Source organism: Myxocyprinus asiaticus, chromosome 2 (genome assembly GCF_019703515.2).
Source record: "Myxocyprinus asiaticus isolate MX2 ecotype Aquarium Trade chromosome 2, UBuf_Myxa_2, whole genome shotgun sequence".
Taxonomy (NCBI): Eukaryota; Metazoa; Chordata; class Actinopteri; order Cypriniformes; family Catostomidae; genus Myxocyprinus; species Myxocyprinus asiaticus.
Genome location: NC_059345.1, coordinates 50,917,023 through 51,061,201, shown reverse-complemented (window position 1 = coordinate 51,061,201; position 144,179 = coordinate 50,917,023). Strand labels below are relative to the sequence as shown.

The following is a 144,179-nucleotide window of genomic DNA, read 5'->3' as shown; positions in this document are numbered from 1 at the left end:
TACACTATGTAACTTTTGGCTCTCTGGCGGTTAAAAAATAAAACTGCATGCGTCTTGCGGATGGACATTGTTTTGGTTATTACGTAAGATGTGCTTCGGCTCTGGTTCGAGGCACCAGTGTACACGTGGATACAGGACATCTTATCAGAGCAAATGGAAAAATAAATAACGAAAGAAATGAAAAGATGGATATCTGAAAACATGTCATCTGAGCAGATAAGTGCCATATCTTATGCTGTTGTTTTGACTTATCGGAAACACTGATGTTTTGAAATAAATGACGTTACAAAAGTTAGGCAACATTCGTTAACATTAGACATAATGATTGCTAGTCTGATAAGGTCAAATGTTGTAAAGTTTTTATAGCTGCAGGATATTCTGGCCAAATGGACCATGGTAGTAACTAATTTGTAGATTGTCATTGTTACCAACCAGTGGTCAACATCATTTCAAGACTCACATGTCCTTGGCAAGCCTAGGACTAAAGGATTTATTTATATAAATTAATGCCATTATAAAGAAAAATACACATGTGTGAAAAAGTTCTGCACCGATTACAGTATAATTATTGTATTTCTCTACACTCACACAGATGTGTGTGTGTGTATGATAACACAATTATACATAAACCATATCAATAAAATATCTTACCTGTTGAGTAATAAAAAAGATATCTCTGGGTTGCTTTTAAATCCTTTCAGATCTCGGAGTTGTCGCCCCTCTGAAGAGCCAAGCCGATGTTGATTCGGGTTTCATTACGGACCCTGTCACTTACCCTTTTTGCTTGTAGACTGCTCTGTTCAGGGTTTCGTTGTTTTTACAACCGGTGATTCCCTGGAGGTTTGCCGTTTTGAATGATCCATGGTCAATTTTTCTCATTCGTTGTGACAACAAACTTTCAGCTCCAGCTACTCCCACACACGCGCTACAATAGCCGGAACTTATTTTCTCTGTGTATGGATATGACTTCAACATGCACAGGTGAATGACATATGTATGCGATTTCTGCGAAATCCGTCCCGACAGCTCTAAAATATTTATAATATAATATCATTATTATAGGTTTATCAAAGTGTATTTGGGTAAAGTAAAGACATGATTTGGAAAATTGATTAATAACATTTTGTTATTTTTTTAACAAAAAAAAGTTACATAGTGTAGCTTAATGATGCATCGGGAGCACAAGTTTTGGTCAAGAAAACAAAGTGTCAAACAGACAGGCACAGTTACAACCACCACTAATGCACCTGTATGGCTTTGTAGATGGACACTCCACCTGTGTTTCATGTCAGTCAACTTGATGACATCACAGTTCTGCACGCGTTGTATGTAGTTGAAAATGGCAAGTGGAGAAAACGAGACGCTGATAGAGAAGCCCCCTGCGTTTCTCCTTTCTGGGAACATTCTCTTTTTGCAGTCAATTACAACAGCGATGGTCAAAAGATGTTTACAAAACAGGCACTGTATGCAGACATCACTCGACACGAGTGCCGCATACTGGTAAAATATGTCAATAATGCACATGAGGGTTTATTTAAAACTATTTATGAAAAAATATCTTCCTGTTTCCTCGCATGGATGTAATCTATAACGAGCATCAATAATGTGCTATGATTAATGGCATTAAGGTGCCATTATAGTAATATATTAATACATGATTAATAATTTACGGCGACATCACCCAGGGAAAGAGACGCAGGCGAGCCGAAATTGCACACACTCCCTTCCATTTTTAAGCAGGCACTCAGTGCTAATTCGGACAGACATGAAACAATAACTAAAGCGCTTGGGGTGTTCATGTGGGATTTCCATGTATGATTAAAATACTCAAGCAGCATTATCACAACATCCCTTCTCGTATGCATTCTAATAGCAAGGTTATTCCTTCTATAGTGATGTACAGCTTCCGAATATTGAAAATGTTGAGATGAAAAATGTGTAATGCAATATCGTAGAGGAACAAATCTATCCTCTATGATATTGCAGCAATTATTCAGATATGGAGTGAGATTATTAAGCAAACTGTTATCAACTCCTACATGCCAACTGAATAAAATAAGGCAAAAATAAACATTTCACACAGTGTATAGTGAGAGATATGATTGATTCAAACACTAAAAGTGGTTGTTCTATATGTGTTAGTGTATTACAGTTGTAATAATGTCTTAATTAGCATTATGGTTATTTAACATATTGATATATTATTATTAAGTAAATTGTAGCATTTGGTTATATTATGTTTTGTGATTTCTCATATCTTCTTTATATAACATCCATCCTTTGCGCACCTTTGGCCTCTAGCGGGTGAGGCTTTTCAGACAGAAAATATTTTGAATTTCGGTGATATTTTTTTACATTTCGGTGGCATTTTTGCCCCGAATCCCCATTAATTTCCAACACAATTGGCACTGTATCTTTCTAAGGTATTTAAAAGTTTGTTTTAGACATGTAAACAAGTAAACAATATATCACCACATATATGTCAAACTATATTGTGTTAATGTTTGACACAGTTAAAACATTGCCTACCTTAAAAACAAGTGAAGTTTGATCGTACCTGAATGAACGGCTCCTTTCCAGAATAAAATGAAATATGCAGAAAATCACAGTATTACAGTTCTTGTATAGAGACAGGGCAGAAAGTCTTGGAGAAGCTAGAGAAGAGAGGATGCCGGCGGCAGTTTATGCAAGCTGCTGTGCTCATGATGCTGAGACCTGCGGCTTCTATCGTGCTGCACACAGTGTGTTTTACAACAGATTTAGTGCTTATAACTTTCTTCTTCCCAAAAATTCAGAAATATTATATATTTTTTTGAACATTGTAATTGTGGTGAAAAGAAACTGTAGCGAAGTTGAATACTTCATTTTTAATCAACTCAAGTAAAAGTACTATTATTTATTTATTTAGAAAAATGTGAAAAATGTACTCAAGTACTGTAACGAGAGTAGTTGTAATTCGTTACTTTCCACCTCTGCTCCAGTCATATCAGTAACCTTATAAAAGCTGTTTTATTCTATATGGTGTGGGTCCGCATATGGGGGCTGCCATGTTATCATTCTGAAAATGTGGGCCCCTCAGTAATTCCAAATGCCCCCCAACTCCCTCCACGTATTACATCCTAGCACCGACTCTGAGTTCAGTAAATATACTTTAGTTTTAAACATTGCCCACTAACATCTACTCAGTTTACTCAATTAATACATGACTGTATTACACATAAATAACTAATGTTGGCATTATATTCATGCTGTATAGCCAGAGGGGAACTGGCTCCCTCAGCTGAGCCTGGTTTTCTCCAACTCCATAACCAGTATATAACTGTCAGGGTAATGAGAATACTCAGGAGCAGCGGTAATAAATGAGGAAGACTTTATTGACAAAACTGAAGAACAGGGAAAAAGGCAAAAAATTCAAAGCTTCTACAGAGCAGGGTGACTAGTCAGCAGTGGAGCACCAAATCCAATAAACAAAGGATAGTCCCAAAACGATAATCCAAAAAAGAGTGGTGTGGTAGAATCCGGAAAACTGTCCAGCAAACGATATCTGCAATGCAGCTAAGAGAGAGAGTCAGCAGGATCTGAATACAAAAACAAACAAACTCACAAGTAACAAGACAGACAGAAAAGATGGTCCAAAAGTCAGCATACAATGGGGAACTAAAATAGTAAGAAAAATGAAGAGGGTGATGAGAAACAGTTGCGGCTGATAATGAGCGGACGTGAGGATAAAGCAGGAGCGAATCATCAAATGGAGGCGCGGCCGCCATGTGGCACCTGTAAAAAAAAAAAAAAAAAAAAAATTAAAAAAAACACACGAGGAGAGGGAACATGCAAAGACAGACAAGAGAATAGTGGGTGGATCACTCAGCGATCCTGACAATAACTAAATACCAGTTATGGCGTTTTAGGTTCCTTGCCACAGTCGCCTTTGGCTAAAGACAAATAATTTTTAAACCATGATTTTCAACCATGTTTTCATTTGAACTGCTCAATAAGGACTTTGAGACATTACAGCATAATTTTCTGTTACAGTATAATTTTCTGAAAAGCTGTTATGAAAATCGCTACACAAATAAAAATGACTTGACTTGACATTCTGAATGTCATCAGTAATCGGGCTGAATCGCATTTCAATCAGACAGTCCACACTTGGTTCACAGTCATGAACGAAATAAGCCTATACAGTATATGGGATCTATGAACACATATAAAAATGACCCAAATCAGACTTAAAAGATCAGTGTCACATGAAGGCAAAATGACTATATAGTGTGAACATAGCCAATGAGCCTGAAAGTGGTGGTTGCTCTAAATTATCACCACTGGTTGATTGATACTGGATCACAGAAATCCTCACCTATCTCAATATCACACATATCTCTGATTCTGCATTACTGTCCATGTCGAGCCGCAATCATTTGAGAGCCCACCGCTACTCTTTTTCTTAAATCCAATGGAGGCTGTGCAATGTACATCAATATCAATACAGAGCAATGTCAATAACAAAAGCTCTTTTGACACCAGCATTAGTCTTCCAAATCACCCCTTCTGCCTCTCAGCATAATGCTGTAATGTTTGTGATTTCTCTCAACAGCACAATTTAACACCCACAGTTCAGGCAAGGCCATTGCCATGGGCTCTAAATTCTAAATGTGGTTGACCAATCTTGCTGAGCTATTAAAACCCAGGAAAAAGGGGAGTGAATATGAATTTTTTACAAATGTGTTAGCAACATAGGGAAGAAACTCAGGGGGGATGTCTGCATTGCCACTAATGAGCTGATTTGATGGGAAATATATTGAGAAACAGTGGCATAATTAATCATACAGAAAACCATTTCTATGATATTCTTGCTGATGATGCTTATAATAGGATTTTGTTAATTTACCCTAAAATAATTCTATATCCAGGACTGATCCCAAATGTTTGTCTCTGTTTGCTAAAGTAATTAAATACTAAATGGCAAAAGTTTTAATTAGATTGAAAACTGTACCTCAGCCAAGTTTCAATGGATACTACTATGCTGAGTTAGGTGTCATACTGCAATTACAGTTTATTATTGTTTACTCAACACCATCAATCCCTGACAAAGAAAAAAAAAAAAAAAAGGGATTCTTAGGGATTGCATTGATTTTAGCCAGAGACATACTCAATAGGATGGCTACTCATTGGCTCTTTTTATTTCTTTATTTATTTTTATTCACAATTCTGCTTCTGTATTTATAATGGTTCTCCTATTTGCCAAAAAGGTTTCACCTGATTGAGCAAATTTCTTATTGGAGTGCAAGTTCCTGTCAATCTTATTGCCTGTATGGATACTTAGCTAGCTAAAGTTGTATACTACACCCTAGGCTGGACATTGATATGGGTTCATAATATTACACATATTGTATATTTACTATAATTCACAAATTTAGTAATAAGACTAACATGAACAGTATAATGTACAGTGATAATTTAAACACAATTGTTATAACTTTGAAAATAATAATAAAACTTGTGCTGTTTCTGCACTCATCATTGATAGTTAGTGTTCACGGATGAACCAAAATATTATGACCACTCACAGGTGAAGCAAATAATGTTGATCATCTCCTAACAAGGCCACATGCCAAGGTATTGGTAGATTAGATGGTAAGCAAACAATCAGTTCTTGTAGTCAACGTGTTGAATGCAGGAGAAATGGGCAGGAGTAAAGACCAGAGCGACTTTGACAAGGGCCAAATTGTTATGGCCAGATGACTGGGTCAGAGCATTTCTGAATCGGCAAGGCTTGTGGGGTGCTCCCGGTCAGCAGTGGTGAGTACCTACCGACAGTGGTCAGAGAAAGGACAAACCACAAACCGGCGACAGGGTGTTGGTATCTACCTAAAGATTGTTGCAGACCACATACACACCTTCATGGCAATTGTATTCCCTGATGGCAGTGGCCTCTTTCAGCAGGATAATGCGCCTGCCACACTGCACACATTGTTCAGGAATGGTTTGAGGAACATAATGAAGGGTTCAAGCTGGTGCCCTGGCCTCCAAATTCCCCAGATCTCAATCCGATTGAGCATCTGTGGGATGTGCTGGACCAACAAGTCCGATCCAACTTACAGGACTTGAAGGATCTGCTGCTAATATCTTGGTCCCAGATACCACAGGACACCTTCAGGGGTCTTGTAGAGTCCACACCTCAGCGGGTTGGTGCTGTTTTGGTGGCACGCGGAGGACCAACAGCATATTAGGCAGGTTGTCATAATGTTTTGGCTCATCAGTGTATAGTAATAATTAGTTAGTATAGTAATAATTTTAAGGGTTATTCAATACATAAAATATATGATGATTTTGTTAAAAAATTGTACACTATTTTTGTGTTAAACATTCTTTAATGCAAGATGTGTGTAACACCTGTGTGTTACTAATGTAGTTCTTAAGGTAAAAGTATAACAGTAGATAACACTATACGAAAAAAGATTTACCTATGGGCCATTAGAAGATTAGGTCCAGTGGAGGCAGAAGCACACACGCACACGCACACGCACATGCACACACACACACTCAATTAAGAAAATAAAGCTGTGTTTATATGGAAAAAAAATTTGTTGGTAGAAAAATGAATTGATATTGACAGAAAAATAAATGTTAACAAAAATAAAATGTTTCCCTGTACAGTCTGTTTCTCTGAATGCAATGAAAGAAAATGAAATACCAAAGGAAAATAAAGTTTAAAATAGTTCAATAGATTATTAGTAAGAATCGTTTTTGCTATTTAAACCTTGTTTTTTACTCCCATTTAAGTATTTGTTTGGTTTGAACTATTTTAGGTCCTATTTTTAGTTCCTATTTAGTTTAGTTTTAATTTGACTAAATCATAATTTTCAGTATTTTTGTACCTCTAGTTTAAACAGCTAGTGGTTTAACTTGTTTTAATGTTTTTTTTTTTCAGCCAATCACCATACAGCAAAATCAATAGAAATGAACAATGAACGTTAATTTAACAGTCACAGAAAGAACAAAAGTACAAAAATGTTTCCAAGCTACAGTCTCTGATTGTGTAAATTTATAAATCACTGAAAAATAGTTCAAATACATATCAAAATCCTTTTCAGTTTCAAGTTCAACTCTTGTACCAAGAGGGAAAGAAAAATCCAAAATATCCAAACCGTTAGATCAAGATAATTCCAAGAGATCTGAACTGTATTCTGTGTCGTGGGTGGCTCACCATCTTGATTCTCAGTTTGTGAAATGGATGCCTCCACAACATACAGTCTTCATCCAGAGTGAAATCCACACATATAATAGAAGGGGGAAATTAAAACCTGACCTGCACATGACAGGACAACACTCTTAGTTCACTCACAATAAATTGTCATGAGCTCAGATTAATTATTAACTCAGTTTAGCACTGCTTATTTAAGTCCTTATACAATTACAAGGCTCTTAATTAAAATAAACAGCATACGAAAATATTGTACACAGTGAAAATATGTACTCAGGGTTGGGAGGGTTACTTTTGAAATGTATTCCACTACAGATTACAGAATACATGCTGTAAAATGTAATTTGTAATGTATTTCATTAGATTACTCAAGGTCAGTAATGTAACTAAATACTTTGGATTACTTCTTCAGCACTGGTAGATTTTTTCACTTGTTTTGACTATAAAATCTGCCAGTACAGTAAGACAAAATACACATGTTAAAAATACATTCTCTGAAAAACCAAAATATCTTATGCAGTGTTGTTTCTAAAACAAGATCAGTCAAATTGATCTTGTTTTAAGGATTTTTAGATATTTTTACAGGAAAACAATGATTTTTGTCCTAATATCAAAGGACTTACTAGTAAAAAGAAATTATGATCCAACATGAATTTTCTTGATAAAAAAATATGATCGTGCCTGGTAACGTGCATGTAAAATGGCTAGAAATAGCATTTTAGCTTAGCGTAAAGCTGACAGTTTACACAAGGTTTATTTCTATTTCTTCTGCTTCAAACTTACTTCAAACTTACTTCTCTGTCTGCTCGTATGAATATAACACATCATAAGAAAGTGTTTCACCGCTGTTCAAATGCACTTTGGATCGCATCATTTATATGTATAAATGTTTTCCATCTGAAAGGACTAAATATTAAATGAAACAAATGACAATAAAATGCAAAGTAATCTCTTCAGTAATCAAAATACTTTTTGAATGTAACTGTATTCTAATTACCAATGATTTAAATTGTATCTGTAGTGGAATACAGTTACTTATATTTTGTATTTTAAATACGTATTCCCGTTACATGTATTTCGTTACTCCCCTACCCTGTATGTAGTTAAACAGTTCAGACATATAATACAAAATATCACCCAATCTCAATATTAAACTCACCAAATCCTGTTTGAAACAACAACTGTTGTGTGTTGAATTTTCCTGTGTGTGTCTGTAGACTTAAACAATGTTTAAAAGTTCAAAATCACTCAAAAACGGTACGTTTATGGAAAATAAACTTTCTAAAGTTGTAGAAAGTCTTGTTTTAAGGCTTGTTTCTGGCTAATGGTCTCTCTCTGATGCTGTTCCAGCAAGTTCTGTTCCAGCAAGTTCTGTGAACAATCTACATTTTTGGCTAAACTCTGCGGGGCAACATCACCACAGGGTTAACATAATTGGTCATTTTAACATTGCAGTGCAATTTAGTTGTTCTGTTGGTTACATTTTCCTGCAATATTTTGCAAGTTAAATTCATTTGAATAAAATATGTATTTATTTAAATTAAACTGATCTGATCCCTTATTTCTCTTTAAAGTTTGGCTTTAAATGTATTTTAATATAAGCCTGGGCTACATGTGGGTCCTCTTTTGTCTCACTTGCTAAATGCTAAAGGTCTCTGTATGTCTCTGCCCTTTACAGCACTCAACAACTGGCTCTTTATTTATAGGTTATTTAAAAGGTTATTCATCTTTTTAAATATGTCCTTACTCATGCATATGTTTGAAATGTAGTGTGCAACTTTAAATACTTTGTTCTATCTGCCTTGCTCCTATCTCAGTTTAATGTTAGTTAGCTATAAGTAAGCCACAGGTTGGGGAACAATAGAATACATGTAATGGCTTTAAATTTTAATGAGAATACTGTTGAATTAAACTGAATTTTACTCTCATTTGTTTCATTTAGCAATTACTCTATTCATTTGGAATAATGTATACAATGAGTCAGGTCGATGTAGACTATTTCCCCTATTTCAGTTTGTGAAGTCATGCCAATACTCTGACAATCCTATCAGATATTACCTACCAAAAATTGACTCAAGCTACTTCATGTCATTGATTCTATTCTCATCCAAACCCTTGCAATGAACTCTTTATAAAATGTCAGCCTTTTTGAGTTGAGTTCAACTCCATTTTCCATCTCAGTTCTTTGCATGGTCAAGATCTGTCTGCATCCTTAGCTCCAGGTTTCATCATGCTGGTAACAGGCAGGAGTGGCAGCTACAGTAATACCCTTGGGTTTTCTCTGCTCATCTCAGGGTACAATTGCTGTCTTTCTCGGCACACACCAAACACAATTCCATTAAACTGTCACATCTTTCCAAATGACTTTCCTCTGTCTGAGAAAAAAGAACCTCATCTTCACTGGCACAGTACTGAGCACGAGCAACAAACTGAAGGTGCTCAGCTAGCAACAACATTAGCATGGTCAGGATAAAATAAAATATAGGGCACTTATTTTGAAAGCTAGTTAAAGTATGCAGAATATTTAATGTGGCCATACTTCATCTTCCATTTTTGCATCAGCTGCCGTCTCACAAATTTGAGCCTGTCAGCATTATTACTGCCTGTTAATAGAAACTCAGGGACATCCTTTTTGCAGCAGGTGGCAGTTTAGTCATCCAAATAATTAGGACTTTTACAAAAGGAAGAAGAAGCCATATAAGAGATGTGTAGTGGACAGGTGCCAATGTGAAAAGAAACAGCTGGAATCCCAAATTCACTGTCGTTTTGTCCCTCAAATTTGATGAACCGAGTTGTTTTCTGTCAATGGCAAATAGCAAATGGCAAATAGAGTTCATGAAATACAGCTGCTTAGCTGTATCTGGGCATCAGAGCCTGACAATATGAATTCCTGAGGACTGCCACTGTTAAAGCTTTTGTCATTTGCTGTAGAGGCATTAAAAATACTGATTTGTATTTGGCTGTAAAAGACTTCATGTAGGGAGGGAAAGGAGGACACAGGGAACTGGATTCTTCAACTCAAAGGTAGACCTATAACTTTTAATAAACAAACTCAAAATCACTCTACAGCATCACACTCATTAGCTTAACTCAACACAGTCTCTTTCAGATGGGTAGCTCTCTATCCTCTTGCCACTGGCGTGGTCCCTTTCATACCGCTTTCCCCAAGCTTACTGCAACTGGAAACAGGTGTTAGTCATTATCTGGCTCAGGTGTATGCACTCTTACTGCTTTCTCTCTCTCCAGACGAACGCTCGACCACACCCCCGCTGCCACATATCCCCACCGCCCGACTCAGGCCTGCCTACCACTCCCCCCCATTTCTGGAAAGAAAGTCGGCGACAGCCATCTGTGCTCCCGGTCTGTGGACCACCTTGAAATTAAACGACTGTTGAGCCAGATACCAAAGGGTGATCCACACATTGGAATCTTTCATGCGGTGGAGCCATTGGAGTGGGGCATGATCAGAGCAGACAGTGAAGGCCTGCCCCAGCAGGTAGTACCGGACAGTGAGAACCACCCACTTGATAGCAATACATTCCTTTTCAACGGTGCTGTACTTAGTCTCCCTCAGCGAGAGCTTATGACTAATGTACAGCACCGGGTGCTCCTCCCCCTCCACCATCTGCGAGAGCACTGCCCCCTGCCCTCTGTCTTAAGCGTCTGTCTGTAACACAAAAGGGAGAGAGAAATCGGGTGAATGTAAAAGTGGCCCCCCACAAAGTGCGGCTTTAACTTGCGTAAATGCCTGTTGACACTGCTTTGTCCACTGGACCGGGTCTGGAGCTCCCTTTTTTGTGAGATCAGTCAGCGGGCTGGTGACATCTGAATAATTAGGCACAAACCACCTATAATAGCCAGCCAGCCCCAGGAACTGTCTCACCTCCTTTTTGGTCTTGGGTCTCGGGCAGGTCGCAATCACCGCAGTTTTGTCAATTTGGGGACGCACCTGCCTGGGGCCCAAGTGGAACCCCAGATACCATACCTCCACCCGTCCAATTGCGCACTTCTTGGGGTTTGCTGTGAGTCCCGCCCGTCGCAGCGATCTCAGAACTGCCCTCAGATGCTGCATGTGCCGCTGCCATTCATTACTGTAAATGATGATGTCGTCTAGATAGGCAGCGGCATAAGCAGAATGCGGTCTGAGGATTCAGTCCATGAGGCGCTGAAATGCAGCTGGGGCCCCAAACAAACCAAACGGAAGCGTCACGAATTGGTGTAATCCAAACGGTGTGGAGAAGGCCATTTTTTCATGGGATATTGGTGTCAAGGGGATCTGCCAATAACCCTTTGTCAAATCCAGTGTAGAATAAAATCGAGCGGTGCCCAACCGATCGAGCAACTCATCAATACGAGGCATTGGGTAAGCCTCAAATTTAGACACCGCGTTGACTTTTCTATAATCCACACAGAACCGTACAGACCCATCGCTATTAGGAACCAGAACAACCGGGCTGGACCAATCGCTGGGGGATTCCTCTATTACTCCCATCTCGAGCATTGCGTGTAATTCCTCCCGGACCACATTTTTCTTGTGCTCGGGTAGCTGTAGGGACAGCTACGTACCACTACCCCCGGCTCGGTCTCGATATGGTGCTGTATGAGGTTTGTACGACCCGGCAGAGGAGAAAACGCATCTGCAAATTCTTCCTGCAACTTGGCCACCTCTGTGACATGATACAGTGAAAGGTGGTCTCCACAAGTGACCTAGGCGATATGATTGGGTTTTGTGATCACCTCTGGTCCAAGCTCCACCCTCTCCGGATCTGCTGTAGCCAACGTCACAGGGACCGCCTCCCTCCATAATTTCAGAAGGTTGAGGTGGTATATTTGACGTGCGCCCCCTCTATCGGTTCGTTTCACCTCATAATCGAGATCCGCCACTCGTCGTGTGACCTCAAAGGGCCGTTGACACTTAGCAAGTAATTTGGAGCTCGATGTGCAAATTCCCATAGCCGAGTTCCCCTGTTATACAGTCGGCTTTGACGTTCCTGAGCTTGGAACAAATTCTCCTGTGTTAGTTGCCCCAAAGTGTGGAGTTTTGCTCTAAGATCAAGAACGTATTGAATTTCATTCTTACTGTTTGAAGGACAGTCCTCCCAAGCTTCCAGTATGACATAGAGTACACTGTGCGGGCGCCGTCCATACAGTAGCTCGAATGGGGAGAACCCTGTGGAGGCTTGCAGGACCTCTCGCACTGTGAATAACAGGGGATCGAGCCATTTATCACAATTTCTAGCATCCTTGTGCATGAACTTACGAATCATATTTTTTAGGGTTTTATTAAATTGCTTCACCAACACATCTGTTTGTGGTGGTAAACACTGGTGCGGATCAATTTAATACCCAACAATTCATAACGCTCGCGGAGTGTCCTTGACATAAATGTAGTGCTCTGATCAGTGAGGATTTCTTTTGGAATCCCCACCCGGGTGATTATTTTGAAGAGTGCCTCCGCAACACTGCGTGCTGAGATGTTGCGCAGAGGCACTGCTTCTGGATATCGTGTTGCATAGTCCACCAGGACTAATACAAAATGGTGTCCACGTGCTGACTGCTCTAATTCTATCAAAGGGGACCTCGATCAGCAGAAGGGGGCACAATGGCGCTCTTGGTGTGGCCGGTGTATTCACCAGCTGACATTCACAGCATGTCACACACCACCTGCGGACATCCCCACGAATGCCCGGCCAATAAAAATGGGCCATTTTCCTCTCCCCTAAGTGACCCGCCATCAGATTATAGTGAGCCACCTGGAATAACATTTCCTGGCAGCTCTGCGGTATTAACAGCTGGGTTGTATCCTCTTTTGTTTGAGCATCCTGCGTCACTCAATACAACTGCTCTTTTATTATGGCAAAATAAGGATATGAAAGTGCGACGTTTGGCCCGGAGATGTTGACCATCAATGACTTTCACTTGGTCAAGGGCATGCCTGAGGGTCTCGTCTCTTGACTGCTCTAGAGGGAAATCCCTTTCAGGAAAACCCGAATGGCGGGAGGGGCCAAAGCCTCCCCTGCCAAAGCATCGCACATTTCACATCTGGCTGCTTTCTTGCAGGACCCATCCACACATATTCCCTTTAATACATTTTCAAACTCTGGCCAATTAGTTCCCAGAATTAGTGGATGGGTGAGGTGGGAACTTACCGCCACCCCCACTCTATGCTTTTTTCCCTGAAATTTGATAACGAGGGTCACTACAGGGTAGTTGTGAATATCCCCATGCACACACTTCACCCGCACCCTTTTGCCTCATGTTGAACCAAGCATTGGTGGATAGTGATCTGGTTGCAACCCGTATCCACCAAGGCTTGATGAGTACTCCCCTTGACACTTACTGGTATCCTGTACGCTCTGGCCCAGTCGGGGGCAGCCTGTGGAGTGTCAGTGATCCGGACCACAGTTCCCAGCTCCATCACAGGGCATTGATCCCGGAAGTGCCCCGGATCCCCGCAACTCCAGCAGGCTTTCTCATATCCACCTGAGGGGGAGAGCGGTGAGGCAATGAAGTCGCTGGGGGTGGGGAAAAACCCCCGCAAATGGGAATCTGGCTTCAGTGGCGGGATTTCACACCTCTGTGGTACTGGGATGGGCTGTGGGGAGAGAGCAGAGTGAGAGGAGAGGGGAGAGGGAAAAGAGATTGGGGAAAACACAGGGTAAGGGGAGAGAGAGTGGGTGGTATGCCGTCATATGGTCCTCCGCCAGTTGAACAGCCTCCACCAGCAATGCCGGGCAGTGGCACCGGACCCATTCTGCCTTTCCTTTCGGTAGCTGACGGATCAGCTGCTCCAGCACCACGTCGTCGACAACTCCCTCGATGTTGCAGTCCTCTGTCAACAGCCACTTCCGGCAGGTATCTCGGAGCCATTGAGTGAAGGCAAATGGGCGGCCGGACCTCTCCAACTTTATTGAACAGAAGAGCTGACGGTATTGTTCTGGACTGCGGCCGACCCGCTGCAGGATGGTCTTCTTCAGGTCGTTGTAAACCAGGAGACTATCCGCTGGCAGTTGTTGAGCTGCAAGTTGGGCTTCCCTAGACAGCAAGTGAATGAGCCTGGCTGCCCATTTGGCACACATCTTCATGAGTGTGGGTGGGGCTTGGGGGCTGCTGTGTCCGGGGTTGCAGCCGGGGCTTTCTCCTGGCTGAGGAGGCTCCGGATCGCATGCCGGTCCTCTGCTTGAGCTTGGAGGATCTCGTGAAAGCAGCGATCTTGGTCTTGTTGAAGCTCAAGCAGGGCCTGTTGGTGGGTGTGGTGTAGGCAGGCGAGGGACTTGAGGACTTCTGCCAACTGCGGGGACTCCATGAGGCGTACTTCCTCCAACTTCCCGGGTTTTGTCACCAGTGTATAAGACTTCACGTAGAGAGGGAAAGGAGGACACAGGGAACTGGATTCTTCAACTCAAAGGTATAACTTTTAATAAACAAACTTAAAATCGCTTTTCAGCATCACACTCATTTGCTTAACTCAACACAGTCTCTTTCAGACGGGTAGCTCTCTCTCCTCTTGCCGCTGGTGTGGTCCCTTTTATACTGCTCTCCCCAAGCTTACTGCAAATGGAAACAGGTGTCAGTCATTATCTGGCTCAGTTGTATGCACCCTCACCACTTTCTCTCTCTCTGGACGAATGCTCGATCACACCCCCGCCACCACATTGGCAATCCAGTGTTGTCAATCCATGAAATGTCCCAGTATATAAAATGCACCAAACAGGGGCTACTTTCTCTAATTATTGTGTTACAAAATTTCATGTAGAATATCACTGCCATATACAACAAAACCACTGCAACAGGAAAGACAACATGTCTCAGAAGGACATTTGCTGCCGGATAGAAAATGTGACACTAAATATAACAAAAAAATAAATATTAAAATACTCAGAGCTACAGGAATTTTCCAAATGAAAATCTTCTTCTTAAATTTATTATGAAATGTTCATGAACTATGCACTTTTTCGTGGCTCCCCAGGCATGCTGTGGCACTAGGCGGCCCCCTATATAGCCTGAAAGACGGGCCGGCCCTGCCTACCATGTTTGAAAAAAACCGTAAATGACTTGTGGTATTTGTGATTCAGTAGGTTTCGTAACAGGTATTGCTGCAGCCTGGAGATATCCAAACAGAGGTGGAAACTTCAAAAGAGGGCGGAGTATCTCCTTAAGGGTCCAGAGTTTTTCCAGAAGGGGATTGGGCCAACTCCAAAAGGGGGCGACACTTGCATACACGGTTAGGTTTAGGGAAAGGGTTAGGTTTGGGACTCTATATATCTTTGCTGGCGGTTTGGAGCTCCCACCCCTTTTTGGAGCTTGGCCTGCAGCTTTACCCTTCTCGTGTGCTATGGTTTTCATAAGCTATGGCTTATGGGATTTAGTAATTTAAGGATTTAGTAATAGCCATAGAAATTTGTAGTTGCATCACACACATTCAATAGCACTGATTGCTTTGCTTTATCATGTTACATTTGACCGTTTACTGATTAAAAATGATTTAAGTAATCTAAGATTTCTTTGTTTGCCCATCTGTAGATTTACTTGAGAGGTGCACAAAGGAACAATTATCTCAATTTGCAGAGCCTTTTAAAATTGAAATTTCCAGCCAAGATTGGAAGAGATATATCCGCTGTGACTCCATATACATCAACTTAAAAAAATTTCTGCACTTTCTAGGTGCAATGAACACAAGAGGTGCTACAACAACTGTGTGTTTTATTCACTTTCACTCAAATTATGACTTCAATGGCTGGTTATGACTTTATAAACACTTCTTTTTTTGCTCTATTTCGCAGACCCTGCTATATTATTATATCGAGACACTTTTACTCTAACGCATCTTTTGAAAAATTATATATTTTAACACTTGTATTACAGACCCCCCTCCATATATACACTTATTCCAATATGATTAGATTACATGGTAGCGCAGCTCATAGAGCACTGGACTTTGGACTTGGAGGACTGCAGTTCAAAACTAGACAAGGGCTGGGTTTCCTGATAACGTTGCAACTTAAGCTTTACGAACGTCGCTCGTTATTTTATGATGGAGTAACGCCTGTTTCCCAAACCAGCACATAGATCGCTCGTTATAAAGTAGAAATTAATGCTTCCAATCCAAAGGTGCTGATCACTTTGTCTTCTCAACATGAAAATAATGTAGAAATTATGACTAACATGGAAGTTGTTTGTAACCTTGTCGAGGTGCCAGAATTTATGAACTATTAGAGAATTTAATTATAGAAATAATTATGGCTTTAGTAAGATGGAGTTTCAAATGTATTGAAGCTAAATCATAGAGATTAATGAAAGTGACGCAATAAATGCATGTAACGTGAATGTACGTGATGTGAATCATAAGCAACTCTCACGTAGCCTGAAGTTTTTTGGCTGGAAACTGAACAAATGTACACAGAACTGGATTAAAATGACGGGCATCAGTATTGAACTACTCATAGACCTGTCTAAATATTAATAGATCATCTGGTTGAGTTCAAGGCACTGTGTACTTGAAGCCTTACTGCCATTATGCAGCATGCAGTTTGTTACTGCCTTGTAAAAAGACTATTAGCAAGCCGATTTGAAACATCCATTGGAGGAAGAAAGAAGAGGAGGAGGAAGAGAGAGAGAGGGAATCATTACACACTCTCGATCTAATCTCCTCTGTTAACCATATATTAATAATTTATTAGGCATATTTATTTAAGTTTTAAACTGCATGGTCACATTACATTACTCATGTCTTCTTAAATGATCTGTTTAATAAGAACATATCAGCTTTCTAATGCCATTACAATTATGCTTATCAAAGAAGGCTAATATAAGTTATACTGTATTATGTGTCTTGTAATTTAGACCTATCACGTCACATGCGCAGACTGCGGAGACTGCCTTTTGATTTCAATGTGATTTTTTATACACATTTTTATCCTCTGAAATAGTTTACAATGGCTTTCCAATGATCAAAATATGTTAATAGTTTATTAAATTTCCCGTTGTCTTTGATAAACTGTAAAGGATGCTAGAAAGATATGTTTAAGTTGCACTTAATGGACTTAAGAGTGCTTCAAAGCTCTCGTTAATTTATGAACGTTTTTAAAAACTACTTAGATAACGATGCTTTTGGTAAACACACCTTAGAGATTAAGTACTACTTAAGTGCTACTAATGTTCTACTTAGTGCTTTAGGAAACCCAGCCAAGAACTCAAGCTGATACGTGACATGACAGAGACATAGAAGCGACACAAAATGATGTGGTTGCTTCAGAAAATGTGCTTTTCATTTAGCTTCTGCATTTAAAAAAAACTATCAGTGAAGGTTAGGTGTTGGTTAAGGGTAAGAATGTCTGTTTTGTTAAACTGTAATTTCTCTTTTCGGACACTATTGGTTAAGTTTAGGGTAAAGTTTAGGTTAGGGAGGGAAGTTTTATTAAAACCGCCATCTTAAATTCACCTTAAAAACCTCATCTGATTACAACCTTATTTCGCTTGGTTTTGGCGCCCCCCGCTGGACATTTTACTTGAAAAGTGCAGCCAAATATCTTATGAAGCACGTAATTTCAGTTTTGCAAAAACGTTGCAATGTTCACGTAAATTTCATGAGATCCAACTGCAGCCTCACAGCACCAGCAGTTTCAGGACAGAAGCTCCACAGCAGCAGTCTCTGGGCAGGTGTGAGGGCGGAGCTATGATATGCTATTTTCACATCAGAATTGTATTAATTTATCAATGGCATTCTAAAACACATTTTACTAAGATAGTGCCTGCTTTGTTTATCATCAACTCTTCTGTATATCTTGTAACACGTTTAAGTGTTTTATCCACCACTTATTAATTAAAAAGCTAAATATAAAAAAATAAAAAAAAACAAGTGAATAATTTACCCGATGGTTTACAAAAATAAAATAAAGAAAAAAACTTCATAACTAAATTCAACATGTTACATTAACTCTAGCTTCATACATAATCTGCCATTAAATAATAAATGTTATAGTCTATAGTTAAATTATAAACAAAACATTTCGCTGCTCATAATATCCTGATATTTTATTGTACATGTTTGAATTTTGGGAATAGTGGAAATATGATGGAAAAGACCATATTTTAATCAGCTCATCAATGCATTGAAGATAAAGAAAATTATAATAATAAATATAGGTGCTGTTTTATTTAATCAGTTTAGAGCTGCTGTTTGTTTTAGCAATAATGATATACTCTAATTAAGCTGTCATGGACCTCCCAGATAGGGCTTCAAGTTCAGCATGCCCATGGACTGCCCACAGTCCATTCTCTAACTGTCTTATGCATATAGCACACAAAACTGGAAATGCTTTCTCGATCAACTCAGCGCAAATCTGATTGGCTAGTTCAATGGAACTTCCTTGAGTTCACGGACAAAGGACGTTTTATCAGTCCACCTAGAAGCCAAGTTGTGTTCACAAGGTTCCACGTTGAATGAATGAGCGCTTTTGAGGATGAAAAAATCACAGAATTTGCCCAAATTTGCCAGGTTGGTCACATCAAATCTTTTAAAGATCATAGCTGCCAAGTCTCACGCTTTGACCATGAGACTCATGCATATCAACCAGTTCACATGCTCACATGCCACATCTCGTATTTCTCACGCTGAATTCCAAAAAAGTGAAATTGCTTCTTTTTTTTCTACGTATACATTTCCTCACTTGTCTTCACTTGCGCTTGCTTGGTGCCGGGAGATCCTTTCCGCACGCACGTTATGTGAACGCTTGCACGCAACATCCTACATGTTACATGTAGTTGGAGTAGAGTCGAAGCCGGAAGAATCATTGGAATAACGATGCAACATTCCCACCTTGAACAGGCTGTTTAAAAGGGGCTACTGTGAGCTGAATGCTGTCTTTCAACTGAAGCAGAAGGTCAAACAGTAGGTAATCACCTAATTTTTGATCATTTGAATTACATGAAAGGTGTCAAAATGTGCGTATCGTTCCCGATTGCATTGCTATTGTTTTGTAGAAGGTTCTGATGCACGGTTTATGAAATATTCAACTTCTAAATTTTGTGACGAAATATCTACCACCAGCGCGCTAGCCACTGCTGTAGCAATACCTATGTTCACACGTCGCCTAGTCCTGTCAACAACAAAAGTGTGGGTGTTCTTCTGGCATCGTTGTAAGATATCATGTCAGCACACAACAATTGAGTCTTGGGGAACATATGAGTTAGCTAGCTAGCTGTGTGTGTTCTGGTAATAGGAACCCTGTGTCCCTAAGTTGATATCAGTACACAGCTGGAGACTACGGACAGCTGGGGTGGCCACAAGCACACTTCACAATTTCCCCAGAAATTGTACCCCTCTCTAGTTCTAGATGCCCAGGCAATCAAAAGTTATGCAAATGTTAAACATAAATTTTGTCTGTTTCAAAGTTGTCAGGGAAGAAGCAGAAAGATCTGTTTTCATTCTGGGAAGCAAATGGTCAGCCCCCTTTCAAAAAAGTTGCCAGGTCAGAGGAGACAGTGGAGGAAACAGTGGAAAGACAGTGGAGGAGACAATGGAGGAAACAGTGGAGGAGGCAGTGGAGGAAACAGTGGAGGAGGCAGTAGAAACAGGGAAAAAGCAGAAAGCTTTTAGTGGAGCAGCCACCTATAGGTGTACTTTTAAAAGTGAGTGGTCAACCAAATGGCCATTCATTACCATAGGCACCACCAGCTCCTACTATTGGTGCTCTGTGTGCCGACAGGAGAATTCCTGTGCCCATCAAGGTGTTACGGATGTGAACAGACATATAAAAAGCCAGGGGCATCAGGCCAAAGAACAGGCACTCCAGTCAACAAGCGCTATTGCACAGTTTTGTGTCCCAGCCTTTGTTGGTGGAATGACAGCACAAGATGCCAAGGTACATTACACATATGAACCTCAAAAGGGTGTATGGTCTGGTCTTTACTGGTTACTACACTGTTAAAAGAAAGAAAATAAGTTCCTGAAACTGAGTTGTCACCATTATGGTGGGCATTTGGAAACATCTGTATAAGTGTTTTAAGAGTTTTCTCTTAAAGTAATCTTAATGATTTAAGCTGCATTGCAGGGTATTGATGTCTTGATTTCATAATTATTGTGCCAATATACACTAGTAAAACATATCTGATATCTTTTCATACTCAATATGTTGCTCATTCATATGTTTCCAAACACCCCAACTGGGAGAGAGGGGCCGCAACTGTGAAAACACACCCCCAAACCACGTAATCTCACTCTGAACTTTTGGTGAAACTTGGCAGCCTTGTAAAGATATTTAGATTTTCGTTTGAGGCATGTAGCAGAATGTGAAGCAGATATCCATGATCAGAGCTGCATTTCCTGCTTTGTTTACTTAGTTAAGTCTGTGAAATTCTCTATAAAGAGGTCTTCTGTGCTGTATTCTCTACACATTTTCTGTGCAATTGCTCACGAAGACTTGCACGCCATTATATAAATGATTTTTTCCCCCATGTCGGTCATTTATTATGGTATGATACATCTCCGATAACCCCCCCTCCCCAAACACCTCGTAATGACAAAACCGACAGTGATTGGTCTCTTTACATGTCAGTTATATGGCTTTTCCTGTCTAAATGGGCAGTTCTTGGCCAACTGAAACTGCTATAGATCCCAGACCTATGCTGTAGTCATAAGTCTGGCTACACAAGACTACTGCAAGGCAAGTACTGGCTTGACTGCACAAATGCTTCCACTAAAGAGGAAAGCAGTAGTCACGTGCGATTTCACCACCTAACGAGTCCCATGCTAAACTGTCTTTTTGTTTATAGTACATTGGCTACATATCTGTCTTTATGTTTTCTTTCCACATGTCGGTAGACATTGACAGTCATGCCAGCCACCTCGGGAATCGATGTTATAAATTTTTCTCCCTAGTACCATTCAAGTGTATTGGTTGACTGATGAGCGTGCCTGTGTGCGTGCGTGTGTATGCTTAACATGGTATTAAGAACTCAGGGGTGGCGTTCATGTAATTTTCAATTTCGCTGTTTATTTTCATTGAAATTATTTTTTCATTTTCTTTCTTTTTCAATGCGTCACAAATGCCATGAACTTGACTGGACTCGGAAAGATTTTCCAAGAGTTTGAGTTAAGTCCGAATAAAAAATTATGACCAAGTACAAATCCATTAAAAGTTGAACTTGAGACCGGACTTGAGTACCTCAACTCTTCTGCATAGTTTTATTAATGGCGGAAGACTTTAGTGCTGTTTATTATCTTGTGACCTGGATAATCTGCTGACTAAAACAAGTAAAAAAGCCTGAACACAGATAATATACTGTACACTAGTGCCCCTTCCCTTCTTCTGTTAATCTGAAGTGGACAGGTGGTGGACCGGTGGCATGTCTGTACTCCATAAATACACATAAATATTGCACAATGAATACAGTGTTTGTCCTATTGAATTAATGTCTTATTGAGTTCATTTTTGTTTATTTAATCCAAAAGCAAGAGAAAATAAACGATGCATATTATGCAGGCAAAAAAATAAGGGTCCTATCAGGCTGATAAGTGATACATGTCTATTCTCTATTTTTCATAACTGGATTATGAATCACCATGACACATACATCGGAGCATCGTCTTTGCTTGTTCATTTGTTTTGCTCTGGTACATATTTCATTTAAATGGAGAGTGATGAGAGTGCAGAATTTCACAATTGAGATATCCATTTCAAATGACAACATTGCATGCTCTGATAGGCCCTTTAATTTTTCTCTGGCCTCTGCAAGCCAACAGAACAGAGAAAATAATCAAGTATTCAGGAGAGGCTCCTGCTCAGTCTGTTTTAGCATTGCAGTTTGTAGGCACATTGTTGACCCACCTTCAAAAGAAGCTGTAAGACTATTGCTGTCAGACACCATGGCTGACTAGCTGTTACACTCCTTAGTGATAATATTTCATGACCCAAGGATCATAAACAACTCTAAGCTTCTGTCAAACAACCAAGGTTAACATAACTTTCATCCGGTTTAGAGTTGTCATCAACTCCTAACAGATATATAGCCTGACAGTTTTAAAATGCATTTGTTATAAGAATTTGAACTCTTAAATTTGCCTGAAGCATTTCAATTTTTGTTGAATCTCTGTTTTATCATCTATGAGACGTTGAAAGTATTAAATGTCTCTTACTAATCCTTTATAAGCAGGATTGATTGGTTAATGTTAAATTGGTTAATTTAACTCATACATTAAAAAAAGTTGAAAGTTGTATATGTTAACATTAGTTAATGCATTATGAACTAACATAAACTAACAATAAACAATTGTGTGTTTATAAATTAACTAACCAAGATTAATTAATGCTGTAAAAATTTATTATTCATTGTTAGTTCATGATTCTTTATTCTTTTACTAATGCTAACAAATAAAACCTTATTGTACAGTGTTACCGATTTAGACAATAAACCAATCTGTTGGTGTTGGCGGTATGCTTCTGTTCTGGGAAAGCTCCCTGCCCATCCGTGCAACCATGCATGGACAGAGCAGGGAGAGCAGCAAATAAAACCCCTCCAGGAGTAACAGAAATGATCCAGCAGAATAATATCACAACATGGTAAAATGTTTTGCACAATTTTTTTCTGACAGTGGTAAATGGTACAATTGATCACTTAAATAATATAGATTAAATGGACAGTTGATAGAACTTCAAATATTTAACAAGTTGCTCCGTTACTAAAAACTGATATCTAATATACGAATGTCACTGTGTAAACATTCAGTGCACAAATTAAAATCACGTTATTTCCTAGTGAGATTATTTAGCCACAAAAGCTGCGATTTAATGAGATAAATTATAGTTTGAATGTGCTGCGTGCTTCAAATGTGAGCGCTTGTGATTTTGTGGAGACAGTGTTGTGCCGACGCCGGCTGCACGTACCTTTTCAAGCTCCTCCTTGGCTCATACATGAAAAACACCATCATGAGCATCGCACGCTCTGGTTGTAGCAGATGACAGTGAATAGAGCGCAAATTCACTTTGTAGCATGAGGCACATACAGACTACATATTCATGTTTAATAATCACTTTGAGTAGCTTAGTGACCGGCTTTTGTGGAATGACCATCATAACAACACAGAAACATTTCAAAATAAAAGCTCTGTCAAAATAAAAGCTTAATTTAAATGAAAAAAAGTATTACAGAAATATATCACTACTGTAATGTTATGAAATATTCACTGTAATACTACTACTACTAATAATAAATAGTAATTATATTATATTTAAGCAATATCTCACATATGTGATGCTCTGTTATGCAGCACTTTATATGACAAAATAACTTCAATGTTGTGTTTTGGATTGTGCTGTTATGTTCTGTATAAAAGCACCAAATTTGATAAAAATAATACAATATTATGTTGAAAATTAATTGTTATATTCTCATTTGATTAAAGTGTTAATGAATTTATTTATTTAGACACCATTTTGATAAGAAAATTGAAAAACTGTTGTGGAAGACAAGCCTCTCGTTCATCGGGAAAGGAGGAAGCAGGAACCGGGTCAACAATCAAAAGACTTTAATTACAACATAAAACGCTGAACTGAAACATAACAAAACACGTCGACACACACACAGCTTTGTGTGCCTCTCTCTCCCTCTCTGGCATCCCCAGCTCCTCCCTTTATCTCTCTCCTGCTGATTGGGCAACTCAGCGCCAGGCGTGCATCCTCTCGACCCGGCCACGCCCTCCTCCTCATCACAACTGTTGATATGGAATTCAGAAAAAAAAAAAAAAAAACAGGTATCGGACTCGGTATTGCCGAGTACCAAAAAGGAAGTATCGGTACTCGTACTCGTTCTCAAAAAAATTATATCGGGACGTCCCTGCTAATAACCAGGCAAGCTAATTTCTAAAAAACTAAAAAAAAATCAAATGTACACACAATATCCCTCCTAGGTCTCTGCATTTCTAAAAACTATGAATAGACATCACTTTAATATTCTACTTTCATGAAGCCTCTCACACAGACTTCTCTCTCAAAAGCAATGAAAGGACAACTGACACCTCTTGACATGTCCCAGATATCTTTGCCTGACAGGCAGTGTGTGGCTCTGCAGGCGACACTCCCCGGTGTTGACAATACTGTCTAAAACTGCCGCTTCCATATGTCCATTGGACCCACAGTGGAACGAAGCCCGCAAGTCTTAGCTTGCAATGTGGATGTTCACACATTAATGCCAAAAACTCTTGAGAGGTTGTCGAGGGATAGTGTGATGGGGGCAAAGGTTTCATGAGAAGAAAATGGCTGTATGTACTGTATTTGAAGGAGCCATTTGTTCTGAGAATCCTCTTTTGCAAGAGCTCTTTTGATGACCTGATTGAGTGGCTGTTATGTAGATTCTGTTTTTTGTTTTTGTTTGCTTTTTCTGTTGGACAACCCACCAAGCCGCTGGCAGATCTAGGTCTCTACCAGTATGCATGAAATTGCTGCCAATTCCATGGCTTTCACAATAACTTGGACATAATTTGAGCCACATCAGCGATACGATGCACAGTAATAACATATTGCAGGACAGTTCGGCAGCTGCACCTACTTCAAATTACTGCTTAATAAACATATTTACCTTCAGTTGTTAGTATCCAGATGCTATGAGTTTGTGTAGGATGATGTTGCATTGCAAATTAATGCAAAACAGGATTCTTTTTTTTTAGTTATTTATTTATCATTTGATTTTTTTTATTTGATCTTTTTAAATGTAATTTAATTTATGTATTTATACATTTTATACATGTATTTATTTATTTATTTATTTATTTATTTTAGTTTGTAGTAAGAATCTAAAGGCAAACAATAGGATATGTGACTTCTTTTGAAGATTTGTTTTTAGAAATGTCATGAAGCTGGCATTCATGTCCGTGTCTGTCCAGCTTTAGCAGTAAAACTCTGGGCTCATCTTGAGATGTAACTAAAGGCAGTAATGAGACTTATAAGAGAGACAGATCTCTCCTATTATCTCTTGCAGCATCTGACACTTTGCAAACATTTAATATGTTCTACCAGCACTCACTTGTTACTATTTGATCATCAAAAGTCAACTACTGTAGAGGATAGCAGGCCTTTCGATTTATCATTATTAGACTGCCAACTGTTTAAAAGGCTCGTTTTTCACCTGGCAGGTGTACAGTGGCATGCAGAGCTATTCTAAAAGTCTTCTGCTCAGTAAATCAAAGATGGATAAAAATGAATAGCCATCTAATAAGGAAAAATAAAACAATGTATTGATTTCACTGCTACTGTGAAGAACAGAAGAAATTCAGCATGCCAACCTGTTCTCACCCCCAAGGCTGCTGCTTGTACATGAGTCCGGCGTGTCACTAAGACCAGGGCTGCGTTTCCCAAAAGCATTGTAAGCTTCAGTTGATCGTAGAGGACATTGGCACCAATGATGCTTTTGAGAAACACAGCCCAGGGCAGTCTCACTCACTCACACTCTGGGGAGGTGTCACTGTCAATCTGTGGATATTGTTGCATATGTTTAACCCCAATATAACAAAATGTATTGTTATACTACAAATATATTAGTGTAGTAGTTAGTTATATTATACTGTCGTATCGATATTTTAGATCCCCAAAACCTGCCCCTAAACCTAACCACTTTTCAAGAATATAAAAGACGTAACAGACACATACATTTAGAGTCAAAATAATTGTAATTACATTACACAATAATATAGATATTTTTAAACACCTAACCCTACTCCTCTGCCCAAACCTAACCAATTCTCACCAATATAAAAGGTGAAACAAGCAGAAAAGTGCATTTATAATAATTTATTCCAAATACAAGTATTTATAAAAGGATTCCAAAGTATTCCAAACCATATGATAGCTTTCTCTAGAGTGAATCTTTTATGTTTTAATTGCTGAAAATCCTCCCCGTCACATCAGTCACATCTCATTTAAGAGATACAGTAAGCTACTTTTGAATTTTAGCATGTCACATTCTGTCATGAGACATAAACATTTTAAATCAGTGATGTCAAACTATGTCGTAACACTCCTTAATGCAGAATTTTTTGAATGTTTAAATTAGTGTGGGATTTGTTACGATGGATGGGAGCCATGATCTTTGAAAAAGGACATAGATTTGGGTCTGTTCTTCACACAAGACAGTAGTATGACTTCGGGAAGACTTGGAATGTACCTGGAACGAAACAGGTCACTTCTGCAGAGCACAATGTAAACACTGGGGGGGAATGTTGCTGATTAAAAACTAACCACTGTGAGTAAATGTTGCTTAGTTCAAATGCAATATTGCTGAGTCTCCAACAGATCATATCATTCCAAAATGTCAAACATTCCAAAGCCCTTTGCATCAGTCTATTGATGGCAGAGTTTTCTCATTGAAAGCAGTCTAGTGTGCTAGTTAGAGGGTGCTTTTGGCATCTATAGTGACTCGCAGGGCTCTTGCACAAGTGTCAGTATTAGACTCCTTGGAAGTAAGAACCCTTTGCATGTGATTTGTGCTCTCTACTAAGACTTTACTCACTTGGTAAAGCAGAAAAATCACCCACTCAATGAGCTAGTAAAATTACTGTAAAATTAAAATAACTGTATGGATGGAAATCAATGATTTATGCCAATACATGTCTGTCTGTCTGCATTTTGCACTGCACAGTGCACCTTTTACAGTGTATATTTTTGTTTTAAGTAATTGCTATATTGGCTGAGCTAGCTAACTTGTAATGCTATGTTTGACAGAGGATACTATGATAATTCGAAAACATAAATTACAAAGTTATCTTTTTATGTAGATAAAAAAAAAAGAGGTTCCTCTTTACAAATTATGTTAATAATAAATTGAGACATATCTTACTATATATTTACACCAATCAGCCACAACATTAAAACAACCTGCCTAATATTGTTTAGGTCCCCTTTGTGCCGCCAAAACAGCGCCAACCCACATCTCAGAATAGCATTGTGAGATGATATTCTTCTCACCACAATTGTACAGAGCGGTTATCTGAGTTACCGTAGACTTTGTCAGTTCAAACCAGTCTGGCCATTCTCTGTTGACCTCTCTCATCAACAAGGCATTTCCATCCTCAGAACTGCTGCTCACTGGATGTTTTTTGTTTTTGGCACCATTCTGAGTAAATTCTAGAGACTGTTGTGTGTGAAAATCCCAGCAGATCAGCAGTTACAGAAATACTCAAACCAGCCCATCTGGCACCAACAATCATGCCACGGTCCAAATCACTGCGATCATCCCCCCCCATTCTGATGGTTGATGTGAACATTAACTGAAGCTCCTGACCAGTATCTGATTTTATGCATTGCACTGCTGACACACGATTGGCTGATTAGATAATCGCATTAAATGATTGTTGGTGCCAGACGGGCTGGTTTGAGGATGCTTTTTAAATAGTTTAGCATTTAACTTGTGAAATTATTGTCTGCACACCAGAGGAAAAAAAAAAAAAAAAAGAAATCAACTGTGTAACAGTCACATGAAGTCCTCTTTGTAACCTGAATGTCGAATCTTGGTGACACCTGCTCTAAAAAAGCTAGATGCAATGCAATGAATGAAACAGAACACAGGTGTAACGAGATGCGTTTATAAAAATGTAACTTCTTTTTAACTTGACACAGTGTCAAAAAAAATAAATAAAATAAGGCAATCCAGTGTGAGATGCTAAAAAAATCCCTGAGATGCAGTACAACTGTCAGTCCAGCGCAGATTTAGATAGAAAAACAACTGGAAAAAAAGTAGCGCAGGCGCACGCAAAACATGTGTGAACAGCCCCTAACTCACCCTATACTTGAAAAACGGTTTCGAAACCGGCCCAAAACACCTTGGCCCTTTGGGATATGTCTGGAAAACCAAATAGTGATTTTGGTCTTTGAGTACAGGCAACGTGCTAACCGAATAACGACTATCTGTGCACATCCCTAATTGCTACTTGTCAAGTTTGCATTTGCGGAGAAAGATTTTCGGTGTATAATAACTTAAATTTTTTGCTTGGTTTCTCATTCAAAGCTATGCTATGACTTTAAAAGACTTGTAATATAGTGCACAAGTTGTATGGACTACTTTAATGGTGCTTTTCTAACCATGGAGCTTGACAGCCTGATCACTGTATGCTGTTATTGTATAGAAAGTGCTGCATGATCATTCTGATAAACATTTCTTTTTGTGTTCCACAGATAAAATAAAGTCTTGTGTTTGGAACAACAGGAGGCTGAGTAAATGATAACAGATGTTTAATGTTTGTTTATATATACACTACCGGTCAAAAGTTTTGAAACCCTTACTCATTCTTTATAATTTTTTTTTCTTCACATTTAGAATAATAGTAAAGTCAAAACTATGGAATAACATAAATGGAAATATGGGAATTATAAATCAGAACTATGTTATATTTTAGCATCTTCAGTGTAGTCACCCTTTGCCTAGAACATGTACTCTTGACAACTTCTTGAGGTATCACCGTGGGATGCTTTTTAAACAGTATTGAAGGAGTTCACATCTATTTTGGGCACTTATTGGCTGCTTTTATTTATTATTTGGTCCAAGTCATCAATTTCCCAAAAAAAATGTATTTATTTTTTTATTAAATTTTAGTTTTATATTGAAATAAATTAATATGTTGGCACAATTATATTTTTGCTACAAAACAAATTTCAAACATTTAAGCATACGCCTTCAGATCAAAAGATTTTTAAGATCATGAGAAACATTTCAGTCAAGTGTTTCAAAACTTTTGACCGGTAGTGTGTGCATATATATATATATATATATATATATATATATATATATATATATATGTGTATACAGGGTTGGGAGGGTTACTTTTGAAATGTATTCCACTACAGATTACAGAATACATGCTATAAAATGCAATTTGTAACGTATTTCATTAGATTACTCAAGGTCAGTAACGTATTCTAAATACTTTGGATTTCTTCTTCAGCACTGGTAGATTTTTTCACTTGTTTTGACTATAAAAACTCTGCCAGTACAGTAAGACAAAATACACGTTAAAAATACATTCTCTGAAAAACCTAAATATCTTATGCAGTGTTGTTTCTAAAACAAGATAAATCAAACTGATCTTGTTTAAAGGATTTTAGATATTTTTACTAGAAAACAATACAAAAATTATTATCAAGAATATGATTTTTGTCCTAATATCAAAGGTCTTACTAGAAAAAAGAAATTATGATCCAACGTGAATTTTCTTGATAAAAAATATGATCGTGCCTGGTAACTTGTGTATGTAAAATGGCTAGAAATAGCATTTTAGCTTAGCATAAAGGTTTATTTCTATTTCTTCTGCTCCAGACTTACTTCAAATTTACTTCTCTGTCTGCTCGTATGAATGTAACACATCATAAGAAAGTGTTTCACTGCTGTTCAAATACACTTTGGATCGCATCATTTATAGGACTAAATATTAAATGAAACAAATGACAATAAAATGCTAAGTAATCTCTTCAGTAATCAAAATACTTTTTGAATGTAACTGTATTCTAAATACCAATGATTTAAATTGTAACTGTAGTGGAATACAGGAGTACATGTATTTCGTTACTCCCCAACCCTGTATATATATATATATATATATATATATATATATATATATATATATATACACTATATTGCCAAAAGTATTCGCTCATCTGCCTTTAGACACATATGAACTTAAGTGACATCCCATTCTTAATCCATAGGGTTTAATATGACATCGGCCCACCCTTTGCAGCTATAACAGCTTCAACTCTTCTGGGAAGGATTTCCACAACGTTTAGGAGTGTGTTTATGGGAATTTTTAACCATTCTTCCAGAAGCGCATTTGTGAGGTCAAACACTGATGTTGGACGAGAAGGCCTGGCTTGCAGTCTTCGCTCTAATTCATCCCAAAGGTGCTCTATCGGGTTGAGGTCAGGACTCTGTGCAGGCCAGTCAAGTTCTTCCACACCAAACTCGCTCATCCATGTCTTTATGGACCTTGCTTTGTGCACTGGTGCGCAGTCATGTTGGAACAGGAAGGGGCCATCCCCAAACTGTTCCCACAAAGTTGGGAGCATGGAATTGTCCAAAATCTCTTGGTATGCTGAAGCATTCAGAGTTCCTTTCACTGGAACTAAGGGGCCAAGCCCAGCTCCTGAAAAACAACCCCACACCATAATCCCCCCTCCACCAAACTTCACAGTTGGCACAATGCAGTCAGACAAGTACCGTTCTCCTGGCAACCGCCAAACCCAGACTCGTCCATCAGATTGCCAGATGGAGAAGCGTGATTCGTCACTCCAGAGAACGCGTCTCCACTGCTCTAGAGTCCAGTGGTGGCGTGCTTTACACCACTGCATCCGACGCTTTGCATTGCACTTGGTGATGTATGGCTTGGATGCAGCTGCTCGGCCATGGAAACCCATTCCATGAAGCTCTCTACGCACTGTTCTTGAGCTAATCTGAAGGCCACATGAACTTTGGAGGTCTGTAGCGATTGACTCTGCAGAAAGTTGGCGACCTCTGCGCACTATGCACCTCAGCATCCGCTGACCCCGCTCTGTCATTTTACGTGGCCTACCACTTTGTGGCTGAGTTGCTGTCATTCCCAATCGCTTCCACTTTGTTATAATACCACTGACAGTTGACTGTGGAATATTTAGTAGCGAGGAAATTTCACGACTGGACTTGTTGCACAGGTGGCATCCTATCACAGTACCACGCTGGAATTCACTGAGCTCCTGAGAGCGGCCCATTCTTTCACAAATGTTTGTAGAAGCAGTCTGCATGACTAGGTGCTTCATTTTATACACCTGTGCCATGGAAGTGATTGGAACACCTGAATTCAATTATTTGGATGGGTGAGCGAATACTTTTGGCAGTATAGTGTATATACAAATGCGCTGGCCGCAAACCTCTATTACTCATCCCAGTATCACATGTCCATCTCATCCAGGCTGAGAAATCAGACACCTCTATTTGAATTGAGTCCTAGTGCCGAGGAGGACCTGGCCCACTCCTCTCTTGTTCAAATTGGATTTCTTCCCCCATTTTGTTCCTATTTAGGGTACAGGAGTTGTTGTCAGATCTCAGGCCTACTGTTGAAATAAATTCCTTGTCAGAGGTGCATTAACATTCTGCCATTTACAAGGATTTACAGCTAACTGTTTTGTTGCATGTTGCATACATCTCTGTATGAGGGCACTCAGTGCTTAAGGAGCTCTGTAATTCTGGCTTCTTGCATATTTTATGTTACGCATGTGTTTAGCTGGTCATTTGCAAATGTAACACGGAGAGTGTTTTTTTTTTTTTCACAGAATAGCAGCATAAATAAATGCATAGATAAAGAATTGCACGTCTAACAGAACTTCATGACATGATTTTTTCTTCAAATAAATTAAAAATGTGCTCTGTGCATTTTGAATTCGTTAACGTTTGGCAGCAATATAACCACACTCAGGGTATTACTGGGTTTTGATTATTACACAGTGTACAATCATAAATCTGCCATGTCCTACTCAGCAGTGAAAAATATAATTTTACTAATGAGTTAGGATATAACTTATTTGGGATGCAGATAGAAACAAAAAACAAACAAAAAATTACTTCTATGTTAAGCAAAACTTCACAAGAAAATGTGTTTTACAACGCTGCCCTTTAAAGCCAAAATGCAGTAACTTTGCCAACACTGAAACTGAGAAAAATGGCAAAAGATTTTTGATAGCCAGACATATTTGGATTAATAGTATTATATATTATAAAATCACTCCGTCTGAATCTGAGCCTAGTTGAACCAAACATATCTGTAACAAGACAGATCATAGTCTAAAAGCAACATGATCATACAGGAAGTCAACATGTTGCTACTGAATGTTCCTGTATCCTGACATTGGTCCCATTCTGCTGAGTTACAGACAAGCGCCATCTCCCATTAGACAGCTGTGCACCAGTTCAAGTGTGTTAAAGGGGCCATGTCATGAAGAATCAAATTTCCCTTGATCTTTTGACTATAAGAGTTTATTATACTATTAAAAACATACAGTAGGTTTCAGAACTCAAAACTTCCTTCCTAGTCCAAAAAGAGAATTTATTAACACCAAGCTGCAAAAATGTCTCATTCTCTACTTCCGTGACTTCTCTATGTCACTTTACTAATGCACAACCACCTCCACAGCAAGAGATCAATGCCTCCTTTTATATCATCACCTATTTTGTCTGCCGACTGGTGTGTAGTCAGAGTGAATGATGAGAGCTGGACAGGTACAGCCATTCCTACACACCTAGAGGGACCATTGCTGTAGTTGTTATTTAACAAATAAAGACAAAGCGATGCTGGGAAAGATTAGAAAATGTTGATGCTGTTCCAGGCTGTGGAAATTCAGTGCCTCTGCATAGCATTCCGAGGGATGACAACGTTAGGTAAGAGTGGTTGAAGTTTATTTTTAACAAAGTTCCTGATTGCGTCAGTGTGGGATTATATGCTTTGTTCGGCATATTTCTCTAAGGATTCTTAAGAGAACTATTATGATTCAGCAAAAAACTTATATTGAAAGACGGAGCAGTGCCAACTATATTGGACATGACAGTATACTGGTGAGTAACCAATTTAATACTACTCTTTCTGTCTGTGTATGTTATGTAAGGAATTGTATAGTCAGCTGTTTTTATCACAGAAAAAACCATGATCAGGTCTCCATCGCGGAGCGTGCGGACCCACTTTATATTAGATGTCTTTTACTACTATGTACTTAAGCATTTAATACAATGTGCTTATTATGTATGTATGTCTTGTTGCATTGTACTTACATTTAATATAGAAATCACAGTATTTTTCTGTACAGAGCCGCTGCTGTGACGCTATTAAAACACTTCCAGTGTGAAAGCCCTATCGAGTCTGCAGCTGCAGTTATGCTGTAGTTAAGCTGATGCTATGCTCACGTCTCGCTCAAGCTTGCGATGTGAAACGGGCGTAAGGTTGTCAAAACAATGCCACGATGAATATGTGCCGTTTAAAGCTAAAGGCTGTCCAACTAAATATTAGAGTATGCAACTTTTTTTTTGGCCAGGCAGTGTAAAAGAATCTCTGACAGCACTTCCCTGTCAGTGATAAAATGATGGAGAAAGCAGCTCTTAGCGCAATTTGATGTACAAAACAAGCCCAGATGGGACTTGTGATGGCAATCAAGTATTTTTCAGACTATGTAAGGCAAATATTCATTACCACAGAAGCTCACCAAATCTTAAATATCATCGAATGCAGAATGAGACGTGTTGAATGAGAAAAGCATGTGCTTTTCATGGTGAGTTCAAAGTGGTGCTTAACACTCGCATTGACGCTCTGACACGAATCATGAATGCAGCTTCACAATTGCTGTAACAAAGCGGATAGCCACAGTCTACCAGCAGATTAATGTTGTGGAGAATGTGAGTTTAAGTGATGTAATTCCCATGAAAATGCAACCTATGTGGGGATTAGTTCTTTCAATTAGTCAAACTCCCACTTAGACTTTGGGAAACATTTAATGTTACTTGAAATGGTGATATTTTAGTGCATTTCTATCTTTATAATGTGGAAGCTTTGTTTGGAAAATTATATTGCAACATATTGTTTTTTTTTCTTTCCTAAAATGGAAATAAATTAATTTTGACAAGAAAAGGAGTATCAAATTTCAGTACTTTTAAAATCTGCAATTAATCACGATTATCTATAATAAATTATGCAATTAATTGCGATTAAATATTTTAATCGACTGACAGAACTTACTGTATTTGATTTCATCTGTAGTAAAACTTACCTTGCCCCTAATCCTAAACCTAACCCATAACCCTAACCCTACCCGTAAACCTACCCGTACCTCAACCTCCGTAGCAGCGGATATTGATGTGAGATTAAATTATTTTATTATGTCAGAAGAAAGCGCGGAGTGCAATGAAAGACAATGGTGTCGTATACACTAGTGGCTGCCTACTCATCTGTCTCATATTAGACAGGACGTCCCATATTTTGGATGGAATGAACACATCGGTATGCCCATTGTCCTGTATTTAAGCATCAAAATAGTCAAGGCTGATCCCCTCCCCCAGTTGAACGGCAAAAAGCGACTCCCCACCAGCGAACATCCAGTATTTCTCATTACACGGTATGCATATTGAAGCAGCCACACAGCAGAGGCTAACACCCAGAGGGACCATCCATTACAGCTTGTTACAGATTTATTAACCCTTCACATGTCACTGTCTGACATTTTTACAGATAAAAAAGTATCAAGAAAATTATTTTAACTTAGTGCATCGGTTTTCACTTCATTGTCTCTCACACACAATCCCACTGTGTCTGTCTGCCCGCTGCGTCTATTTTGACCAATTATGGGATTTCGAGGAGGGGGTCTCTGATTTCATGACATCAGTCATTACGTCAGTGTGTTAATGCATTATAATAAGGAGCAAAAAATAATAATTACAAATATAGCTGCAAGCAGCAATTACAGGGCCAAGCACCAGCATGGCAAACACTGCACAACGATCTCACAGACCATAGATAACATTGCCCCCAGATGGATCTGAACCCACAACTTTCTATTCCAGTGTGCTATCCACTGTACCACACAGCCATAACATTTCCAGTCAACAAATGGACATACCAAGCTTAGAGGAATCACAGCCAAGCACAGCTTTTACCACAATCAACTTAATATTCATGTCACTTTTCAACAAATATGCAAATCAGCATTTGATTTGGAAAATCTCAGCCTCTATTCAGTAAGCACAATACAAAAATCTCCATAAATACACACATTTCTAATGCATGACTTGCTGAGGAGGGTATTGAACCAGGAACCTTCTGTTTAACGTTTCATGGTTCTAAACACAGCTCCAGCACTAACAGCCGCCAAAAGAAACATGCAATGGTAAGAAGTATTTTTACAGTGACGCACAAAAGTCACCATGATCAACTTTGTATTGATGTAACTTTTCAACAGAGATAAAATTCAGAATTTGTTTGTGGAAAAACCCAGCAACTATTTAGTAAGCACATTACAAAAATCAACAGAACATTTTAAAGATTGACTTGCAAAGGTGTGGATTCATACCTATAACCTTTGAAACAATAAACCAGTGCTTTAACACACCGAGCCACTCAGTTTACATGTCTGAAGTGCAGCAAAGAGACTTCCTGAGGTTAGTCAACACACAAGTGTAGGTTATCTTTTGAACTATAGGTGGTGCTATCTCTAAACTGCTCCTGTATCATCAGGACATGATGTCGATGATGCATACCAATTTTCTTTGAAATCCGACAATGTATTTAAAGACGCCCTATTGTGCTTTTTGGGATTTTACCTTTCCTTTAGTGAGTAACATAGCTCTTTGTGCATATAAAAGGTCTACAAAGTTACAAAGCACAAAGTCCACGCAAAAGGGAGTTATTCTCTCCCACAGACAACACTGCTCAAGAACAACAAGAAACGGCTGGATTGTAGTCCAGCCATTTCTTCCAAAAGTATCTACGTCACTATGTAACACATTTGCATAATGCCCACCTATGGGCTACTTTGGCCTGCCCTCAAACAAACGTAGTTAGAGTCGAGGCCAGGATGAGTTGGGTTAGTGTTGTCGCCATGTCGAGAAGACGATGTTTTCTTCATTGCAAAAGTAAAACCTCTTTGTTTGGACTTCCAAAGGCAGACGAATTGCAAAAAAATACACAAAAATAGAACAAATCAGGAACACATCACTGTAGGCCTATCCACTGTAATATAAATGGCATTATAATGGATGAATGAACGTACCCCTGAGTGTAGCCCAAGCATAAAATGTCAACAATATGCATATTATCTCACTAACTCACATGAACAGCATTACTAAACTTATCAAAATAAAAGACTCAATATTTTGCGGTTATTGTAATCTAATACAAATCTATGGATCAACAATACCCCAAAGCAATGGCATACACTTCGCTGAAATGATCAGTGGTGTGCTTTAACTAATCCAACCAGCAACACTTTAGAATAAAATTAGCTTTTAAAACTTACCAATTAGTTCACTATGCATGTCTGCACTCAAGAGTGGTAACTTCTGAGGACCATGTAGGCTTGACATACATATGATCAAAGCTTTTGATTGGCTAAGGGTCAAAGGCAAACATGCCCCTCAGGCTAATTGAATGCTCGTTGCACATGCACATAACTTTCTACAACTCTCCCTTGATTAACACTGAGGACAACAGGCTAGCCCCAGGCATAGCAAACGAGAACGCAACAGACCTTAAAGATTATAGAATTTCATAAAAGTATATCTACTGTTGTCTTTTATAATGGACATAAAACAAGTTTAAGATGCAGAAAATATATTATTTCTTAAAGTAAATGTATGATTATGTCACACATTTTGCACAACAACACCACATCTGATGGGGGTCAGCCCCACCTGCCCCTAATGTTGAGATGCCACTGGGAGTGCATGCTTTTATTGAATGAAGTTTTCCTGCCACAACCCATGTATTTGTAGCTTAGTAGTACAATAGTACAAGTTTGCATTGTGATTCTCCTAACAAAAAGGATGAGGCAATCAGAGGCAGAAATGAAAGTTTAAATTACATTACATTAATATCTGACATTTACAAATGAATGCAATGGAGAAGTTCCTCTGTAATCTGAAGAGCACAGCAGGTGTTTCTATCTACACAGATGGCAAACTCCCACCGTTTTCTCCATAGTAAGCCTGGAACCAAAAAACACTCACAAAGAATGCCAATTTCCGGAGGCAACACATCATCAAGAATGCTGAAAGACACCTCAATATATGCCATATAGTCAAAGGAGTGTTCCAGCAGTGTAGCCACTCTTTGCTTAGGCAGAATATTCTCTTTTTTTTTCTTCTCAATTCACCATCTTAAAGTGTCAAGCTAAAGATGGCACAGAGATATGCTCATCAGTCTGTCCCATGTGATATCTCTTTCGACTGTGAAGTGAGTCGCATATTCAGACTGAACCACGGCTGTATGCTGATGTTTGCCATCTGCGTTCAAAAGTGATTGCACTTAGATGCAATTAGAGGAGTGAAATGATGACTTAAGCAATGGCATAGGCTCATGTAGAATACAAATTAGGTAAATAATACAACAGCTAAATAAACAGAGAAAGAGAATCATATCATTCTTTAGTGTGGTGAAGTCAAGACTGTCTTACTCTTGGTCTGGCTGGTATGAGAGTGCCTGAGGCCATGCACAGTTACACAATACTGATATCATCAAATTTGTGAAGGAGAATAAATGTAGGTAATTTTGTAAATATGAATGAAGATTTTTTAAAAGGATGGCTTTCATGCAATACTTGTCAAAGAGTATACATTACTTATAGTACATATTATAAATGCTCAAAGTATGAACTTATTCATACTTATATTATTCACATAAATGCCCTAATTCGTGATTTATGTCATAATGCAGTAAAAATATAATATTATAGTGAAATTAAAGGAGGGATTTTGCCATTTTGCTACAGTCTACTTTTTTTTCTATATTAAATTATGTCTCGCAATTGACCTCCTTTTGTTGTCACTTTCCTTGTCATGTTGATGTAAAAAGAATGGTCCTACTCTGAGTGATGTCCCAATTTACCTAATCCTGGTCACCTTAAGTCCTCTGCAAAACAGGTATTCATGATTATTTACAGAATATATCATATAATAAAGACTGATGATGAGGGGCCTGGGTAGCTCAGCAAGTAAAGATGCTGATTACCACACCTGGAGTCGCAAGATTGAATCCAGGGCGTGCTGAGTGACTCCAGTCAGGCTTCCTAAGCAACCAATTGGCCCGGTTGCTAGGGTGGGTAGAGTCACGTTGGGGTAACCTCCTTGTGGTCACTATAATGTGGTTCTCGCTCTCAGTGGGGCACGTGGTGAGTTGTGCGTGGATGCCGCAGAGAACAGCGTGAAGCCTCCACACGCGCTAAATCTCCATAGTAACGTGCTCAGCAAGCCATGTGATAAGATGCACAGATTGACGGTCTCAGACATGGAGGCAACTGAGATTTGTTCTCTGCCACCCTGATTGAGGCAAGTCACTACGCCACCATGAGGACCTAGAGTGCATTGGGAATTGGGCATGCCAAATTGGGGAGAAAAGGGGAGAAAAGGGGAGAAAATCCCCCCCAAAAATACAAATAAATAAAAAAAATAAAGGCTGATGACCATTAAACCATACAGAACATTATGTACACAGGCTTCTAATGTTGGCTAATTCTTATTAAATTCTTCCTATGTGTCCACTTTATGAAAGTAACCCTTGGATGCATGTTGTTATAACCACATATCAATGATTTATAATGCATTTGTAAATTATTTATTAGTCATTAATTGAACCCTTAACAAAGGGACCATTAATGCAAAGTGTTACCCATATTTCCAATTGAAACAGAAAGTTCAGTTACAAAAAATTCACACAACTAGTATAAATCAGCGCAGATTAAAGTAATTACTAGATGACTTGGGTGGTTTTATGCATTTCCCAAAATTTTAACAATGATTTTATCTATTTCAAACCAAAGCACATATCCCTTCAGGATTCTAGCAAATTAGCAAGCATTGCCAGTGGCTTCAAGATTACTGAGCTTTGAAAAACTGAATGACATTACATAAGAAAGTGTTGTCCTTTTAGCTCTTCTACCATAGATTTTATGCATCCTCTCTGACTAAATGGGTCCCTAATAGTTAAAAACTTACAGTATAATTGTCTAAAGATATGATGCAATATATCAACGTGAAGAGTATAATTTTATTTCTCATTTCCTTATGTAGGAGTGGTACTTAATTCAGTCTGGATCAAAGCTGGTAAACATCAAGTAAATCCCCCCTAAAATTCTTGGTGTTGAAATAGTTTGCGTAAATCTTGAGAATGTAACGCCATCAAATTGAATGAAATGCTCTCATCTTACTTTTCAGACCGCTGTATGAGAAATGCTAATTGCTTTGAAAGCCCCCTTGGAGTAATGGGACTTGTAATTACAGTTTAACACCAGACAGACTCATCGTGCTAGCTGTTAATTACTCTCTGCTAAAGATGAAGAGACTAAAGATAAGCATTATAATCATAGTCTCTGTTTGAAGAAGGATGTTGTGACTTCAGAGAGCAGGGAACATCAGTTGCCCAAAATGCCTGCCCCCTGGGTCGAGGAGCAATCTCTGTGGATGTTCCAGGGTGACCCTGGCCTCAAAGAGCCGAGCACTCAACGAGATGCTGCTCAGCAAGGGACCTACACACATTATTCACATCAAATAATGTGCAAATTGCCATGTCAGTTCCGTAATCAAAGAGGTGGAAAACAGTCCTTGGAATTTATACAGCTGCAGCATTGTGAGTTGGGTTGGGTCTGTGACACTGAGACAGTTTTACTAAACACTGAATGTGCAGTCACCTACACCAAATTTATCAACATGGAGTTTTAAAAACAGAGAATATCAGGAAATAAATAAGCACACCGGTTTATTAACTTATCATTAATCATTATCAGTGTTGAGGAAGCTACTTGGTTTTACCATGCTTTTACTAGAGAAACCATAGTCCCTACAGTCATGGTTACTTCAATATTACTATAGTAAAACCATGGCTAATTTCCTAAGGGTTAAACAAATAGATTGATTAAACATTAAATTTAACATAAAAGTATACTTCATATACACTAACTAAATTAACTAAAAATGTTGTTTAAAAAAGAAGGCAAAGTCCCTTTAAGACTGCACAGGGCTTTATTTATGTGAACTAGTTCATTTGCATGAACCGTTCTGAAAGAACTGATTAACTTAATTATTTGAGTACTTCCTCAGCTCCATTGCTGCGGTCACAATACAATGTGACAAATGTAGCATTTTGTGACACTACAGTGCTGCTCGCTGGAAAATGTTGCTTGTTACTTGAAAAGCTACACTGTAATGAAAATAGCTGAGCTACTGTCATGCTACTGAAAAATGTTAAGTTAATAGTGTCGCTACTTTTATTTGACTACTCCCCAACATTGACCATTTTAAATAATGAGAAAATAATAACAACAACAGCAAAAAATGAAATGTATCATTTTCAACCTGAAACAGCGAACAGTTCCATCAAGTAAACTGAATTTTTTTGTGTGTGTTGGATTTACTTAAAATATATACAGTATGTTGTATTTTTGCATCACACTTTTAAAATAAATTAAACTCATGGTCATTTTATGTCAGCATAACTAGAAAACCTTTGTTAGATATACACAAATGTATCAGTTCATTCAACTTTATTTTCTTAAAACCATGTCACATGAATACGATTTAACAACTAACAGAGCGTTGTTTCAAATTAACTTTAATATCATTTTTTCTACTTAATTTACTTGGCTGAAAAGAAAATAATCAGGTCAGTTATCAAACAATTGATTCACATTCGCTATGCACATTCACATGCACAAGGAAAAGTTACATGGGTCGAACAGGATCCAACTTCACCAAAGGAAACACTAATCATCCTAATGGTGACTTTACACAAAACCACTAATTACAGTAAACAGCATCAATAATATAAAAAGAGCTAAAACCTCCATGAATTCTTAATAACAACTAATTAAATGTCCCAATATGTTCCTTTTGACCAAACAAACGGTCTTAAATTATTCAAGCACTTGGGCTAATGTGTATTCCCCACAACCTCAGTTCTGTACTTGATAGTTAGTAGTACTTAAAATATTAATTTGATAGATTTTTAAGCCAAAGAAGTTCAAGGGACTCATAATTATTCTTTTACTTTATGTATCAGTAATATTTTGTGTTATACACATTAACCTCCTGAGACCCCTTTTCCGTTTCCCTTTTTGATTTGTAACTAGTAACACCTAATAAAAAAAAAAAAAAAAAAAAAAAAAAATATATATATATATATATATATATATATATATTAATAGCAAATAGTTTTCCTAAAAAGTTATGTCCACATATGTGGACAGCAAGACTTCTTTGTGAAATTTTAAATAACACTAAGCTACAGAAAGTCAGATTGTTTTCAGATTTTTGTTTTTGTTTAATATGTTTCCAGGAGTGTTGGTTATTCATGTTTTCGAGACGTTACATACATTACAGCTGATTTTCTGTAAAGCTGAATAAATAATTCTTATTCAAAGTAATGTCCAGCATCAACCAATCACTGCCAACCATGTTAAAATAAAATGTAACATTATAAATTCTGAATCTATGTACTGATTACCATTTTCCCATGTCTGCCAAACATGTTGAGTGGTCTAAACATCATCTGCAGCCTGAAACTGAACTTTTGGTTGGATTTTATGATTGAATGCACTTAGCTGTACAGAAAGATATTGGATGCTCCCCTGCTCCGCATTTAGTGAATGACTTAACCTCCAGTGTGCTGGCTGTCTTCACTGGTCTCAGAACAGTTTGAAATGCACCTTATTTTCATCCTAATGCCATATAAAGCTTCTGAAAACAAACATTTTCAGCTTTTGGATGAACCCATTTATTCTCAAAGTGAAAATGCACAGTAAATATATAAGAATGCATTTACTAATGTTAATTAATAGAATCGTATTGCACAGTGATAACAAAATAAAATATAACAAAATGTATATTAAAATGAAACGAAATGACCCACAGATGTGTTGAAAGTTATTCAGAATAAATAACATGTTTTTTCTACTTTTGAGGAAATGCAGTGCCATATGTGGACATCATGTTTATCGTGTGAAAAATTAACAGATTTTTTAAAGCGGCTTATCAAACAAAACTAGAGACTCTCCTCTTTACAGCCAATCAGGTTTCAATGAAAAAACGTACAAGATTTCTTACCAGTGGCACTTTTGTTGGCGCTGCGCCATAGGAGCGCTTCAAGGAAATCGACGGCATGCTGTTGTGTCACGTGACTCGTGCAGCAGAAGTTTAACCCTTAAATGGCAGTCTAGAGTCTTGTGAACAGTTTTCAGTTGGTTTTTATTCATTTAAATTATGCATTGCGTATAGCGAAGCCAAAATACAACATCCACGCATGTGGATGCGGGGTCGCACAAGGTTAATGAAAATTAAGGAAAGCTAAAAATGTTATAAATATGTACATTTCTGAGTAGAAGCTACTTATTTTCTTACGTTATGGTTGTTGAGCCAACTAATAGTTTTTTTTTTTTTTTTTTTTTGTGTGTGTGTGTGTAGATCCCTCTATTGAAATAACTCCACATCCAGCATCCTAAGAGGAGGGCATGAAGATTAATTGATATGACACATAAACACTTCAGCCTAGAGAAGAGAGAGTGGACTTCCTGTATTTCAGGAAGCTCTCCCCTGCCAGTCCAACAGAATAGATCATAACTGCAGATAACACTATTTGCAAGATAAAGATGCCAAAGTCTGCACTGTTTTTTTTTTTCTTTCTTTTTTTTTATTTTTGTGTCAAAGAACCAGCCATCTCTTAAATGAAATGTTGATGTAATTGATCCCCTCCATATCACAGTAATTGCAGTGATGGGAGATTCTGCTATACAGTACCTGTAAATGTGACAAGGGCTGTTGACAGCTTGTGTGAATCACTGAAGAGATTAATTATTACAGACGATTCTGTGGGCTGGGACAGGCAGACAGTCAGACTGCACCTGTATTCGGTTCCTCCACACCCCCACCCGCTTCCATGTGTGGCTAATGGCATTGTCCAGGCAAAATTAATTAACTGATGTACTCCTGTCTGTCAGGGGGCCCTGCACAATTAATCACCAGCGGAACGAGACAATGCAGTGGACCTATAAATTCAATTCACAAGTTTCTAGTGCTGTGAAGACCTCAGTCTAAACCCTATGGATTAGATGTCAAGTGGATCATAACTCAACAGAAGGTGTTGTAAAATCAAGTCCATCTTAAACCAAAATGTGCCTCTGGATGTCTAGAGGTCACTCGTCTCTCAGTTTGAAGTCAGTGAAATGAAGTGTTCAAAGTGAACCTGTGGCTTGTATGGGATTACATTTGTGCTAACTGTTTTGAACGTAACTTTTCAAGAAACGAATAAAAATATAAACTGAGAATGAATAAAAGCAAACTGAAACTGAAAAAAAAAATGTATTTGAAAGCAAAATGTACACTTAGTCTTCAAATAAACTGCATACTTAATGAAATTCTCTGCTTGCGTTAGCTTATCAGGATTTATGAATGCGCATCTCCTGTTTTTAGTCACAATTCCAAAGTTTTCATTTATACTCCCGGAGATTTCATTCACAGTTCTGGCACAATACTCTCATGTGAGTGGGACTAACAAAGAGGAGTTCTCATTGGCTTGCGAGATTTTGAGTGATAGTTCTTTGACCTGGAAGTAGAATTAACCTGGAAGGGGTTCTGGTCAAAGTCTTTGGCTGCGTTCCACTTCACTTTTAACATCCACTCGCTAACTCCCCTAAGTGCTTCCCCTCGGGGGAATTCCCGTTGCCATTTTGGAAGTCTGTTCCACTTCAAGTGAGTGAGGGAATGTTCTGTTGACAGACCCTCAACCCCTCGATTTTGACCGAGGGAGCGAGCCTACTCTGATGTATGCTTCAGGCAACTCCATATCCCACAATGCAACTTGATTGTGACCTGACAGCAGATTGCACTTCATCAACCCCACCCCCACACAACTCTAATGTATGATGAAAGTGAAGTTAGGTCAATTAAGCAGTTTAGAAAAGTTATAATGACATTTAACAGCATAATACTTGTAGCTACCTTAAACTGTTTATCACACAGTTATACCCTATGTGTCCATTGTTATTTTAACGTTTTTGTTTGTGTAAATCTTGATTAATCCTTTCTAACAATTCATTGTAATGAAGAAAAAAATAAATAAAATAAGCCTCTGAAATCAGTCTCCGAAAACATTGTTTTCTCTGGTGCAAAAATCACTAAATAATTCCACAAATTGGCATCAGCCTTCAACATGCTCCAAGTGATCAAGGGTTAAGGGTGTTCCAGTTAAACCCATTGCACGTCTTCCGCCAGTAGTGGACACTCGCGCAACGTAAGCAGTGACTTACATCCGAGTCCATGAGACGGAGTGAAGTTTACGAGGGAAGGGGATACATTTTGAAATGGAACGCAGCCTTTCTAGCAAGTCAGTTCACTGTTGGCCATCTTTGGAATGCTCTCGCTATTTCCAGTCATGACAATGCAGCTCCTATCTACTTGAATGGGGGAACACTGAAATCTCAAAAATGTTTGGTCAAGATTACAATCAAAGAACATATTTCAAATAAGCAATCAAATTTGAGAATACTGGAATCATAAATGGTGATTCTTTACCTCATATTACGCTAAAAATCAATTTTCCCACATAGTCTAGTTAATGCGCTTTCTAGCGTTGATTGACAGGAGATGTCTGTATCTAAAAAGTGATTAGCTCTTTTAACTGTGAGGTGGGACTTCCTTTCTGCATCCCGTTGGGCGCTCAGAGCCTCTTGTATGGGCGTTCCAATTTCTCCCATTTATTTTGATAGAAGTGGCCCGTTCCTTACAAAAAATCTCTACTCTGGTACAGGTTTTGTGTGTAAAAGTGCGAGAATCTGTTAGCGGCTTCATAATTAATCAGTGTTTTGTGATATATTTAGGCGCTTGTTTTTGAACTTTATCCGTATTGGGTTTTTTTCCCCCCATGACTATTTTGTCACGATTAGCTTTCAGGAGCAGCATGGACAAATGCTGTAATCATGACTAACTCATTGTTAGCGCATGTGCTGCACTTTTGTTTTGTTTTTATTCTGAAGGATTGAAACCGATTATGAAAATCTTAATTAAGCATGGAGCTTGTTTTCACAGATTGTAGACCTTCAGTGGTATTGCACTGCATGGGTATTCAATCCAAAGAATGTTTTTGTTGATAGATTTTTAATTTTTTTAACACTGCTTCTACAAAACCAGCTGAATGAATGTTTTTAAAGTTTGAATGAATTTAACTTGATTAAAATTGCTATGGAAATCAAATCTCTTTATTAGTGCAGTTCCACCAACATTGCATCTCATAGTTACAAGATAATATACAAGATATACAGAAAACACAACACTCACTGAACAATATGTACACATAATACACAATATCCGTATTACATAATACACAAATTGTACACAATATACAGACAACAAAATACAATATACATAAAATATTACACATATTGCTTTTTAATGCGTTACACCATTTAAAATGTAATGTTCACGAGGACACCAGTGCATTAGAGGCTTGTTTCTTTTCATTTATTCAGTGTTCCTGTACTGTACATTTCACTGTCTAGTACAATTTAATTAATCGAGGCTAACCATATATCATTTGACATGTCTTAACCTCAATCATCAGTAATAGACCTTTCCAAGTATGCATTCTACAAACCCTAATGCTCAATGTAATTAACTGTACTGAGTAGGGGAAAATTAAATCATTCAAATTAGTTCAAATAAATTAATCTTGATGAGTTTTTAAAACTTTCTCTTTCTTTTGAGTTCACGAAATGGACACCTTTTACAGTAAGTAAACTGAACTGTTTTATTGTTTTGAGTTTAAGGAACTTAATTTTTTTTGTTTGTTTGGTAAACACAAATTGGGCAGGGGATTTCTTGTTCTCAGCATGCTTTGCATGGGACTCCATAGGGATAGTAAATGTTAAAATTAAGTGTTATTTTATGTGTTTTTGAAAAGGGGGAAACTTGTTACTGTTTAATGTTTTGTTATGTTGCCATTTAGAAGAGTTTCTGTTATGTTGGAGTTTTGGGGGTTACCATTATGGTGAAGAGTGGAGCTTGAGCTTAGGTTGTAATGCTTTATCCATTATTAAGCAAGTCACTAGTCACAAAAAAAAAAACAAAAAAAAAAAACAAACAAACAAAAAAAAAAAAAATCTGGTGGTTTACTCAAAATTTAAAGTTATGTGCCATCAAAATGTATGAGTTAGTTTACTCATTTTTTCAAGTTAAGAGTAATTAGCATGCAGAAGCAGGACAAAATCTGTTCCACTTACTTAAATTTGGAATTTATTGACTTAAAAAATTTGATGTAACTGATTACCTCAAATTTTTTGAGTTCTACTAACTTATTCGGGTTTACAATGTATAGTATGTGATACTGAGTGCAATATCAGGCATTAACATTTATTTGACTAAATGCTAGTCTGAGACTAGCATATATAAAGAGTCCGATAACGTTTAACTGCTTGTGTACTTGTGAACTGTGTATGTTTGAACGCAAAACAAATGTACTAAAGCATAGTCTGCATAATATCATAGTATAATATTGTCTGGAGCTCCAGGCCTTTCAAAGGTGATGTCAAGGGATTCATTAATCCATGCAGAATAGCATGATTCTAGTCTGATAAAGGGCAATGGATCTCTGGTACCACCACTCCATCCTCTGGGTCATCAGAAATTTGTTCGTGAAAAACTGTTAATTGAAAAGGGAAAGAGATCATAGTAAAACACTACAAACTGCTTTGAACAATTTTCTAAAACAGTTTTCTTGAATGTGGATGTGGCTACTCTCAAAAAGTGTTAAAGAATTGGTTTATCCCCCAAAATGAGAATTATGTCATTTCTCATATCCTCATTTAATTTCAAGCCCATATTTTTGACTCTCTTCCTTTCATGGAACACAAAAGGAAATGTTAGGCAAATTGTTTGAGACTGACAGCCTCAGTCCCCATTCACTGTCATTGTATGAAAGAAATGTAGTGGAACTGAATTCTAACATTCTGCCTTTTGTGTTCCATGGAAGAAAGAAAGTTGTATAAGTAAATAATGACAGAACTCTCATTTCATCTTTACATGCTCAATCCATACAACTATAATAATCAGGTTAAAATTATGTCTTGACAACTTATCAATAAGTAAACACAATATAATTAAAGAATGTAATAGTAAGGATGACAAGGTCAAGTACTTGGCTAAACCAAGATCATACTGTCTTATCCAGTTCTCCTCACTAAGGAGCCCATTATAAGACAGGGAGGGATTTTTTTTTCTGAAATAATTTTGTGTTAACTTGCAAAAAATGTACTATGGTTTTATAACAGTAACCATACGTCGAACTTTGGTATGTCAGTGCTTCTCCTATATGCATTTTGCAGCAACGCTTTAATATTCTTGACGCAACATGACGCTTGCCAGCCCCAGTCATCTGTGCGCTTTGTACACTGCGAAAGAGACCCCACCACATACACACGCACGCGTGCGCTTATTCACAGTGACGTCACCGCATAACAACACGTGTCAAACTCGCTTCATTTTAAGTGGCCCGAGCTCATTTCAGAAAGGTAGGATGGCAGAGGATCAATGTTTCACTGAACAATTAGTTGGTGCTTTCCTCGTGAATATTAATGAGCCTTCCCCTGTCATCTGTCTGTTTAGGAGGGCATTTTGCTTGCTTCAAAAGAATAATTTTACAAGAATAATAAACATAGCCAACAGAGAATTAAATTAAACCGTCATATTTCCAACATGCACTCATCCAAGGCTCTTTGAGTTGATTCATGTGAAGTAATGTTATGTCTCTGAGACTTAGCAGAATTTGTTATTTATATGACCTGCTTCCTTATTATATGAACTTTAATAAAGCTATAACGCATTAAATATAAATGCATTAAAGATTTATGAAAATATAGGGCTGCAACTAACGATTATTTTGATAATCGATTAATCTAACGATTATTAGATCTATTCTCTAAAAGCAAGTCTGAATATCTTATATGCTGCTTCTCAGGTGAATGCATCTTTTTTTAAAGGAGTTTTAGATATTTATATTGGCAAACAAGCCAAAACAAAAACAAATCGAAAACGTATTTTGTTGCAGTGTATAATGGGGCGAAGACTACCTCTCTCACCTTTCTGTTCACTTCAATCCATCTTTAACTCTCTCTTATTAATAAAGCTGCGTATTGGCAATTTTCTTCACGATAAGAAATGCACTGTGACATATTATGATTCAATAAGTCGCGGGCAATCACGTTATAATCTAGCTGCAGCAAGTGCGCGATCGAGAGATGAGCGTCCCCGTGACAGAGTGTGCATCAGCCGGGTGCAGTTTCAATCTCTCTCCCTTAGATCGGGACATTCATGCAACTCATAGAAGAGGCGCTGACCGCACAGAGAAATGCCAGTTTCCTTATTATTTTAACTTTAATAAAGCTATAACGCATTAAATAGAACTGCATTAAAGATGTAACGCCGGGGGGTTTCCTTTAAAAACGTTGAAAATGTTGATTATAGTATCAATTTAGTATCGATACTGAGGTACCATGGCTGGTATCGTACCGAAGCCAATATTTTGGTATCAGAGCAACCATACCATCTGTTTAAAATCTGTACTCTTGTAATGCTCTCTGATTGTAGGAAAATGTAAGTTGTTTTGTTTGCCTTCAGTAATTCCAAGAGATGACTGTAGTTTAATCAGTAGGAGCCTGATGAAAGGAATATGTAAAGAAGACCCAACTAGTCACACTGTCAGAATATCTCAATTTAGCCCTATAAAAATTAGGTGTTAATTTTTTCCACAGATGTTACTGTTGTAAATATCATAATTTTCATCTGCATCCTGTCTAGATTTGATCAAAAATGACTTTTCTCAAAATCAGTGCTGTACTGTCAAATGTGCATGTGCCACATTTTCAAAGGGCTCTTTGAGGGCACAAATAAACCGTGATGTGTCACAGGCTGAAATTGAGTTTAACACCGCTGTTTTAATCTATTCCTCGACCAATACACGTTAATACGGGTCTGGCGTTGCGGGCTTGTGGACGCACGCACAACAGCACCGCTGCTGAAAAAAAATCCAAGGGGAAACACTGTATTTGTAGTAAAACCATAGTCACCACAACATTTACCATGTTTTTATTATAGCAACCATGTTTTTTTACCGTGATATTCATAATCAAACCAAAGTAATAATATATGAAAATGAAAACTGTATGGTAATAAAATAATTTTGTGGTTACTATGGTTTTACTACTAATACCATAGTTCAACTATGGTTAATGTATTAAAATCATAGTTAATTATATCTAAATCATATACAGTATATATATACACTAATAGCCAAAAGTTTGGAATAATGTACAGATTTTGCTCTTATGGAAAGAAATTGGTACTTTTATTCACCAAAGTGGCATTCAACTGATCACAATGTATAGACAGGACATTAATAACATGAACAATTACTATTACAATTTGAAAAAATGTTCAGAGCTTCTTAAACTACTTCAAAGAGTTCTCATCAAAAAATCCTCCACGTGCAGCAATGACAGCTTTGCAGATCCTTGGCATTCTAGCTGTCAGTTTCTCCAGATACTCAGGTGACATTTCACCCCACGCTTCCTGTAGCACTTGACATAGATGTGTCTGTCTTGTCGGGCACTTCTCACGCACCTTACAGTCTAGCTGATCCCACAAAAGCTCAATGGGGTTAAATATCCATAACACTCTTTTCCAATTATCTGTTGTCCAATGTCTGTGTTTCTTTGCCCACTCTAACCTTTTCTTTTTGTTTTTCTGTTTCAAAAGTGGCTTTTTCTTTGCAATTCTTCCCATAAGACCTGCACCCCTGAGTCTTCTCTTTACTGTTGTACATGAAACTGGTGTTGAGCGGGTAGAATTCAATGAAGCTGTCAGCTGAGGACATGTGAGGCGTCTATTTCTCAAACTAGAGACTCTGATGTACTTATCCTCTTGTTTAGTTGTACATCTGGCCTTCCACATCTCTTTCTGTCCTTGTTAGAGCCAGTTGTCCTTTGTCTTTGAAGACTGTAGTGTACACCTTTGTATGAAATCTTCAGTTTTTTGGCAATTTCAAGCATTGTATAGCCTTCATTCCTCAAAACAATGATTGACTGATGAGTTTCTAGAGAAAGCTGTTTCTTTTTTGCCATTTTTGACCTAATATTGACCTTAAGACATGCGAGTCTATTGCATACTGTGGCAACTCAAAAACAAACACAAAGACAATGTTAAGCTTCATTTAATGAACCAAATAGCTTTCAGCTGTGTTTGATATTATGGCAAGTGATTTTCTAGTACCAAATTAGTAATTTAGCATGATTACTCAAGGATAAGGTGTTGGAGTGATGGCTGCTGGAAATGGGGCCTGTCTAGATTTGATCAAAAATGACTTTATTCAAATAGTGATGGTGCTGTTTTTTTTACATCAGTAATGTCCTGACTATACTTTGTGATCAGTTGAATTAAAGTACCAATTTCCTTCCAAAACAGCAAAATCTGTACATTATTCCAAACTTTTGGCCACCAGTGTATATATATATAAGGTTACTTTGTTTATGGTTAATATAGCTATAGTAAAACCATGGTTTCTGAGGGGGGGGGGGGGGGGGTACGTAAGTCTACAGAATTACTACAGTAAAAGAGCACGCAAAACTATTTCAGAAAAAAAAAATCCCTCTCTGTCATCTAAGGGACTCAGACTAGCTCTCCAACTGAAAAGCATTCACTTTTATTTATTTATTAGCTTGTCTTAATTATACTGACTTACCTCAGGCTCCCTCGATTGTCCTGCTGATGATGATTAAGACATTCGTCTGTATTGCTCCTCAAAACGTATCGCAACAAAACAGTCGTAGGAAAAATACTGATAAAATACAAAACCAAAAGCCTAAATATATCACTAAACTCTAATTAGTTATGAAGCCGCTAACAGATTCTCACACTTTTACACGCAAAACCTGAACCAGGGTAGACTTAATTAGTAGGTCGTAAGCTCTCCATAAAGTAATGCGTAGTTGCATAATATGACCTTTAACTTAATTGATCCAATAAACGGCCTTCAAATTTGTACACAGAAGTGTTAAACAGCCGAATTTCAATTTGATCTTGTTCAAACCTTGTTTTCTCATAACTGTCAGCTGTAATAATTTATATCCCCATTGAAATACGATAGGTAATAAAACAAGATTTCATTAATGATATATTTAGCTTATGTAAATAACAATATTCAATAACTGTATCTACAATGAATAAGGGACAGTAAATAAATAAATACCAATACAACAGGCTGGAAAAATAGACTTTTATTCATTTTAATATCTATTTCGTATATGCTGAAACTTGACAACGGGCGGCGTACACACGAAAGTGCTCCGTTAGATCGGTTTCATGCTTAAGAGGTACGTTTTTTACATAATGTTTTCTCCCGTAAATGTAAACGAGTGTAAATGCCAACGTCAACATGTATTTCGAAAGGACTGATGCCTGTCAACCAAAACATGAGCTCATTGATGTCATTAAATGAGTCTGCTTTTTTATTCCAACCATTACTCCTGGTCTGAGGCTTCCGTAAATAGTTAGTTTATACGTAGGGTTACGTCCTACCTAACTTTAATGGTACAACACTCAAATATTTAGTAGTGCGTAAATTGTGATTTAGTGCCCATTTACGCCACAACTAGGCTAAGTTGTAACGTATGTATAGCTGGTGCAACCGGCCCCAGAGCCCCATTCAGGTTAACTCTACTTCCAGGTCAAAATCTCGCAAGCCAATGAGAACTCCTCTTTGTTAGTCCCGCCCACACGAAAATATTGTGCTAGAACTGCGAATGAAAACTCCGGGAGCATAAATGAAAACTTTGGAATTGTGACTGAAAACAGGAGATGCACATTCATAAGTCCTGATCAGCGAACGCAAGCAGAGAATTAAGTATGTTAACAAAGTATGCAGTTTATTTGAAGAGTAAGTGTACATTTTGCCTTTGAATTTATTTATTTTTCAGTTTCAGATTATTTTTATTCATTCTCAGTTTATATTTTCAGTTTCACTTTGCTTTTATTCATTCTCAGTTTATATTTTTATTCGTTTTTTGAAAAGTTACGTTTGAAACAACTGGCACAAAAGTATTCCCATAGGCTTGGTGCTCCATGTAGGTTTTCTCTTTCAAATGAATTAATGCATGAATACAGCATTATTTTTGGCATGAAAAAAAAAAAAAAAAATGCCTCAATTGGCTTGTGGATCCAAAGGTGGTACAAAAAGAAAAAAATACACATATGCCACCAACATGATTACACAGGAAGTCGACATGTTAAAGTTCACCCAAAAATGAAAATTCTCTCATCATTTATTCACCCTCACACCATCCCAGATGTATATGACTTCCTTTCTTCTTCAGAACACAAACAAAGATCTTCAGCTCTGTAGGTCCATAAAATGCAAGTGAATGGTGATAAGAATAAAGATGAGACATCAGACTCCATCAGTGGTTTAATCAATGTCTTCTGAAGCGATCCAGTTGTTAAAAACAGACCAAAATGTAACTCCTTTTCACTATACATCTTAACAGTCTCCTTGGCGGTCGTGATTTAAAGCTTGATGCACTTTCTATAGCACCATCTAGTGCTCTGCATATGCATTAAACACTAGGAAGTGTAATCGAGCTTGAAATAGTGATCATGCCTAGAGACTACAATTGCAAGATGTACAGTGAAAAATGAGTTTTATTTTGGTCTGTTCTCACCCAAAACCAACTGGATTGCTTCAGAAGACTTTGATTGAACTACTGGAGTCTGATGGATTATGATTGTGCTGACTTTATCTCCTTTTTGGAGCTTCAAATGCCTGATCACCATTCACTTGCATTTTATGGACCTACAGGGCTGAGATATTCTTCTAAAACATCTTCGTTTCTGTTCAGCAGAAGAAAGGAAGTCATACACATCTGGAATGGCATGAAAATGAGTAAATGATAAGAGAATTTTCATTTTTGGGTGAACTATCCCTTTAACAAATGTTCCAGTACACTGACATTGACCCCATTCTGTCCTGTTTCTAACATGTGGCATTACCCATCAGACATTGTTGCACCAGTTCAAGCATGTTTACCTTCTTCTGTGGCGCAGCTCATAGTGTGTGACATCAGCAGGCTTGGACACCCAGGTTTTTGCCCTGCATTAAATCCTTTAAGTAATTGCATTTGCGTAATCAATTAAGACCGCGATTTAGAGGTTGCACTTTTTATGATTACATTTTTACTCCACTGAAGGTTAGGTTTAGGGTTGGGGTTTGAGGGTAAAGTTAATAACATATGCATTCCTCGTCACTGTATTACATCATTTACAACTAAATACAACTCACTTTTGGCACCCCTCTGTGGACATTTCAACCGGAAACTGAAGCTCACACATGCACATACTGTACCTTCAAAAACACTTCCTGCTTCGGCCACTTGGGTTCAAATTTCAGCAAGCACAGACCAAGTTTAGCTGAAGAACTTTTAACCTTCTGTTGCCAAATTCAGTGAGTTCAGTCTGATGCAACAGCCTTAAATATAGTATATTTGGTAACACTTTAAAATAAGGTTCCATTTGGTAACATTAGTTAACAACATTAGTTAACATGAAATAACAATGAACAATACTTTTACAGCATTTATTAAAATTAATGTTAATTTCATATAGTATTAGACTTTTAAAACCAAAAGCTGTATTTGTTAACATTAGTCAATGCAATATGAACTAACATGAACTAAATATGAACAATAGTATTTTTATTAACTAACATTTACTAAGATTAATAAATTAGGTAAATAATATATTGTTAATTTTTTTGTTCATGATATCTAAAACATTAACTAATGTTAATGAATGGAACCTTATCGTAAAGTGCTATTTTTGCATAAGTGGCAACATGTCAATGGATGTATTCCAGACGTGCCCAAACTCCTACAAAGGGCTAAAAATCAAACTTGATTGAAGGCCGTGGGTCGAAAGTAAACGTTGCATTATATCAAACTGTATTATATTAAAATATGAAAGTCACCTTTGTTCCCCTCCTTTATGATTTCATAATATAAATATAACTATTATAACATAATATAACTAATGCAGTGAAGAGCTGCATCAATGGCATATTTTTTTTTAAATGTTTTTCTCCTCTTGTCATATATGGCAATGCGGGCAAATCAAAGGTCATCACAGGCCAACTCTGGCCATTGGCCCTGGTTTGGGCATCTCTGATGTAATCCTTTCAAGAAGATTTTCTGAAAAATAGCTAAAATAAAGGGTGTACAGCACAATATCTACAAATGCCTTCCAACAATTTTTTTGTTTTTGTTTTGCTACTGTAGTTTAAGATGAAATTCCTTTTAGAATAACAATAGCTGACTAGATACAGTAGGTCACCTATTTTGACTCTATAGAAGGGGCTTATTGTCCAGTGGTTAATGATCTTATTGTCTTTGACATCACTTCAAGAATAAAAATGTGGATTTCTTACACACGCAGGGTCCTTGTACATCAGTTAATTCAAAAGAATGTTATTTATGAGACCTGTTTAACATAACAATATTGATTAATTGATTAACTCATTATAACTAATAATTTATATCCTATGAACAAAATGAATAAAATGAGAACTTAGCATTCCAGGTCCCATTTACATCTCATAGAACCAGTGAATGCTTATGACATAAGTCAGAAATATTCCCTTTTATGTAAAATATTACACTGCCTCTGAAAGAGCTGATTATAGAGGGTATAAAATGTAATTCAAGGCTGAGACGAGGTTAACGTCTACCCCTGAGACCTAATGCATTCTATGGTATGGCTGTTCTGAGTTCTTCAGCTGTAATTCATCTAAAATGACAAGTTCTTTTTTCATAACAGTGGGAGAGATTTCAATGAAAAAGTAAAGGAATTATACATTTTGTTTAAATAAGCATTCACCCCCAGAAAATAATTTAAAATACAGACAGTATATAGTTTAAAAGTCCTCACACTTTAGAAAAACATTTTATTTACATTTACAGCATGTACTGTATGAACTACAATCTCTGGTATTATTTTTTTTTTTTCATGGTTTACGCTTCATTAGCTGTATTCCCATATCAATATGAACTGATCAGCAAATGTGTAGTTTAACAGAAATATTACTGGTTATTTTCAATAACGGTTCTTGTAGAAATGTTAATAAAGAGACATTCCCTTGCCAAAAAACAAACAAATAAAAATGATTATAATAAATCACCAGTTCAGCATAGAAATCTAAAATGAGTTACCAATAACAAACAAATCACAAGAAGTAAAGAGAAATAAAGAGAATCAGTTAAGTCCAACGTCACAGATTTTCTATGTAGGCCAGGATCAACGATCAGTGATCTAGTCATAGGCGCTTCTGTAACTGATGCAGTGCTCAGCAACACCGAAGCAGATAGGAATAAGCTAGCATTCATGTACAGACCGTCTGAAAACAGACATTTTCATCTTTTTTTGATGTATTTTTTTATAAATGGCTCAATGCTGTTTCTCTATTGTCCCAATTTATCCCATCTATTACTGTATGTACAATAAAAAATTGTAGGAGCATTTTTTTCTTGGATACAAAAACTAAAAAAAAAAAGAAACACAGAAATACTGGGAAGCAACAGTTTACCGCTTTGTAATACATAACGCGATCACTATTCATCTTCCATATATGAATAGCAATGAGGGTGAACGTGAAAGGCTGGGGTCAACAAAGAAATAAGCATGTAGAATAAAGGAATATTAAAGGAATGAAAGAAAATAACATTTTGTTTACGTGACTGCAGAGGATCTGATGAACACAAGTCACATTCAGTGGATGATTCTTTTAACTCAATGCTTAAATTGAAGATTGATAGTATTCTTCACACAAAATGTTGTCTGATGAATTTCCTGCTGGCAAACACATCTTTTTAAAATGAAACTAGTCAGCATGTGACAAATTAGAGGAATCTACTTCATGTACCTTTCTTAAGCTCTTGACACATGAACCTGTTAGGTTTATTTAAGGATTTGACTGGTGAGCCCAGTATCACATCTCCTTATCATGCCGTCCAAAATGATTAGAAGGGAAGGGTAAAACTACACCAGTGAAAAACAGTGTGGTTTTATGTAGAGGGTTCTCAGACAGCATATAACATACCCTCGACACCCAGACACACACACATGGCAAAGTAATTTTAGTCAATAATAATGGCACATGGTAGACGCAGCTCACACACATACTGTACAGAGCACACATTCACAATAAAAACCTGTTGTTTAACAAATCACTGAAATATTGAAAAAAATGAAGCTCTCTAATAAACAATAAACATTTTAAAGGAATATTCCAAGTTCAATATACAAGTTAAGCACAGTCAACAGCGTTTGTGTCATAATGTTGAATACCATAAAAATTAGCTTCAACTAATTTTCCCTCCTTTTCTTTAAAATAAGCAAAAATCTTGGTTCCAGTAAGGCACTTACAATGGAAGTGAATGGGGCCAATCTGTAAACGTTAAAATTCTCACTGTTTCAAAATTATAGCCACAAGACATAAATAATATGTGTGTTAACATGATTTCAGTGTGATAAAATCACTTACTAACCTCTGTTGCCATGATGACGTAACGCCCCAAACCCTAAAACGAGTGTTAAAATGATGATTTAAACAACTTTACAGCTCAAATAATACACAAGTTTTGACAGAAGAATTAATGTAAGTGCATTTATAAAATTATAAGCTTCACATAAAAATTATAACCTTTAAACATGGCAAAAATTGGCCCCATTCACTTTTATTGTGTCTCACTCTAACCTCAAATTTTGCTCTTTTCTTTTAAAGGAGGGACGAGTCGAAATTATTTTTTGTTGTAATTAACTTTAAGCCACAAATGCTGTCGATTGAGCTCAACTTATAATGAACCCAGAATATTCCTTTAAGCACTGGGCTATACTCTGATGACATATTTTGTCCAGACAGTGTATTTCTTACTAGGTCATTGGTTTCCATAGTGACATTAGCAGGCTACTTCATATTTCATTATTTATTTCCTCATGGTATTTTGGTCTGAAGCCCCCCAGCACACAACCTTAGAAATCATATTCCCATGTCCTCAGCCACTCAGTCTTGCATGCCATAAAATATGATTTTATTTCAGTATTTTTGCTTAATGTGACATGTGTGGCATAAGCCAGTGATTGTACTCTTCTGAGGTTTATAGTCACAGATTTTCAGCACTGACAATCTTGCTAAAATATTTAAAGATGTATTGAAAAACACAAAATGATGATTTTCAAATGGCAAAATATTGGATTGTAATAACTTAAGGACTGGAATTCAATGTAATTTCTACCAAAATTGTATGACTTCTATGCAAAACCAAAAAAGATGTTTAGGAGAATGTTAACATCAGTCACCTTTCACTTTCATTGCATCTTTTGTTCCATTCCTCTGTAAAAGTGAATGGTGTCAGTCCCCTTTTGCACTCCACAGAAGAGTCATATGGGTTTGGACCTAACATGAGGATGGGTAAATGGCAAATTAACTGTAATTTTTGGTGCACTAAACATTTAAGTTAACTAATGTATGCGCAAAGTTGTGGCCTCTACGAGCACTGGAAATAATAATTTTCCCACTAGCTGAAACTGCAGCACAATTCAAGCTGTGACAAAGTTTTTTTTCCTTAATTATTAAGTAACAGGATTTTTCATGGGGAAATGTAACCATTTATAAACCATCTTGCTGCATCCATCAGGCCTGCCTTTCAAATCTAAGTGCTCCATGCAATTTGAAGTCTGCTGTTGTCAGTGGCCAGTTTTCATTTTTAGGATTCAGTGTCTCAAAAAACAAAAACATATTGGAGCAAAGGGATGTGATACGCCAAAACGGAAAAACCTGTTGTATCATTGCACTCAGAAGCATGGCAGTTGACCTTAATTCTACCACCACATTAAACTAAACCATTCATTCCCCAGTTTAGAAAATATAGAAGCAAAAAAGAGAAAAAGATGATATTAACCTTTTTGGGATTTCATGATTCAGTCACTTCACATATCTTTAAATAAATAAGATTTGTAAAGACACTTGTTAAAATAATACATACACCCTGACCTTCAATGCCTTGAATGTCTTAATCCACACTGCCATCTTCATTATGACAGCATGTCCACAACCACAGTTCCAACATCATTAGTACATTTCAGATCATCCAACTCAAAGCATGGTCATATTTGTGTCTCCTGTACATTATCCTTTGAGCTGGCTTGAATTAGTAAAGGTTCATGCACCGAACTATGGTAAGAGCTGAGAGCGGACATGTGGTTATAAGCAGTTTTGTAGGAGTTATAGTGGTTGTAATGCTCATGCTCCAGAGGTGGAAGAGTCAGGTGACTCTCCATGGCTGGAACCCTTGTTAGCTCCTCGTCTACGTTGATGACCTCGATGCTGCGGGTCGGCCCATCGTGATCCTGCTGGTGGTGCTGCTTGCGCATCTTATAGAATATTATAAGCATGACAGCCGCCATGAGTGTGATAGCCACAAAGCAGCCAATGATGATCTTGGTGGTTTTCATCACTTCCTCCAAACCATTGAGAGCCCCATCTATGTCAGTCACAGGAATGGTGTTTGCTCTCTCTGTGGCAATCGGTGTTCCTCTTGTGGTTGAGGAGGATGCCCAGCCAAAAGATGGCTGCACTGGCGTCCGACTCTCGCCATCGTTAGAGGTTTCAATTGTCTCTACGGTGACCGTAGTGAAGTAACTGAAGCCACTGTTGTCAATTGATGTCACGTTGAGGACAGCAGAGGCTGAAATATTGCCCAACATGTTGCTTACAATACAAGTATAGGTTCCTGTGTCCTGGATGGTGACATTGGTGAAGTTTAGTGTTCCATCATTTTGGACAGAGATGCGCATCTTGAGTGCCCCATGTGTTATGATGGAGCCATTTGGTGTTAGCCAGCTGACTGAGGTCACTGAATTTGTTCGACACTTGAGCTCTGCTGCCATTCCTTCAGTCAAATTGAGGTCAGCAGGAGGCTCGATGATAACAGGCGCATAGCAATGAAAGTAGCTCTGGTCCAGCTCACCAATGTAGCGGCCTTTGAGGCTGGATGGGGAATTACAGCGGGCGCAACAGCTGGTGTTCGTTGGTACAGTCTCTCTCAGCCACCAACTAAGCCAAAGTATGTCACAGTTACAGGTCCAGGGATTGTGGTGCAAATGCACTCTCTGCAGGTGGCGCAAAGGTGTGAAGAGATCGTGGGGCAAAAAGGTAAGGTTGTTGTGAGCCAGGTTGAGTTCTCGTAAAGACTGCAGGTCGTCAAAGGAGTTTCGCTCTATGGTTTGGACTTGGGCATGCATCATCCACAGCTTCTGAAGATGAAAGAGGCCCTTAAAAGAACTGGGTTGGATCACGGTGAGCTGATTCCCGGACATCTCCAGCTCATCCAGGCGAATCAAGGGCTGGATGTTGGGGACCTCTTTGAGGTTACACATGCCCAAATTCAGGTAGCGAAGGTTGCTTAAGCCCTGAAATGCTCCACTCGAGATGTAGGAGAGACGCTTCAGCTCCCCCAAGTCCAGCCTCCGCAGGGAGGGCAAGCGACTGAAGGCATCAGACGGTATGCTCTCAATAGGGTTATTCCTAAGCCACAGCTCTTTCAGTTTTGAAAGATACTCAAAGGCGCCATTTGGGATGGTTGTGAGGCGATTGTCAAAAAGCTCCAGAGTGTTAAGGCTGGTCAGCCCATTAAAGGCGCCAATCTCGATGTTGCGGATGTGGTTTCTGCTAAGTTGAAGAATCTCTAGCTGTCGTAGATGCTTGAAACTGTCTACTTTTATGACTTGGATTTGATTGTCCTGAAGGTTTAGATACCGTGTATTGGTGGAGATGCCATCAGGAACATCCTTTAGTCCTCTGCGTGTGCAAATGACCTTACTAAATTGGTTACTGCAGGAACAAACAGAGGGACAGGTTTGAGCTCGCACCAATCCAGCCACAACAAGCAACTGCAGGGCTAAAAGCAGGAGAAACAAGGGGTCAAACCAAGCCCCTTTCCATCTAGAACCTCTCAACATCTGGAGCTGATGGTAAGAGGTCATCTTGTTCAACATTCATACTTTACTGTCCACAGGTGTTCTCTCCCCAAACATTTATAGGCAGTCTGAAAGAGAGACAGAGGGAAAGAAATCTGTTAGCAAACTGTGCCATGTTGAAGTGTCAAACAGCATGATGACATTCAAGCAAGAAGCATGATGGCAGTCAAACAGAACATCAAATTCAGATGATCTTCTGAATATAGAAAACCTCTAGAGCAGTGGTTCTCTACTGGTTTTGCTTCAGGACCCAGATTTTACATTGGAGATCAAGTGGTGACACAACATATATAAAAAAAAATGTAACCTGTATTTAATGTAGCCTGGATAGCATTTTCTTTTGTCTTGCACAGTTTTGTTCATGGTATAAGGGCATATATCAAGTGACATTATATTTGTTGTTGATGTTATAAGTCTTGGAGGTCCAGACTTTAAAGCCCTTTATGTACTTGCCCTTATATTTACAGGGCAATGCCAGATAAGCACATGTAAGGCCGTGGATGGCTTTTTTGTTATAAAAAAAAAAAAATAGTAGCCTAAACTCATTTAAAAACTTGAACAGCCACAGTTGTAATTAAAATGAGGTCTAATAGATTCTACCTAATAGATTAAATATAAAACTTTTTTTTGGTCAAAATATCAGTTACTGTTACTATTGTAAAATCATGATAAATTTTAGTAAGGATGATTGTGTAATTTGTAAAAAGCTTTATTTGTGGCACATGGCACAATGCTGTAACTTTTCCTCAGTGCGGTTTAGTATTTTGGGGCTGTTTGAATTCCTCCAAAGAGCTTTAAACTAGAAAATTCTCACTAGAAACCAAATGGGTCACATAATTTTTGTGATCTGCGCTGCGGCATCGAGGGAAGCACGCTCCAGAGAAACAGTAGGTTTAGAGCAGAGCAGATCATTGCTGCAAGTGGTTCTGTACTGGCTCACGCTAAAATTAAGCTTCAATCGTTCTGCAAAAGTGTCGCGTTGTAGATGAGAAGCACATTTAGCACGTATAACGCACCAATAAAATTTCCAGTGGAGGGAATGGATAACCCTGACATTGTTCTTTCCCTGCTGTCCACAACCCCATCAGAAAAGAACTGCAAAACACTTTTGGGTTGCCACCCACTAGTTGAGAAACATTGCTCGAGTATCACAAAGTAAGGGACAATCATCAAAAAATCTTTCATATGTCCAATGGGGCTGCATGTACATTTCTTGAAAATGTTGCCCCTCAAGAGACATTGATACTTTTTATCAATGTCAAACAAAAAGAATTATTGCAGCTTAGAAAATATACATGGAAATTGTGCATGCAAAATATAGTTTTACAATGTGGCTGATAAACTGAGCATCATTACTGTCACAGTTGTTTAATGAGTTTGCACAGAGAAACACAAAAAGGATGCACAGAATAAGTGACTAAAATATGTAATTTTCTTCATTGATTTTGCTTTTTACAGCACTGTATTTAGAAAAATCGTGCTTACTCATTTCACTTTGGCCTAACTATTGTGTCCCCACTTTCTTGACCAAATCCAGTGTGATTCTTTGATGTCGGCAATTATGGAATGGCTTGCTCTCCTGTAATTTTCAAAAAGAAAATACATAATGTTTAAAGCTTTTAAATAATTAATGTCAATTTATTAAAGGAACATCAGATTACAAAAAACAAAAACAAAAAAACACTGCACTCAGTACAGAAAATTCATACTTCTATCCAACTTGCTGGATTTTAGCTTCAAATGTCAAGTGCTTGACATAGTTGTAACATTGGTGTCTAGGAGTGGAAGAGAGACACAGGAGTAGAATCTTTAAATCCTTTAATTGTAAACTCTGGAGTGGAACAAACAATGGCGCTAAAGTCACAAAATGGCAAGGAAACACTTCAATAACTCAATGCTAAACTTCAAGGACTGACAAATGACTAAACAAAACTAGAGGGTATTTATACACAGAAAACTAAAGAGGGAACGGAAGGCAGGTGAGGATGACGATGAACAGATGGAAGTGATTAGGGCAGTGAATTCTGGGAAATGTATTGCAGGGGAAAACTTCAAATTAAGAGTCCTTGAAAAACATGATGGAGACAGACTGTGACAATAGTGCAAGTCCCAAACCACTCCTTGACATTTTGTGCTATGCACTACAGTAAAATGAGACATGGAAATCTTGTCACAGCAAGCTGTCAGGGACATTGATTAAGTTGCAGACAAGCCCATCACTGGGCATATCCAGGAGACAAGGATGAGTATATGGCTTGTATATTCTACATTATATGCTTGCACATGTTATAAACATTGCTGCATAGCAATAAAATTGTCAAAATCAACGAAAATGTGCCACTGCTACACCATACACTATATTTAAAATCCATCCCTTTACCCCTCAAGTCTCTCACTGCTCAAGCGTTCTTATGTAACATAACATGTTTTATTACCTTCCCTGTTTTCAAATAGGTTACTACACTGAAAAAATGTATTTTTGCTGCTTATTCAATTACTTAAAGTAAACTAAAGCAACACAATTAATGTTTTGTCAAAAATTTCATTGCGTTCTATAAATACTTTCTTTGGTGTTAACGTACAGTAGCATTGATGAAACTGGGCAGGGGATTTCCATTTCACAGCAGGCTTTGCATGGGACTTGATAGGGAGAGTAAATGTTAAAATATACGTGTTATTTTTTGTGTTTTTGTGCAAGACGAATGTAAAGGGGGATAATTGTTTTTTAATGTTTTGTGTTAAGATTTAGAAGAGTTTCTGTTATGTTGGATTCTTTGGGGTTACCATTATGATGAAGAGTGTAGCTTAAGATAACAACGAGGACAGGTAGATCTCTCATAAGAATTGACTGCCCGCTTCTTAAGGAATTGCTGTGTTAACCATAGTATAGTTACTAAACTACACTCTGTAGTGCTTCCAACCAGCCTGTATTTAGCATGTTAACATTCACTTTCACTAGTTAGTACATAAATAAATAAATAAAAAAAGATTTATTTGAGTAACATTGACATTGTCTAATTTTGTTGGGTTTACTCAATTCAACTAGGTTATTTATACACAAAGTGTTTGTGTTGAGATTACATAGTCATTTTAAGTTAAGAAAACTCATTTCAAACACTGTCCATGATTGAATCAAGTTCAGCCAAAGAGCTATTTTTAGGGTGTATAATCAGTGTTCTCAAAAATTATGAGGGAAAAAAGGGAAAAATTCAAGACTTCTGACTCAAGTCTCTTCTACAAACTCTCTTTGACAAGCAAAATTCTATTTCATTGTATTACCACCTCATGAAATTGAAAGTCAAATTACCAAAACAATTGAGTAAATTAAAACAAATGGAAACTGCTTTATTTACACATTTACAAGATTAAGCAAGCTCTCTCATAATTGCATAAACTTATTTCTAAATCTGTGAACACAATATGAAAGTAAATAAAGGTGTGTTTTCTAAAACAGTCTGCGATACAGAGCTTTCCAATCAATATGGCAGCATGAGTAGTGAGGTTAAAGTTAGGCAGAGTTTGCAGATACAGTACACCATTAATACCCCCTTAGCAACTTCAGTATGCATGAGTGGGTTGCATGTTGGTTGATATACTATATTATAAGTACAGATAATGAATGTTACAGGTGATTGTAAACTAGATTAGTTTTAGACTTCATATCAATCAGTAATAGACTGCAGTCTATTGTTTGCAATAGCATGGATGCAGACTGGAAATGTCACATGCCTTGTCAATCAACTCTAAATAGTTTTGTCTTTCACATATCACAGTCTTCATACTGTAGAATGAAATGAATGATTTAATTTGAATAATATCTTTCTTGTCGGTGAAATCCTATTATACTTTAAAATGTCTCAGAAAAATGGTCTCAATGTAGATCTGTGCTGCTGCTGATCATCTCCTAAACTGTTAAAAGTGTGGACTTTATTGTAATTGATTCAGTCACAGTGAGACATTAATCTCTCTGTTCAGCAATGATTGTTAGTTAGCAGCAGTGTAACTGACAGCTTACTGTGAGATGCTGTGAGAACATCCAGTGGACACACATTTAATGAGATGCATGAGGTAATCAGGCCATGGACTGGCAGGAGACTCTTTATCATTACAAAAAATATTAACCAAGGAATTTAAAATTATACATTATGTTCACTTGAGTGCTACAGTCTAGGCACATTCTTGATCAAAAAGCACAATTGTGCACCCATGGGAAGATATGGAGGGCAGGTTTACTGGTGGTATGGCTACAATGTGTTCTCAATCACACTCTGCATTGTCCATCACAATCAATGTCTGATAACTCTTTCAAATGCAGTCTAAGACATCAAAGAGAAGCTGTCATTATGAAGGGGTAAAATTATGGACTGGCATATAATTAAGGTCTCTTTTGCCTCTCAATTTTTGCAGCTCCCAGGGTACTGAAATAGTCTATACCATTTGTAATCTATTTTTCCACTCATCCATCTTCCATGGTCAAAACACTGTCATAAGAAAACGTCACCACAGCGACTTTCATCCTACACCACCAAAACGTCACTTTTTTTATTGTTTTCAAATTACATTCAAACGTCACTCTGGAGCCATATTCAACTTGTTTAAAAAAAAAAACCATTACTTTACCCAAGGCTGAACCTTTAGGGTTAACATGTCATTGACGTTCAAAACCCCTAAGATTTTCTGTCCTCCATGGAACCAAAGTAGCTTTCAAGGCAAGTCAATCCACTCTGCTGCCATCTTTGGAACACTCCCGGGCAGCAAAAGTGCAGCTCCTGACTACTTGAATGGGGAAAGACCGAAATCTCTATATCGTGAAATAATGCGTGCTTAAAACATTAAAGTCCCCGGATCCAAAAGTCAGGCATATGTGGCATAATTTGAAAGCTTAGAATCTGCACTTTTAAGAAAATACCACCACTTTATAAACAAAATAAAGCCTTAAAAATGTTGCGTTGCAAATGAGCTCCACCTATAGGTGATGACGTAGAAATATGTACGTGAATATAAAAGTTTTTCACATTGTACTTAAATAATGTAGACAAGTCATATATTAAATGAAAGCTCTCATTCAGCTCTCATACAGTTTACAGTTTTGTCGCCCTTACACTACAGTTTGAATGATTATCAAAAGAATCATAAGGTTAAATATGATCTCTGTAAGACAACAAAGATAAACGTCTCATATCTGCTCCAATCACTGCTTCTGTAGGCTCCAAAGTAGTAATAGTAGTAAAAAAACTTGTCTGTGAGCTTGCTTGGTAAAATAATCCAGTGTTATATCTCGGATGTCTAGAAAAAATTCCAGTTCAGCACAAATGGCATTATAAACAAATCCTTGGCAAATTATGTTATCAAGTATTGATAATAAAATCATTGCAAAACTGATGATTCAGATGCCGAGAATTATGACAAAACAGTGGGAAACATGCATGCGATTCAAAATTGACTGGATGTCTATGGTGTGAGTGCTCAGCTGTGTTTGAGCGCCACCTACATTTCAGATCTGTATATTGTGATGGAAGGTGATAGATGAAAATGTCTTTTTCCTAGTCATTGCTGCCATCTAGTGGAATGAAATGACACTTTTTGCTGGGAGAACCAGAATAACGTGTATGAAGTTAGGAACAAAAATTATATTCATCATAAGATTGTAAACATATACAATATTATTTACGAATTATTGGAATCTTTTTATAAAATGTGGGGGGTTGTCTGTAAAAAGAGACAAATTTTATGCAGTTAGTCTACTCTATGTGTGTATGGTAAGCTTTTAAATTTGGGAGTGAAATGCACCAGAGTTGAAGAGGTTAATTTAGATGTTACCACATGAAGCACATTTCTTGGGTTAACATTTTTTTTCCAATGTATTCCAAGTCTTCTGAAGCCATACGATAGCTTTGTGTGAGAAACAGATTGAAATCAAATATAATTCCCTAAAATGTTCCCCTCCGCTCTAGCTCTTTAAACTCATTCAATCTCATACAAACATTCGAAATCTGCTGCCTCCAGATGTTCTGACAGGTTTGACATCAGCGATGTAACCTGTCATGTTATTGGCTCTCGCGCATCTTGTAACCAGTTGCAACATACCGTGGTGAATGTATTTTTCTGTATGAGATTTAAGAGCTGTTAACACCTAACCCTAAGTGTGGGGAAGATGTTAAGCAAATAACAGCGAACTTAGGTGTTATATTTGATACCAATCTTTCCTTTGAAAATCTAATTTCCAGTGTTTGTATTACAGCATTCTTCCACCTCAGAAATATGCTAAGTTACGACACATGCTCTCTGTTGCTGATACCGAAAAACTAATTCATGCATTCATGACCTCAAGACTAGATGTCATGTTTATTCTGTTGGTTCATGTTTTTCATGTATTTTATTTTGAAATTCTAGTTCCTGTTTCATGTCATGTGGTCCCCTGGTCATGTGATTTCATGTTTTCCTCCATGTTCATGTGTCATGTTTTCATTGGTTTATTGTCTAGTTATCTTGTTATAAGTTCTGTCTTTTCATTGGTTAACTTGTTTGTCTTGTTACCCTTATCCCTGTATTTAAGCCTCATGTTTGCCATTGTCCATTGTCAGGTATTGTTTGTGTATGTAACTTTGTTGGATTGTTCAGGGTTAAGTCAGGGTTAAGTCAGGGTTAAGTCAGGGTTAAGTCAGGGTTAAGTCAAATCAAGTTATAGTCAAGTTTTTGTGTTTATGTTTTATTCACGTTTGCAGTTAGGGTTTCTGGATATCACGATTTATAATAAACTGCAATTGGGTTCTACACTTCATCGTCATCATCGTCTTTGTCATTGCCAGCGTCAGCAATAATGTTACAGAATACCTGTCTGACACAAGATGAACCCAGCAGTTCAGCTCCTCCATCTATGCCAGGGGAGTCATCCCCTGGAGGATTATGTGGAGGAATTCTGTGCTCTGGCCTGCAGGGTGGATTTTAATGAGGTGGCCCTCAAGGACTGTTTCCGATTTGGACTGAATGAGCCCATCTCTTCTCTGATGCCAGGCGGTCAGATTACCCACAGCCTGGCTCAGTATATCGACCTTGCCCTGCAGATTATTGGTTCTACGTTCACTGTGGGGGAAGCGGATGCCAAGGCAGAGTTCCACGTCATGGCCGCTGAGGCAGAGTTCCACGTCTTGGCTGCCGAGGCAGAGTTCCACGACATGGCCGCCGAGGCAGAGTTCCACGACATGGCCGCCGAGCCAGAGATCCACGACATGGCCGCCGAGCCAGAGATCCACGACATGGCCGCCGAGCCAGAGTTCCACGTCATGGCCGCCGAGCCAGAGTTCCACGTCATGGCCGCTGAGCCAGCGCCATCTTTTGACCCGGATCCTGAGCCTGCTCCATGCCATGTCATAGCAACGCCTCAGCCTGCTCCATACCATGTCACAGCAAAGCCTCAGCCTGCTCCATGCCACATCACAGCAACGCCTCAGCCTGCTGCATGCCACGTCACCGCAACGCCTCAGCCTGCTCCATGCCACTTCACAGCCACGCCTCATCCTGCTCCATGCCATGTCACAGCCACGCCTCAGCCTGCTCCATGCCACGTCACAGCCACACCTCAGACTGCTCCATGCCACGTCACAGCCACGCCTCAGCCTGCTCCATTCTAGTTCCTGTTTCATGTCATGTGGTCCCCTGGTCATGTGATTTCATGTTTCCCTCCATGTTCATGTGTCTTGTTTTCATTGGTTTATTGTCTTGTTTTCTTGTTATCAGTTCTGTCTTTTCATTGGTTAACTTGTTTGTCTTGTTACCCTTGTCCATGTATTTAAGCCTCATGTTTGCCATTGTCCATTGCCAGGTATTGTTTGTGAATGTAAATTTGTTGGATTGTTCAAGTTTATGTCATGTCAAGTTTATGTCAAGTTAAGTTATAGTCAAGTTTATGTGTTTGTTTTATTCACGTTTGTAGTTAGGGTTTCTGGATATCACGATTTATAATAAACTGCACTTGGGTTCTACACTTCATCGTCGTCATTGTCTTTGTTATTGCCAGCACCAGCAACAATGTTACACTAGATTATTGTAATGCATTACTGGGAGGATTTACAGCAAGTTCAATAAATAAACTTCAATTCGTTCAAAATGCAACAGTCATAGTGCTGATTAGAACAAAGAAATATGACCATATTATCCCCATTCTATCATCGTTACATTGGCTACCTGTTAAATTTCATATTCATTTTAAAATTCTGTTAACTACATACAAAACTTTGAATGGTCTAGCTCCACAGTACTTAAGTGACCTTCTACCATGCTACATTCCATCACGTTCATAAGGATTGCAAAATTCTGGCCTGTTAATAGTTCCTAGAATATCAAAATCCACAAAAGGAGGTAGATAATTTTCCTATTGGGCTCCTTAACTGTGGAATAGTCTCCCTAACACTGTTCGGGACGCAGAAACACTCACTCAGTTTAAGTCTAGACTAAAGACTCCTGCACCTAATTTATCCATCAACTCACAATTAGGCTGCTTTTGTTAGGTCTGCCGGAACCAGAAATATTTATCATGATCTATAACTCAGCAAAAAACTGAATGGCATCTACACTAATATTATTCTATTTGTTTTCTCTGTCTCAACCTCAGGATTCCAGCTCCATTCCTGCTTTGTGTTGGAATCCACTGCTATGTGTCTCTGAGTGATGATGACTAAATGCAGCCAGTGCCAGCCAGACATCACTTCAGTCTATTAAGATGGACTTCAGAGAATGAACTGATGCCAACTCCAACCATAAGACATGGGATACTTCATATGCCACTGCTTGAACCTTGGACTTAGGATAGACCTCATTGAAATGACCTGCCGGTTGAACTGCGATGCACCTCAGTGATCTCTGCCTGCATCAGCTTGGTCTAATGACAGACTACACTCTTGAAATGGAATACATAGACTATCAATTAATTGCCAACAAAAGCCTTCATCAGCCAACTAACAAAGGACAATGCATCTATGTGATCTCCTGTAGTTAATCTAAAATGAACTTCAAAGACATCAGTCATTAATCTTACAGTTCTTACAAAATCTTTGTTTAAACTAGGGATGCGCTGAACGACTAATTTCACTGATGTTTAAACGGAAATTTTTAAGTCGACTAGTCTAAAAAGAAACCAACCTTCATAAAACAATAATAATAAAAAAATGTGTTTATGCAATCCATTTAAAATGCTTAATCTATTCCAAATCCGAAGCTAAATTCCACTGAAAAGGGGCATTTATCTGTGACATGCTTGCCTTGCATTATGATCATTGCACATTAAATATAGAACATGACACGCATTCACTAGATCAACGTTGCAGATTTTTAACAGGCATATTTATTGAAAACAATTGAATGAGTAGTGCAGGACTGACAGAGCAACCCAGCCTGTTCTAAACGGAATTCACCACGTAAAAATTACTTAGCATATTAAAACAGTCAGGACATTGTTGAAAATAAATAACAGGTAGACTAAGCCAAATCTACGAGAGAGAAAAAAATTGCTGAAAAGACGTGCAGTCATGCATTAGCCATTGATCTAATATGACAGCTGTTTGGTAAAGAACGTTAACCAATAACAGTTACGATGTAAAAAAAAAAGTAAAAAAAAAAAAAGGTAGCCATAGGATAGAAAAATAGTCCTGTCATGTAGCCTTCAATAAACCTAATGTATTCTAAATATGACGTGCACACAGAATAAAAGACAGTATAACCCGTTAAGTCGTCGGCACCTCATTGAAAATAAACAGTCATTATCTAGGCTACTTACTCAGAAGCATACATTTTTTGATGAGCAAAATTAACACGTTGACATGGGCCACTGAAAGGGGGGTGGGGGGGGTGGTATTAACCGACTAGTAATTCCAGTGTCGACTAGCAGCATCAAAACTGTTAAGTAGAATAGTCTCGCACATCCCTAGTTTAAACACTGGCCCTTAACACATAATTAGTTTACTCATTTTAAACCAAGAAACTGCACATAAATAACTAATATTGCCATTATATTCATGCTGGTTAGCCAGAGGGGAACTGGCCCCCACAGTGAACTTGGTTTCTCCCAAAGTTATTTTTCTCCATTAACCAACATCTTATGGAGTTTTGTGTTCCTTGCCACAGTCACTTTTAGCTTGCTCACAGGGGTTCTGAATACAATTATTATTTATTTATTTTTATACACAATTTACAATCATATTTAAAGGTTATGCTCAGATTATAAAATAATATACAAGTAAAATAATATATAAAATTATTTGGATGATTAACATAAGTTTTGTGGGAGGGGCCTAATTTGGTGGTAAATTAGGCAATAACTTTTTGCAAAATCTTATAATTTATTCTTGGGACCAATCCTTCAGTGCACTCCATGTTCCTTTGTTTTTTTAGCTCAGTAAATCTTTATTTCCTACATGTAGTACATCAAGGGCTTCCACAAGGATTAGAATCGATTCAATGTTATGGAAGAAAACACAATCAAATACAGCCCAAAGTCCAAAACACTAAACATCTCACATAGTGCCATGCAAACAAATACCTACTGTAATGCAGCTACTGTACAAAAAGGTCTGAAATATTGCATGTTGCTAAAAAAAAGGGCAAATGAAATATACAGTATTTATACAAATTATATACCTAAATTTGTCTTTGTATTTCCCTTCTGGGGTTAGAGGCAACATAAAATTGCATACACAGTTATTACAGTAACTAAATCTGTTATCAAATGTTAACACTCAAGTACACTTTGCAATGTTCTGTAGTGTGCTCTGCTTATTTGCCCTAGAAGTATAAAAGGACAAACAACATCTTAAAGTGAATTCTCAGGAGACATGATGCTTGCTCCTCAGGACCTGGAAACAATGGCATACAGAGAGGATTCTGCTTTAAACAATATATACCAGTAGGACATGGAAGTATTAATACAATTGGACGAATTTTATAAAATGAAATTTAGTATTTGAGCATCAGTATTCTGAACAGATTGATGCACATCTTTCAAATGATCGAAGTCCTATCCTACCGGTGTGTTTAAACAAGTAAAAATCAATAGCTTACTTGCCTCTTAGAAGGGCTTTTCAAGCAGTTTAGCCAGAGAAAATAGACACAAACCAAGAGACTAATGCAAATTACTCCCACATATATCTTCCTGTGCTCCTCTAGTTCCCCTGCACATCCAGTAGGAGTCTTAGTCTGTAAACTAATTTCGACTGAAGCCCATACTTTAAGCGTCTAAGGCCAGGTACAATCTCCATAATCACTGGATTGTGCCAAACTAACTTATGCTACCTCCATTATCATAATGACACTGATGAATAATCAGATGAGTGTGGGTGGATCAGGCTGCATAGGGATCTTGTCTGTGAATCTAATGTTCCAACCAAATACCTCCAATGCCCATGCGTTACACTGTTATCTTAGGGACAGCATTGGAATCTTTATAGAAGGTACAATTCCTACAAATCTATGTCTACAATAACAAAGTAGCCCTTTTTCATGTAATTAATTACAACTGATTTTTGGTCATTATATTGAATTCCATTGGTCTTGCAGCTTTTATATAAGAAACAGGAATACTTTGTTGATCTTGTTAATGAGACTACCTCTTGTCATTAGCTCAGCCCAGATTCTCTTGGGCATTCTGCTGAGAGCAACTTTCAAGAATTTGATTTGGAGATAACACAAGCCCAAACACAGAGAGAATCTCTTGCTATTTAATTGTTTTCTTCGTGCCTATTAAATCAAGAAAATGAAATCACAATCATTACTTGTAAACGTGTTAGCAACCCTCGCTTGGAAAATTATGACCTTCCACATTTAATTTAGTAACCTATTTATATTCACAGCGAAAGGAAAACTTTCATTCTCTAATGAACAACTTAGGAAAATCAACATTTGCACTCAGCTTTGCAAAGGGAATCTCTGAGATATTGATTTAAATCAAATACATTGTCTATATTTATGGCCAGTTGGTAAATCATTTTAGGACCTCATTATGATAGGCAGTTTTATGGTCTGGCGATGGGCTTAAATATTGACTTTAATCATTTAACCATGAGATATGGCATGTACTGTCCTATAGAAAGCTATTTAGATTTGCTGGAGAATACAACGGGCAGTAGGGAACAACAGGGCTAAAGACACCTTAAAGGGATAGTTCACCCAAAAATAAAAATTAAATCATTGTTTACTCACCCCTATGTTGTTATAACCCTATATGACTTTCTTTCTTTTTCTAAACACAAAAGGAGAAATTGTGAAAAAAAAATTTACTCAGTGATGTCATACAATTGCAGTTTATGGTGACCACCTCTTCAAGCTTCAAAAGAACGCAAAAGTATAATTCATAAGTCAAATAAATTATTCCATAAGATCATGATTTTTATGAAAGCATACGATAAGGTTTGGTGAGAAACAAACTGAAATCTAATGTATTATTTAGTGAAAATGTTCACTGACCGTTGATCTCCTGTGCGCATTCATGATAGGGCACGAGAGCAACAGTTTAAGCAGCGCCCTCGCAACATTGGGGCATTCAAACGAAAACTCGTTTTGTTTATCTATAAACAGGTCCTCCACAGCGATAATGACAAAAGAACAACACAGCTGCACACAAAACAGAGAACAGAACATACTAAACATTTCTGAAGAGTTTGTAATTGAAGAATTGATGCATTTCTATGCACAGCCTTATTTTTTTGAAAGTTTTTGGACTGATATTGGCACACTTTTAAACTGTCAGGACTTCTGCCAAAACTGCATCCCACAGCATTGCAGTGGGTGAGGAAAACTTTTTATCTCCATCTTGATTATATTCTCATCCTGAATCTCTAATGCCAAAGGAAATGAAATGAAGCTAAAGCTTGTATATAGCACTGTTGCTAATAAAGTTGCTTTGGACAAATTAATGTCGCTGTGGCACCGAACATAGCTGCGTGTTAAAATGTCTGTCTAGCTATTCAGAGCACTCTACATGGGACACAGCAGGACTTCATCAGATTTGCCCATATAATAACATTAGTCATCTTCATTACAATAAACTATTGTAGCAGATAATGTTTCTGATGGGATGTGTTCATATCACTCAAACACTGCTTTCCAACCACATGCCTGGGAGAAAATCCATATTGTAATGGGCTAAAGTGTTGAGTAAGAATACAATTACAAGATAAAGAGAGCCTTGGCAGGAGCCTGCCTCGTAGGAAATACACAGATGGAGGTATGAGGAGGATCTTGAACATTTCCTCATTGTGCTCTGGCAGAATTTTTAGAAACTCTGCCTTTTTGTCTGTAAGAGTGGTGAGAATTAAATGTTAAACATTATCACTGAAAAAAAATCTTTATCAGTATTTGTCTTGTTTTCCAGTAAAAAAATATCTAAGCATCCTTAAAACAAGATACATTTACTCGGAAATCAAAATGACATACAGGAAGATATTAAGTCTTGTTTTCAGAATAATCCAACAAAATATATAGTGATATTATTGCTTAAAAAAAAAAAAAAAATTATTTGGCAGTGGGGTTAAAAAATGAGATTGCTTTCACTTTGAATTAAGTTCTTTTGCCCCGTTGGCAAATAGTTTTTCTTCTTGTAAGCATTGTAAGCAAACCTCACTAAATTTAGTTAGATTTCTGTTAAAGCAAAGAAGCAAAATGACATAATACAGTATATTAAGTCTAAGTTAAATATATCTTGTCCTAAGGATATTTGGTAACACTTTATAATAACTACTCGGTATAAAGTATTTGTAAAGCATTAGTTTATAGTCAGTTGATCATTTATAAACTATTGTTCCTACATTAATAAGCTACATACAAAATGTTTGTTATTTCTTTATATTCACTGTAGCAAATGATTTATTATTGTTTAATAAGTTCATTTATAGGCAGTTTGATAATGTTTTTTAACATGAACAAGGCATGAATTCATAGTAATAAAGTATTTATTACTGTTTTAGTAACACTATATAGGTTGTAATAAAGCATTAACTAATTGCTAACTAAGTATTTTGCATGACCTAATCTAAAGTGAGATCTGTATATGCCTAATTAAACATTTATTAATGATCCATTACTCTGAAAACTTGGCCCTGAAATAACCATCTCGACAGCAATCAATCACAAAGGCTCAAAACAGACACTAAAGCTTAACAAAAAACAAAAAACAAAACAAAAAACAGACAACACAAAAGTACAGGAATAACAGTGAGAAAGGAAAATCCACAGTTTAATAAAAGAGATCCTCAAATTGCTCAAACGCCACTTTAACATGTTCCATCCTATTAGGTTTTATGAGCAGACTTGTTCTCATTATTGCCAATTAAAATGACTGTTTAATTCAGTTTCACCAGTGGACCTACTATAAATATTACATTACATTTAATCCCATTCCAGAAGGAAAGTTCAAAAATCCTGCTACAGTCTATGCACGTGCTCTGGAAACAGCCAGCACTTCACCACGGTCACATGACAGTGATGAAAAAAACAAAATAAAAATAATAATAAAAAAAAATTAGGAAAGAGCATGTAATGTTATATTATTGACTTTAAATGATATTTGGCCAATTCAGTGCCTCTTAAACTTCATTAGTGAAAATGCCCTTACTATGCTGCTGAAGTGTACAAGCGACATTGTCATGCCGTACATGTTATTTTTCTCAGCGCTGGGCCGGATGGAACAATAACAGTAGTTTGTGGTTAATGAATAGGGCATTTTATGTAATAATTTTCTAGAGAATGCAGGGGCGGATTTGTATCTCAGGTACCAATCCTTGTAGTATAAAGATACAAGCACAGTATTTAATGTACAAATGTCTGCAGTATGACAAAAACATCCTAAGATTTAAATGCTGATCAACGAAGAATTAAGGTTTCAGGATTTAGGCCGGGAGGTGCCCCCTTCAGGAAGACACAAGTTTCAATGAGCAAAATTAGATATTCAATACATCAACAACTTTTATTACTTCAAAGAAAATTCAAATGTTTAAGTTTGCAAGGCATAAAAAATAGGACACGATGATTTTTTTTTTTTTCCGAATTCTGTTTTCCATTTAATTTTTTCTGAATCCCATGTTTAAAAGATTAATAATTTTTTAATAAAAAAATATGACCAATCAAATGAATTCATAAATAGCTCATCAAATTAAATTATTTTATCAAAAAAGTGCTTCAATAACATCTTCACAGCTGAATATAATAACGTGAGCACAACAGAGAATCACTGTATAAATTAAAAACTTAGAGTGCATTCAGTACAACAGCACACTTGCTTGTGAAATTTGCTAAAATATGATTATTCTTGATATAATAGTAATAATAATAATAGCAATAATAATAATAATAATTATTATTATTATTATTATTATTATTATTTAAATTAATATTACATTTTTACTATGCAGTAGTAATATATTTTTTGTCATAATTTCTTCAATTTCACACATACATTTAAATCTAGCTTTTATTTTGATGGATCATTGTGTCAGTTTCCGTGTCTGTTTGACAGAAGTTTCACACTTCTGGATAAGCAGTTCGCTACATTGTCGTTTGATTGTTACACTGTAAGAGGCTGCAATTTCATTAAATATATAGTCTGGAATGTGCTGCACGCTTCGCATTAAATGAGAATTTCGCTCTCTGTAATCTTATACACAGTTGGTCAACGCTTTCACACATCACTGAAGTGTGAAACACAAGAGAACTGGATATTTCTTAAATGAAATCGCAGGCTGCTGTGGTTTAATAATCAGACTAGGACACATGTACAACACATTTAAAAGATCAACGGAAGATTTAGTGACAGTGCAGTACTGGCCCGAAAGGGAAAACTCTCACACTGGCCCCAGGCCAGCTGGCCATACTTACTGTTGAACCATGTTAATAAATGTTTAATTAGGCAAAGTACTCACTTTAGATTAGGTCATGCAAAATGCTTAGCTAGCCATTAGTAAGTGCTTTATTATGACCTTTATTAAGCATTGATTGATTTAATATTAAATGTTCCTAAAATATTAATATACACATTAATTAAGCAGAAATGTGTATCCAATTCATTACATATTTAATATTATTAACTATGAATTAATGCTTTCTTAATGTTCTCATAAACACTTCTTTACCACTGGTTTGCATCAACTAAAATACATCAGTTAGGTATGATTAACAAGTTGTTTACTAAGGATAAAAAAAAAAAAAAAACATTCTCAAAGTGCTTATATATATGAATATATTAAACAATAATAAATCATTTGCTAAAGTGAATAGAAACATATAACACTATTTATATGTAGCTTATTAATGTATTAATAATGTAGGAACAATAATTTATAAATGATCAGTTAACTACAAACTAATGCTTTACAAATACTTTATACCACGTAGTTATTATAAAGTGTTACCAGATATTTAGATATTTTTAATGGAATAAAAAAAAATTAAAAAAAAATAAATAAAAAAAGAATTCTGGGTTGCTGCAGAGTTTTTAAAATCAAATGTAAGTCTTTAGAACTAAATTTGAATTAATACTGTATGTCTATACTGGGACAAACCCACAATCTCAAAATAAATCATGTATCACAGATTATTTTACTTAAACAATCTGGGGCACGTATTCAACAACGCCTTAAAATTTGTAACACTGCTTATCAGGAAAACAGGGTATCTGCAACTCAGTGACAATTTTTCCCTAAATTAGTTTGTGGAAGATTTTTATTTAATCATGTTTCATATTGATATTTGTGTGTGTACCCATGTATCATTGCATATGAATTATGTTTCGATTTATATTAGATTAACCTGACACAATACATACAACTAAAGTATTAAAAGAAAGACGATAACTGATTAATCAGCCGACAGTTTTTAAAATCGATATATTGCATGTAAAACTGTTTTAAGTCTTCCCTTACTGTGATAGAGCAGCCCATACATACAGCAGAGGCTTCAAGAGTCCAAAATTGAATAAAATGGCAGTTGCAGTTTATTGTGCAACCAAAATACCAATACTAACCAGAAAAAAGATTTGGTGCTTAACGCTGGCCTTTTAACTGGTGCAGTTCATGCACCATCCCCATTGTTTCATCGAGTTTTTGCTTGGGGCATTCAAGCAAAAACTTGTTTTGTTTATCTATAAACAGGTCCTCCACAGCGATAGAGACAACAGAACACAACACAGCTGCACACAAAATAGAGAACAGAACTTACTAAACATGTCTGAAGAGTTTGTAATTGAAGAATTGATGCATTTCTATGACTAGCCTTATTTTTTTAAAGTTTTTGGACAGTGCCAGTTCACAGTGGACAGAGTTCCCCCCACTATGCTGAAAATAGAAAACAAGCAATTTATAGAATGTACCATAGCTCGTCACGGCTGGTTAGGATGAAAACTCTGATTACCATAGAAAATATACCTTTTATAATGTGTTGTTTGCCATCAGGTAAAGACACGGTGTAACTGTGGCTGCCTGTACTCTCCTCTATGTTTCTGTTTGATTTCCGAGTAATCTGTTAAAAAAAAAATAAGGCTGTGCATAGAAATGCATCAATTCTTCAATTACAAACTCTTCAGACATGTTTAGTATGTTCTGTTCTCTGTTTTGTGTGCAGCTGTGTTGTTCTTTTGTCACTATCGCTGTAGAGGACCTGTTTATAGATAAACAAAACGAGTTTTCTTTTGAACACCCTAATGTCACGAGGGTGCTGCGTTAACTGTTGCTAGCGTGCAGACTCATGAACGCGCACAGGAGATCAATGGTCAGTGAACATTTTCACTAAACAGTACATTAGATTTCAGTTTGTTTCTCACCAAACCTTATCGTATGCTTTCATAAAAATCATGATCTCATGGAATAATTTATTTGACTTCTGAATTATACTTTTGCGTTCTTTTGAAGCTTGAAGAGGTGGTCACCATAAACTGCCATTTTATGACATCACTGAGAAAACAATTTTTTCACAATTTCTCCTTTTGTGTTTAGAAAAAGAAAGAAAGTCATATAGGGTTATAATAACACAGGGGTGAGTAAACAACGATTTTGGGTGAACTAATCCTTTAATTTAAGACATTTGAAAACTTTTTAAGGACCCACGGGAATCCTGTTTTTGCTGTGCAGTGCAAGAAAAAAGTTAAGAATTAGTTGCACTAACACTCTGTTACAACCTTTATTGTGCCACCCCCAAACAAAACTGCTGTCAAGTTAAGCTAATCTAATTTCTTTAAAAGTGACATAGCACGAGACGCTCTTCATCCAGATATTCTGAGTAGAGTGATCACTCCTGGGCATGGCCCCTTCAGTTCACTTCAGTGTTCAAACTGAAAATCAGGAGGCAGAATGCTGACCATGCTAAAACACAGAAGAGAGCAATCTTTAAAAGCGCACTGCAGTGACCCCTGAATGCAATCTAAACTAGGCTAATCCAGAATCACAAGGGGTTTAGAGGAACTATACCTCATGAAAAATCAAATGTCCAGCACTGCAGTACTAATACTAAAGTACTAAAACGTGTGTATTATTACACTGTGTAACAAATCTTTTTTTTTTTTTCTTGTTCCTGGGTAGTGTGTTATTTCCTAATTGCTTATGCCTCAAAAGTATAGAAAATGGCTATTATTCCCCACAAACTTTGCTTTTGTGACAAGGACAGTGATATTTTTAAATGTACCTATTTCCATTTGAGAAAATGCGCAAATTTGTGTCTTTTCGTTCACAAAAAGTCAGAAAATATGACTCCAAATTAACATGTATTTATACTAAAGTATCATTCAAAGCTGTGCTGGTCCATAATGGTAACAAGTACCCATCTCTTCCCCTGGTTCACTCAGTGCACCTCAAAGAGGATTACAACAGCATTAAGACCTTGCTGGACGCCTTGAAGTATGATGAGTACAGCTGGGAGGTCACAGGAGACTTCAAAATTGTGGCATTTCTGATGGGTCTCCAAGGCGGTTTTACCAAGTTTCCCTGCTATCTTTGCCTTTGGGACAGCAGGGACACCAAGGCGCACTACCATAGGCGGGACTGGCCACAGCAGACCGAGTTCTCTGTGGGGAGGAACAACATCAAGTGGGAGCCACTGTTGGACCCCCGGAAGGTGCTGATGCCACCACTGCACATCAAATTGGGCCTTATGAAACAATTTGTCAGAGCTCTAGATAAGGAGTCGGCAGCCTTCAAGTACCTTCAAGACTTCTTCCCTAAGCTGTCTGAGGCAAAGGTCAAAGCCAGTGTCTTCATTGGACCACAGATAAAGAAGGATTTTGGATTCATATGTTGTTTTTTTCAGACTTTATTTGAACGAAAAGACACAAATTCGCCTGTTTTCTCAATGGAAATAGGTACATTTCAAAATATCACTGTCCTGGTCACAAAAGCAAAGTTTGTGGGGAATAATAGCCATCTTCTATACTTTTGAGGCATAAGTAATTAGGAAATAACACTTACTACCCAGGAACAAAAATTGTGTTACATAGTGTTATTTGCCTTACCTTGACTTGCCTATACTTTTGAAACAGGGAGTATTTTAAAGTTTACTGATTGTCCCCATTCACTTCCATTGTAAATGCCTCACTGTAACTCAGATTTTTTAATTTATTTTTATTTAAAAGGAGGGACAAGTCCCAATGAATTTTTGTGGTAATCAACAATATACTACAAGTGCTGTTGATTGAGCTTAACTTGTATTGAACCCGGAATATTCCTTTAACTGTAAGGCAGGACTCCCACTTCTTCAGTCGCCATTAAAATAAGTATTCCTTGTAACAATTAACGTCATTGTTCTCATCAACCAGACCCATAACACAACGACAAGCTGAAAATCTAAAAATGACTGAAATTGGGGCTAAAATCACCAGGTCTGCCATGCCCCTGTTTGAAGCTAGTATGATTTAAGAACAATGGCCCTGGCAAAGTGGAAAAACAGAAAACAATATGGTTATTCAGAGACCTGCGCCATGTTATTTTCTGAAGTGAATGTAGGCTTTCCTCTTTCAAGTCGCTGTGATTATAATTCAATGACTGGACCCCACATTGTGTCCATTCTGTTGCACAGCAGTTGTGTGACTCAGAGCTTTATATACACTCAAAGCTCTTTCTTTCTCTCTCTCACACACACACACACACACGCGCGCACACACAGGCAGCTTGCTTAGGAATAATTCATGGGTTTACATTAGAGCAACTACAGTCACTATGAAACAATTGCAAAAGCAAATTGATAAAGTTGTTTACAGTTTTTAAGGTCTTTATCTTCAAAATAAGTATTTTAATAATGGCTAAGATTAACCAATTTCAATTCCACATTTAAGTGCTTGTCAGTGTTCCCTATTACATCTACTGCACAGCCAGTCCATAAAGCGTTGCTCTGGCAACCAGAAATATTATGAGTATTAAGTATGAGTGTTTTCATCTCACATCAAGAGCAGTGGGAATTTACAATGCAGCATGGCACACTTTGTCATGTGCACACCTGAGGTCCTTTTCACCATTAACATAAGCCATCTCTCATATTCAGTGTCTGAAAGAGATGAAACAGACATTTAGATGGATATGTAGACAGATAGACAGCCCATTAAAGTGACAAAAATGAGCTGTCATTTGGGGCTAAACTTAGTAGCATTCAAGATTACTATGACTGGTATGTAACAAAAAAATAAAAAAAACCTTTAGCCTTTAGGTAACCTAAAAAATGTACCTCATGTGGTATCATTTAAATGAACTGGTTTTATTCGTCAATTTTTTAATTTTTTTTATTTGATTAAATCAACATGACAAATTATGTTACTATGACTGTCCACACAAACAGGAGGCGGCATTTGATTAACCTCAGTTTTCTTTTTAAGGTCCACTAGGGCTTCACTATTTAACCTCTTCAACTCTGCAGGCCATCCAAAAGTGGGTGCTATGTCACGAAAACGTTTACGCTTAAAATGTTCAAGTCTCCGAATACATAAGTCAGGCATTATATAAGGTATAGTTTGAAAGCTTAGAATCAGAACTTTTCATAGATAACATCACTTCTGCATTTATGTTACATAAAATATCAAAATAAGGCCTGAATACATTCATGTCAGAAATCAGCGCCACCTAATTATTAATAATAACTTTTAAACACAATTCACAATTGTATTTGATCAAACTACACAATTATGACTCTAAGACATTATAGATATTACAGTTTCATTTTCTGTTAATGCATGATTTTGTAAAGCTGCTTTGAAACGTGAAAGGTGCTATATAAATAAAAATGACGACTTGACTAGAGGTCATGTCGTAGAAATATTAATATGAATATAAGTCTTTCAGATAGCACTTAAATAGACAAATCATATATCAAATGAAAGACTTCATTCTCAGAAATGCGACTGTACAGTTTATTTTGTTGCCCTAATTCCACAGATTAAATGTCTCTTTTATGCACCGATCACTGCTGCTGTAAGCCCCAAAAAGCTAAAAACTTTATATCTGCTTTTACCTTAGGCAGTTTTCTTTTCAATTTTACTTGTCTGTGAGCTTGCTTGTGTGAATAATCCAATGTTATATCTTAAATGTCCAGAACAAAATATGCGGTCCAGCAGGAAAAGCATATTAAAAAAATCATTGGAAATATATGGAAATATTATACATCAAAGGAGCAAAGGGGAGGATCTCAGCTTTCTAATGACACCTAGATTGAGCCTCTTGTCAACTCAGAGGTCGAGGTATTCGATGAAACAATGGGGGTGGTGCATGAACTGAAAATTAGACTGAATGTCAATGGATGAGCACATCTGTGAGGGCTAAAATGTGTTTCAGATCGACCTACATTTCAGATCAGCATTTTGTGATGGAAGGTGATAGTGGAATTTTTTTATTGCTTTATACGAACAATGTATCTCTGATTGGTTACAATGCTCAATGTTGCAAAAAAGCACATTGTAAATAGAAAATTTAGACACGGCTTGAGTCTACCAAAGCAATTTACAATTAGTTAACTGCGGCAGCTGTAATTGTAATCTTGATTATTTTTTCTATTAATTGTGCAGCCCTAGGATATACTATAATCTACCATTTCTTGAGATGTTGATGGGAAGATATGTCCATTCTTTACATTTTATATTTTTTGTTTAGCTCTGTCTAACTCAAGAGACAGAGAAAGATGGAGCAGAATAGAGAGAGAGTCAGAGGCAAAGAGTGATAGTGGTGCATTAAAAGTCAGAGCACATACAGTGCAGAGCCACATTCATTATTCACTAGCAAAGTAACCATGTGTTGTAATTAAAACACAAAATCTTTGTCTTAAACAGAAATGACTTTGGTAGCTGCTTCCATTGTGAACTCCAAAAGTAATTTCTGGCATCAGATTCATAGCAAGGATGTCTGAATTTGCACAGTGGTAATTATCAAGATTTTATTGCACTGAAAAGAACCATTTGACAGTAATGTGCTCCACTGTACAGATACTACAGATGGTAGACAGAGTAGATTCGATGTTGCCATGAGAACTTGGTGTTTCACGTTCTGCTTAAATTAAACATCACAATTGTAGAAGGCAAGAATAGAACAGCCAAGAAGAAAGACAGAAACAGACGACGGCTTGACCCTCCCAGTTGGACACAAATGAAGGAGCCACAGCTAGGATGGCGCTCATCCCATGCATACAGATTGCATTACACAGCCAATCCACTCAAAGGGCCTTTACTCCTCTAATGCACTGACATGCCTTAGTGTGTGGAAGTGGCCATTCTCAATCAGTTTAGTGGCCCCCCATGGTCAATTAATACAAGAGAGACTGTTTTACTCATCAACCACCCAGCTCAATATCGATAAAGGCTCCTTTCATTGTCATAATCACACCTTCCAACATTCCACGTACCGAGCTCTCTGAAAAGAAGGACACATAGCGGCTGACGCTTTGAAAATTGACTCTCTGTGGATGCACCGAGGCCTGTGTTTAAGTCTTCAAAACAGATGGGCTGTTGGTGGTGAAAATCTGCTTGATTAATTTGGCCATGTATGGAATGCCCTCATTTGTTTGCGCTCCTGTCAACAGAGGGATTATCCAGCCGGACACTTGGCATCCATTTGCGGGAATGAGATGTGGCTGAAGTGCCCTCTCAGCCAAGGTATCTATCACACCGACACGGTGCTGTCACATACAAAAAACATGAATTACAATGTGAGCGTGCATGCTGGTGCTGCAGTGCTCATTCCACCGATGTTTACGCTGAAGTGAAGGAAACATGCAAAAACAGTTTACTTCCCTTGTCTGTTTGGGGTATGGTGGAGGAACACTGTGTAAAAGCACTGTGCCACAAAGTCTCTGCGCTGTTCCTTTCGGCACACCTACATTTTACCATGAGCTGTGTTTTTCACAGTTCAAAACTAATACATCTGCCTAGTCATTAACCTTAATGACTGCACAACACAGACAATGTAGAAGAGAACAGGGGAGGCAAACAGTGGTAACCATTACTTTCACTGCTTGATATGACAATAGGAGCAGCTGAGGGCCTCCAAGCTATAATCTCACTGTGGCCGTTTGGTCTCCACCATCATTAGTATTGACTCTGCATGAAGCCAAGCCAATGAAAGCACTCAGCTGCAAGCATGCCGGTACACATAAATCCAGTGTGTTTCAAGCCCTGAGTGGCTCTCCAAGGAGCCCTGTACATTACCTCAATTAATTTTGTTTTTCTATTTCTTATTCTATAAAAACAACTGGATTATTTTTGAATAATTTATGATGGTGATCTCCCACACAATCCCAGTGCAGTGGTTTAGGATGAAGCTCTTCTAATGCAAGAATTGCATCTGATCTTTACAGGAATATTTTTAGGAACAATTATTAAACAGTTTGTGTGAAGCTGTTATGCAATAGCGGAAACATACAGACCTATGACCGCACATCAAATTAATTCTATTTTAATGTGCTAACATACCTCCAATATCAGGAGGGATGAGTTGAAATTATTTTTTGTGTTAAGAAATATTCTACCACAAATTCTATCGATTAAGCTTAACTTGTATTGAAACTGGGATATTCCTTTAATCTGACTAAATTATATTAAACTTAAAAATATTTTTTATTTGTTAAATCAAGTACAAATAGATCCTTAAGGTAACAATTGCAGATTACCACTTTTATCAGTGGACTTTGCAGAAGAATTGTTGGTAACACTTTACAACAAGTTTCTATTTGTTTACATTAGTTAATGCATTAGTTTTCATGAACTAACAATGAACAGTAAGTTTGTTTACAGCACTTATTACTCTTGGTTATTGTTAATTTCTAAATATTACACAATGTTACTTCAAGTTAGTTAAAAATGCATTAAATAATGTTAATTTATACAACTTTTAATGTATAAAATATTTTAGTATATGTTGAAATTAACATTAACCATGATTCATAAATGCTGTAAAAGTATTCTGGACCCACTTTATATTAGGTGTCTTTAACAACTATGTATTTAAGTTCTGACACAGTGTACTTATGTGTTGTTGTATTGTACATACATTTATAGTACCTGCATTTATTTTCATCTGTAGTTACACTGTTAACCTTGCCCCCAATCCTAAACCTAACCCTACCCCAACCCTTACCCTAACCCTAATCTAAACCCTAAACCTACCGCTTAACTATCTCAACCTCAAAAGCAGCAAATGTGAATCTTGTAAGAATTTAGTTACACAATAAATACATTGTATGTATTTTAATGTTAGTACATAATAGTTAAAAACACCTAATATAAAGTGGGACCGTATTTGTTATTGTTAGTTCATGTTAAAAAATTTGGTTAACTAATGTTAACAAATACAACCTTATTGTAAAGTGTTACTGAATTGTTTATTGTGATTAATATTATCATATTTAACAAATGTCATGACTTATTGGTTTCTTTTATCATATTGCCATTGACACTGTTCAGACCCTGCTCCAGTTCTAAGATCTAATGTGGGCCACAGGTCTCTTAGGGTGGGGCATACAGTTGGCACTAACAAAAATAAAAAAGTTATTAGCCTTTATTTTCTTTTCTTTTTGTTTTGTTTGTGGAAATGGTATCGTGGTAATACTATGTTATTCTTTTGAAATGATAAAAGCAGTGTGCATTTTATGGATTTTTATTTTTATTTTGTTGTAAATTTCCAAGTTGGCAGCAATAGTTCTTTGTAAAAGATAGAAACCCTTATTATTAGTTATAATTCTAAGTATATTGCCACAAAGGGTTTTCTTAACTTAAGGGGCTGCAGGGCCTTAACTATAAGAATAGGGGCCCAGAGACACAGTCATAGCAGTGGGGTCTGAGAGATATTCTCCCGAAAGTTTTTCGATCGAATGCACTTTGAATGAATAGTAAATTAATATTAAAAGAAGATCTGTTGGTTTTGAAGCTGAAAGAGCAGTCCAATATTTGAGTTTGAGTGCATCTGTTCAGACTATATTTTTCCATTTAGATAATGAATGGGACATACAAGAGGCCTTGTGACTGAGGAAAGATTCTAAATTGGGCATCCCTGGAGAGGAAAAATTAGAAAATATGAGTCTAATTTAACCATTTTTAAATTTTCCTTAATGTATGGATGTATTAACAACAAACAAAAGCAAAAATGTTATCACATATAGTTAAATGGTCTGACTGTTAAATAATTGAAGCATTTTTTCTCATCATAAACATCTGAAAACTCTATAACTCTGTAGGCCTTGATTAGTTATTTTTAAGTATTGACGGTCTTCCCATGTCATGTCAGAGATAATGCTGTAATAAATGCTGTAAATAATCTCTGAATTAATTTAACAAAATATTTCAAACTTTGTTTATTATGAAAGACTGGTAATATGCTGCTTAATAATGCTACATTTACAAGGGAAAAATTATTATAATGGTCTAAAAGCGCTCTGGCACAATGTTAACTTGTCTTGTCATAAACCTTGTTTTCCAGGCTCAGCTGGACTGTCAGAGTCAGACTGGCTTCCATTCCTTCATTCACGTTCTCTACAGTGTGTTTTAGCGAAAGATACTGGTATCCATCTATATTTCTGCTTGTTGTGTCTCCGCAATGGTCTACTGTCGTTGAAATAACTGCATCACCAACTCCCTACTCACATTAATATGAGGGGGAGAGGCACCTATAGCGCAGAGAGCGAGAAATGGAATAAATGAATCGGTTCGGACCCAGAGAAAATAAATATTCTAGGATATATGGCCCCAAAAGCCCAGAGGTATCTACTCCAATATGCGCTTGCGGTGTATAGCTCCGTTCATTAAAACAGGAGTGCTGTTTGCTTCCAGAGCTCTCCATCAGCATGTCTCACGAACCGGATGAAACCTATTTGGGGGTTTGTGAAGGGGGTGGGCCAGGCCCACCCTTGCCCCCATGTGGAGCTGGTCCTGACGCTGTTTTTATAAAAAAGCAATAAGGCACTTAAAGGAATAGTTCACCCAAAAATGAAAATTCTTTCATTATTTATACACCCTCATGCCATCCCAGATGTGTGACTTTCTATTTTCTGAAAAACACAAACAAAGATTTTTAGAAAGCAATTTTTAGAAGCGATAGGATAGGTGTGGGTGAGAAATAGATTGATATTTAAATAATTTTTACTATAAATTCTCCTCTTTACCCAGTAGGTGGCAATACGCACGAAGAATACGAATCTCCAAAAACAAAAGAAGAGTGTAAAAGTAGAGATTGACAGTAAAAAAGGACTTTAAAAAACAGACTATTGATCTGTTTCTCACCCACACATATCACTTCAGAAGATATGGATTTAACCAATGGAGTCGCATGGATTACTTTTATGCTGCCTTTATGTGATTTTGGATCTTCAAAGTTTTGGTACCCAATCACTTGCAGTGTATAAATCTACAGAGCTGAAATATTACTTTTTAAATCTTCGTTTGTGTTCAGCAGAAGAAAGAAAGTCATACACATCTTGGATGGCATGAGGATGAGAAAATGATGTGAGAATTTTCATCTTTGGGTGACCTATCCCATTAATACATTTACAGTGATCTTACTTGCTTGCATTAACCAACACCCCTTATTCATTAAAATCACTGTTATGCATGGTCTCCCATGGCTTATTGCTTATTTTTATATAAATTCTAAAAAGGGTATCAATTTAGCATGCATTTGCTGCTGTATTTGCTACTGGACTGCTCTGATCAGATCTTGGCTCATGAAAACTACTAGAATCACAATGTATGCCCTTGTAGGATTTGTCTGCTGAGAAGTCAAGATGTTTCGATCTATATTACGCCTCTGTCGTTCATATTAGGAAAATCTGTTGGCTGGCAAATGTTTTTATTGTGGAATGGTTTCAACCCCAGAAACTGTCAACAGCAGCATGTTTTCTAGGAAGTCTGTAATTTATCAGCGTCTAAGACATGGTTCTCTTTGACACACTTCTGTTTGTAAAACTAGGCCAACTGATCTAAGAGGCTTGAAAAGCCAACTCCCTTCAAGTTCCTCTCCCATATCAGAAATATGCTGAGAGTGGGAGAAGACATCCTCCAGGGGAGGGGAGGGGAGGGGTGCTTGTTTGAAAAGGGGTTCCGATATAATGAGCAACCCAGATTTGTATTGTGCCTTCCACGCCTGTGATGACAAATACAGAGCAATCAAGTCAAAGTGATATTTATAAGCTGAGCTGAGCTGAGAACACCTCCCTCTGTCTCCACTGACTAATCTCAGTGAACTGTACAATTTATGCCATTTGGATTGTATAGAGGAAACAGTGTTGACATAGGATTTTTGAATTAACTATCAACACAGAGGCTGTCGCTTTTGCGTGACAGCACAATCTCTATGGCAGGTCTGAGTGAACCGCAAAGGCAGAGTATTTCAAATGCACAGACATTTATTACAGTTACTGAGGCCTGAGAGCATGGAAGTCAATTTTCATTTTCTCTGAAATGAAAGGTTTGGTTAATAAGCTGCTCAGAGGCCCTATCTCCATAGATTGAGGCCTTTTAAAATGCTTGAACTCTAACCTTTCTGCACCTATGCATCTGTGAAACACACTGGCTCTTCCACAGTGAACCAAATGTCCCACAGAAGGTTTTTTCAGAGTGTTCGTGTATGGCATTAGACATCTGCTGCAGAACTAAAACCAGTGCAGCATGTTTGCTCTCTCATTCATCTGCCATTCTGGCTCCATAATAATAATAATTAAATTTATTTTTCACACATATACAGTGAAATTCTTTTTTTCACATATCCCAGCCAAGCTGGGGTCAGAGTGCAGGGTCAGGCATGATACAGCACCCCTAGAGCAGATAGGGTCAAGGGCCTTGCTCAAGGGCCCAACAGTGGTATCTTGGCAGTGCTGGGGCTTGAACCCCCAACCTTCTGATCAGTAACCCAGAGCCTTAACTGCTGAGCCACCACTGCCCCATCATGTCCTCCAAGACACTGACTTGCTAAAGTAATTCACAATATGGCGATCTGCACCTTGTAATGGCTACAAGCAGACTAATTACCTGAATTGATAAATACTTGAACAATTGATTGACTGAATTATCAGAGAATAAGAGAGACTGCAATATAATATGTGTTAGAGCAAAAAAAAAAAAAAAAACTCAACAATATGGTAATGGAAAGACAGACATCTTGAAGAATCTAGTTGTTAGTGTGTATCATTCTTTAGCATATAAAATTACATATATGCTTGATGATTTTTGCTTTGGCTCCAAGTAAGGTTTGAACCCATGACCCCAATGTTGCTAGGCAGATGAGTAGGCAATGAGCAAGTAATCAGTCTCTAGCAGCACATTTACCTCAGTGCAGTCTAAATTGTTAAGGGAGATTTACTGTGACAACCTACATTCTGCAGGTAATAAACCACAGTGCAAATTCACAAAAGGGTAATGTGAACAGGCATTCACAGAGGCCACATGACCTAGCAACAGCCTTCGGTGATTCCAGAATTACCATCAGATGTTATCTGCCATGGGAGACCATATTAAACAAAAGAATAAAGCAGGAATAAAACAATCAGACACCAGACGGTGTGTGCTATTGTGACTACTAACTTTGTAGTTCATTCTTCCTGGCACTTGATCAGATTCAGTATGATAACTGTTGAAAGTTACAGGATCATCTAAGCTCTACCAGCATGTGTCTTGTATAAACAATTTTTTTTAATTTTTTTAATTTTTTTTTACTAGCTACACTCACTGAGCACTTTTTTAGCAACACTATGGTCCTAATAAAGTGCCCAACAATGTGGTTGTATGCTGGTGTAGCCCATCCGCCTTAAGGTTCGACATGTTGTACATTCTGAGATGCTATTCTGCTGACTACAATTGTACAGAGTGGTTATCTGAGTTACTGTAGCCTTTCTGTCAGCTTGAACCAGTCTGACCATTCTTCGCTGACCTCTCTCATCAACAAGGTGTTTCCATCTGCAGAACTGCCGCTCACTGGAAGTTTTTTGTTTTTGGCACCATTCTGAGTAAACTCTAGAGACCTCTGTGCGTGAAAATCCCAGGAGATCAGCAGTTACAGAAATACTCAAACCAGCCCTTCTGGCATCAACAATAATGCCAAGGTCAAAAATCACTGTGATCAAATTTTTTCCCCCATTCTGATGGTTGATGTGAACATTAACTGAAGCTCTTGACCTGTATCTGCATGATTTTATGCAGCATTGCAATGCTGCCACACAATTGGCTGATTAGATAATCGCATGAATAAGTAGGTGTACAGGTGTTAATAAAGTGATCAGTGAGTGTATATTTTCATGTTTTTGGTTGTAAAAAAACATCACCCCCAGCTCAATGATTTTTGGTCCAAAGGTCAAACATTTTAGCTATATAGGTATTGTACATTTGTTGCTTTGAATTATGCAGTGATACAGCATTTTGGACACCACAAGATTGACAAAAGGCCATTTTTAAGTGAAGACTCTAGTGTCACCTAAAAATTGCAAAAATTATTGTTTTCAAACAGGTTCTCAAACACTTCCCCCATCTGTCATTGGTCGAAAAACAGATAGCCCCACTCCAAACTCACACCATTAGTTGAGCCAGTGTTACTACTGTAAGTGTGTTTGGCTGGTTTGGGCTCTAAAATAAACAAACAATGTTTCGAGGCACAGTGTTTACACTTTCTGGGGAAGTCAAACTACCTATAGTTCCCTTATGACTCAGTACACTTGACATTGCGTCACTAAGCTGATGCATATGGGGAGTGTCCTTCTACATGACCTAGTTGAAACCTCTCTACAATAAGGCCAAATCTAATATTAGCTATGGTGTTTGAGCCCCGCCCTTTTAGGCGAGAAGCTGTCCGCTATAAAGCGGGCACGCAAACACCATTCCTCGGAAATTTCTTCTTTCACGACAGCGATTCATCTCTCTTGCAAATGTTCAGTCTCTGGACAACAAGATCTGCGAGCTGAGAGCACGGATCTCTTTCCAACAAGAGACAAGGGACTGCTGCATTATCTGCCTTACAGAAACTTGGATGTCTGTGGAGATTCCAGACTCAGCCATTGAACCCGTGGGGTTCTCCATGCACCGAGCGAACAGAGTGAAAGACCTCTCAGGTAAAAACAGAGGTGGTGCTGTATGTTTTATTATCAACAAATCCTGGTGTGATCAGAGGAACGAATGTTCTATCAAGTCTTTCTGTTCTCCTGATCTGGAATTTCTCATGCTTCTGTATCAACCATTCTGTCTACCGAGGGAATTCACAGCGGTCATTATCACAGCTGTGTACATCCCACCACAAGCAGACTCAAGGAACTATATGGGAGTATAAGCAAGCAGGAAACCACGCACCCTGAGGCCGTGTTCATTATGACTGGGGACTTTAACAAAGCCAACTTCAACTTCATATCAGTTTCAACACATGAGGGGACCGGGTTTTGGACCATTGCTACTCTCCCTTCCGGGATGGCTACAAATCCCTCCCTCGCCCACCATTTGGCAAAGTGAAACACTCTTCCGCCTGCTTACAGGTAGAAACTGAAACAGGAAGCACCTGCCCTCAGAACGATCCAGTGCTGGTCTGACCAATCAGATTCTATGCTACAAGACTGTTTTGATCACGTGGACTGGGAGATGTTCCGGTCTGCCTCTGATGATGATTTCAAGGTCAATGCTGATACCGTAGCGTGTTTCAGGAAGTGCATAGATGACGTAGTGTCGACCAAAACAATACGGATCTACCCTAACCAGAAACCATGGATTAATAGCGACGTTTGTGCAGCACTTAATGCGCGGACCTCTGCTTTTAATTCCGGGATCGCGGAGGAGCATAAACAAGCCAGTTATGCCCTCCACAAAACTATCAGAGCAGCCAAACGCCAGTACAGGGACAAGATTGAAGGACAGTTCAACACCACCGACTCTAGAAGCATGTGGCAGGGAATTAATATCATCACAGACTTCAAAGTGAATAAAAACTCAGCCGTGAACACCACTGCCTCTCTCCTAGATGAGATAAATACTTTTTATGCTCATTTCGAGGGAAATAACACCGCCCTCGTGGAGAGAGCTCTCGCAGCTGAAACTACAGAGGTTAGTTCACTCTCCGTCTCTGTAGCGGATGTAACCCGATCCTTCAGACAGGTGAATATCTGTAAAGCTGCGGGTCCAGACGGCATTCCAGGCCACATCATCAGAGCGTGCGTGAACCAACTGGCTGGTGTTTTTACGGACATTTTCAACCTTTCCCTCTCCTTGTCTCTGGTCCCCATTTGCTTTAAATAGTCCACCATTGTGCCTGTACAAAAGCAATCCAAAATCACTTGCTTAAATGACTGGCATCCTGTTGCTCTGACCCCCATCATCAGCAAATGCTTTGAGAAACTAATCAGAGATTACATCTGCTCTGCACTGCCTGCCTCACTGGACTCACTGCAGTTTGCATACTGCAACAACTGCTCCACTGATGATGCCATTGCACTTACAATACACACTGCTCTCTCCCACCTGGAAAAAGGAACACATATGTGAGAATGCTGTTTGTAGATTACAGCTCAGCATTCAACACCATAGTGCCCTCCAAGCTTGATGTGAAACTCCGGGCTCTGGGCTTAAACAGCTCGCTGTGCAGCTGGATCCTGGACTTCCTGTCAAGCAGACGCCAGGTGGTTAGAATGGGCAGCAACATCTCCTCATCACTGACCCTCAACACTGGAGCCCCGCAGGGCTGTGTTCTCAGCCCACTCCTTTATTCCCTGTACACACATGACTGTGTGGCAACACACAGCTCCAATGCCATCATTACATTTGCTGATGATACGACAGTGGTAGGTCTGATCACTGACAATGATGAAACAGCCTACAGAGAGGAGGTGCACACTCTGACACACTGGTGTCAGGAGCACAACCTCTCCCTCAATGTCAGTAAGACCAGGGAGCTTGTGGTGGACTTCAGGAGAAAAGACAGAGAACACAGCCCCATCACCATCAATGGAGCACTGGTGGAGAAAGTCCTCAGTGTCCACATCACTGAGGAACTCACATGGTCCATCCACACTGAGGCCGTTGTGAAGAAGGCTCACCTGCACCTCTTCTTCCTGAGATGGCTGAGGAAGTTTGGAATGAACCACCACATCCTCACACATTTCTACACCAGCACTGTATATAGCATCCTGACTGGCTGCATCGCCGCCTGGTATGGCAACAGCATAAGCCCTGCAAAGGGTGGTGCGAACTGCCACACACATCATCGGAGGTGAGCTTCCCTCCCTCCAGGACATCTATACCAGGCAGTGTGTGAAAAAAGCTCGGAGGATCATCAGAGACTCCAGCCACCCGAGACATGGGCTGCGCTCACTGCTACCATCAGGCAGGCGGTATCACAGAATCAGGACCCGCACGAGCCGACTTCATGACAGCTTCTTCCCCCAAGCAATCAGACTTTTGAACTCTTGATCAATCACGATACATATATCAGCACCGCACTTTATTAGCCTCAGACTGGACTCACATTTTATACCTCTCTTAATAACACACTGGCAACTGACTATCAAACGACAGAGCTGAATGTCAACACAACACTTCATATTTATTTCCACTGATTCTGGGGGGGGGGGGGATACTATTTTTATTGTATACAGTCTTCTTATTTTGTGTATACTGTATATTGTATATTATTAGGTGTATATTGTGTTGTGTAACAGATGTGTAAACTGTGTTATGTGTAAATCAGATGTTTATTGTAATTGTCATACTGCTATGTTGCTTGGAACCGCATTTTCACCCACTGTTGCACTTGTGTATATGGTTGAGTGACAATAAAGGGATTTGATTTGATTTGATATATTAGGGCTGCCCCCGACCAAAGATTCTCCTAGTCGACTAGTAGCCGTTAGTTTAAGCCATTAGTCGACTAGTTGTCGCAAGTTTATGATATTAATTTAATTACTTAAATATATAGACTATGTTGGGGGGCATCAGAAAATGGTTCCAGGGCTGAGAAAGAAAGTTATAAGTAACATTGCTAACACTGTTCTACATTACAGAGAAATACTAAACAGTAATAATGAGCCTTTAAAATATACATTTTACAAGTGCATGCATGAAGCGAGCCGCAGTGACACCTGCAAAAGCGGTAATGATTCTGAATGTGTCGGAAAAACCAGCAAGGAGACTGTCTGAACATTTTGTTAATTTATAGAGAGAAATGCACATTAGGGTTGTGCCAACAGACGATGATCTCGGGGATCGATGATGGTCAGATTGATCGCCAATAGCTGATGCCTTTGACGATGTCAAGATGATTTTTGGCTCGTTTTCACCTGTATTAAATTATTATTATTATTAGGCTATTATTATTATCAAATTAATATTACAAATAATTTGCCCGTAGACACACAGACACATGCTTGAAGAAACACACTTTATTATATTATTAAGAACAGATGACAGAAAAGCCATATATGTGCATGTATGACATGCTGTTTTTTGAAAGAACAGTATCGTCTATAAGTGCTGCAAATGACCTCAGACATCTCAGCTCAGGAGGTGCTTTGAGTTCAGTTCACTTTATTTCCACAGAGCAGTTCATTGTGACCACAACTCTGCAGCCTATATGTCTGTGATTAAAACATAAAATAATACAAAAACACGTTCACCTCGAACCATGATTTATATTTCAGTGATTATTATCATCATTATAATTATTATTTTTACATTTATAATTGTTTTTATGTCTTCACTTGTGTAAGTAATTTTCCATTTAGATGGTAAATGGAAAGGTGGTTACCAATATTTATATTATTTTTTTGATCACTTCATTGTAGGGCTTTACTGGTTGTTTAGATCAGTGTTACTATCAGAAATAATTGGTAATTATTTCTTTAGTTATTAATTAATATTTAAATTCATTAATTGAATCTAACTCATTAAATCCTCATATGGGGCTCCAGTAAATGTAGTGCGCTACGTTTAGGAGCGGGTTTGGTTATTAGCAATAATTAATAATTATCAAAGATAATTATTATTTATTAAAATCAATAGAACATTGATGAGAATCAATGTTAGCTTTTTTAATCCTTTAAATCAACAATTATCAAAGATAATCACCAATCATTGACATCGATGAAACATTAATTAAAATTAACACTAGCTTACTGATCCTTCAAAATCAACAATCATCAAAGATAATTATCAATTATCAAAAATCAATAGAATATTAATAAGGATTAATATTGCCGGGGCACCACCCTGGAATCAGGGACTAATAACCATATAGTATAACAGTCTCAATATTAGATTGTTTTCTTAGGAAAATCGACATCCGAAGAATATCGATTTTCGGAAAAAAAAAAAAAAAACAATGAATGAAGTCTTGAATCCGAGCACTGACATCCCGTCAGCATGACACAGGTGTATGCAAAACAAACCAAAACACTTCTCTTTGTAATATAACAAAGTTTATTTATGCAGTAATATCAATTAATAATTAATATAATGCAGTCAATAAACTTCCGACTTACTACTACAAACTAAACAGATATGATTAGATATGGAAATCAAAATAATCCTATAACACATGAGGGTGTGTGTGTGTGTAAGGAGGGACACGCATAAAATGGCGGACGTGACTCTCATGGAGAGTATGTCATGCGAGACTTCCGGCCAGAGGATATGGCTGCGAATGTGGACGGAGAGAAACCAGTCAATGGGGTCTAACAGTTACCGCGTGTATCCGCTTGTACTATAGCTTAGGGACAAAGCTGAGCTTTATCACGAAGCTATCTACTAGCCAAAAATGTGTGCTAGAATGTTTGTGAGAGGTCGCGTGTGTGTGTGTGGTTAGTACGAGAGAGAGAGAGAATTAAGTGATGGCCCCAAAGCCGGTTTCGTGATCGTGGGAGAGAAAGCAGCTGTTAGTTTATCATTCAGAGACGTGGTGGACGGCTCGTAAACCATCCCGCGGTCTTTGGTTCTTTAATGGATAAACTCAGTTTGCCAGTCTCACCCGCGATGGCGGAAATGCACAACAGTGCATGTGGTTGGACTACAATACAGCAAATCTCATTCGTGATAATTAATACCCTGAGTATTAGCCGCAATGAGCGGACTCGGTGGTCCGTAAACTGTACAAGCAATAACCTTGATACACAAGAATAACACACTATAATATTCTATCTCTGCCCAGATGTAAACCTCTTACTTGAATCGCATGAGGACACAGGTAGAACGTGCGTTCATCCGTCCTTTAACTCTGACTCGGTTCCTTGAGGCTCGGGTGATGACGGGAGGCCGTTTCCTCGCTCTGTCGGCTGCTGACTCTCGGCGGGCTGGTGGAGAAATCAGCGACGTCGACTTGATTGAAGTCTCTTCACTTCTGCAGGCAAACGGATGAAGATACGGATTGCTTAGTGGTCTCCTTCGGATCCGTTAGAGTGTTCGGTGGAACACAGAGTAATCTCAACTCGTCCAGCGAGTTTCAAGTCGGACGTTACTTCCTTGTGCCACGAGGCTACACCTGAGAGCAGCGATGAGCTGCGTCTACGCACGGCAAGCAAAGTTGCTGGAAGCAAATCCCGGAAGCATTTCAGAGGTATTTCTACTCCTGATGATGTCATGGTTGAGGTGCGTTCTGTTGTGTGCCTCATCCAATAGGAGTTGAGAGTTCGATCCTTTAGTGAGCAAGGCTTCATGGGATTTGTAGTCTGTTTTGGACTCCCTTTGTTTGATTTTTGGCACGGTTTTTATCAGTAAGATTTATGACTTGGTATGTGAATTCCACACTGTCTAGGGCCAGCGGCCAGCTAAAAACCTCACACCAGCTGCCTCAGTGCCACCAAATGTCGCAGCCGAGCCACTGGTAAAGCCACGCAAGCCATGGCCCAAACGAAGGCAGCTGCCTCAGCACAAGCCCTGCGCTGATGGGAGAAACCCCCGTGCACAGCAAAAGTGCACCTGACACAATGCTGTTCCCCTCTTCCCCACTGCTGTTTGTCGGGAAAGGAATATTGTTGTCCAAAATGTTGTTCAATATGTGACATTACATATTGAATTCACATACACATATATTCACACAGTGCGCCAGAAGCCGTGAGGCATGTCAAGGTGTTGTTGGGCATATTGTAACTGGGCTTTTTTGTGGCATTGGCGCAGTAAAGGCTTCTTTCTGGCAACTCGACCATGCAGCTCATTTTTGTTCAAGTATCGTCGTATTGTGCACCTTGAAACAACCACACCGTCTTTTTCCAGAGCAGCCTGTATTTCTCCTGAGGTTACCTGTGGGTTTTTCTTTATATCCCGAACAATTCTTCTAGCAGTTGTGGCTGAAATCTACATACCCTTGCACTAACCCCCTTACACTGGTGCCGAAACACGGGAAGTTAAAGTCCCATGGAGCCCTCCCAGCTGAGCGAGATCCTCCAGTCCCTCGCTAGCCTGCATCAGAACCATCAGCAAGCCCTGCTTGAGCTCCGCCAGGACCAGGATTGCCGGTTTTTTGAAATCTTGTGGCTCATGCAGAGGACTGGCATGCAATCTGGAGACTCCTCGGCCAGGAGAAAGCCCCGACACGACTCCGGACAGCCGCAGCTCCCTGCCCCCACACCCGCTCCTGAAGATGGGGGCGGATGACGATGTCGAAGCCTTCATTGACCTGTTTGAGAGGACCACAGGGATTTGGAGCTGGCTGCGTGACCAGTCTCCTCCCATTGCTGTCTGGGGAAGCCCAGCTCGCTGCCCAACAACTGCCGGTGGCTAACCTCCTGGCTTACGATGAAGGACCATCCTGCAGTGGGTGGGTCGGAGTCCAGAGCAGTCAAAGCTGGGGAAGACCGACTGCCCGTTTGCGTTCTCCCAATGGCTCCGAGATGCATGCAGGAAGTGGCTACTGGCGGGGAGCCACGACGTCGAGGGATTGATAGATCAATTGGTGCTGGAACAGTTGGTCCATCGACTGCCCAGTGGGATGGCGAAGTGGGTCCAGTGCCATCGACTGGCGTCGCTGGAGGAAGCTGTTCAGCTCGTGGAGGACCATTTGGCGGCGTACACGAGGGTGGAAGAGCCCTCCTCTCTCTCTCTCTCTCTCCCCTCCCCCTGTGTGTTCCCTGGTCTCTTCCCCCTCCCCACTTCTCTCTCACTCTGCTCTCTCCCCAGGGCCCGTTCCTGCCCCGCGGAGGCGAGGAGCTCCGCCGCCGAGGCTGGTTCCCCGCGCGCGGGGATTTGCACCACTGTCACCCCCTACAGTGCCCCGACGCTCTCCCCCTCAGGGGGAAGGATCCGCTGACGCAAGTGTGGGCGTGGCACCTGGGCCGGCCTGCTGGAGATCCGGGGCACTTCCGGGATCAATGCCCTGTGATGGAGCTGGGAATGGTGGTCCGGATACCCGATACGCCGCAGGCTGCCCCCAATCGGGCCAGAGCGCACCAGATACTGGTAAGAGTCAAGGGGGGTACTCACCAAGCCTTGGTGGACATGGGTTGTAATCAAACCACTATCCACCAATGCTTGGTTCAACACAGTGCTTTGGGCACAGCTAAAACGGTGAGGGTGAAGTGTGTGCATGGGGATATTCACAACTACCATGTGGTGACCCTTGTGATTAACAAAACAAAACAAAACATTGAGTGGAGGCCGTGGTTAGTTCCTGCCTCACCCACCCTCTGATTTTGGGGACTAATTGGCCTGAATTTAGAAATGTTATAAAGGGAAAATGTGCGGATGGGTCCTGCCTGAAAGTGATGAGATGTGAAATGTGCGATACTCTGGCAGGGAAGGCGGAGCCAGGGCCGTCTTCGTCAGCTCCACGTCAGGATGCCGTGAGGGGGGGAGAGGCTGCAGCCCCTCCCATCCTCAGGGGATTTCCCGAAGGGGATTTCCCTTTGGAGCAGTCATGAGACGAAACCCTCAAGCACGCCTTTGACCAAGTCAGAGTGATCGATGGTCAACAACTCCAGCCGAATGTCTCAATTTCATATCCATATTTAGCAATTATAAATGAGCGGTTGTATAGAGTGATGCAGGACACTCAAACAAAGGAAGATACAACCCAGCTCTTAATACCGCGGAGCTGTCGGGAAATGGTTTTCCAGGTGGCTCATTATAATCCCATGGTGGGTCATCTAGGGGAAAGGAAAACACTGAACCGTCTAATAGCCCGTTTTTATTGGACGGGCATTGGCGGCGATGTCCGCAGGTGGTGTGCGGCATGCCGCGAATGTCAGCTGGTGAATCCACCGGCCACCCCAAAAGCACCATTGCGCCCTCTTCTGCTGATCAAGGTCCCCTTTGAGAGAATTGGAATGGACCTCGTCGGGCCATTAGAGCGGTCAGCACGCGGACATCGTTTTGTATTAGTCCTAATGGACTATGCAACGTGATATCTGGAAGCAGTGCCTCTACGCAGCATCTCAGCACATAGTGTTGCGGAGGCACTCTTCAAAATAATCTCCCAGGTGGGGATTCCGAAAGAAATCCTCACCAATCAGGGCACAACTTTTATGTCACAAACACTACGCGAGCTTTACGAATTATTGGGCATTAAGTCAATTCGCACCAGCGTTTACCATCCACAAACAGATGGCCTGGTGGAGCGATTTAATAAAACCCTTAAAAATATGATTTGTAAGTTTGTGCATGAGGATACTAGAAATTGGGACAAATGGCTCGATCCCCTGTTATTCGCAGTACGAGAGGTCCCACAAGCCTCCACGGGATTTTCCCCATTCGAGCTGCTGTATGGGTGACGCCCGCGCGTCGTGCTTGATGTCATACGCGAAGCTTGGGAGGAGGGACCTTCAAACAGTAAGAATGAAATTCAATACGTTCTTGATCTTAGAGCAAAACTGCACACCATGGGGCAACTAACACAGGATAATTTGCTCCAAGCTCAAGAACGACAGCACCGGCTGTATGACAGGGGAACTCGGCTGTGGGAATTTGCACCAGGAGATTAGGTACTCGTATTACTCCCCACATCGAGCTCCAGGGTCGCACGAACCTCGTCCAACACCACATCGAGACCGAGCCGGGGGTGGTGGTACGTAGCCATCCCTACCGATTGCCCGAGCACAAAAAGATTATTGTCCAGGTTGAATTGGATGCAATGCTCGATATGGGGGTGATAGAGGAATCCCACAGCGATGGGTCCAGCCCGGTTGTTCTTGTTCCTAAGAGCGATGGGTCTGTAAGGTTCTGTGTAGATTATAGAAAAGTCAATGCGGTGTCTAAATTTTACGCATACCCAATGCCTCACGTTGATGAGTTGCTCGATCGGTTGGGCACTGCTCGATTATATTCGACACTGGATTTGACAAAGGGTTATTGGCAGATCCCCTTGACACCAATTTCCCGTGAAAAAACAGCCTTCTCCACACCGTTCGGATTACACCAATCTGTGACACTTCTGTTCGGTTTGTTTGAAGCCCCAGCTACATTTCAGCTTCTCATGGACCGAATCCTCAAACCGCATTCGGCTTACGCCACTGCATACTTAGATGACATCATCATTTACAGTAATGAATGGCAGTGGCACATGCAGCATCTGAGGGCGGTTCTGAGATCGCTGCGACGGGCAGGACTCACAGCAAACCCCAAGAAGTGTGCGATTGGGCGGGTGGAGGTACGGTATCTGGGGTTCCACTTGGGCAACGGGCAGGTGCGTCCCCAAATTGACAAGACTGTAGCGACTGCGGCCTGCCCGAGGCCCAAGACCAAAAAACTCTCGCAGGTGGTGGAGGGGGAGGAGCGCCCAGTGCTGTACATTAGTGTAAGCTCTCGCTGAGGGAGACTAAGTACAGCACTGTGGAAAAGGAGTGTCACTCTCTAGTACTACCTGTTGGGGCGGGCCTTCACCCTCTGCTCGGATCACGGCCAACTCCAGTGGCTCCATCGCATGAAAGATACCAACGCGCGGATCACCCGTTGGTATATGGCTCTTCAGCCGTTTAAGTTCAAGGTGGTCCACAGACCGGGAGCGCAGATGGCTGTCGCCTACTTCCTCTCCAGAAATGGGGTAGTGGTAGACAGGCCGGATGCCTCCCCGGCCTGAGTCGGGTGGTAGGGATATGTGGCAGCGGGGCGTGGTCAAGCGTCCGTCCTGAGAGAGAGATAGTGGTAAGGGCGCTTGCACCTGAGCTAGATTATGTGTAACACCTGTTTCTAATTCCAGTGAGCATGGGGAGAGCGGCATATAAGAAGCCACGCCACCAGCAGAAGGGAGAGAGTCTGGTACAAGGAAGGCCACGGTGCTTCTGAAGATGTTACGTTTATTCTGTTATGTTTGTGAAGCTAATGAGTTGAAGTTACTACGTGCCTGTGAAGCCCCAGCTCTCCCCATGTTAGAAATAATTTAGCTCCGGTGTAAGTGCCCTTACCGCTTTCTCTCCGGACGGGCGCTCGACAACGCCCCCGCTGCCACAAATATAAAGCAGGATTTTCCAAAAATTTTATTCTCAAGCATGGATCAGTATCAACTGTTCGTGTTCCAGCTTTAGTATCACACTTTGTATTTTGTTAATGCTTGCAAATCGCCTTTCCGAATGTGCTTGTTAGCTGATTCTACGGCTAATGCAGCTAAAGTTACCACTGTATCTGACTGTATTCACAGAGAACAGAGCTATGTCGTTATTTTAAATTTTTAACCTGAAAACGCTTACTGTCAGTTACCATTGTCTCTGATTGTATTCACAGAGACCAGAGCTATGTCGTTATTTTTACACTTACTGTCTGTATAATAATAGGGGGCGGGGAGCAGCAGCTCATTTACATTTAAAGAGACACACACATTCTGGGGACACCTGAGACTTAAATTACATCTTGTACAAAGGGCAATAATAGGCTCCTTTAAATAAAAGAGTTTTTTTGCATGATCAGTCATATTTTCAAAATCAATGCCAAAATTTCACAATTTCTGCCAGGGTATGCAAACTTTTGAGAACAAATATTTTTTCTGAGTGTTCCCCTTCTGGCTGACAATGATGGTCATTCACTTGCGGCATACTCATGTCTGTCGCTGTCCCGCGGGACTGCAGCATCATGTTTCCTCTCTGAAGGTTATGTCGTGTAGTGCGCCGTAATGGGACTCTGTCCCCCATATGCATCAGCTTAGTGACGCAAAATCAAGAGTCATAAGGGAGACTCCTTACGTCTCGGTTACGTACATAACCTCAGTTCCCTGAGACGAGGGGAACGAGATATTTCATAAACTGGCCGCACTATAAGATCGTCATGGTTACTGGTGTAACCTCCGTTCCCTGATGGAGGGTACGTGACATTGGTGTCGATGTAGTGACACTAGGGGTCACTCTTGGGAGCCCGAGACACCTCTGGTCTTTGATAAAAGGCCAATGAAAATTGGCAAGTGGTATTTGCATGCCACTCCCCCGAACATATGGGTATAAAAGGAGCTGGTATGCAACCACTCATTCAGGTTTTACGCTGAGGAGCCGATATAAGGTCCGGCCATTTCAGCGGGTAGTTCAGCGTTGTGGCAGGAGGGACCAACGTCTCGTTCCCTCCATCAGGGAACGGAGGTTACACCAGTAACCATGACGTTCCCTATCTGTCACTCACTCGACGTTGGTGTCGATGTAGTGACACTAGGGGTCCCTATACAAAATGCCACAAGGCTGAACTGTGTTACGTGAACTGGCGGTGTGTGGTGGGCAGACTTGCTTTGTGCCTCATAGCCGGCACACCAGGTCGACACGTAACCTCCCCCAACACAGTTATGAGTGTCGAACGGCCCTTTTTGGGGACAAGTCGACTACCCAAAGATAGAGATGGGCTTAACCCAGTCGTGGCCTCTTTTCCCCTTCTCTTTTTCCACTCCCTAAAAAAAGAAGGGGGATTATCCGACTGGGCCGCCAGGTCTAGGACACCGCAGAGACCACACCTCACCCCAGAGAGGGGGGGGTATTTAAGTGGAAAAATGCGTCACATGGTCTTTCCAACCATCTGGAGAGCCTTCAAGGTAGATCCTGCCCAATGGGGGAGGAGGTACTACAACATGGAGACTGGGGCAGAGGGGCTCTGCCCAAGGAAGATGCAGTTTGCCAGCAGGGAAACGAATTAGCGGAAGATATAGATCGCATGGGGTTAGCCTTACAGGGAACCGCCACATGCGGAGCACCTACCCCAGAACCGGGCTCTTAGTTAGCGCGTGTACTGGGCTGGCAGTGAGTCTCTCCGAAAACTCGACTGCCACAGGGCTCGGAGGAAGTCAACCAGGGAACAACATTTGTGAACACTACTGGGAATTAACAGCGCACGTCTTCAGCTCAAAAGGAGGTGGAAGGCGCTATGTGCAAGTGATACATCTGGCCGGCTATCCCAGGCTTATCCGCTTAGGTTGCGTGCCACTACCTGGGACGAAACCGGTTCCACCCGGAGGTTGTAGAACCTTGCAAAGGTGTTGGGTGTTGCCCAGCCCGCTGCTCTACAAATGTCTGTTAGAGAGGCACCTCTGGCCAGGGCCCAAGAAGCCGCTACACCACGGGTAGAATGGGCTCGTAGCCCTACCGGGGGCGGCATGTCTTGGGCGAGATATGCCATAGATATGGCATCAACAAGCCAGTGGGCGATCCTCTGCTTGGAGACAGCGCTTCCTTTCCGCTGTGCACCAAAGCAGACAAAGAGCTGCTCGGAGAGTCTAAAGCTCTGCGTGCGATCCAAATAGATGCGCAAAGCGCGCACCGGACACAGCAACGCCAGGGCTGGGTCTGCCTCCTCCTGGGGCAGCGCTTGCAGGTTCACCACCTGGTCCCTAAAAGGAGTGGTGGGAACCTTGGGCACATTGCCCGGTCGGGGTCTCAGGATCATGTGAGAATAGCCCAGACCGAACTCCAGGCACGTTTCGCTGACAGAGAACGCTTGCAGGTCACCTACCCTCTTGATGGAAGTGAGCGCAGTCAGGAGGGCAGTCTTCAGGGAGAGTGCCTTAAGCGCGACTGACTGCAAAGGCTCAAAGGGGGCTCTCTGTAGGCCCTGAAGAACTACGGAGAGATCCCATGAGGGAACGAGGGGTGGTCTGGAGGGATTCAGCCTCCTAGCGCCTCTTAGGAACCTGATGATCAGGTTGTGCTTCCCTAAGGACTTACCGTCAACTGCGTCGTGGTGTGCTGCTATGGCAGCAACGTACACCTTCAAGGTGGAAGGGGACAGCCTCCCTTCCAACCTCTCCTGCAGGAAGGAAAGCACTGATCCGACTGCGCATCTCTGGGGGTCTTCGTGTCGAGAAGAACACCACTTAGCGAACAGACGCCACTTCAAGGCATACAGGCGCCTCGTAGAGGGGGCCCTAGCCTGAGTGATTGTGTCTACCAATCGGGTGGTAGGCCACCTAGGTCTTCCGCATCCTGTCCAGGGACCAGACATGGAGATTCCAGAGGTCTGGGCGCGGGTGCCAGAGGGTGCCCCGTCCCTGAGAAAGAAGGTCCTTCCTCAGGGGAATTTGCCAGGGGGGAGCTGTCGCGAGGAGCGTGAGGTCCAAGAACCATGTCTGGGTGGGCCAGTAGGGTGCGACCAGGACGACCTGCTCCTCGTCCTCCCTGACCTTGCACAGAGTCTGTGCAAGTAGGCTCACTGGGGGAAACGCGTAGTTGCGAATACCAGGGGGCCAGCTGTGTGCCAGCGCGTCTATGCCGAGGGGAGCCTCAGTGAGGGCGTACCAGAGCGGGCAGTGGGAGGATTCTTGGGAGGCGAACAGGTCCACCTGCGCCTGACCGAATCGACTCCAAATCAGCTGGACCACCTGGGGGTGGAGTCTCCACTCTCCCCTGTGGGAAACCTGCCTTGACAGCGCTTCCGCTGTAGCGTTGAGGTTGCCCGGGATATGAGTGGCTCGCAGCGACTTGAGGTGCTGCTGACTCCGGAGGAGGAGATGGTGGGCGAGTTGTGACATACAGCGGGAGCGCAGACCGCCTTGGCGGTTGACATATGCTACCGCTGCCGTGCTGTCTGTCCGAACTAGCACGTGCTTGCCCTTGATCAATGACCGGAACCTCCGCAGGGCGAGCAGAATTGCCAGTAACTCGAGGCAGTTGATGTGCCAACGCAGCCGCGGACCCGTCCAGAGGCCGGTGGCTGCGTGCCCGTTGCAAACAGCGCCCCAGCCCATTTTGGAGGCGTCTGTCGTGACCACGATGCACCTGGAGACCAGTTCTAGGGGAACACCTGCTCGTAGAAAAGAGAGGTCGGTCCAAGGGCTGAAAAGACGGTGACAGACCGACGTAATGTCCACGCGGTGTGTCCCATGGCACCATGCCCGTCTCGGGACTCGAGTCTGGAGCCAGTGCTGAAGCGGCCTCATATGCATCAACCCGAGCGGGGTGGCCACCGCCGAGGATGCCATATGCCCCAGGAGCCTCTGAAAAAGTTTCAGTGGAACCGCTGTTTTCTGTTTGAATGCCTTCAAACAGGTCAGCACCGACTGGGCGCGCTCGTTCGTAAGGCGCGCCATCAAGGAGACTGAGTCCAACTCCAAACCGAGAAAAGAGATGCTCTGAACCGGGAGGAGCTTGCTCTTTTCCCAGTTGACCCGAAGCCCTAGTCGGCTGAGGTGCGAGAGCACCAGGTCCCTGTGTGCGCATAACACGTCTCGTGAGTGAGCTAAGATTAGCCAGTCGTCGAGATAGTTGAGAATGCGAATGCCCACCTCCCTTAATGGGGCAAGGGCAGCCTCTGCGATCTTCGTAAAGACGTGAGGAGACAGGGACAGGCCGAAAGGGAGGACTTTGTACTGATACGCCCGACCCTCAAACGCGAACCGCAGGAAGGGTCTGTGTCGAGGAAGGATCGAGACGTGAAAGTATGCGTCCTTCAGGTCTACCGCCGCGAACCAATCTTGATGCCGAGCGCAGACGTTCCGTGTGTGCGCTCTTTTAGAGAAATATACTCTTTTAGAGGGGAAAAACGCTCTTTTAGAAAATATACTCTCTAGTTTTCTGCCAAAGCGCCCAGGGGCGTTCTCTACAGTGCACCAGTGCAGAGGAGGGAGAAGCCGCTGAAATGCGCCGTCAGATCCAGCAGAGGTGAATGAACAGTGCTATTCAGCTCAATGAGCATGACCGTTCGGCTCCGAAGAGAAAATCTGAATGAGTGGTTGCATACCAGCTCCTTTTATACCCGTATGTTCGGGGGAGTGGCATGCAAATACCACTCGCCAATTTTCATTGGCCTTTTATCAAAGACTAGAGGTGTCTCGGGCTCCCAAGAGTGACCCCTAGTGTCACTACATCGACACCAACATCGAGTGAGTGACAGATAGGGAATCAGAGTTCTTTGAGGTGCGAATGATGAGCTCTTTTTCCCTCAGTCAGAACATTCTGAGGAATGGTGTTTGCGTGCCTACATTTATAGCAGACTGCTTTGTGCCTAAAAGGGCAGGTCTCAAACACCATAGCCAATATTAGAATTGGCGTTATTGTAGAGAGGTTTCAACTAGGTTGTGTAGAAGGACACTCCCCATATGCGTCAGCTTAGTGACGCATTGTCTCGTTCCCCTCGTCTCAGGGAACTAAGGTTATGCATGTAACCGAGACGTTTAAATACTTACAATTTACTTATAGGCTTACTCTCTGTATATGAAGGTGGGATGAAAGAAAGTACTATTAACATTGTAAAAAAGATACACATCACCTATATAGAGAAAACCATTGCAACTGTGTGTTTGGCAGTAGCAAGGCTCATTGCTGGCTGGATTATATATTGACTAACAGCACTTCCTTTTTACCTGAGGGTTGTACACCAGCAGTGCAGTCATACATTTTGAATCACCGCATTTCCACTCCAGCACTAAGAGGTAACTGCAATTACAAATGTGCTAAATCACGATCTTCCCAATTTCCAGGGCATCTTTTTGCATTTTTTTTTTTTATTATTACATGCAATCCATTCAGTCTCTGTCATAAATCTTTTTAATTTTGCACAGGATGGGATGATCTTTAAACCTGACCCACATTATAGATGGTCTTTATGAAGCATCATGTTGAGCAGAAGCATTTTAACTGCTTCATTTTTCTATAAATGGCAGAGATTACTAAGGTTAATGGGTGCAATATTGGCTAAATGCTCTCGTTTACAGGCTTCCTCCTTGCCTTGGGGGAATCGAATGGTAACTGGAATCTTTTTGGCTCAGTTGACACATTTGATATATTAACACTCATTCCATGACAGCACAGCAATGCCTGCGTTACACACTGAACCTTGTTTCTTTGAACTGTTTGTGATGTATTTTCAATCATAGAGCTTGGAGTAAAGGAAAGTCAGCCTAAGAATTAATTTCAGGTCAAAAGTGTTACAGAACAATTTTTTCATTATTTTTTATAGATATCAGGTGATAGAAATTTTAAGGCATGACTTTCAATTACATTTTTCCAGTGAAACTGCTCAATGGGGACATTACAACATTTAAGACATTACAACATGATTTTCTGCAAAGCTGCTTTGAAATGATGTGCATTGTGACATGGCATGACTTGACGTGAAAGTTTTACCACTCCGATCTTACACACTGCAAATTAATTTACACAAATGAATAAGAGCAGTGAACCCAATGGATGTATGATTTTAATCACACATTTAATTTGAGCAAATTAAATTGCTCATACTTTAATTGAGCTATTTGATGCTTTCATTTAAGCTGGATAAGATGATTATAGTCCACAGAGGACTGAATTGCCCAGAACATCTGTCTTGGATTATATGCAATGAAAGGCCAAGTTAAAGTCCATCTATATGTTTAGCTAACACACAGAAAAATATAAGTATGGGGTCTTTTATATCTGCAAGCATTTTTTGTCAACTGTTGTTGCTATTCTGTTATACATGTTACTCTTTAGAGCTGAAGTATGTTACTTTTTCTGTGAAAAAAAAACGTTCCCCTATCCCCGCTTAATATGCAGAGACAACTAAAAATAGCCTAAGCCATTCATAGGTTCATTTTCCTTAAGACTATAAACACTGTGTCTCTGTGGCACTATGAAATTCCCTATATTTGTTTTGAGCGTCCCGTCTCAAGCGAGACAATAACACTGACTTGACCAATGGTGTAAATTGGGGATGGGACTATTTCTTTGTTTGATCAAAGGAAGACAGGGAGAAGGATATAGGGTTTTACGCTTGGTCACTTCATGTGTTTTTACTAATCGGATTGCTATTCGATTGAATAAGCACATTCTATTTTGCTTGGCCACAATAATGTGTCGCCTCCAAACGGATATAAATAAGATTTGCGCTATATGGAAATAAAACCCAATTCACTTCCGTGATTATGCTAATGCCAGGCAGCAAATTTAAAAGATGATTCATGTGATTTATTGTTTGATTCCAAGTGACTTTGTCCCGTGCCTGTCTTTGTGTGTGTGCACTGTGTATTTTTCCTCTCAGGGATTCTTGTAGGTAAGACGCATCGTGCGCATCAGCTGCACTTGTCAGTGTTTAGTTTCAGTTTCGTCAGTGATCTGTATCAAATAAATGAAGAGAAACATTCTGTCTCTCCTACAACATGCATCTGTTTTTTAATTTGTTATTATGTGGTGACGCGAGCCCTATGCAAATACACGGTAGCAGCTGTAATGTTTCACTTTTTCCCTATGATGAAGTAGCGCTGTTAGGAAGAGTAAAGTTTACATACAGTATGTGGCCTGAACAGCCAGATGCATTTACACTTGACCGAGTTCTGTTTGGAATGCGTCTACGGAGGTGGTTTGAGTGATCAGATTTATCTCCGTCTCGTATTCATCTTGGAGGGCATTTACACTTGGTCTTTTCATGATCAGATAGTAATCCAATAAAACATGAAGTGACTAAGTATAAATAACCCTATAGCTGCAGGGGCTGGAGCTCCAAACCACTAGCAAAGATATACAGAGCCCATAACCTAACCCTTTCCGTAACCCTAACCATGTTTGAAAGTGTTCCCCCATTTTGGAGTTGGAGCAACCCCCTTTTGGAATAACCCCGCCCCATTCTGGAGTTACCCCACCCTTTTTTTTTTTCTTTTTTTTTTACATTTCCGTCCCTTTTTTTTTTTAGAAAGCTGTTTTGAATACAATGTTTATTTTTGCAATTTTGTTTGTTGGCCCTATAGTGGTGCAGAAATTACAGCAGTTTTAAGTTTAGGAGCACAGGCAGAGCACAAAAATGCTTAGAGAAAGTTATGTATTAAGGGCATTCATTAAAACAAATAATACAATTAAAAAAATAGCTTTCTTTTTCTATATCTTTAAAACTATCCAAAAATTAGACCATTTGATTAAGACACTTGATTGCAACTGTGATTTTTCTTCTTTATACAACTAAATTAGCCAGTATTTCTGGCTAACTGATTATAAGTACCAACTGATCTTACTGCAATAATCTGATTTACCCAAATGCAGCCCTATACAATAAGCTGCCATTGTTCTCTTCTACCAAAATCAGCAAAGGATTTCATCACCTTCCCAGAAAAGACAGCTCCTCAATCTTCAACACCACTGGTAAAGCAACAACCCACGGACCCATGAATCATCCACATAAAATTACGTAAGCTCTCTCAATAACCAATACATGGCTCAGAAGCTTTTCCTATGAATCAGACTTGACTAGTGTCTATTACAGCAACCATGCACAGAGAAATTCTGATGCCTTTTGAGGGTTGAATGTAAAATGCAAACCAGTGTGAGCTGCCAGCTTTCCCGGAACCAAGCTGCTGTGTTTTTGTTTTTTGTTTTTTTTCAATTACAAATTATAAAATGGATTATAAAGGTTTATGAAACATGGTGCAGTTGCAATGTGTTAACTAATAATCCTTACTTATGCATATTACTATTCAGGAAGCCTCAAAAGTCACTGGGGTCTATTAGAAGCAATGAGGAATAGTTGTATCGACCATCATGGATACACTGCCTCTTTCCCCTTGTCTCTTTAGAGCATAGCAATGCACATGTGAACAGAATATGAATGACCCAACGCCATATTCTAGAAAAAGTAATGGTAAGTAGAGCAACAGAAAGTGATAAGAGAGCTGAATAAAGATTCCACAATCTACCAGATCAGTGCCACAGAAATAATGCAAATCATAAACCCCCTGCAGCATGAACATGATAGATAGATAGATAGATAGATAGATAGATAGATAGATAGATAGATAGATAGATAGACAGATAGATAGATAGATAGATAGATAGATAGACAGATAGATAGATAGATAGATAGATAGATGAGGGGGAAATATGAAAATGCATCAATTCAATATCAACTTTGGAGAGAATAAAACAATTTGTACGCTTTTAGATAGATTTGCACTAAACGGTTAGATTAGGCTACGGTTCCTTACCCATTTTTCTGAAGCAATGTGAGATGTAAAGCGATATTACTAAACTGGAGCATCACTGCAGCCCTCACAAAATCCCAGTTCATGTAGAATCCATGCACGGTTTTAGGAGATGGAAGTAAGGGCAGGCGACTCTCTAAAACGCTCGGCGAGCTTTGACAAAGCAAAGCAGGTGCAAAAAATGGGGTGGCGGGGCTGGAAGAGAAAAAAATCTTCCAAATCTGTAAAGAAGAAAAAGAGGATAAATCAACCAACGTTGATCTGTTTTGCTGGAAACGTAAAATAGCCTAGTATCCACATCCAGGGAGGAAATGTCTGAACCACATGGGTTTCAGCAGCCTTTTTAGTCTAGTCCAATATTCCCATTGGGTAAAATCCAGCAGAGCTAGTACTTGGTAAATATTGGGTCCAGATCTATCTCGACATGCCTCCGTTTTTCAACATATACTGGTCCCATGCTCATCATGCCCACATCTACAACCGCAGTCCATAGATTAAACATAACGTGCTGACTCCGCTGAATGCTGTTTAAGTGTGATACAGCAGCATCACCTCAGAGCATCCGTTCACTCTGACTACCTCCTCTCGCCTGGATATTTGAGCATTTCTCTAGAGCGATGCCCACTGCAGAGCCCTCCTCAAAGTTGACCAATTGGCTTTATTCAATGCTTGTGTCTCAAAATACAATATATGTTTCTAAGCGTGTTTCTAATGTTATTCTGAATTCGTTCGTTTAATATCGGCGTAATAAACTTGAAAACACGACATCAACTTCATACGTTCCACTCATGAATTTCATCAGATCATCTTCAAAACTTGGCATATTTTTGCTAAAGCGACGTTGGCTTGACGCTGCAGTTTTCTGCTCCTCACGAATGGCTAATAAACCGCTGTTGAGCTGGACAGCTCCAGTTTTCGTCAGAAAATGTAGACCAAAAAAAAAAAAAAAAAAAAAAAAAGTGTAAGTCCGCGAAAAGAGCCCAGAAAAGGTGGCTAAGGAGAAGAAATTCTGGGCAGGAGCTCCTGAAGCGACCGACGGACGATTCCTTCGTTTATCACACGAGACACTGTGTGCCTTTGAGAGAAGGCATCTGTTGCTAAATGGCGCGCATTTACTTTTGCACGCACTCGGCCTTTTTGACCATTCATTTAGACTAAAACACGAAAGGCAACGTGATATCTTTATTTTAAGTTATTTGTATTAATATCTGTGAGCATACGTGTATGGATTTGATCCGTAGTCGTTTTTCCCGGCACATATTGATGTGGGATTGCCACCTACCGGCATCCATTGCCTACTCAAAATTCTGTTCTCTGCCAACTATCTACCAAAATTTAATCTGCAGGAAAGCACTGAAGACATTTTGGAACATTGTTCCTTTCCTTTTTTCATGAATACAAAAGTAATGTCGAGATGCCTTTTATCTTTATACGTGTAGGTAAAACAAATGATATATATCAGCCCATTGTGCTGACCGGGTCCATACAGTTCCAGTTCAACTCTTTTCTGCTTTTATGTGATGTTCCAATTAAAGGAGAGATCCTGATATGGTGTTCTTTATTACCAGTATACTTTTGAGCAAGGCACACAAGTGTGTGAGTGAGAGAGAGAGAGAGAGTGTGTGTGTGTGTGTGTGTGTGTGTGTGTGTGTGTGTGTGTGTGTGTGTGTGTGCGATTGATACTTCATGTAAGATCACATTTAACCCTGAAATGCATGTGTTTGAATTTCACCAAACACTCGGGTCTTTAGACACCCAGCACGTACATCTATCAAAAATGGATCTACAAAATGCCCATATAGTGTAACATTTTCAAAATATTTTCAAGACCATTAGAAAATAATAAAATGTATTTAAAGTTTTATTTTTCATAAGAGATAATGCAACAAATCAGGACAAATCTAGAACAGGATTAATTAATTTCACACTGAAATTTCATGAGACGCAACTGGCTGTCAAACACATACCTACACATAACACATAATCAACAAATAAGATACACATAAGTATTTTCTCAGGCACTTATTGAGTGTAAATAGATGCCCAACTTACACAATTTCTATAGTACACCCAAATGTCAATAGTCATATCATACTGTTCATGTGTTGTATTTGCTAAAACAATATGACATGATGTTTAATATGCTGTTGGTCCTCTGTGTGCCGACAAAACTGCACTGACCCCCAAGGCATCGACTCTACAAGACCCCTGAATGTGTCCTGTGGTATTTGGCACCAAGACATTAACAGCAGATCCTTCAAGTCCTTTAAGTTACAAGGTGGAGCCACCGTGGATCAGACATGTTGATCCAGCACATCCCACAGATGCTCAATCGGATTGAGATTTGGGGAATTTGGAGGCCAGGGTAATACCTTGAACTCTTCATCACGTTCCTCGAACCATTCCCGAACAATGTGTGCAGTGTGGCAGGGTGCATTATCCTGTGAAAGAGGCCACTGCCATCAGGCAAAACCATTGCCATGAAGGGGTGTACCTGGTCTGCAACGATGTTTAAGTAGGTGGCCTGTGTCACATTGACGTCCACATGCATGGCCGGACCCAGGGTTTCCCAGAATCACACTCCCTCCACCGGCTTGTCCTCTTCCCACAGTGCATCCTGGTGCCATCACTTCCACAGGTAAATGCCGCACATGTACATGGCCGTCCATGTCATGTAAAAGAAAAGGGGACATCATGGGCACTGTGACTGGTCTGCGGCTACGCAGCCCCATACGCAGCAGGGTGTGATGCACTGTGTGTTGCAACACATTCCTCCTGTAACCATCATTAACATTTTCTGTGACTTGTGCCACAGTAGACCTTCTATCAGTTTGGACCAAATGGGATAGCCTTCATTGTCCTTGTGCATCGATGAGCCTTGGGCACCTAACACCCTGTCACTGGTTTGTGGTTTGTCCCTCCTCGGACCACTGTCGGTAGGTACTCACCACTGCTGAACGGGAGCACCCGACAAGCCTTGCAATTTCAGAGATGCTCCAACTCAGTTGTCTGGCCATAAAAATTTGGCCCTTGTAAAAGTCGCTCAGGTCTTTACTCCTACCCATTTCTCCTGCATTCAACACGTTGACTACAAGAACTGATTGTTCGCTTACCATCTAATCTACCCAGACATTGACATGTGGCCTTGTTAGGAGATGATCAACGTTATTCGCTTCACCTGTGAGTGGCATAATGTTTTGGCTCATCGGTGTAAATCGAGTCAATCACTGAAACAAACAGCCCGACCATTGAGTATGAAATAACATATTACACTACCTGGCCAAAAAGAAAAGTTGCATACTCTAATATTTAGTTGGACAGCCTTTAGCTTTGATTACGGCACGCATTCTTCATGGCATAATTTTGACAAACTTATGCAACGTCACAACATTTATTTCCATCCAGAGTTGCATTCATTTTCACCTGAGATCTTGTATTGATGACAGGAGAGTCAAACCACTCCATAAAGTCTTCTCCAGCACATCCCAAAGACTTTCAATGGGTTTAAGGTCAGGACTCTGTGGTGGCTAATTCATGTGTGAAAATGATTCCACATGCTCCCTGAACCACTTTTTCACAATTTGAGCCCGATGAATCTTGGCATTGTCGTCCTGGAATATGCCCGTGCCATCAGGGAAGCAAAAATCCATTGATAGAATAACCTGGTCATCCAGTACATTCAGTTAGTCACATTCAGTTAGTCAGCTGACTTCATTTTATTGCTGCATAACATTGCTGAGCCTAGACCTGACCAATTGAAGCAACCCCAGATCATAACACTGCCTCCAGAGGTTTGTACATTGGGCACTATGTATGATGGGTACATTGCTTCATGCGCTTCCCCTCTTAACCTGATGTGCCCATCGCTTTGGAATAGGGTAAATCTGGACTCATCAGACCACATTACCTTTTTCCATTGCTCCACAGTCCAATCTTTATGCTCCCTAGCAAATTGAAGTCGTTTTTTCCGATTAGCCTCACTAACAATCTTGTATCCACACAGCTGTTTAGTCCCAATCCTATAAGTTCTCATTGCATTGTGCATGTGGAAATGCTCTTACTTTAACTATTTTAGTGATCTCCGATCATGATCATTCAAGATTTATTTAGACCACATTTCTTCCGCAAAGCTGGCGGCTCACCACTAGCCTTCCAGGTTTTAATAATGCGTTGGACAGTTCTTAATTCAATTCCAGTGATTTCAGCAATCTCCTTAGTTGTTTCCTTTGCTTGATGCAGGCTAATAATTTGCCGCTTCTGAAACACAGTAACATCTTTTCCATGACCACGGGATACATCCTCCAACATGGCTGTTTAAGAAATAAGAAGCTACTCACTGCATCAGTTAGGGTTAAAATAATTGTTGCCAGCTGAAACATATTCATCAATGCAATAATGATCCAATCATAGGTTCTTAATTATCTGCTTATTTAAATCCAAACGGCGATTTTTTTTATTTATTTTTTTGGGCCAGGCAGTGTATTTATGTGTACACACATGGAATTGTTGTTAATTCATTGTTGCACAGAAAATCAACCTGATATAGTATTTATTTGTATGACATTTTACACTACACTTTTGATACTTTTTGATACAAGATATTTTTGTTTGTGCAATTTTGGCTTTTTTCATTTTTTTTTTAGTTGAAAAAGTAAAAAAAAAAATGGATGAGGTACAGGGGGTGAAATGAGGTCCCGGGTCTCTAAAGACCAGAGGTATGCATTTAAGGGTTAACAGAGCTGGTCAGCTGTGACCTCAATTTGTAGGTGAACCCAGAAGTCTAATTCGCCATGGGTTCCCTTGGGATTTTCCTATTGGTTTTTATATTGGGGGTTTTGAACTTATGAGTAAAATAAGGTTTGTGTTATACATTACTTGATGATACGTGGACATTTTGTTCTACAACATAAATTACAGACAGTCATACCTCAAACTTGAATTTTGAAGCCACCATCATGTGTTTTTTTTTAAGTATGTAATTCAATACAGCATCAAAATTCACGTTTAAGATATGAAATATTGTAGAACAAAACATCCACATATTGTCTAGTAATGTTTACCACAGACCTTATTTTACTCTTAGGTTCAAAACCCCTATTATAAAAACCCATAGAAAAATCCAGAGGGAACCCATGGTGAATTCTCTTCCAGGTTTTTGGACTACAACCTGAACAGCTTTATTTGGTTGGTACTTGAAACTAACAGCTGGCATGTGTTTGTAATTAGGCCCTTCACATTATTCATGAGGTCTGGGGCTAAATTTCTGTGCCTACCCAACTCTACTTCCATTGAAGTTCAGTGGGTAACTCTCAATACATTGTCTTATGCACTAGTTGCTTGATCTTTTGCTGATTATTATGCTGTAGGTACAAATATAACAGTGGAATGCAACCTTTTTGACTCCAAGGCCCTCCATTGTCCAAGACCCCCGCAATAAGGCTGATGGTTATGTACTTATGAACTGATAACATTTTAATCTTCAAAAAGCAGATTTAAAAAAAAATTTTTTTTTACCTAGTTTAGTTTTCTAAAATCCAGCTGTTTGTGCATGTGTTAACAGAATTCATTAATTTATTTTCTGATAAAAATGTGAACAGTGGGAAATGTTACAGTGGATATATTATGATTTTACATTTTCTATATGGTGCAATGCAGCTTGGTAAAAATGTGGGTGAACTACTACATGAACGGATGGATGGGTTGTAAAATCTGTGATTTTCTAGTGCCTGTTTGTCTATGGGTTGTAGGCAAGCTGGGCTGCTTGTTTGATAGTGACTCTCTACTATTCTTGCACCTCAAGCATTAATTCTAAAGTCCTTTTGTTACTTCACACATCTGCAGTTCGGAGCCAGCTAGCTTGGATTCAGAAACCTGCCAGCTTTCTGGGACAGGCTTCAAGATGTAGAAAGCAAAGAGAGAGGATAATTTTTTAAAGCCAATAAGGCTGTCTTTAAATAATTAATTCCGCTGTCCCACTGCTCTTGTTTTTGTTTTTGTTTTTTTTCACTTTAATATTAAATGACTTACCCCAACGTAAGATATCGATATGATAAGGACCATGCAGAGAGCAAAGGCAAGTCTGCCTCCTCTGAACCCTGGGATTTATACCATTGACAACATCTTGCCTTTCAACACAACTTGAAGCATGACTTTGTGAGAAGCACTTCTCCCATGAACCAACTAAATGCAGAAAAAAAGGCAATAGAGGATGTGAACATTAAAGGATGATGTGTTTGGTTTAATTGTTAATCTGACTCCATTAAATTAACATTACAGTAAAAATACTTTCAGTTATAGAAGGAGATGTTTCTTCTAAATACTATGGGAAATCCCAAAAATTAATCAAATGCTTAAAGGCACTAAGCATTTTTGGCCAAGAGCCAAAAAGGCCAAATAATGAACATATTAAAATGCTAAAATGCACATGTATCCAACATATACATGCTATATGTATTCAGAAACAAAAAGATAGTGTTAGTGGAAAAAATGCCATAGGAGTAACCAAAAGGGTGTACTGAAAAAACAAGTCAACAAATAAACAAAAACAGACAGGTGATTAAAATCCCATGGGGTACTTATAAAGGGGTACAGGTTATTAGGAACTTATATTTTAATTATGGCAAATATCTTCATTGATTTCACCATAATTTTAACTATGCTTCATGCATTAAAAGGTTATCAAACATGACAAGAAAAAGTAAATTGAAATAATTTATCAATTAATGCTGATTAAGACTAAGAGTTTTAGCTATTGGCTTGTTTAAAAAGATGGAACTTTTGATGTGATGCGCATAGTAATTATTTTTGAAATTATCTGAGGCCCTTGTTCAGCTGAGCTTCAGTTATTTTGGGTTGAAGGATAGGCCCAAAATAAATAATATAATAAGATTTGGCTAACCTTTCAGTGGTGAATAAAACCCACTTTCCTTTTTACATATTTCTAAGCTCCTGTAATAAGTCATTAACTTTTCAGATTGGCTTTTATGATTAGGCATTAAGAAAAATGTGTTACTTTGTCAGCCATTTTTTGGTGTTAAGAAAAAACTCTCTGAAAAGAGTCATGCTCTAAAAGACATTTAAAATGACATTAGTGACAGGACGGTGGCCAGGAAAGCAAAAGCACAAAACACAGCACTGGACTGCATTGAAAAAGCACCCATATTAGCACTGAGCGATGCAGTAAATCAGAAGAAGCAAACAGTTCATCTATAATTCATTTACAGACTAGGTACATCCTTCTCAAAAACAATCAGGGTAAACCTGGGAAAGGGTGGAAAAGGAATGCCAGTGGTGTGCCAGTGGTGTATTCCAAACCAGTTTGGAATATTAACTACAGGGCATTTTGCTCTAAACTTAGTGGTATACTGGATCAAACACACTGTGGACCCTAGAGGGTCTTTCTGTTCATTTTGCTGAACCAATGTCTTTAAATGTTTGCAAATTCACTGCACTGCATAATAAACTTTGAAGTTAAAAAATACATTTTTAAGTTTGATATAGCTCCCTTCACAGTTTTTGGGAACTTTATTTAGTTTATTAGATTTGCTGTTAATAATACAGGAAATGCTTGCATTACATTAAGTTCAGCTTGATGTCCAAATTTAACGGTGCACACCAGTGTTTCCAGCGCCATGGCAAAAGAATGATACCCAAGTTGTGAGCTTGCAGTCTGAACTGAATATGATGAGACAGAGTGCGTGCCAAGAAATAACCCAAAACAACATGTTTGCATCATGACCCTTTTGCATTGTGTAGTGCTGAACTGTCCATCAAAATAAAATAAAAGTTGACTGGGTTTCAAAAAATAATGAGGGAAAAGTGGGCCCCATCACAAAGTGCACCGTCTGATCAGTGTTGTTCAATGTTCATTTGACAACATATAGCTATACATGAACCTTTGCGCTACATTTTTTGTAATAAACTAAATTTAACCACTAAAATGTTAGTAATATATAATAAAGAATAAACAATGTAAAATATAAAATAATAACTTATAATATATTTATCAATTTTCTATAATAATTACAGCATATTATATTGGGGCGTTTCCCCCAACCTAGGGTTGTTTCCCTTCATCCAGGCCCCCCTGTGGAGCTGGGCCTGCTGCTAAAGCCAGCGTTTCACTAGCCAATTTTTCCAATGATTTTCAGATGTTAGCTTCATTAACATAATCACTGGCCAGGCAGAGGGATACGGAGCACGCATTAAGGCCTCGATATACTTCCGGAGAAGTTCTTTTTTTATACTTCCTGAGAAGAATTTTATAAAAATTCTTCTTTCAGGGGTAAATATAAGTTCTAAACATTCAGATCCCCGCAACACCATTGTGTGAGGCGTTTAGAAGTATATTTAAATATGAGGACGTTACATGTAAATCATATGTGACATTAAAATGACTTTATGCCTCATTCTATGAGTAGAATTCACATGAGGTCAGTAAAAGAAGTTATTTTAACCCCTCGATGATGATTTAAAGTAATATATTTGCAGTAGAAACATTTTAATTTGTCTTGTTTACATTTTGAATTCATGGTGCTAATGCGCTAACAAGCTATGCGCAGCCATAATATGCATCGGTTACACTCTGTTATTGTAATTTATGATGACACTGATACTGCTGCAAAGATCATTGTATAAAAGTGTTAATGTGCAGAATAAAGATAAAAGACGGATGATAGGCATATATTACTTTGGGCAGATTTGAATATGGCATTCACTGCATATGGCACATGAGTGAATGGGCACTTGAGAGTATTTAGTAGATTTGATTCCTTTTGTAGACTAATTAAACAAACAAAACAAAAAATTGCATGACATGGTCATGGAAAATGTATCTACATTAATCAATCATACAGATGTAGGTAAATTTGCACCAAAACACTAATAATTCTACACGCCGGTGTGTTCTTGTTGAGTGATTTTGACTGACTGAACAACATAAACAGAGGTGGAGCTCCAGGTCACATGTACCGATGACATGGACCAATGGCAGTATGAAGATGTTTAGCAGTTGGTTAGAAGTTTTCCTAAAAGTTCGCCTAGGCGAGCTGTTACGAACCACCCAAATGAACACAAAAACATGTCTTTTTGGACAGATTTAGTTCTTAATGACATCACACCTGTTCGTTCTTCGATTCCGTATGCAGTATATTTGGGCCTATAGCGTCACTGAGAGCGAGGTTTTTATCACTTGACCGTCGGGACATGCTTCTGAGTTCATGGTTTGAAGAACTGATAAATCACATCCAGCTTACTTTAAATTATCACTGGCTGTCTGTGGGGCGGGTACACATCACTAAGGCAGTTTATGTATTAAAGAGTGTTTTTTGCCGGAGGACGGACACGATTTTTTTTCTGCAGAAAAAGCATGGCGTCTGGAAAGCATTTGTGGACAGTGCATTTGGAGGAGAAGCTTATTACTCTTTGGAGTCAACAAGTATGATTGTATGACATATCTAATATGTCATATCATGACAGACCATTAAAGAAAACATTTCTGCTGGACAGATCTTTGCACAGAATGACAATAAATGTGTAAAACCTTTTACATTTAGTACTTGGGTCTTATATTATTTTATATAACATAAACAAAACCTTTATATTTGTATACAGCTTTAGATTATATAACTACTGTATATTGTAGTCTACATTTATATAACATTATGTATAAATATGCATACCTTACCAGTTTGTTCATGGTACTTTAATATATTTTTGAATAGTTCAGTTTCTACCAAAGGACTCTTTGCACAATGTGACAATACATTTGTGAAAGAAAAGGATGCTATTTCATTTTGCTATGCATTCTCAATAGAACATGTCTTTAACAAACAACCTAACATAGCAGATGCTGCAGACTAGGTGCTGCAGACTCTTATATTAAAAAATACCTGACTATTAAATAGCTTCAGATTGACTGGCAAAAATGGGGCGTGCCAGTGAAGTGTTGAGAAAAGTCAAAGGCAGTCATTAAGTGTGACACCTTCCCCCTGTTTTTAACTGGTAAGTGTGACAGGCTCACCGACTATGAGGAAAAGATCAGCAACAACAATCACTAAGTGTGACACCCCCACTCAAATCGAGTTGTTCTAAATCTGTTAGTGAGACTGCTAGTGGTCCATCATTTAATAATTCTTATCAGTTCTTCTGAACTACTGTACAGCAGCTCAGGAACATGACTTCTCCACTGGAGCATGGAGGCAAACATGGCTTGCCTTCCCCATACACCATCATATTAAAGCAACTTTCCAAACCTTCCATTTCTCATTCTCAATATTTGATTTATTCTGTTTGATTTGAGAAGTAATGTACTTTACAATCACCTTTCCAGTTCAGAATGGTGCCTAATCTATTACAGAACAAGTGGGGTGTGAAATTGATGTCTCACTCATGGGAAAATCTCTCTGGTCATCATCTGGAATGATTCCAGTCTGTCACGATATTTCATGTGAAATTCAGGAAGAATGACTTTGGTCTTAACCCACGGTGTCTTTTCAAATCTCTGGACTATTTATGCTTAAGTGCTGGTCCTATTAAGCTTTGGAGCCTATTCAAACTGCTTAACATCTTAGCACCTTTAAGGGAATGAGTTCATTAGCTTGATTAATGCATTAATTTTCTGTGAAGATAAAAATAATTTAGTGTATTGAGCTTTTGAGGCAGTAAAAGCATCTTGAAAATGAGATAACAGAAGTGAAGATGGCAGTCAATATGGATAGATACATTGAACCAGGGCCATAACCACAATTTACTTTGAGGGGGACAAGTACCCCCCAATAATCAGATATGGCCAGATTGCCAAACTCAATTTAAGATTTTCTAAATAATTTCTTTATGTCTTTAATTAATTCTGAATTTTGTACACCATCTCCTAAGAGTCTTCTTTTGAAAGAGACAATTTTATTTTGAGTATGTCTTGTCAGGTTTGTGCTAAAAAATAAAAAAAATGAGCCACCAGTTAAAAGAGTCGTTCACCTAAAAATGGAAATTTTTCTTTTACTCACTCATTTACTCACTCTAATGTTGTTCAAAACCCATATGCTGGTTTTGTCTTCTTGGAACATAAAAATAGATATTTTAAGCAGCTTTATTCCATATAATAACAGTTTATAGTGAGCAGGAGCTGTCAAGCTTCAAAAAGGACAAATACTATAAAGCACTATTAAAGGTTCAGTATAAAGACATCATAACAGTAGTCCATATGACAAGTGCACTATATCCCAAGCTTTCTGGGAAAATTGTTGTATGGACTACTTTTATGGCATTTTTATAATGATTTATTTTTTCTTTTCTCTTTGGACCTTGACAGCAGTGGTCAGTATGTACTATTTGTGTATGAAAAAGAACAGCATTAGGATTCTTGAAGAAAATATTGTGTTAAGATTCTACTGGGAGGAAAAATCAATGAGGGACAACTTGAGGGCTGTAATTAGTTTTGTTTATTGTCTTTTTGCTAGCCAGCTGACACAGTCTTGTTTTACAGATACATCGATGATGAAAAGAAATTCAAATAATATATTTTCTTTGAGACAACACAAAAAAGATGACTGAAACAGGCAAATTGCTAGCAATGCAGACACAGTGTTTGTCTTGATCTGTGTGAACTTTAAAAATACATGTAACTTTTAAAACCAAAAATTTTAAAATTTTGGGCCTTTATCGCATTTCAAGCCTTTATTCAGAAAATTATTGCACTGAACACATCATAGAACACTGTTAATTGCATTTAAAGGTTTTCCATAAATGTTTGCAAACGAATGCATCAATGTTTATTAGATATTTTTGCAAAATAAAAAAGAAATCATAACGATATCTTAAAATAATAAAATTAAACTAAACTAGTCATTATTCTGTAGCTTCTCAACAGAGTTACAAGTGTTTTCAAATCAAAGGTTTATCTGGTCAAAAACAGAGGTTAATCAGAGCAGAACATATTGGTTTCCCTCACATACAATGTTTCATCAGGAAAGGACATAGAATAGAATATCACAACAAAACCCCTAAAGAAATCCACTAGGCTACTACAGCCCACTAAAATAGACTGGCAAAATAAATAATTTAAATCCTTACCTCGGGGCATGGATCATTCTCTGGCCTCTTCTCTCTTTCTTTCTCTGTCTCACACATCCAGGTACAGTAGCACATGAAACTTTCATCTGGGATGGTGCCTTTTATCAGTTGTATCCCCAGGCTACGAAGGCATACCATATGGTGACTAGAATTAAAGAACTCTTCCCCCCAAAAAGCAGTTCTCTGGTGACACTGCCTTCAACTCAAGATAACAAGAACTGCTGCCATTGTGAATGATACTTCTCCTAAGATATTCCCATTCGAGCCAGACTGGTCTCACAGTGAATTCAGTTACTGTAGGTTAACTTTTATTTAATTTTTAAATTGTTTTTTTTTTTTTTACTTTTCTAAAGTTGGTCTGTGCTTTCCGAAATGTAAAGTTCTTCCCCCAGTGGCTGAAGCAGGAATGTTTTGCATGTAAGGGCATGGGTGAAATGACCACAGAGGGGTGCTGAGTTGTTGTTTTATAAGCTGTAAAGAATGTAATACAGTGGAGAGGAATGCATATTTAATGAACCCTACCCCCCCAAAAATGTTTTCAATTTACCTTTGCACAGCGAAATTCCACGGGCGAAGAAGGCATGGATGGATGTTGAGCATGTGTGAAACCAGCCAAAAGCTAAATCCCAAGCAGCCTCTTTTTAAAGTGTTAGTTCACCCAAAAATGAAAATTCACTCATCATTTACTCACCCTCATGGCATCCCAGGTGTGTATGACTTTCTTTCTTCAGCAGAACACGTTTGAAGAAAAATAGAAAAGATATCTTAGTCAGCATAAAAGTCATCCACCTGACTAAAGCGAAACGATCGCTTTTGGTGTGAAAAAGATAAATATTTAAGTACTTTTTAACTAAAAATCATCGCTTCTTGTCAGCAGCAGTACACGCGTGTGACGTAATCGCGTTGGCACGTTCACGTGAGAAGAGAATGCACAGGCGACACACCCGGAAGAGCAGCACTGTTTACAACTGAGTAGGAGGAATGCTGTTAAGAAGCTCTTTTGGTTTTGAGTCATAATTGTGCAGTTTAAAAAAAAAAAGACATGATTGTAAATTGTGCCTTAAAATAAATAATAGAAAATACATTATATTTAGACTCCCAGTGAGCAAGCTTAAGGCAACTGTGGCAAGGATCACAAAACTCCATAAGATGTTGATTAAACAAGAAAAATAACCTTGGGGGAAACCAGGCTCACTGTGGGGGCCAGTTCCCCTCTGGCTAAATAGCATGAATATAATGCCAATATTAGTTATTTATGTGCAGTACAAGTCAATATTTTAAATTAGTAAACTAAGTAAGTTTTAGGGGCCAATGTTTAAACATAAACATACTGTATTAACTGTAAGATTAATGACTAAAGTCTTAGAATTTACATTCTTAATTAACTGCGAAAGTGCAAACAGATGCATTGTCTGTTGTTATTTGGTTGATGAAGGCTGCAATTAATTTATTATCTATGTATTCCATTTTAAGAGTGTAGTCCATCCTTTGATCAAGGTGATGCAGGCAGGGGTCAGTAAGGTGCACTGCAGTTCAACTGTAAGCTTGTGGCAGATTAATTTCTGGTGGAATCCATCTTAAGTCCAAGTTTCAGGCAGTATCCAGTGAAGTATCCCATGTCTGATGGTTGGTGCTGACATCAGTTCATCCTCTGTGAAGTCCATCATAGTAGACTGAAGTGATATCTGGCTGGCACAGGCTGCAGTTAGTCGTCATCACTCAGCAACACGTAGTAGTCAGACATCAGGCAGGAACGGAGTCAGACATCAGGCAGGACCGGAGTCGGACATCATGCAGGACCAGAGTTAGATCTGGCAAAATCTGGTAAACTCAGGATATGTATCACGAGGTTAAGACAAGGAAACAAATAGAATAATATTAGCGTAGATGCCATTCACTTTAAAACAGGATTATAGAATATGAGATGTGTTTCCGGTTTCTGCAGATCTAACTAATGCAGCCTAACTATGAGTTGATAGATAAATTAGGTGTATGCATGGCTGAAAAGATGAGTCTTTAGTCTACACTTAAACTGAAAGAGTGTGTCTGAGTCCTGAACCATCTTTGGAAGACAATTCCATAGTTTAGGAGCCAAATAGGAAAAGGATCTACCTCCTTTTGTGGAATTTGATATTCTAGGTATTATTAACAGGCCAGAATTTTGCAATCTTAGTGAACATGATGGAATATAGTATGAGAGAAGATCACATATGTACTGTGTAGCTTGACCATTCAAGGCTCTGTAAGTATTTTAAAATGAATAAAAAATTTAACAGGTAGCCAGTGTAGCGACGCTAAGATTGGGCTGATATGATCATATTTCTTGGTTCTAGTCAGCACTCTGGCTGCTGCATTTTGAAGTTTATTTATGGAATCTGCAGGACATCCTCCCAGTAATGCATTACAATAACCTAGTCTTGAGGTCATGAACACATTCATTCATTTTTCAGCATTAGAAACAGAGAGCATGTGTCTTGTAAATTATCAGTATTTCTGAGATGGAAGAATGCTGTTCTACAAACATTGGAAATGTGGTTTTAAAAGGACAGATTGCTATCAAATATAACATCTAAATTCTTTGGTGTGGAAGATGACATGACAGTACATCCATCTAGAGTCAAATTATATTTTAGCGTCTTATTTTCAGAGGTTTTTGGCCCAATAATTAGTACTTCTGTTTTGTCAGAATTGAGTAGAAGGAAATTTCTAGCCATCCAACATTTGATATCATTGATGCACTCTGCTAACTTGGATGATTGTGAAAATTCATTGTGTTTCAAGGAAATATAAAGTTGGATATCGTCAGTATAACAGTGAAAACTAATTCCACGATTCCTGATAATATCTCCCAGAGGAAGCATATATAAGGAGAAAAGGAGAGGCACAAAAACTGATCCTTGTGGAGCTCCATACTTAACTTTAGTTTGATCTAACAATTCCTCATTTACACAGACAAAGTGGTAGCGGTCAGATAAATAGGACCTAAACCAAGCTAATGCACAAAATAATTTTGTGATCTATGGTGTCGAAGGCAGCACTAAGATCTAAAAGCACTAGAAGAGAAATGCAGCCGCGATCAGATAATAAGAGCAATTCATTTGTAACTCTGATAAGTGCAGTCTCTGTACTATGATGGTGCCTAAATCCTGACTGAAATTCTTCATATATAATTTTATTTTAAATGAACATAGTTGGGAGGACACTACATTTTCTAGTATTTTCGACATTAATGGGAGATTTGAGATCGGTCAATAGTTAGCTAATTCTCCAGGATCAAACTGTGGTTTCTTGATAAGTGGTTTAATAACTGCTGTCTTAAACTTTCTTGGAACATGCCCTAAGGATAATGAGGAGTTAATAATATTAAGAAGAGGTTCTGAGATTACAGGAAACACTTCTTTTAATAGCTTGGTTGGTATTGAATCTATCACACATGTTGTTGATTTTGATGTTTTGATAAGTTTGTTTAGCTCTTCCTGTCCTATGAGAGCAAAGGATTTAAGTTGGTCTTGGGGAATAATTTGAGACACTGTCTTCAGAGATGATAATGCAGACAGTTGCATAATTCCAATTTTGTTTCTGATTATTTCAATTTTATCAGTAAAGAAATTCTGTGCTGCGATGGAATATCTTGTTCAGTCAAAGCTTTATTCCTTACTAATTTATCCACAGTACTGAATAAACACCTAGGATTATTGTGGCTATTTTCTATGTGTTTGCTAAAATATGCAGACCTGGCAGCAAACTTCATCAAACTTTATCAAACTTCAAAAGAATACAATTTAATTAAATAACTGTGTCCTTCAGAGTGAATATGCAGCACTGTTGTATTTTCTTCAAGCATGCGGGGGCTTGTGAGTGTTTCCAGCTGTTGCAAATCAGTCCGCAATCATTAAGCCATATCGAAAATTTCTGACAAGCTAAAGATCAGCTGTTGATGATGATGGTATAGTGTTGATGAAATATGACAATGTTTACTTTTAATTGTTTATATTGTAATATGTTGTAGATTATTGTTGGAGTACACATTTTATTTCCCTTATATGTTTAAATGAGCAGCTAGAAGCAGTGAAGGGCATACATTTCAAAATAAGAGTGTGTATATCAGTCTTTAAAGTTAAAAGTTCCACGCAATGAATCAAATCTTTTAATTAATTTATTTATTATTTTATGATTTTCTTTTTCTTGGTTATTGGTATTTTGGTTGCACCATAAACTGCATCTGGAATTTAATTTAATTCGATTTGGACTCTTGTAGCCTCTGTCTAGCCCTCCCCATCACAGGAAGGAAATACTAAGAACATTTAATATAGGCTAACAATTTTAAAAACTATTGGCAGATTAACTGCCTTTCTTTCAATACATTATCATATCAGCAAAATTCAATATTAGTCGACCTCTAATTTGTATTTATTTATATAATGGTAAATAAACCGATTTTAAAGTGCGCAAAACATGTCTTGAGTATTTAAAACTTGCATATAGCCAGAGACTATTTAGCAGAGATGGGCCACTTATATTTAAATGAATGTGAGAAACTGGAATGCCCAACCAAGGAGCTCTGAGCTCCCAAAGGTCAACGGATGTAGAAAGGAGGTTCTCACCTTAAAGGTAAAAGAGCCAATCAACTTTTATATACAGACATCACTTGTCAAGCAACTCACTAACGTGCATGTGCATTAGCTATACAAGCCGGGAAAATTGCATGTTTTAGCGTAATATGAGGTAAATAAGCACAATGTATGATACTAGTATTATCAAATTTTATTGCTGATATGAAATATGTTCTTTGATCGTAATCTTGAAGAAACAATTTTGAGATTTCGGTCTTTCCCCATTAAAGTAGATAGGAGCTGCTCTGGCATAACTGGAAATAGCCTCCCAAGAGCGTTCCAAAGATAAATCTTGCGTATGATTATGGTTATGAGTTGATCCTGTCACATTTTGTCTGACCCCAACAGAGTTGAGAATATTGATAAATGCTAATCCCAGTGTATCGTTTTCTTTAGCTATGTGAATGTTGAAGTCACCAATGATTAAAGCTCTAACCACAGAAACTACTAGATCTGACAGAAAATCAGAAAATCCTCTAAGGAAATCAGAATATGGCCCTGGTGGTCTATATAATGTAGCAAGAACAAAAGATGGCAGATATTTTTTATTTATATCTGACGATGTCACATTAAGCATTATCAGTTCAAAAGAATTGTACTTATATCCTGACCTCTGAGTAATACCAAAAGCATCACTGTAAATTGTATCAACACCTCCTCCTCAACCTTTCAACAATAACCTTGGGGAGTAGACTCATTTGAACTAATATATTCATCCAGTTTAAGCCAGATTTCAGTCAAACAGAGCAAATCTAAACTATATGATCTGTAATCATTTAATTTACAACTAGTGCTTTGGATGAAAGCAATCAAAATTTTAGTAGCCCTACCATTATATGATGTTTATCTTCAATTTTGTTTTGTTATTTTCAAGTTTGATATCAATCAAAATTTTTCTAACTGACTTAGTGAGAGTTTTGTGTTTGGTAGTCCGCGGAACAGACACAGTTTCTATATGATATCTAGGCAATTCAGTTTCTATGTGTTGCAGTTTATGTGACCTGCGTGACGTCTCAAGGCAGCTAGCAGACGTTTGGATTAGCCAGTTTGTCTGCTTCCTGACCTGGGGCCCAGTTAGTCAAACACTATCACCATTCAGATTATGAGCCAAATTACTAGAGAGGAGAGTGGCACCTTCCCTGGAGGGATGGAGTCCGTCTCTCTTTAGCAGGTCAAGTCTACCCCAAAAACTCATCCAATTGTCTATAAATCCTATGCTATTCTGCAGACACCACTCAGACATCCAGCCATTCAGTAACACCAATCTATTCTAAACCTCATCACCACGATGAGCAGAGAGGGGACCAGAGCATATTACAGTGTCTGACATCATTTTTTCAAGTTCACACACCTCTTTAACATTATCTTTAGTGATCTCCAACTGGCGAAGCCGGACATCATTAGAGCCGACATGAATAACAATCTTAGAAAATCTATGTTTCGTATTAGTCAGCACTTGATTTGGTGTCAGATGCTCTGGCACCTGAAATGCATTGTACTATAGTGGCTGGAGTCTCTATTTCCACGTTCCTTACAATAGAATCACCTATAACTAGGGCATTTCCAACAGGCTTCTTAGTGGGTGCATCACTGAGTGGGTAGAATTTATTGGAAATCCTAACAGGAACGGGAGAGCAATTGTTTGTTGTTGTGGTTCTCCTTGGGCAGCGTGGGTTTGAGATCGATGTGAATCCCTCACTCAATTGTTTGTTGTTATGGTGGTTCTTGATAAGTGGTGCTTTGAGATCGATGTAATAATCATTGTTACACAGAGGAGAAAACAGGCGTGCATGGTAAAATGCACGCAGTTTAATTGCGATAAAAATAGAAAGCGGATGCACGCGGAAAAATGCAAGCAGTTGAATGGCTATAAGAGAATCATGCAGGGAAAAAAACTGATGGCAGAGATTAAAGATTAAACACTGAAAATAGAAAGATAAGCAATGCTAAAAATGCTAGCAGGCTACAAACACAGACTTGAGCTAGGCGCCAGCAGCAACAGGGACAGGAAGTTCTTAAATATTAATTTTTTAGAACCGTTTCGCTATACAAGACATTAATTTAACAAGCGGAGTCGTATGGATGAAGTTTATGCTGACTGTCTGTTCTTTTTGGAGCTTCAAGTTTCAGATCACCATCCAATTGCATTTTAAGGACCTACTGAGACAAGATAATTTTTTTATTTTTCTTCTGCAGAAAGAAAGTCATTCACACCTGGGATGGCATGAGGGTGAGTAAATGATGAGGGAATTTTCATTGTTGGGTGAATTATCCCTTTAATGCTGCACTTTATACTCTGTGAGAGTGAAGTTAAAAAGAAACTCGTTGCTAAAATGATATCCTTCTATTGAGAATATTTAGTGTAGCTGTGTACGAAACACTGCCCACACAAAGATCACTGCCAAACCAAGCAACTTTCTGTTAGTCAATGTGGTGAATTCCCCTATCAAAGTTCACCTACACATGAACTACAAATGAAATCCGTGAGGGGAAATTCTTCACCACGTATTTCAAAACAGCAAAATTCACGATCGTGTGCATTCACTTTGCAAAGATTGTATTTCGCTCATGGAATTTCACCATGCAAAGGTAAATATGATCGCGCTTTTAGAGGGAAAATGTAATCTCTAAATCATGCTTGTCAGTGATTCTGCAAACACAATTACTTCCTAGTTTCAACACGATATGAGAACCTGAGTCTCCAATGTGGCTGACGCAACACACTTCGGGCACGCCACAGGTAAAGGAAAATATATTTGAACCTATGCAAACATGTCTGATGGGAGATGGCACTTGTCAGTCGACATAATGGGGCTGATGTCAGAGTACTAGAACATTCGGAAGCAACATTCCGACAACCGTGTGATCATGTTGTCTGAGTATGTAAAGAAAAAAAAAAGATGTGAAAAAAATGAAACACTGACATCTCCAAACGTGTCATGCTGTGTGAACTGTGGTATAGACCAGTGTTTGGGATAATGTATCTGAGTACTTTAGCTCTACAAAATGACATTGCTCTCTGAGTATCGCTTTCTTCACAGACATTGTGCTGCACTGCATTCTGCCCCAAATCCCCATCTCCCCCTTTCTCTCTCTAACTCGCTTGCTCTGTCCCTCTGACTCAAGAACATGTGAGGACACAAGGAGATAGTCTAGACTACAAATCAGATGCCTAGCCCATACGTCTCAAAGACAGCTAAGGCTTTCACACTCTTGGCCATATGTTATCAATGAAAACCGAGATTTATTTTCTACACTAATTGCAATTTATTTTAAATTTATATATCTTCTTCTTTTTTTTTCTTCTTTTTTTTTCTAAATGGACAGAATATCAAGTGCCTAATTTAGAACATGCTTATATGAATACCAGATAATTGCTAATTAGACTGTCTGGCTTCTGGACCCTCAGAAAGGGGAGCTTCCAATGACTATTTTCAAATGTACACATACATTTGTTATTTGGGGAGACTGATCTCTGTGAATTCGGTGACATTAGGCTGAAAGGTCTTCAGCTAAACTCGAACTGTGCTTATTGAAATTGAAACCACTGCTCCCAGTGGCCGAAGTGGGAAGTGTTTTTGAAAGAATGGGGACGTGTGAGCTCCAATTTCAGAGTGGTGCTAAAAGCGAGTTGTTTTTAGTTGTAAACGATGTAATACCATCAATAGGAATGCACAGTTATAAACTCTACCACTAAACCCCAACCCTAAACCTAACTGTCAGTGGAGAAAAAATTTGATCTTAGAGGTAAAAATGGAACCTTCAGATCACGGTCATCATTGCATAAATGGTATTGCTTGCTGATTTCCACATGGGAACACGTGTCTGAGGCTGGAAACCACAGGAAAAGGTAAACACAGTTGAAATTATGTGTAACGGTGGCCAGCTGTGCAATGTGTATAAACCTCACTCTCCTGACCTTAAGAGGTGCACTAGCGACTGACGCTAGGGGCTGTAGCCTTTAGTCTCCTTGTTAGCGCATCCCACCTCCCATGCCGGAGACGCTGGCTCGAGTTCCATATGGAGTGGGTAGAACAGGAGCTGTTAAATAAAATACAAATACAAACTGAAATTATTTATAAAAAAAAATAAATAAAATAAAATAAAAAATAAATAAATTAAATTACTTTTTCATAACTCCATAAGTAACTAGATAAAAATGATCTCAAATTCATTTTAGTTTTAGTTTTTGGGATATTTTTGGAAATGTTACTTTTCTTGACACTTGAAATTATTGGAATCTTGGAATTACCAAATTCCAGATTTTTTTAAGCAGTGCTGGTAAAATGGGACAGAAGAAAAATTATTCTCTAGAAAATATCTATATAGTATTTGAGATTAAATTTTATAGTTTCTTATACACTTTCACATTATAACAGTAAGTTAACTTTTACTTTTTTATAACTTTAACATATTTACCTCAGATATCTGTCATTTTCTTTACCATTGCTTTTCCCACCAATGGTCATGAAATGAGTTCTCCCGCACATCCCAAAGTAAAATTATCAATTTAAAACCTCTAAAAGATAAAGGGATAGTTAAAAGTCTCATCTCTTCTTCACCCTCACGCCATCCCAGATGTGTATGACTTCTTTCTTCTGTGGAACACTAACAAAGATATTTTGAAGGATATATGATGTGTTTTTGTCCATACAATGCAAGTCAATGGGGTCCAAAACTTTGGGAATCCAAAAACATATAAAGGCAGCATAAAAGTAATCAATAAGTGGTTTAATCCATGTATTCTGAAGTTATTTGATCTGTTTTGGGTGAGAACAGACCAAAATGTAACTCCTTTTTCACTGTACATCTTGCAATTGCAGTCTACAGGAATGATCATGATTTCAAGCTGGATTATACTTACTGCTAGAGTTTGCAAAGCGCTAGATGGCACTGGGAAATATAATCAAGCTTTAAATCATGATTGCCAAGAAGACTACTGATGTCAAGATTTACTGTAAAAAAGGACTAAAATATTGATCTGTTTCTAACCCACACCTACTGTATCATATCGCTTCTAAATACATGGATTAAACCACTCTTGGAAGTCTTATGGATTACTTTTATGCTGCCTTTATGTGCTTTTTGGAGTTTCAAAGTTTTGGCCCCTGTTGACTTGCATTGAATGGACCTACAGAGCTGAAACATTCTTTTAAAAAAATTATGTTTTAAAAGTTTTGTGTTCAGCAGAAGAAAGAAAGTCATACACATCTGGGATGGCATGAGGGTGAGTAAATAATGAGAGAATTTTCATTTTTGGGTGAACTATTCCTTTAATTGTTTACTCCCCAAAGATTAGTTTAGTAATGATTTATAATCATTTAAGGAAATACATATGGATACAGTGGGGGTCAAGCTTAAATGTCCATTGTCATCATTCACCCTATGTTATAAAATTTGCAACATTTGCAGTCTATATTAAACATGAAAATGCCACTAGGTAGAGGTAACACAAGAATACCCTGAGAAATGTAATGATGTTAGACTTTTTAAATACACCAATGGCAGCAATAAAAAATACTAAAACTAAAATTAAAACTAACTAAACTGAAACTACAAAACACTGAGAAAATGAAAACAATTCTACAACTAACAGGCAAACTGTGAAAACAAATGAAAACTAAATTAAATTGTATGACAAATTTGATATAAAATAGAAATAAAAACTAAATAAAAAATCCTAAACTATAATAACCCTGATGTCAGGGTACTAAAACATTCGGTAGCAACATGTCGACTTCCCACATGATCATGTTGGTTTGTGTATAGTGTTATTATTATCAAGCAAACAAGTATGTGATTTCTTTTTTTCAAACTCATTTTATGGAATGTTCAAAATGTAATACACTTCCATTGTGACAATGCTGTTTTGGTTTAAGAAGCAAGAGGCTCTTTTACACAGAGAAGCTTTGAGAGCATTGCCACAGGTCTGAAACTGTTCATCCTCCCTGAGGAATTCCTCTTAGCACAGAATATTTGTCCTCAACCAACTACCACTTCAAGAATGTGTAAGTGGCCCATAAATGGATTAGGCTCTGAGATAAAACTCTGATCCACCATTGTGACTGATCGCTCAGTATTTGAACTCCCTGGCCCTTTCCTTTGGCCTCTTTTGAAATAATAAGAATCCTATGTGATATGCTCATCCATCATAGGTTGGAGTGGCTGAAGGAGAGACTCCCTGGCTGATCTCAGTACTAGATGATGGATGTCCTCCTCCTTGGCCTCTTGAAAGCCCAGAGACTCAGTCTGGTCCTCCTACTGCCATCATGCCTAAATCAAGACACAGGCACCCATTCTTTCACAATTTCCCCCGAGTCTGGACAGGGAAGGATGGACTGGTGACGGAAGACACTTTCATCAGTTTGATCAGACCCAGTGGTGACACAGTTCCAGATAAATGACATCGGCAAAAACTGACAGCAGAATTCAAATCCAGCCCAAAAGGTTGGGAAGCGACAGATACAGGAACTGTAAGATCTGAAACAGTGAACTTACTGTATAGTGTGCAAATTCCATTTACTTTTATGACAAGTCTTCTCAAAAATTACTTTTTTTTAAATTCCAAATGACAAAACAGTATTATATTTTATTCTGTAGTATGGAGAGCTTAAAAGTTGCATATGGATCACTGTAAGATGTGTTGTTGTTGTTTTTATCATTAAAGGAATAGTTAACCCAAACATTTTAATTCTGTCATAATGTACACACCCTCATGTCATTCCAAACCTGTATGGATATCACAGTCTGTCTTTTCTGTACAAAGGCAGTGGATAGTGCCTCACTTTAAAGCTTAAAAAAAAGGATCCAAAAACATAATACAATTTGTAAAATTGACTCATGCATGCATCATATTCCAAGTCTTTTGAAGCCATGCAATAGATTTCGGCGAAACCCCAAAATCTATTGCGAGTTGCATGCAAGAACTTGTGTTGATATTAACACGTGAAAAGGCTTCTCTCATAGCGATGCCCAACAGACATCAAACTATTCAATGAAAAATGACTTACATTTCCATTTGTTTTCCACATGAGATGGAAAGACATACAGGTTTGGAAGAACACGAACGTGAGTAAATTATGACAGATATTTCATTTATGGGTGAACTATTCCTTTAATGTACTGAAATACAACAAGGTACTGTGCAAATGTAACCTTAAATATGTTTCAACTTATATAATGCAATACTGCGGCCTATATTACAGCAAGTAAAAGCAAATTCTTAAGTAATTCATTTTAGGTTGTGGAAATGCACCATTTTATTGCAGCTGTTAAGTGAGCAGCACAAAGCCACAGTCTTAAAGACCCATTTAGCTAAGCAATCTCTGCCTCACCATTGACATAAACACCCGGCCTATTCCAGTATCTTTTAGCATTTCATAGAATCACAGCATGGTGCTAAATATTTGCTTAAATTGGATGCACTGCTATTAACGACCCTTATGTCAAATGGCTCTAGAATTCATTTTTAGTTTTGCAAAATAAGGTGAAATTAACTGACAAGTCTTAAAGACCTGCCCTCATTTTCTCACCCTTTTTTCGACAGCAATAGAGCTGTTCAGGTTATAATCCACAAACCCGGGGTTCAATTAGCATTTTTAAGCCATGGGTTCCCTCAGGAATTTCCTATGGGTTTTTATAATGGCAGTTTTAGATAAAGTCAAAATTTTTAAGAGTAAGATTAGAGTATGCACTGGTGGCCAAAAGTTTGGAATAATGTACAGATTTTGCTGAAATTGGTACTTTTATTCACCAAAGTGGCATTCAAATCAAATCAAATCACTTTTATTGTCATACAACCATATACACAAGTGCAATAGTGTGTGAAATTCTTGGGTGCAGTTCCGAGCAACATAGCAGTCGTGAAAGTGATGAGACATATACCAATTTACAATAAACATCAGATTAACACAACACAATTAAAGTCTAATATACACATAATTACACACAACACAATATACAAATAATAACATACACTGTACAGTATACAATACACACAATACAATAAAAAGTATATATAGTATATATAGAATGAACAGAAGGTTGTATTGTACTGTATTGACAATCAGGCTGTCGGTTGATAGTAAGTTGTTAAGAGAGAATATAATATAATAATAGTATAATTTATGACAGTCCGGTGTGAGATATAAGAGTAAGAGTAATAAAGTGCAGTGCTGATGTATTTTGATCGTGGGAGATCAAGAGTTCAAAAGTCTGATTGCTTGGGGGAAGAAGCTATCATGAAGTCGACTGGTGTGGGTCCTGATGCTGCGATACCGCCTGCCTGATGGTAGCAGTGAGAACAACCCACAGCTTTTTTCACACACCGCCTGGTATATATGTCCTGGAGGGAGGGAAGCTCACCTCAGATGATGTGTCTGGCAGTTCGCACCACTCTTTGCAGTGCTTTGCGTTTGTGGGCGGTGCTATTGCCGTACCAGGCGGAGATGCAGCCAGTCAGGATGCTCTCTACAGTGCAGGTGTAGAACCATGTGAGGATGTGGCAGTTCATTCCAAACTTCCTCAGCCGTCTCAGGAAGAAGAGGCGCTGATGAGCCTTCTTCACAATGGTTTCAGTGTGGATGGACCATGTGAGTTCCTCAGTGATGTGGACACCCAGGAATTGAAGCTGCTGACTCTCTCCACTGGTGCTCCATTGATGGTGATGGGACTGTGTTCTCTGTCTTTTCTTCTGAAGTCCACCACAAGCTCCTTTGTCTTACTGACATTGAGGGAGAGGTTGTGCTCCTGACACCAGTGTGTCAGAGTGTGCACCTCCTCTCTGTAGGCTGTTTCATCATTGTCAGTGATCAGACCTAGCACCGTCGTGTCATCAGCAAACTTAATGATGGCATTGGAGCTATGTGTTGCCACACAGTCATGTGTGTACATGGAATACAGTAGTGGGCTGAGAACACAGCCCTGCGGGGCTCCAGTGTTGAGGGTCAGTGATGAGGAGATGTTGCTGCCTATTCTAACCACCTGGTGTCTGCTTGACAGGAAGTCCATGATCCAGCTGCACAGCGAGCTGTTTAAGCCCAGAGCCCGGAGTTTCTCATCAAGCTTGGAGGGCACTATGGTGTTGAATGCTGAGCTGTAGTCTTCAAACAGCATTCTCACATAAGTGTTCTTTTTTTCCAGGTGGGAGAGAGCAGTGTGTATTGTAGATGCAATGGCATCATCAGTGGAGCAGTTGTTGCAGTATGCAAACTGCAGTGAGTCCAGTGAGGCAGGCAGTGCAGAGCAGATGTAATCTCTGATTAGTTTCTCAAAGCATTTGCTGATGATGGGGGTCAGAGCAACAGGACACCAGTCATTTAAGCAAGTGATTTTTGATTGCTTTGGAACAGGCACAATGGTGGATGTTTTAAAGAATGTGGGGACTACAGACAAAGAGAGGGAAAGATTGAAAATGTCCATAAAAACACCAGCCAGTTGGTTCATGCACGCTCTGATGACGTGGCCCGGAATGCCGTCTGGACCTGCAGCTTTGCGAATATTCACCCGTCGGAAGGATCAGGTTACATCCGCTACAGAGACGGAGAGTGAACTAACCTCTGTAGCTTCGGCCGTGAGAGCTCTCTCCACGAGGGCGGTGTTATTTCCCTCAAAACGAGCATAAAAAGTATTTAGCTCATCCGGGAGAGAGGCAGCGGTGTTCATGGCGGAGTTTTTATTCCCTTTAAAGTCCGTGATGATATTAATTCCCTGCCTCATGCTTCTAGAGTTGGTGGTGTTGAACTGTCCTTCAATCTTGTTCCTGCACTGGCGTTTTGCTGTTCTGATAGTTTTAGAGGGCATAACTAGCTTGTTTATGCTCCTCCGCATTCCCGGAATTAAAAGCGGAGATCCGCACATTAAGTGCTGCGCGAAAATCCCTATTAATCCATGGCTTCTGGTTCGGATAGATCCGTATTGTTTTGGTTGGAACGATGTCCTCTACGCACTTTCTGATGAAACACATTATGCTATCAGCATAAAGCTCGATGTCGTCATCAGAGGCGGACTGGAACATCTCCCAGTCCGCGTGATCAAAACAGTCTTGTAGCATAGAATCTGATTGGTCCGACCAGCGCTGGATCGTTCTGAGGGCGGGTGCTTCCTGTTTCAGTTTCTGCCTGTAAGCGGGCAGAAGCAGAATGGAGGAGTGGTCTGATTTGCCAAATGGTGGGCAGGGGAGGGATTTGTAGACATCCCGGAAGGCAGAGTAGCAATGGTCCAAAACCCGGTCCCCTCGTGTGTAAAAACTAATGTGTTGACGGTATTTTGGTGCGACTGATTTGAAACTGGCTTTATTAAAGTCCCCGGTCACAATGAATGCAGCCTCAGGGTGCGCGGTTTCCTGTTTGCTTATAATCCTGTACAGTTCATTGAGTGCCCGGTCTGTGTTGGCTTGTGGGGGGATGTACACAGCTGTGATAATGACCGCTGTGAATTCCCTCAGTAGCCAGAATGGTCGACACAGAAGCATAAGAAATTACAGATCAGGAGAGCAGAAAGACTTGATAGAATGTACGTTCCTCTGATCACACCAGGATTTGTTGATCATAAAACATACACCACCACCTCTGCTCTGCTCTGCTCTTCAACTGATCACAATGTATAGTCAGGACATTAATAACATGAAAAATTACTATTACAATTTGAAAAAAAATATTCAGAACTTCTTAAACTACTACAAAGAGACCCAGCACTTCCTGTAGCACTTGCCATAGATGTGACTGTCATGTTGAGCACTTCTCACACACCTTACAGTCTAGCTGATCCCACAAAAGCTCAATGAGGTTTAGATCCAAAACCCTCTTTTCCAATTATCTGTTGTCCAATGTCTGTGTTTCTTTGCCCACTCTAACCTTTTCTTTTTGTTTTTCTGTTTCAAAAGTGGCTTTTTCTTTGCAATTCTTCCCATAAGGCCTGCACCCCTGAGTCCTCTCTTTACTGTTGTACATGAAACTGGTGTTGAGCGGGTAGAATTCAATGAAGCTGTCAGCTGAGGACATGTGAGGCGTCTATTTCTCAAACTAGAGACTCTGTTGTACTTATCCTCTTGTTTAGTTGTACATCTGGCCTTCCACATCTCTTTCTGTCCTTGTTAGAGCCAGTTGTCCTTTGTCTTTGAAGACTGTAGTGTATACCTTTGTATGAAATCTTCTCGTTTCAAGCATTGTATAGCCTTCATTCCTCAAAACAATGATTGACTGATGAGTTTCTAGAGAAAGCTGTTTCTTTTTTTTTTTTTAGTTGTTGCCATTTTTGACCTAATATTGACCTTAAGACATGCCAGTCTATTGCATACTGTGGCAACTCAAAAACAAACACAAAGACAATGTTAAGCTTCATTTAACGAACCAAATAGCTTTCAGCTGTGTTTGATATAATGGCAAGTGATTTTCTAGTACCAAATTAGCAATTTAGCATGATTACTCAAAGATAAGGTGTTGGAGTGGTGGCTGCTGGAAATGGGGCCTGTCTATATTTTATCAAAAATGACTTTTTTCAAATAGTGATGGTGTTGTTTTTCACATCAGTAATGTCCTGACTATACTTTGTGATCAGTAGAATGCCACTTGGTGAATAAAAGTACCAATTTCCTTCCGAAACAACAAAATCTGTACATTATTCCAAAATTCTGGCCACCAGTGTAATAGGCCAGTGGTTAAAATTACTTAGAGAATTTCACGTTTTGTTCTAGAACATAAATTACACGCAGTCATACCTCAAACGCATGTTGCTAGCATTTACACATACATTTTGTCATTTAGTCATTTAGAAAATAAGAAAATCCACACACAATTGAGGTATGACTGTGTGTAATTTATTTTGTAGAACAAAAAGGTTCTCTTATTTTGCTTGTAATATGAAAATTCCTATTTTTAAAACCCATAGGAAATTCCTGTGGGAACCCATGGCGAATTTGCTTTCCGGATTTGCCTTCAAACTGACATCACAGCTTAATAGCTCTATAACACATAATTTCAGCATTAAGTTTGGGTAACCCAAGGGAGTCAGACACATTGATGATTTCAAATCATCATAATCTGATTCTTAGCTGTGCTACCAGGTTCCACCAGGTCCATAGCATCGTATTAACTGCAGAATCAAACAAAGACAACTGTTTGGGACTGAAACCTGTTCAAACATGTTTTATTCATTATTTGCTTTGCCCAAGTGAAATAAGCAAGTGTTGCCCTGGAATGTAAACATCTCCATGAGGTCTCGTTAAAAAAATGCTTGATCTGGAAATTAGCCTGGGGAATTATAATCTCAGAGGCTTTCAACACCTTTGGGATTTTCAATCACTCATCACTTAAATCATATGCGGTGCTATCTCATTTCCATTATCTCATATTATTGTGGATTCTGGGAGTTGTCTGCTACCCAGAGACAGAAATGGTCCCCACAGAGCAAAAACACCTTCCAAAGCTAATTGACAAACACATTGTTCTCTGCAAGAGGGAACAGACCACAGACTGAATGAGGGGAGAATGGAAATTATTGTTACACATCAAGCTCTCCAGTGCATCACTTGCAATAGGTTCCTCCGAGTTGACATCACTGTCTCTTATCAACAGGACATTTAAATATTTGCAATCACTGTCTTTGAGATTAAATTCTTACTTTGCAGAGTGTTGTCACGCAGTCAGGAAGAACGGAAAAGCTAAATTGTGTCTCAGTGATGAATGAAATGTACTATTAACTTGACCAGAACTCTACAAGGGATTTGGGTGAATTTAGAACAGTGTTGGGGAAACTACATTGAAATAATAGCTTTCCAAGCTACTAGCTACTTATAATTTAAAGTGATGTGAAACCCCTCTAGTTCAGCACCAGTCATTCACAGACTTAAAAATATAGTTCACCCAAAAATGATAATCCTCTCGTCATTAACTCACCCTTATGTTGTCTCAAACCCGTAAGACTTTCCGTCTTCCACGGAACACAAATGAAGATAGTTTCTTGTAGATGTGATGTTTGTAGGTCCATCAAATTTAAATGAATAGTGACCATATTTTCAAGCTCCAAAAAGGACATAGAGGCAGCATAAATGTAATACATTAGACTCCAGTGGTTTAATCCATGTCTTCTGAAGTGATCCAACTCCTTTTTCACAATAAATATTGACATCAGCAGTCTCCTTGGTGATCATGATTTTAAGCTCAATTACACTTCCTATAGTGCCATCTAGTGCTCCGCTCTGAACATAAGTTTATACTTTGCCTAATTTATACTAATAAATGAAAATAATAAAATTGAATTGAAATATAGTCATAAACAGCAGCAATTAACAAAATATTTTGCTAAAAAAAAAGTAGGCAAAGGCTGCACAGGGGAATTAGTGAATAATTTATGTGAACAAGTTCATTTACATGAACCCTAAAAAAAATTTTTTTTAAATGGTTCACTAAAATGAACTGGAGATCCCAATGCTAAATATAAGTGTTTTATTATTTTTACAGGTTCATATACATGAACTGTCTGAAAGAAGCATTTCACAGAAATAATTTTGGTTTACCCAATGCAACATGAGAAAAAGAGAAAGGACGGTTTCGGCAACATTGCTGCTTTCGCAATACTATCTGACGAATGTACTACAGGCTAGCGTTTTGTTGCGCTACTCATTGGAAAATGTAGTTTCTGGAAAAGAGACACTCTTATGTAAATAGTGCGGCTACTTTCACACTCCTGAAAAATTTAGTTAAAGGAATAGTTTACCCCACAATGAAAATTCTATCATCATTTACTCACCCTCATCCCAGATGTGTATGACTTTCTTTCTTCTGCAGAACACAAATTAAGATTTTTATAAGAAAGTTTCAGCTCTGTAGGTCCATACAATGCAAGTGAATGGTGATCAAAATTTGACGCTCCAAAAAGCACATAAAGGCAGCATAAAGGTAATACATAAGACTCCATATCTTAAATCCATATCTTCAGAAGTGATATGATAGGTGTGGGTGTCAGTGGCGGAGCTAGGGTGTGGCCAGGCCACCCCATTGGCCACCCCACTCGCAATTGCCATTTTGGTCATTTGTTGTCTTGGGCACAATTTAGTTTTTTAAAGGTGGAACCGTCTCTGTACAAACGCAACACACAGGAGACTTAACACCTTCTCCCTGCCCAGTAGAGAGCATATGCATGAAGAATGCGAATCACCAAAAACAGAAGAAGAAGAATGTGAAAGTTAAAGTGGAGATTAACTGAGCAGGGAGGAAAATTTATAGTAAAAATGGACTAAAATATTGACCTGTTTCTCAGCCACACATATCATATCACTTTTGAATCATATCACATTGATTTAACCACTGAAGTCATATGGATTACTTTAATGCTGGCTTATGTGATTTTCGGAGCTTCAAGATTTTGGCACCCATTCACTTGTATTGTGTGGACCTACAGAGCTGAGATATTCTTCTAAAAATCTTAATTTGTGTTCTGCTGAAAACAGAAAGTCATACACATCTGGGATGGCATAAGGGTGAGTAAATGATGAGATAATTTTCATTTTTGGGTGAACTATCTCTTTAAGATAGTAGCGTCCCTACCGTTTTCTACTCCCCTGTTTTGTTTGTAAGGTATACAATGTTATTCTTGGGTAAACAATTGGACTACCAAAGCAGGCTGTGTAATAAAAGCTAAGATAACTCTGAGCATAGTGAAATTGGAAACAGCTGCTTTTGAAACAAAAGTATAGAGACATCTCTGGTAAGATCTGATTCATTAAATCATGGCATCAACTATAATATCTCCACAAAATGTATACAATCATAATGTTTAGGAGTCTGACTCAACCTGACATCTGTAGACTTTTATAAATCTATTTAGTGTCTTGTCTGCAGTGAACAATAACTATCTCTCATTGGATCTCTCTTCCACCATTTGCATGGGGAGTGAAAGGCCTTTATTCTTTTTTTTTCCTCCTCCACACAAACTCACAGACAGGTTGCAATATATCTAGAAAAAATGCACGTTCAACACAGTACAAGCACAGATGGGTAAGTAGCAGAATGTGAGCTCACCAGACAGATCTCCCTGTCAAAGGTAAAGCTGCAGTTCCTGATTCACGTGCTGAAAGTGATGGCGCATAGAGAAAAGCAAATTCGGGTATTTATCATTTGCGTTCTTCTGATAAATATTCTTTATGACAGACTGCAGGAGGCGACAGCCATAACGGTGATTGGTGAGTGTCAATGCTTAGAGGCAGAATGTGTCATCATAGCATCAACATGTGTGTACATCACTATGATTCTAGTATATGCATACCATCCTCCTTTGTTTTTTAAAGATTTATTAGGTGAAGTATTGTAAAGATGAGCTAGTCCAAAGATATATTTCAAACTGCTGAAACTCAATATTAGCAATTATGTTAACATGACAAAATTTTATGTTAGAGATATTCTTAAAGGTGCACTCTTTTTGTTTTTGTCATCTTAGACTTACACTGATATCTAAGGGCATGGATGCAGCATCATTCAAATGCAGTAGTTTTCAGTAGAGTCCGACCGATATGGGATTTTTGAGACCATTACCATACCAATTTTAGAGGGGGAAAATTCACAGATTACCGATATGTTGGCTGATATAGTTACATTTTGAGCTGGAATGAAAACAGACCTTTTCTATGTGGATTGTGCACCGATTTTGCACCAATATGACTATGCAAAGGCACTCAGAAGGCTGCTTTCTGAAAAAAATATTTTTATCAAAGAATATTTGACATCATTATTGTACATTGTCAACACTGGAAAAAGTACAATATTTCCCTCTGAAATGTAGTGGAGTGGAAGTATAAAGTAATAGAAAATGCCATGGTAATGCTCAAGTAAAGTACAAGTACCTCTAAATTGTACTAAATTACAGTTTTCTTGCTTATCAAAACATCATAAGCAATATATCGCAATATGTAACAAAAATGGTTCGCTACTTCCGAGTCAAGAGAACAGTGGCATCAGTGTTACACTGTATTCTGCTATACAAGTTCAGGGGAAACTTTCAACGGTGGAAAACCAGACTTTTAAATATTACATTCTGTAAATGCAACGTCTGGAATTGTTCAGTTGAAGGGGGTACCAATCTGCAAATCCTGAACAAAACAATTTTGTGAATACGTTTACACATTAGCTTCCACTCAGCTGACAAGGTATGAAAGTAGCAACGTGGTTAGCTAGTTAGCTATAAGCTCATTGTCACGGAGAGTAAAAGATGGACGTTGTTTATTTACTTTCCAGCATTGCGTCTCACCAACTAGGTAACAACATAGCATGAAATCAACACTCAACAGACACAATCCACCACCGCACCGTTCTCTGCTGAGCTGCAATAAGATGCTCTGATGTTTACCTTTCAATCTGCTACATTATTGACTGCACTGACAAACTATAGCTGGCTAACAGCAAACAGATGTGATAAACATGAGTGACATGGTTTTCAGGGACAGGGTTAACGTTATATTAGTCATACTGAAAAGGGAAAATGATTGTTTATTATCTTTCCAGTATATATTTCACAAACTAGTTAACAATTTACTGTGAAGACACCGCTTAACTCCACACTCTCTGCAGATCCACTGTTAGCTCAGCTCTGTAAACAATGGAGATGGAGCACGCTCTGCTGGACAAACTATGTTATGACACCAATTCTAAATCACCCAAAGCATTATTTTCTGCAATATAAGTTCTGAAAAAAAAAAGTTGTAATATCTGCGCATATTGGAAAACATATATGCCGATACGATATATCTGTGAAAGGCTAATATCAGCCGATAATATTGGCTGACCAATGAATCGGTCAGGCACTAGTTTTCAGTTACCGACAGCATTGTAGAAATTCCCTATTCACAGTTAGTCATAATTAACTTACAATAATCCATGAGTTAAAGTGTCCAATAACAGGGCGATTACTGACATTAAGCGAGTAGTCTTTGGCTGGTCATGTGATCATAACATGGCAGCCCCCATGAGGGGACCCTCTCCGTGTAGAATAAAACAGTTTTCATAAGGTATGATATGACTAGATTGAGTCTTCATCCCTTGTGAGTAGTCATGATTTTATATATATTTTTTAAATTTACTATTAATATTTAAAAAGTAAAATCTTTTTAAAAAAGAAAAAATTACTGAGTGCGCCTTTAACAAAAATCTAAACAAAAACAATCATATTTGGATTATGGGCCCCATGAGATCATTCATTAATGTAACTAATTACACTAAGTAAAATTATTTTAATGGAATATGGAAAACTAGTGTCTAAAGAGTTTTATTTTATTTAGTATTAAGTACAGCTATGTAAGAAATTGATTGCCTTAGATAACAGTCCAATATACAGTTAATTAGTTATAGAACTGTTCAGCCGTGACATCAATTTGTAGGTGATACTGGAAGGAAATTCTAGAGGGAATATTATATGCATGTACCATATACAGATATAATGATACAGTATAACTGATTAATCTTTGGACTGCTACAACATACAGTCCATACTGCAACACTGTATGGAGCCAGTGGTTGTTCTGTAAGCGAGCATTAATGCCTTGAACTTGATGCAAGGAACCACTAGTAACCAGTGCAGATTGACTAAGAGAGGTGTGACGTGCACTCTCTTGGGTTTGTTGTAGATTAATCGTGCCGCCATGTTCTGACTACATGCAGGATGTCCTGCCAGAAGAGCACTGCAGTAGTCCAGTCTAGATATAACAAGAGCCTGAGGAGTCTGATCCTCTTAATGTTACACAGAGCAAATCTTTATTACAATGACAATATAAAAGCCAATTAT

General features: G+C 38.8%; 1 protein-coding gene across 1 annotated transcript; it reads right to left on the bottom strand.

Annotated features, from left to right (window-relative positions):
- Positions 1–54,911: 54,911 nt before the first annotated feature.
- Positions 54,912–110,296, bottom strand: LOC127452185 (leucine-rich repeat-containing protein 4C-like). The gene is made up of 2 exons (XM_051717493.1): positions 109,732–110,296; positions 54,912–60,084 (listed from the first exon to the last, which is right to left on the bottom strand). The coding sequence occupies exon 2, from the start codon at positions 60,032–60,034 to the stop codon at positions 58,145–58,147; it is 1,890 nt and encodes a 629-aa protein (XP_051573453.1). The 5' UTR covers positions 60,035–60,084; positions 109,732–110,296; the 3' UTR covers positions 54,912–58,144.
- Positions 110,297–144,179: the final 33,883 nt, after the last annotated feature.

What these genes read in the sequence shown, in the direction of transcription:
- LOC127452185 (XM_051717493.1), bottom strand. Translation starts at nt 60,034, where the DNA reads ATGTTGAACAAGATGACCTCTTACCATCAGCTCCAGATGTTGAGAGGT.